A 114,874-nucleotide genomic window follows, 5' to 3' on the forward strand; every position below is an offset into this window, starting at 1 on the left:
GACAAAGATGATGCTTGTTCGGGATCCTGTGGCCTGTGTCGCAAAGAGAAAGAGAGAGAAGAAAAAATAAAACGCAGAATGAGATGCTTTGATAAGAGGTCACTTAAGATTCATTGAATCAGAGCAGCTCTGGCCCTGTGGCGTTTAGCACATTAGCTGCGCATCTCCGCTGGTTAACAGAAGTGACAACTGATAATTTAATTATGCTCTCAGAAAGGAAATGGCAAGTGCCAGGGGCAGAATATATACATGAGGACGTTTGTGCATCAGGTTCCCAACAATAAAATGTAAAAGTATTATGATATATTAATAAATGTGCACAAACACCTGCATTTATCTTAAAAAAATGCTCCTCTTTGCTCTGTGTAAGAGTAGTTGCATTGTGTGGGTCTTTATGTGTGTGAGAGGAGTCTTGGCAGACAAACAGGAGCCCGGCTGGAGTGGCCACATCTTAATGGAGTCTGGCTTTGGTATGCTAACACCTGTGTCACTTCGCTGTCAGACACACACAGAGGGCAGCTCTTAAGATCTCAAGAGTTGTCCTGGCATGTGTGTATATATAACACACACCAGCACACACACACACACACAGACACCCGTTATTAATTCATCCACACACACTCCTTCAGTGTTGTGCCACTCAAAGGCTTTAATGTGATCTGTGGCGTCTGCCTTTGTATGCTGCTTGTGTGTCTGTTTCAGTGCTTCTCCCTGCAGTGTCTTAAACTGGAATCTGCATCAGGAGAATAGCTGAATAAAGGCAGTGTTTGTGCTGCAGAATGGTGTCACACTCTTCATCCACACTTCCTCTACTGCGCCTCTTCTAAAGACACTAAAGGTTTAACAAAGAGAAAACAACATGCCCTTTAGTATTTAAGTGCTGGGGTGCCCTGCAGTATGTATGACTTCTGCATACCTTCCATATAATATATGTGTTGACATTGCGCATCCAAGGACCCGTGCTCTCATATCTGGTTAAATCAGACGTTTGAGTAATAGAGAACAACAGTGCCTTACGGGATTTAGCTTATGTGCATGCGTCTCAGTGTGTGTGTGTGTGAGCATGTTCGGCCTGTATATGTGTAGAAAGCAAAGGAAGAGAGCGAGCAACACTACCCGCGTGTCTGGATGTCACATGAATTTGTAACATTCTTCTGTATTACATAACTATATTATCATGGTCTCCCAGCATTGCAGCAACCTGCTCCCCCTCCTCTTTCTGTCTCATCATCCTCTCCCTTCTTCTTCCAGGTCACAAACAGGACAGCCCTTTGTGCAGATCTGCTTCCCAAGGGACTGGCAGAGAATCAAGCTGCCGTCAGACCCCGGGGTTTAAACTTACACTGCTGCTTTTTCTCCAGCTTTTATTGTGGCTTTCCTGTCGAGGAGGCTGTAAACACATCTGCTTCCACTTCTCACATTATTCATCCCCCTTGACACCGTTGTGCTTTCTGTCTCTGTGTCCATCTTTTGCACTTCTGCCTCTGCCTGCTGTGCCCTTGTCACATCCCTGTCTATCAGCGAGCGGGGCTTGTTCTCTCAGTGAGCCTCTTCCCTCAGCTGACTGTCACAACCACACTTCTCTGGACTGTCTCTATGTGATATTTTTTTCCTCATGATCATCTCACTATCATTCCTCGAATCTTATCCCATATCTTGGTATGTGTCTCCCCATATTTGCCTTTGCCTGTGACCTCTCTATCCGTTTCATATTGCCACTGCAAGCATTTTTTTCATGTGTTTTCATGCTCTGGGATTCATTATGCTGTGATTGCTTCATCCTGTTCTGTTTACTGTGAGTCGTCTTTAAAAACTATGTGCTGATACAGAGGACAGCACATCAGCGATGCAAGGTCAACTAATTGTTACAGCTCATTTCACTCAGCTTCATTCATCATCATTTAGTCTCACCTGACCTTTGACTCTACAGAATGTTAACTCTGTACAATAAATTCATACCAGTTGATTTGCACTGTTACTTTTATCCTTTTTATTCTTGATTGTATTTTTATTTATTTAATATTTAATATTTATTTCATTTAATATTTCATACCATGTGTTTTACCGTGCGCCTTAAGCCAAGAGTTGCTAAACAGCATTTCATTGTGCCTTGCATAATAATAATAAAGATTCTTGATATCCTCCACACTTTCACCTGCAGTATGACAGCCCTACATTATTATCTGGCTAATTCATGGTGACCTGACCTTGATACTGTGAGCTGGTAGATTTTTTGCATCTTTAGTAACACATAGTCGTGGTGTTGCAGTGACATTTTTCACAGATATGGTCGCATCAATTTGTTTGAGCCAGAGTACTTTGAGCAAAATGACTTCCAGCTTACTCTGCATAGTCATGCCTCACATTCCTCCTGCCTATATACAGTATGCTGCCCAGCATACAGTGTATTAATGATATTTCGGGTTCCCATTACAAGCTGACAGCCAGTTAATCAGAGAGATGTCGCTGTCTTAAACTATGTGCTGATATCCTGTAAAAGCTGCAGACAGTGCAACCTGACTCCCGGTCTAGTCATGATTCAAATTTTGTTTGCTGTCCTCATTCATTGCAAATGGATATGAAGAGATATAAATCTGATTCTCCTGTAATGTTTAGTGTGAATTATTTTTAGGTTAATGCTGTGACTGCTTACCTGTAACGTGGGCGTGATTTGTATGAATGCTGCTATACAGTGGTGGAGGAAGTACTGCAGCTTGGTACTTAAGTAAAAGTACAAATACACAGCAAAATATATACTTAAGTAAAAGTAGAAGTGCTACATCAACAATCTTACTTAAGTAAAAGTCTTAAGTACCCACGCATAGAATACATGCATTGGATTTCCATTGCAAAGGATATATGATCAGGTTAAAATAAGCAGACAGTAGCTTACTAGTTAGCTAACTGAGCCAGCGCACCGGCATCATGATTAAGGCTCATTATAGAAACACAGCTGGCAGCGTGATGCCTTCATCGCCACGTCTGACCTCACATCAGTCCAGCACAGCTGTATGAATACAACTGTATACATAAAATGTAACGAGTAACTACAAACATTGTAGAAATGTAGTTGAGTAGAAAGTACAGATAGTAGCTGCAAAATGTAATGGACTAAAAGTATAAAGTATGCACTATTATTTTTACTTAAGTAAAGTATAAATACATTTAAAATTACAAATACTTACTTGCTGCTGCTATATTATTACACTTGATTATATTATTGTGTTATGACCAGCTGCTGGAGGTGGTGCTATACTGTAACAAGTACTTCTTGGGAAATACATGCAAAAAGTCCAGTTAGGAAGATATTGTGACCTCTGTTTCAGCTCTTAGATGGGTCAATTCTGGGATCAAGGTTACAAAATTTGATAAAACACCCTAAATGTTATCATCCTTTAAGAAAATTATATTTGTTATTTACATCAGAGTATTTATGAGCCTGTCAGATGATCTACTGAAAAAGCCATGGCTTGTTATACAGTACTTAGTAGCAGAAGAGGTCATGTAATCTGCATCTGAATTTACCACAAATTACCAAATTTGTTTTAGAAAACACACTTTTCTATTATAGTACAAGATGTTGAGTGTTTCAGATTTTATTTGTCTCCCATCTACCATGCCATCAAATGTGCTCTCATGCCCCCCTTACTGGTGAATTTTGGAACTTCTCTGCAACTTGGGGCAACGCATCACAAAAAAAACTGTCAAAGCAGACAATATATATAAGCCATTCTTACACACATTTAAAACAAGTTTACAAGAAATAAATGTAAATAGCACCAAGATGACATACAGTATTCTTCTAAAAGACCAGACAAGTGTCCACACAGAGAATGTCGAGTGTGCTTGTCATCAGAAACCCGTAGCAGCATTTTGTTATCTAATACAAACAGTTTAACATCATAACAATGCAGTCACTTCATATAAGTTAAAAAAAGGTGACATGTCTAAACAAAACAATCATGATCAGGGGAAAATACAAATGCCCTATAAAATAAAATCTCAGGGGAAAATATTGCCCAGCTATACAACCATAGGCATGTCTTTGAATTCTGCATCTGCCTATCCTCACATCAATAAACAGAATACCCAGGACATCTGGAGTTACTGGAGTGAGGAGCTCATGGGAAATGACTTTCACCAGTTCACTTAATTTGCATCTGTGCAGATGGGATAAAAAACAGAGCGAAGTCACTGTAGCCTAATGATAAGCACACACAAGTCTCTCTTTAAAAAAAACTGTAGCTCAGTGCTACTGGTCTCCTTTTTGGTTTGCTGCTTCCTTGGCCGCGCAGTCCTTGACCTCCCCTTTCAGCTCGGCGAGCTGTTCTGAATGGATGGCTAGAGTGCCATTTACTTGGGCCAGGTAGGACTCGGAGTGTCTCTCTAGCTCTGCCCTGATCCTCTCCAGCTGATCTGCCAGCTCCCCAAGGCTGCTGCACTGGCCCTCTACCTGGCTCACCCTGCTGTCAACGTACTTCACCTCCTTCTGCACCTCTATAGCTGTGCTACGGCAGCCCTGCAGCCCACCAGCCAACTGTCTCTTTAAGGCCCCTAGCTCTCCCTTCAGCTGGATCAGTCGCCTCTCACCCGCTCCAAGGAGGGAGGCTTGGTGGCCCAGTAGTTTGGTGAGTCCCTGCACCTGGTTGACTAGCTGGTGCTCTCTTTGCTCCCATGAGGAATTAGTGTGGCCCACTTCACTAGTAATGAAGCTAATAGAGTCTTTTAGGCCCTTCAGTGTGCGGTTCACAGAGTTGATGTTGACCTTCAGCAGGGTGATCTCTCCCTGGACGGTGCCCTCTGACTCCTCCTGGGTGATCCGGAGGAGAAGGTTCTGCAAGGTGTTGTTCAGATGTTCCAGCTGATTTGAATGGGAGTTCAGGCGGTTTGTCATCTTCTTCTCCATCTCATCACACTCCTCCTCCACTTCAGTGACACTGACACCACCTGCTGGTGGACTGGCAGGCGCACAAGAGGAAGTGCAAAGGAGCTCCAGGTCTAGTAACTGTTTCTGAATTCCACTCAAATCTCCCTCCACTCTCCTCCTCACAGACTCAATCTCTGTCTCAAGTGCAGGGACCACTTGACCCTCCAGAAGAGCAGGGGCAGTAGCATTACTCAGCTCCTCCACGGCCACAAACACCCTCTCTTCCAAGGTTTTCAGCTTGCCTTCTAACATGGTCTTGAAGCCATCAAGGCCCCCAGGGAGCCCTTCAACTCCATCAGGCCCACCACTGGAATTGAGTCGGCCCTCTATGTCCACCAGGCGGGTCTCGATCAGAGTCTCCACATGGATGCTTTGCTCAGAGAGGGCTGTCTGCAGCTGTCTCTGAGATTCTGTCAGGCCTTTAACCGAGTCCTCCAGCAGAAGCACACGGTGAGACAGACTGTTCACCTGGAATTAAAAAGAATTTCTTTTAGTCAACTCATATTTACATGCTTGTTTATGTTTATGTAAAAGACTAATAATAATTTAATGAATTGAAACAGAAAGTAAAATGACAAATGTCTGCTGCTAACACATCAAACACATCAAACCTGTCCACAGCAGCTCTCTGTAAGAGTCAGACCCTGAATCTGAGCTTGCAAAGAGCCCAGCTCCTCCCTGAGGCCGCTTTCTCTGCCATCCAGAGACTGCTGCATCTGCTCCCGACCATCCATGTGCTCCCTGTGGCATTCTCTCTGTACCTCCCCAATCTTTTCATCACACTGCGTCTCCAGGTTGGTCAGCCGGCGCTCAAAGCCATCCAGAATCTCAGCCCTCACCCCAGCAAGCTTAGCATCTAAAATCTCATGCAGATAAGAGGTGGAATCAGAGCCAGGGATGGGCCTGCCTCTAGCCCCATCCAACAGCCTCTTCAGCTGGCCGTCATGACCCAGGACCATCCCCTAAAAACAGGAGATATGGACAATGAATAAAGTAAAAAAAGAGCTGATGCCTGATCAGAGAATGTATCAGCTTATCTTTGTGCAAACATAACAGCACAGTACCTGGATCTCCTCTAAAATGTGAGTCTTGGCTCGCAGTTCATCCCTTACTTCTGTCACTCTCCCTGCTAAGTCTCCAAATCCAGTGAAGCCTTCTCCTCCTTCAAGTCCATCAGGAGTCCCATCTGGGATCACCCCAAATCCTACTGTAGAGTCAGGCACACGGGGGGTGTTGGGCAGCATGGACACCAAGATTTTATTGGTGTCCTCCCGGAGGGATGTGCGCAGTCGCTCCTCGAGGCCAACCACAACTCCATTGAGAGTGTCCAGACCCTGAGTGAGGCGACGCAGGTCTTCCTCCATGCGGTCCAGACGTTCACCAGTCACCCCTGAAATGTCAAATTTATTTCCTGTATTTTTAAGCAGAATAACTTAATGTAGGATGTGGCCAATTGAATTCACAAACTATTAATCAGTTAGAATCTCACCATAGTTTGGTTTTCCACTCCCAGCAGGCAGCTGTCCTGTGGGTATTGGTCTGTGGTCCGGTACACCCGGGAGGGGTTTGCCTGGCTCCAGCTGCCCCCCATCAGGCCTTTGGTCTACAGGTGGTCTAGGGCCATAGGGGAAGCCCTTCATACCAGGACGATGGGGAAAACCTGCACCTTTGAAAGGTGGCATCATGACATCAGGCACAGATGTGGGTCCATCATGACAGTTTTCTCCAGAGTATCCAGGACAGCACCTCCACTCGAGCTCTGTCACAGTTTTAAAGCCCACCTTGTACTTTGGTTTATAGAATGTCCTGTACCTGTAAGGGACATAGTTACATATCAGTGGTTAAGAGTTTGTTCGTCTTGACATCAGACTCAGGCTGTATTAGGAAAAACTGTGCTTTTGTTTTAACTAATTATGAACACAGATGCAGGACTTTGGATTGAATGATGGGCACAGAGCAGAGATAAAGGGATGAAGTTGTTCTCTATGGGATTAAACATGGATTAGCGGAAGATTAGAGGAGATTAAAATAAAATGTGGTGTAACTGATGTGGCATCAGAGGATTTGACCAGGGCCAGCACCCAACTTCAGTGTTATCTCATTTAAAGCTGAGTTTCAGCTTTTGAATCTTTCTCCACACACACACACACACACACACCAATTCTTCTGTTTTTTGATGAGGAAATCCTCTCCAATTTCCCTGTGGCAGCTTTTGAAAGATACAATATTAAATCAGAGAACATGTACTGCAGGTTAGTGTACACTCACATCTGTGGCAATATTTACAATGTTTTTTTTATTTGTTCCATGTTATATATGGACAATATTTTTATTGCTGCTCACTGGTAGGCAGGTAGAAAATAAGACATAACTTAGCCACAATCATTAATAGCTTTTGAGATGGAAATGATACTGTCTGTTTCCTTTTCCCCCAGTTGCAAACTGCAGACTGACATGCTAACAGCTAGAGGCCTGTGTAGGCGTCTGTGAAAAGTAACTGATCTGAACACTAGAGGGCAGCACTGACACAGTGTATATGCTCTATATTGAGCTGTACATGCTTGTAATAGAATATTTTAAACAACACAAAACAAATGTCACATCTACACCAATTTGCAATATTGTATTTGATCAACTTACATCACAACAGGACATTTCTGGCCCCAGATACACTTGGTGGTGTACTCAGCCTTCACATAGGTGGCCACTCCATCCTGCATGGTGCATGTGATGTTCTTTTGGACCACATAGGCACAGTGGTTTCTGCAGAGAAAGAACTGAGGTCAGAACACTGTTTCATCATAGTTGCCACCTTAAGAATAGATGTTTGCAAGCATTTCATTCATCTGTCTGGTCTAGTATTTATTTCATTGTTAGCCCACAAGCCCTAGTCTGCTCATTTTCCCTTCTTCTTTTCTCTGCAGGCTATTCTGTTATGGCAGTCCTCAACACTGTTCTGTTTCCTCTCCAGTGAGTTTCTCATCCCACAGATGGCCTCCACCATCTTGGCTATTCTCATCAGATTTTCTGGCATTCTCGCCCTGCGGTCTGTGTCAGCTCTGTGTAGTGGCACATGAACCAGTTCTCTGCAAATTCTGCTTGGAATGGCCCTCAGCTCACTGGAAAGACCAAAACACGGACTGCTGTCAGCAAGTGCAGTCAATGACAGTACAGAGACTCACTGGAGGACATTGTGGGCAAGCACAACTTGCAACCTGGCCATGGAAACATGAGATAAGTGGTGAACTTATCTGAACTTTAGAAAGATAGATTACATGCAAACAGCAAAATAAAAGGGCCTTTGATGATTGGGCCTTTCCTTTTTAATTAAATACTTTAACACCATGAAATATCACAGAGACCGTTTTCAACCCTGGATGTCCTCATAATCCAACACATAATAACTTCAATAACTATTTTGAATGGTTGTTGCATCACACTGGAACTGAACCTTCTCCCGCTCTCACTGCCAGTGCAGCTATAGCAACTGTTAAATGTTCCTGTGGCCTCTGTGCAACACAGGAAACGATGATCTGCACTCTTTAAGCTCACATGTGAAGCATTTCTAACATTCAGAGGGGAGCATTTAGCAGCACATGCAGCACTTAACATTGCTCCACAGCTGTTTCAGGACAAATAGAGGGGTTTGGAGTAGCAAAGAGGGGGACACATGGGGGCTGGGGAGGGTCCACACACCAAGTTAACAGGTTCAGAGGACTTACACGCAGGACAGCCTGTCGGAATCTGTGAGAATCCATCACACTGCGGCTGCTTTCTCTTAATTGCTGGCTGTATTTGTGTGAATGTGTGTCAGCACTCTCCCTGTGTTGACATATGTTAACTGCAGTGGAAGGAAAAGGGCAGGAGTCAGAATGACAGAGCTCCTTTCATACCAGCCTGACAACCTGCTGTCAGATCATGCATTGTAAAGGAAGTGGCAGTTATGACCTTAACTGATGTGGTATGATGGGAATTGTTAAAGTGCTTTAAACTCACATGTGCAACTCACGGGTTGCTGCAGATGATTTTCTTTAGCGTAAGAAAAACAAGGAAATCTGTCTGGAGGGATTCTTTTTAGGCATCACATGCTGCTCATGTACATGAAATAAAGACTAAAGGTTTAACAGAACAAATGGTGCTGCATCATTGTTTCTGGAACACTTTCAATCTCATGAAAAAAAAGGTTGACTCATCTAATGTTGCAATACTGCTAATAATTTGCTTTCATCCATACTGCCCCACCTGCAGGCTCGTTTCTTTACCATCCCTAAGGGATTTTCACACAGATCACTCCCAGTGCTGTCATCTGCAGCTCAGTAAGGAAAACGTATTTGGCACCAAAATAAATCTTTTTTTTTGTCTTTTAAACACGTGCATGTTAATATAAATTCTTGGAGAATCTCAGATCATAATCAAAATCAGATTTAATAGCCGGCCATAAACATTACAGATTTACTGACAGGATAGAGGGTTGTTCTTGTTTTTGTGTATGTGAGAAGACAAGCTTTTAAGGATTTGTGACAGGTGATAGAGTGCATGTGTGTGCAGAGGACAGTAAGTGTGTGACCCTTCTCAGACACTTGAGAAGTGACCATGTTCACCGATTTCTTTGTCAGGTGCACTTCTTGGGGACTCACACACAATAAAGACAAAGTGCAGGAATCCAGATGTACATGAGAAGCAGTAAAAAAAACATTCCTCCTGTGCACAGGTTTCTGTTTCTGCCTCTGTTTCTCCCCAGTCGGCCTGCTCTTTTGCCTGTTTTCACAGATCTGTCAATGTCATTTGGGTCTTTGAGTGATATTTTATCCACAGTGTCTTGTAGACAGGGGTGAGGGTGGGGGTGTGTGTGTGTTCTGGCTTTGTTAGACTCAAACTCAAGCGCTGAGCTAAGTCCTGTCCCTCTGTGCTGCAGTGTCGGTCAGAGCAACAGTAGGTCACCTCCTCTGCTGTGCAAAAACACATTTCTATAAGACAAATGTTGGGTTTTACCTGCGTGTGAACGACACACTCTTACACATTTTTATAGATGCATAATTGAGAAATAAAGAGCATTTATCTCCATCCATTGAGACCAGACAGCTCTGCAGAGAGAAGTCTACACAAGCTTAAAGCCAAAACTACAGACCTGTGGAAGATGTGGAAGTAAAAAAAACGTGTTTCCTTTAATATTTGTTACTGTCAGCTGCGTCCAGCTGCCGCTGGGTAGGTGAGAACTTTGTTTTCACTGCTTGTGTGAATGTGTGGGAAGATTCCAGCTGGGACCAGGCAGCACTAATCTGGACACTGACAAAAAAAGTATGAGAAGTCTTGATCCAGTATGATCTGAGGCAAGAGGAGGAGGGGGAGTGATAGACTATTCTAAGCTTTTTCCACACCTCATCTCTTGACCAATGTGTTACAGGGAGGCTGGTGTTAAAAAGTATAAATACTTTCTGGTGTTTGTTTTAGAACTCGTGGGTGACCACACAGGACAACCCACTAAGTGCCAGGCAGTAAAAGTCACCTATAGATCAAGTTAATTTTATTTATGAGTCACTGTTAAAACACGTAGCATGATTTGAACAGATATAAAATGGATGGGCGAATGAACTATTACTTAGTTTTAAGGCAAGCAGGAGGGGTATGAAGAGGTTGAAACTGTGCCTGTGGGACACACAAAAAAAGCATCTGAAGAAGTGACTCAGAAATAGACTAAGAGTAGGAAGTCTGCCTGCAAACCTAAAACTAGAGTCCCTTTACGACAATAAAAAAACCCCACTGGCCTGTGGGAAAAGACACAATGACACAATGGCTCAGCAGTTGTGGCAAATATTTGTTGAGACACCTGGACCTGTGATTTTCACCTTTACTGAAGCTGTGACCTGCTCGTCATCTTTGTAGGGATACCTTTTCTTGGCCATTTCAGCCATAGTGTCATCTGTCTTTTGCTCTTTTGATAAATATATACAGATACACTCATTGGCTAAACAGTCCTTGACTGGGCACAACAGATCTGGAGCTTCTGGCGAGGCCAGCTGATAGATAATCAAGCTGTGTGCTCTTTGTGCCGGTCATGTTAACAGTTTGATACTTGAAACAAGTTCATAACTGAAAGAACTTAACATAGCATGTTAGAGATGGATGTATGTGTCAGCTTAAAGGTGAAACAAAGTCAAAAATATTATGAAAAAACTGAAAAAGACCTATGGGGTTACCCTGGATAGATGGATGAGTTACCCTTATGTTATTTGGGGTCAACTTAAAATGTGGCCTTTTTCCCATTTTTTTTTTTTTGCAAGAAAGTATAGTGTAAAGCACAAAAAAACATCCTAGTAATCTAAGTAATTTATTTTTTAATTTTAGGGGTCAACTTAAAATGTGTAATTTTTTACAATAAACTACAGAGTAGAGTGTGAAAAACCACCGTAGCAATCATCACATATCCATTAAAATAACCCCCTGTCATAGACCTTTACAGCACATATTTTCTTGCTCAATGAAAGCTGGTATAGACCAGAGCACTGCTGTGACCATGTGCACTATAAAACATGTCAATAATATAGAATGGATGGATGGAGGGAAAATCATCTTCATACTAACATGTTTCAAATGTTGATGTGTTTGTTGGCTATATTATTTACCACCATAGTTTAATCTGTCACCATGGTAATGTAAACAGTAAACACAAACAAGTTTAAACAAGTTGAACTTTCTTCTAAAATCCTCCACTAAAGCTGATCCTTTTACATTTTACATCAAATGCTTAGAATGTTTTATAAACACATTCAAGCTGCACCAACAATAAAACTCCCAGTCTTCACTGAACCACCCAGTCCCTGCTGATCAATGTGACTGTGCGTCTCTAAGTCTCTCCAGTCAACAGCAAAATAAATTTCATCTCTTTTCACCATGACAGTAAAGCCACACTTATTTCTTCTTGTGCCCTCCTTTCCCTCTGCTAGCTCCATAATATAGTCTTTTTCCTGTCACTGGAGCATGGCATTTTTTGACTGCTAGTCTGGTCCCACAGTAAATGTTTCCAGTATAGCATTACAGTTCCTAAATCACTTCACAGCCTCCCAAGGGGAAAGCAGTATTCCCATCTCAGATTCTCATGTGGAGCCTTTTTTTGGCAAATATTATTGCTGCTACACCTCCACCCTCTGCAGAGTTCAGAACTCACCTTTCAATCCCCCTTTTCTCATAAAGGTTCCCCTTTTTCCTTTAAAAGGTGGAGACAGCAGGTTATCTGTTTAATTATATGATAAAAGTCATGCCTGTGTTTCTAATATCGTCTTTTTTTCTTTGGACTTTTCAGAAAGCCTATTGATGTCATGTCCCTGACACATCTGACCACTTTTCCCCTCACCGCCTTGCTTGTTTTGACACTGTGGCACTAAAGGGCTCACCTTCCTCATTACTAACCACACTCTCACCTGCAGGGGTTTCTGACCGCTTGAACCCGGGCCACTGCTGTCGGCTCAGACAGATTTATGGCTGGAGTGGGCCAAATAGAGTACCGTGCAATCTTTAATAGGATATTTAACAACCGTGTCTATAGGCTAACAAATCTCCTCCAGGGCCCATCTCTGTTCATATATGCTTTTAACAATGCCTATTTCTAGCCAACTGGCAGGTCTTGAAGGCCCCATGGTGCAGGGCTGATTGAGGCCACTCTTCTGGCTAATGATTTGGGTTAGAAGAACTCTAAGACCGAAAGGATCACTACATCATTTGGAGACAAGGTCAGGTCCGAGCCAGCAGTGGTTACCATGGCTTAAAAGAAGATCATAACTTATGTGGTACAACTTTTTGTTGTTTTGAAATGATGCATGTATACACTTTTTATTAATAGCGGTTATATACTGCTTTAGTGAGTAGTTTGGAACACTTGTTGTGTTACAAGGTTTAAATATCTGCAGCATAAAAGCATACCATTCCTTATCCCCAGGCTTTACCCAAAGAACGTAATCTTCTTTCAATAAGCTGTCTGCACTTTTGGAATAAGATTTATTAGATTTGTTAGACTGTGTGCTGTATATACAGTGAAAGTAAATCAACAGGAAGCTGTATGATGCGTTTAGTTGTCCAGACAGTGGTGCTAAGGTATTCTGAAAACTGTATTCCAATCCACATCAAAGTCCAAATGGCATTAATTGTAAAGAATCCACTATTTTTACTGCAACATTCTTTACATGTGTAAACTTGAAATGCAGAGAAATAGTTTGAATTTCACAGCAACAGCGATCCTAAAGACTAAAACCAATCTGGCACTTCTAAATCTCCTGATATCTATTTTATTCGTACTAGTGGTGACCTGATGAACAAAAACACATACCACAGGGGTGAAAACACCCTCAGCAGTCCAAACCCGGCTTTGACTTCAAGTTGACCTCTTTTTGTCCCCACTGATAGTATCCACTGAGGACAAAATGGCAAAATTTGTTATGCTCTGTTAATGAGCTGCTAGCTGTAGCTTTGAATGGTCGGTCAACTTTCACCTGTGTCACAAAAACCACTGACAGGAAATTAATCACACTGATCATCTTGCTCTTGTACCTGTGTCAAGGCGTGGAACGTATTAGGCTGAAAAACACCTGGTTTATGTAGTGATTCGAACAAAAAGTCGTCCAAAGAAGAAGAAGAAGGAAAAAGGTAATAGTGCAAACTGTAAAAATCTATGTCTTACACAAGTAAGATATTCTCAGAAAAAAGCTATATAAATATGTTTGGGTGCTTGGGAGTTTACTGCCCAGACTATGTGACCCATAGCAGGAGACTGGCTCCATTCTGGCCCTTCACTGGACACTCAACTAACTTACAACATCAACCCATAACCTTTAACCTCTACCAACTCTTTGACCTTTCCCCCCTGATCTTTGTCCCATACATCACAGGAAAAAAAGCCCTCAAACATGCCTCTAATCTGATCAGTGAAGACGTGTGGTATCTGCTGGAATCCTAATTGATTTATATCACACCTATTTTACAGGGAAGTATACATTCTTGGATTGTGTTTCACCTGTTTTATGGTGGTATGTCATAGCACAACATGAGAGATGCAAAATACATTTTTATGTTTGCTTTTTCCTTTGGGGACTAATTATACTGTTAGTAATGCATGACACAGAATAGTTATGGAACAGATTCTTTGCATCCATATGGTTTCTCTAGTCTTTTAAAACAATCTGCTCCAGCAGAAGACGGAGAATAAAAATGTCAACATTATAAAATGTAGTTTCTTTGAAATATTTGTCCTCTTTGCTAAAGTGATTGATGAAAACTCATTCAGGAAATGTAAACTCCCAAAGCTATAGTTTTACTCATAGAAGAATATTGGCAATAAAGTTACAGTAATGTGACCGGCTAAGATGTCACAGTGTGCAAATAGAAGGATATGTACATATTTTCTCACAGCAGCAAATGGTTGCATTGAATGAAAGGAATGACTGTGAAATCACTTGCTTTGCTGCCAAAACACAGATAATAACTCCACTTGAAGACAAAAAGTCTGTGGTGCATCAACAGCTGAGATTTAAAAAAAAAAAATCTTACGAGAAGCCAGCAGCTTAAAGAAAAGGTTACAATTTACAAGCTGTAAAAGCACATGTCTGAAATCCCCCACAAAACACACACCACAATAGATGCACATCCACTTTTACACATGCACACAAGCACTTTCATACACACGTCATGGCACGTGTGTTATTTTTAAGTCTCTATTTCCACTGACCATTAAGGCCGGCAAACAACTGAGCTGAAATATCTGTAGTGGTGGTCTGACACTGACACCATCCCCAGGGTCTGCTGCATCCAAGAGGGGTCAGCAGATCTTGTGTAAACACCATAGTTGGACATGAGCAGACACATGTAGGAGACCATGATCAGCTACCAGTGACAAGCAACTACAGACTATTTGCCAAAACTGATCAGTTTCAGTAGAGCACAAACTACAATGTCCTGTCCTGGACATGGAAAAACTGGCTTGTATAAATAAACATCTTTGGCACCACATTAAAAAAAGTAAATGGAGACCACTGTCATACGCTGCCAGCGAGCTGTGGACATGAATAGTGATGTTAAAAGTATGAAGTGATGAAAAAGAAGCTGCAGAGCATACATCAAATAGTGATGAGGATAACACTTCTGAATCCTGAATTAAGATGTTGGCTAGTAAATACAGCGACTGCTGTTAGCATGCAACTAGTGTAATACCGCTTTGAACCACAAGGTGGGATAGGGAGTCAACATAGCATCTATCTTTCCTCAGTCACATGACAAGAAGTGTAGCCCCAAAATGTTGCTTGTACTTCCAGCCTTGTGTCAATCATGTTGATGGACAGGTAGTGAGGGATTAACAGTACATGAATCAAAGACTGCTGAAGCTGCTGGTATTTCAACCACAGAAGCATAAATAGAATTTGTTAAAGCCTTGCATGGATCTCTTTTCATTTCTATATACAACATCAACAGGCATCATCACAACAATGAGAGTCAGAGGCCTGGTGGAGACTATGTAGTGTATCCAGCACATCACCATGCAGGTTGGTTGTAAGATGAAATTGGAGCAGTGTCACTCTTTGGACAAAAACACTCAAGATGAAATAGAAATAAATAGAAATAATGAGAATTAGGCCAAGAACAGAAAATCATTGGACAGGATCCATGCAACAGTGACATTCTTTACAAAAAAAGAACACCTTGTATTACAGAATTGTGCTGGTTAAGGAATGACCACAAGTGAAAGAAAAGTTGCATGTGGCAAATGTGGAGAGGTATATCTGAAAGTATGTTTACATAAAGAATGTGGACATTGCATTGAGGGTGAGTGATGCTTAACAGCCTATTCATTGGAGGTAAGCGTACATGGCAGACTAAGCAGGGCTGGGCAATCAGCAGTCCTCTGTGGCAGTTTGAGTGAAGCAGCAGGTAGCTGGGGAGCTGTCCAAAGACATAACAGCTCTCATGGGAAGCCAAGCAAAAGAGAAGGGGAGGAGGAAAAGGGAGGAAAAACTGAAAGCAGCCAAACATCAGCCTTTACTATCCAGGTGAAATAAATCCACAAAGCTCTGTTTCATCTCACTTTAGCTTAAAGGTACTGTTATTCTTACTTGTGTGTATAGTTTTGACTGTCATGACAGTGTCTGTACACAGTGTTTTATGCACCACAGTTCACTGATTAAAACCACAAGACCCATCATCACCTTTTTTTGTTTATATTGGAAAAGTGAAGTAGAAGATTAGTAGTGGCAAATCCAATGCAACTTCATGTGAGACTGCTGTGCTATTGCTATAGTATTAATTGGAATTAGCTGTGCCACTCCCTTCTTGAAGTGGGTGCCCAGCTGTACTTTAAGTCGTGCTTCTAATTGAGCCCCCCACCACCCCACACTCAGTGACTATGAGGGATCAATACCCTTGTCATCAACTCAGCACCCCCCCTCACTGCACCACAAAGACCATAATGATGGCTTTGTTTTTGTAACGCAGCATGTCATTGTTGCTCCATCCTGTTTATCCCCGGCCACAGATGGTTTTAGGTGTGAACCACAGAAAAAGGCTGATTTGGAGTAAAACAGAAACAGAGTGTCAATTCAGGGATCTGTTACCACGCTGATTCTCTAACTTAAACCATATTTCTGCATCTCACTGGTGACATGGCTTTCTCAGGGGAAATACAGTATGAGGTGGGTCTTGCTTACACTCCAGCTTCTTGGAATGCATCTAGAAACCCTGCACCTTGGACAGAGGAATAAAACGTGCCTGTGGCATGTGCAAAGCGGAGCACTTACTTGTGACGGGTCATGGGCTTGTTTGGTAAGTGATGAGGGTTGAGTCCAGCTTTGTAGAGGTTGTATCTGTTTCCATAGAAAGGGTTGACATGGCCTCCATACAAAGTTCCCTTACTGTCCACCAAAGAGAGTAACACTCCTAAGAGGAAGAACTGTGCAAGAACTTTACACAACTTGGTCCACATTGTTCTTTTGTTTTTCCTACTAAGTCTACAAAAATCTCAATTAAATAGAGTTGCAAAAAATGCAACTGCTTGGAGAGGAAAACAGACAAAAAGCGGTAGTTTTAGGTTCCTTTAGGTGTTCTTGAAGTTGTCTTCAGTGGGCCATGAAGGAGACATGCAGCCCAAACAGCTGTAGCATCAGCAGCATCTCGCCCTGTACACCTTCAGCTTGCACACTAACCGAAATCTGAGCACACAGGACAGAGCAGAGGGAAAGTTAGTGAGGCTGAAGAGGGAGGGGAGAGGAAGAGGGCAAGGAAAACACAAAGGTGTGCTGAAGGAGGGGGAAAGGAGAAAGAGGAGAGCAGGACATAGGAAGGAAGAGAAGTGAGCGTCTTCTCTAAGAAAGTCTCAGTTCCATATAAACACACAAGCGTGTGAGACCTGCTGACGAGGCTCGACCCTCCAAGTAATCTGCACTCTGCATGAGTGAGGGTGTGTGTGCAAGAAGCAGCGTGCTGCTCTGCTGCCTCTGAAGGGGCAGGCAGACAGACGGCCTGTATTTGCATATCCCACCCCAACTCCAGCCTGGCTGCTCTGCACAAAGAGGGGGGCTGGCTGCTAATGTCATTGGGTTCTCCTATTCTCTTGCTATTACACACTCACATAAATGCAAAGGGGCACATACAGACAGCTCCTGATATGATTCAAAACAACCAACAGCTCAACTGTTGAATTCTGGTTTCAATCTTTTCATCATCCTCTCTCTCAATCTCATGTTTTTTTGTCTCCTAAATCCCTGAAAGATTTTATTGACTGTAGACTGTAGCCATGCTAAGACGCTGCAGATCTGGACACAATGGACCTCCTCCTTGCTTCACTGCGGTCAGTCATTAAATATCTCAACCACAGCTTCAGTTGCAAATCACACCCCGACCCCCTGCTTACGTCTTATACTGCACTTCTATGTGGTTCTTGAATTCATGCATAACTGCCTCCTGTGTCTTTCAGAGGGTTTTTCCTGCAACGACGGAGCTCTGATCAGTCTGTAAATGGCTTTTGAGAGCCAAGAGAATAAAGGAATATTGTGCGACAAAATTTAGATAGCCATTTGTAGGCAACCGAAAAACCCTAAAATAAGCTGACACAGAGCTGAACAATCACAGGATTCCTCAAAAGAAAAACAACTGACTGAATGTTTAAGGACTGGTTTTTACATAGCTCCATGCGCAATGTGGTCGATTGTGGCTCACCAACATGGCAGTTAAGAAAATAGGGGCAAGGGTAGTTGTTTATTTTTAACATAGTTAAATGTTCTAAATTATTCCAAACAATGATCTTTTCCATAACCCAATAAAAAAAAGCAAATTAATAGAAGAAAGTCTGCTCCTTGGCCTATTACCTCGATCAAACAACCGTATATGTCATTTTGATTGTTGTATGAAGACAGACAGGCTAGTCAAAATGAACCTACTTCAGGCCAATGCTTGGCAGGGACATGACTGTGGCTTTATGTTTTATGACTACATTCAGACTTTGCCACATTGGTCACAGTTTTGGAGACACTGCTGTAGCTTTGACTTGATGGGCAGCAAAGGCTAAACATTCACAGCAATGCAAAGAAGAGGCTGATGGCTGAATTGGCCCATTTGTTTGAAGGGGTGGTTTGTAGTGTCCTTCTCACCTGTGTGTGGACCACTCACCCTTTACCCTGTTGTGTTTACACTTCATTTACAGGTCAATATGAAAGAAAAACACACAAAGAGACACTTGAATGGAAGAGTTCCTAAATATATTCCAGACTCAGGAGCACTTAAACAGCCGCAGTGGATCTAACAAGCAATGTAGGCTCTAAATGATAAGTGCATGGAGTTATGATTCTTTATATATTTATTCCTTTATCTTGTATGTGCCATAGTGTGGAGTGGTACAATATTCTTTTCAGGTTTTCATGATTCTGCTGTGTGAGAAGCTGAAGTGTTTCCTGCAGAAGACTCATCTCATCACAGAAACTGTCACTGCACAGAGGCAGTGAGACAGTGAAAAGGAAACCGTTCTAAATCTTTGTCCTCTCTGGCAGACGGCTCTGAGCTGGAATACCATTTTTCACAGAAATGACTGGCACAATTTTAAACAGATGTCTGTCCCAGCACGTTGTCCAGATGTCAAGAAAAGGCGAGAATTATCTGTAAATCTGACATCTGTTAGTTTGCAATAATTTAGCCAACAACGAATGAACAATAAAATACAAATATAAATCAGTACTACTTCTACTAAATGAATTACTGATTTAAAACTGTTTGACTGAAAATCTTATGACTTATGAAATGTATTCCATTTTTCCCTTTCTTTTTATTTCCGTTTTTATGCAGATAGACTGTCAGTCAGCCAGTTCTGGATTTATATCTTTTGTGCTACATCTGTGAGTGGTTTTAGATAAGTATCCTTATCTGCTCCTCTAGACCGACTCCATACAATGAAGGGAAATCAGAGAAGAAATTCATGAAACTATATTTTAGTACAGACAGCCTCTCAAGCATGGGATAAATAAAATAAAACACTGTAGACTAATAATAAGTCAGTGGCAGTGATGCTGAACTGTGCAATGTGCAATTTCCTCATCTTTGTATGGTTTAGACTGAGGATAAACCATGTCTGGTTCATACAGGTGGTGTATCAAAGCACTATGTTCAGTAATAAGTCTTCTGCAGGATGTGTTACTGTGAAAGTATTTTTTAATCTGTAGTGCTTCTACTGTACTTCTCACATGTTTTTTTACTTTTACAGTATTCCTACTGTCTAAGCTCTACAGTACTACTAGAGTACAGCAAATATTTCTCTTGTCATGTAAAGGACTGTTACTTTAAGTGGATTTACAGTAGAGAAAATGTATATTAGCACCTATATTTCCCATAATTCTCTATACAGGTTTACAGTGAGACACTGTTCAGATAAACATGTGTCTCTCCGTCCTGCAGGGTTGACAGACAAACTTAATGAATCCACTTTAGTGAAATGGGACACCACTCAATTACTTTCATTTCTCTAACCCCTCCATGAACCACCTCCATCATTTGCTATCTGTCTTCTCCAGGTTTTATACAGGTCACATGTTTATTAGATTTAGACACAGGGGCACAGACACAGTGAGGAAGAAAAAAAATGGATTCCAGTTTAGTGACATCAGCTGCTTAGCAATGAGGACACTTGATCCTTTCCTACAGTAGTAACTTGGGAAGTGACCTGTTCATCATAAAGAAATAAGAACTGGGAGAACAGCTGGGGTTTATTTCCCTGTGCCTGACATGAGAGAGATGCACATGTACATAAACACTGTCAACTGTCAAGTGCTATAGGTTCTGCCAAAGAGCAAACTAACAGTTGTGTTGATTAGCAAAACTGGACCTTCAATTAAAAACTTTTTAACTTCTTTAACAAAAAGAAAATCCTAGGTGGTGTGACCCTCCATCACTTCCATGGTAAAAAAGTGCTCGTTAACATGTGACACTAGCAATAAAACACCTCCACATCTACAACAGTGTAAGATGGACGGTGATAAATTAGCCTCTCTCTCACCTCCGCAGGCATTAAAGACCCACCGGTGGTTTCTATCCAAAGAGAAAGGAAGTATTCTGAAATGGCTTGGGTACAGCTAGAAAAGCTACATTTCACATGGAGTGCACAATGAAAAATGGACTCTAGAGGAGGCTGACTGTCATATGTATAATATATATATATATATATATATATGAACATGACATATATATATGAACACCACTTACGTATCCAGCAGCTTTAAAGTTATAGTAATCAATATTTACATAAGGCTTAGAAGTTAAATACAGGATACATGTTTTGCTTTAAACTGCATTAGTAGTTTCCAACTGTACTTTTTCCCCAGTACACCAAAGGGCAACCATTGTGTACTGAGCCAACAAAGGCCCTCAAAAAAGAGGGACAGACTCAATGTTTTCACAGGGGTCAAAGGGCCTTCCTGTGATGGAAACAGCTTCTTTTTCACAATAGGATGAGGAGGATATGAACTCATAAAGATGTAGGTGTGGGAATGGCATGACATTTCACACACTCTGTGAATCCACAAATTCCTACAGCACCTCTGGATGTCCTAGTCATTTTATATCCGGTTTTATAGCAGGTAAGCAATTTACTGTCAGTCCAGAGCTTTAAATAAGAAAACAGGGGAATGAATGCAGCACAGAGGCCTCATGACTTGACGAAACAGACTGACACCTAACTGAGACTGTGGTGGAAGCAGCATCTTGGCTGTGAGAACATGCACTGCTGTTGCTGAGACAGAGTGCCAGTGTGAGCTGCAGATGACCCATAACCGTCCTGGAGGTTTCATCATGGAGAGATGAGAAAGCCAGTTGTTGCCTACTACTAGCTCTTTGTTTTAATAACTTATTTTAGTTTGGGTAGAATACAAGATAATAATACACTAAAGTTGAGTTCTTGCACTTGCAGCCATTTTGCTCCAAAGGAAGGCCCTGTTCAGACTGGGGAAAGTTACCATCCAGCTAGAGTGGGATTGAGTCCAGATAGCTTTTAAACCGGATATGTTCAGACCTATTTTCAAATCTGGCTATTGCACACAGGCATCTGTGCTCAATCCAGCTCAATCCATACATGTCTAAACAGGGTCTTAAATACACCAAATTATTTAGTTCAGAGGACCCAAATGTTTACAAAACACATGCAGAAAATGGAAATGTACAGAAAGCAGAATTTGGAGAGAAGGTAACAAAAGAAAACAGTTCATTTGGGGCACACATTAAGTACTAAAAAGTTGTTGGTTATTGAATTTGAATCAGGTGAGCAGGTTGTTAGGTATGCTCAGGTGCTGCAGCGGGAGGGAAGCTAGGCAGAAGGTGTGATTGTGAGTCTGAAGAGGCATGAAAAAGACATACCCAATCCCATTATCTGCTCCTAACTCCTTACCAAATCGTCAACTGACCTCATCTGTGTGCATGCACAGCAGCATTCCTGGGTTGTGTGGTGAAAAACTGCTGGAATAGAGCACAGTACTACTTGAAAACAATACATTAAGATTAATTTGTAGTTTGGCCACATCACAGTGAGGGAAAATAAAGCTGTGGGAGGTGCAGCTCCGAGCCAAAGGCCAGGCCCATTCTTCATTCCCTGCCTGTAGTAGCTGAGGTCATTTTTCTTTCGGAAGTTGTTTGGCAGCTGCCTGTAGATCCATTCTAATACATTCAAGCTGCTAATTTCAATAGCAGTCAGATATGAATGCAAATGTTTATGCATGAAGGTTAAATTGATCATGAATATATTTACCAAAAACGTTGCAGCGATGAGGGTTGATTGGCTCCTTACAACTCTTGACTCTGATGTTGTATATCTGATATTCACAATGTAAACATGACTGTGAACACACAGCTCATTCTTCTAAATATTTTTCTTGTGTTATTTTGCCAAGGAAAACCTGATAAATCTTTGTCATACACCCAGCTAGAGATTATTTTTCATATTCCAATTTACATTCAATGAGAAAAACAAAAACACAACATTCATGTTATGGCTGTCTTAGGATTACTGGTACATGTCCATTAGTGTCCATTGTAAAATAAAACCATGGCTGTTGATCCTGCTCTCCAATCAATTCAACCACTTAAGTTTTAACCATTGCTTTATTTACTTTTTTTACTTGAGAACTAAATATAGCGTTTTGTTCTTTCTCTCATGCTGGACCATTGAGTAGCCTAGATCGCACATTGACTCACAATCCCATCTAGTGGTACAACGTACAATTTCAACATTTTACAGCCTGGTTTGTTACCATGAATGGTTTTCAAACTTTTTTCAAACTAATAATTGTGTTCTTACATAAATTGCTCCAGCTGATTGTGGTCCCGTGTTCTACAGCTGGTCCTGTCTGGTTTGGGCATATCCTATTAATGTCTGATTCACACGTCTTTACACTATGCTACACTATGCAAGTAATTGGCCAGTAAAAGAACAGACATACAGTGTCCAGTCTAAGAGGGTAGCTCTCAAAGCTGTACAGACTGTGTATTCATGATATGATAATCTGATTGATCTGTTCCACGTGACTGGGCTAAACGCCCACTGGAGTTTCCATGAGACCAATTTATTCATGCCATCCGAATTCTTTTTTTTTTAATCAGCTAAAAACATCTGACTTTGTGAATGAGTCTATTCTTTCTTCTCCATCTAAACATATAACTAAGAGAGGACTTGTCAATTTGAAGAGATTGGAACTGGGACAGTTGCAAACACAGGGAACATGCACTGTGGACACTAATGTCTGTGTTATCAACTGTACCCAGTGTTCAGAGCTGATAGGTTAATTAGATTTAACTAATTCCTAAAAAAAGGAATTTCATTCATTCTTAAGAGTTAGTCTTACTATGAAATTACATTTAGTGTTTCAGAGGAATTTCTCTGGTGGCCTTTCTGGGAAAATTGGTTTTTAAAATCTAAATCTCATGATCATCCCTCTATCTTAATCTTTACATCAGTAGAAACATAATACATGTCGACCCAGAAGTTCACCATGCATTGACATAATTTATCTATCTGCTTTTAAATGATAAAACTAGTAGTCTCAAACTGCTGGGATCCGTGACAGCACTAGCGTATGAAGTCTATGTGATTTATGGGTCAGTCATATGAAGCATGAGCTCATTCCAGCTACCCCATTCTGCCAAATGTGGTTGGTGCAATGCAAAATTACATTGGATTTGTAATCAATGCTGGCGCTCTACATACACACACACTCACAGGGTTCACTCTGCCTCCAGTGGGTACAATCGTCTGCATCCAGTCCACATCTGGTTTACATCACAGCCAGACCACAACCGCCACCCAGGCCAGATCTATCACGAAAGACACACACACACATACACACATATTTCAATATCGCTCATTCTAATGCAACATAATGAACCACATCCAGAGTGAAACACAGAGGCACAACATTGTACATCCTCCAACATGCAAACTGACTTCGTATTAATCTCTGATGCTTAAAAACAGCAACGCAACCTATTGATCGGCACATAGAAGTGCAGACACACATGGTAAAAGCATCTCCATGTGAGCATGCATGCAAACACTTAGTACTTTAATTTTACTTTGTGTTTTATTGTAAAATGCTGGTGGGGGTCAGTGGTCTGCAGAAAAATATGAGGTGTACTAAGATGAACACGCACTCACAATGAGCCCCTTGTTTCCCCAGCAATGTGTTCTCAGTTGCAAAGCAATTAAAGACTAGTTTACTGGCCAGGGCTGCTCTTTTCTCTGGATGTGACGCAATCCTCCAGGTTTGCCCAGCTGAAGGCTGAGTGACGGGCACACACCCTGGAAAGCACAAACACAGGCACGTGTATGTGCACGCACACACAGATATAAACAGGCACACATGGTCTGTTGCATGTGTGTACATGTATCGTTTATACGTACTTAGCCAAAGTTGGCAGAAGGAAAACACTCCACATCACCGCAACACAAGGGATGCCCTGTTTGCTGCTGCATGAGGTTCCTATATTACCAACCTCACAATGATGAGAAATCTAGATGAGTGACGGAAACTTTACAGTGAAGTCACAGTCATTAACACACAGCTGTATGCTGGAATCCAAGGGTGGAGCAGTTTGTGCATTAATGTTAATTTACTCCTGTAAAGTAAAAAAAGTCCTGCAGTTGGAGGAATCAAATCTATTCTTTGTTGAAATTTGGTCCACAGTAGTGTCACTGTCAACACGACCATTGGCCTGCTTCTTGGGGAGTAATCTTAGGGTGCCAAGTCAGGTGAATAGGGTAGGTCCTGGATGAGCTCAAATCCTCATTTCTGGATGGCAGCCATCAGTACTGTAGACCTGTGGGCTCAAGTGTTGCCCTGGTGGAAAAACAGTTTCTCACCATTTGGTGGTGAAACTCAAGTAAAGTTACTGCTCCAACTTCCAGGCTCTTTCTGCCACATTTCAATTCAGGGGACCACTTCTTTACCATGTGTTGGAGCACTGTTCTAGTGTTGTCACCATATTGTGGACATCTGTGGGTGAAAAGACATTTAAACTGGGGTAACATATAAAACAACGGTCTGTGCAATTACCTTCAAGAGAAACACAGCAAAAGGTACAACATGTGCATGTAATAGGAGCGTTCTCTTCATCTCTTTCTATCACCTTATATCAACGTATCAGTTAATGAGGAAGGATTTATTTCTCAGACTATCATCAAATATTATTTAAAATAATAAGCAAAACAGATCCCTCCTATGCAACTGTAATGAACAATAAAATGTTAAATGCTTAGAATTACAACATAAACAAATCATTGAGTTCAAGTCTATAGTTTGGTTAAATATTATTGGATATCAGTCAGCCTGTATCTACAGCTCAGACTGGAATGCACTGTACAGATAGTGTGTTTTCTCAGGACTACCACACCAGGCTGATGTGTCTTATGATAGCACTGCAGGGTGTGTGAACAGGCATAACTTTCTCCATGTGTATAAAATGAGATGCGGTCTTTACATTTTCTTTCCACTCCCTCTGAAATGTCTCCAACAACAAAATAGACACACATGATGAACAGGGATTATTGTTATTTGGACAGACTCAAGACAGGATTTAGTATTTAGTTTACACGGGGTCAATGGGTTTAGGGGTTGTTGCCACAACTTATGTGTTGTAAAATAAATGAATTTCTTCTCTTTTAATATTTGAATATATTCATTTTACACTTGAATTATGTTGTCATGTCAAAATTAGCATACTTTTTGCAACCAAATTCAATTAAATCATAATTTAATTCACCGCTCTCACGTCTCATGCATTGAGCGTGAGACATGCAATTAAACAAAGTCCAAAATCTAATTCAAGTCATCTTTATTGTCAATAATGGCATATGTACTGGACATACAGAGAATCAAAACTGTGTTACTCTGAAACCCACAACATATACTTAAGAATAAAGAATAACAAGATACAAAAATAAATATTTCTTTGCATTACAATAGGGCTCTCGCATGTTTACAAAATATAATATACAATGAGTTACACACAAAATACAAGGCACAAAATTTAACACACATAAGTTGCAGTAAGAGTGCAGGAAGAGAGTTCAGCTTTCTAAAAGCCTTAAGAATGAAGCTGTCCCTCAGTCTGCTGGTCCTGGCGAGGACAGCGAGGCTTTCGTAGTCTCTTTCCTGATGGCAGCAGGAGACTGAAGAAGCAGTGCGAAGGGTGGGTGCTGTCTCCTGCAATGTGGAGGGCCTTATGGGTGAGACGGATGTTGTAGAGGTCTTGGAGGGAGGAGAGAGGGACGCTGATGATCTTCTGAGCTGCCCTCACTATGCGATGAAGCGCCTTCCTGCAGGTTCCTTGAGGCTATGTGTTCCTCCATCTTACTCCAAGCAGACTTGAAAACCTGAGAGTCCTGGTGTAATTACAGTGCAAACCATGAAATTATTATCCCTACTAAAACTCATTGACTTAATTGCCAACAAAACGCATAGCACATTAAGTGCTTCACCCAGCTATCAGTTTTCCATTGGGAAATCAGTTTTAGAAACCTTTCAAACATATAAACGCCACGATACAGTAACATCAGCTTACGCTATAAACATCAGACAACATTCTCATAAAACAAACATCTCATAACCCTGACTGGTTCTTATGGAATCTCTACACAAAAGCTAGCGCTAAGACGCTAGCTTGACCTCGAGCAGAAAGCGAGACAGGCTCGCATCTGCGCCCCTTGTGGGGACAACGTGCAACTACACCTCTAAATGACGGTGATTCCTGTAGCCCTATGTTTCATATGGGTTACAGTATGTTATGAGAAGTATTAGTTCATATCATGTATCATGTGTTATCACATTAAAAATGAAATAAATCAATTAAACAAAAAGGCTTTGTTGACTGCCCCTGTTGTTCTTTCCTTATCCGTGACACGGGGTGGAACACAACAGCAGCCTTGTGGCCTTGTGTTTGTTCTCTTTATGTGGCTTGTGGGGAAAACAACAGAAATGGGCCAATCGCTCTTACACTGTTGCGGAGTGTGTGTTTTTCCCACACACACCAGGGGGTTGTTAATGGTTCACGTGAGGTCAACACTTAAAGGGGTCATAAACTCACAAAACTAAAGCCATCATTGCCTTTCCTTGCCCATATCCCTGCATATCACTCATCTGTCTAAAACAACATTCATTGCTTTATCTGTTCCACCCCTCACAGCACAGTGACACAGAGTTTAATCTTTCTTTTTTTTAACTGACTACCCACTGCCTCATCACTCCATCATGATGAAATAATGTTCTTCTTTACTGTAACTCTTAAACTGCAGCTTCCTTGGCTTTCTTTCTAAGCTGATCCTGTAGTGTGTAAACTGTGATTGGTGCTGGTGTCACCACCCTATGAAGTCCAAAACCACCCGCTTTTACCATGAGACCATGCACTAGGAGTCATAATACGCTTTTCCACAGCACCACTGACTGGTGCCAGCTGCTTACTCTTGTGTTAAAAAGGGCTTTAACTGAAAGGTCTTTTAGAGTGTCAGTCAAAAGAAACAAAACTCTTAACACCCAGCCACTTAATTTCACTCAATGATAAATCTCTTGGTGCAGAAAGGAGAGGGTCATTGAAAGAAGCACAAAGAGTCTAACACACACAACACATCTATAATAAGGAGGGAACAAGAGCCTGCAGTTTATATTCTATTGTCTTCAATTAATTTAGCAGTCTGGATTGATATTAAGGACTTATATGAAAACAATACACATGTTAATTCTACCATTTTACCCTGCACCCAAAAATAAATGAAGAAAAATACATTAGAAAAAATAAAATTCAGACTGTCAAATTCAAAACACACACTTTGGTAGGAGCAAAAAAAAAAGAAGATACAGACGCTCCATCCATCACAGCTTGCTGTAGTGCTCCTTTCAGGAACATTGAGGAGAGTTTGTTACTTCCTTCTGCAGGTTCACAGAGCTCAGCAGTCCGGCTCCTCTATCTGTGTGTTGAGTTTATGATTTATAAACACCACTGACAGTGAAAAAGGAAAAAGGAAAGAAGAGCTTTTTGGCAGAAGCTGTAGGCCGAGAGGGACCATTTACCGTGCTGTGATCTAGGGCTGTGATGAAGGCTTTTATCACTCTGCTGAAATTGGCTTGTAATCTGTTTCTCTTTTTTTAACCCTCACCACCCACGCAGCCTTCTCAGAACACACACATACAAACATTTACTGGCATTGTTCAGCATAAAACACAGCAGGTCGCTGTCACTGACATATGACTTTCATAAATGACTTTCATGATTCCATAGAAAAAAAATGCAAATCTGGTGTGTTTACTTTTTGTGCCACAAGTCATCGCTTCAGGAGACTCCTCATCAAGCCAGTGGAATATCAGTGTAATGACTACACACTTCATCACACATACAGCAAAATACTGCAATGGTCAAACTGTGCTTTTGCGTTTAAGTGTTTTTTTTCCCCCTATAATTTCCTGTAAGCTGAGCACAGCAGACATGTAGTAAAGTAGGGCTCATCTGGGCTACAGTCTAAAGCTGCGGATGCCAAGAACCCCCCGGCCTGCATACCTGAGGGAGCTGACACAGGACGAAGGAATCAAAGGAGCAGCATCAAACACACCGCCATGAGATTCACTGTGGTAAGCAGCCTCAGCAGCCTCTGAGCTGGAAGCAGGAAGACTTATCTGGACATAGAGATAAGTTAAACAGCACTTAAATGAAAAAAAAATAACTTTAAAAGCTAAAGAAAGATACTGTACATATTTCAGTCAATAGTTCAGGAACACCTCTGAAAAAGGTGTTGGTGGTAATGGTAATGGTAATGAACAGGAGATTTTACATGTGTTTATTTGCACTAACACAGGAGGATACATAGCTAAGTAAACCTCCTTTCATGACAAATCAATCGCTAGCCAAACAGATCTGCACAGCTGCATGTTTATTTATGAACCCTTTGATAGAAAATCAGTGTCCTCAATTAAAATAGTTGCATTGCTTATTTAATTTTTACCAGAGGAGCTTGTAATCTATTTCATTTCGAAAGTTATCCTTCAGACCTTTTTTTTTGTGCCAGAAAGTAATACACAAACCCAGAGTCAGAAAGGACAACCTGCCACTCCACACACCTGACTGAAGTATCTCTGTATACCTAATGGATCGAACGTGCCCTGGTCTGTGTTGGCACTTGGTCCAGTCACTCTGCACTCCCTGGGGCCAGGTCTAGTAAAAAGCTTCTATAAATAAGGCCAACTGTTCCTCATAAATCTCAGAGAGCTGGATTTTTCCCCATTGTGGCATCTGGCATCATTTGTCACATATGTGGTGAGCAATTAGGTATAAAAGAAAACCAGGAAACCCAGCAGAGGCCGCACTGGCTTGTGCAGCAGCCATTGCTATGTTGAACTTTACCACAAAGAAACCTCCATCCAGAGAGTGGAGAGAAAAAAATGACTAAGAAACACAAATCCTGGCTCTCAGAAATGACGTGATTGTTTTTAATGAATGATGCAGCTTAAGTTACAGCATTCCTGTTTGTGTCCATCACAGGCTAACAAGCGTTTCAGACTGAGAACAAATCACAATCAAAGTCCGTAGCTCCCATGGTCTGGAAAGGTTATTCTCACCTTCAACAAACAGGGCGACAGTGTCCGCAGGCAGGCACGCAAATACAAACACTCACAAAACTGGAACATGAGTATGCAATTCAATATGATGCACCAGCCGATAAAAAAAGGCTAATTTATGGTGCCATTGTGTAAACTTTCCTCCCTCTTGTCCTTGAAGGTTATATGTATTTCTGTCCACCATTCAAACCAAGAACTAAAATAGTGTCTTCCTGTGTCCCGCCCAATCACATCCTGGTGCCAATCACCATACTACAACAGACCTACCCAAGAGCTTTCGAGCTCCAGTTCTACATTTGTAAAGAACACAGCCTGTGTACTATAAATACTTACTGAACCCTAAAGACTGATGTGATTTTGATTACTAACTTACTTTCCAGGCAGACTTAACTTTTAAAGCAGTCTTGCACCACATACAAAAAAAACAAAATGAATCTCATAGCTGCATCTGTAACTCTTCACGTTTAACCCACAAACAGCCAGTTTCACAGTGTAGGGGTCAAACAGCAGAGCTACTGTCCCATCAGAAACACTATTAGACACTCTAATGGCTGCAGACAGGCCTGCAGTACTGAGCGCTGTGAGGCAATTATTCTCCTTAAATGTTGATAGAAATGTCTGCAGTCATACGCTTCTGTTTAAACTTTTACTATTAGTGAGTTAAGTGAGGTTTCAGGACACTAAAAACCATTTGTAGACTCCATCTGGTGTAAGCAAAGCACTCACCTCCAGCTTCCACTGGTTTTCAACTTCTCTTTCATCAGAACCCCTCCTTGTTTCTCCCAACTTCCTGATCTGGATTCTTCAAAGTCAAGGCCTGCACTGCAGCATGCACCTGTGCCAATAAACATAAAAGCATAAAATCAGCACATATGTATGCACATTCCAGCACATGTGCATACATCTCACACACACACAAGCAAAAAAATGCTCTTTTTGTTTCTGATCATAATAATAAATATTGATTATTATTCAAAAATCTGTGATATAATCATCTTCTGTAAATTAATTTGTTTCATATGGATGCACAAGCTGTCTCTGTCTAGACAAGTATGAAAGTCTGAGTATGTGGGAGCAGGCAGCAGGGCAACCCATTTGGGAACTAGTGAAGTCTGAATTGGTAGAGGGGCAGAAGAATCAAATTCTTTCTATTACCAGGCTGCCCTTTCCACTCACTTTCCCCACAACAAACACAAAGTAGCAGCAAAACGTTCTTCTAATTTGGGCTTTGACCTCCCCAGTGGGAAAGTGCTTGTGAATGGCGGAGGGAGAATAGGGGGATGAGTGTGTATAGGCTGGGAGCGGAGAGCGAGCAGCGATGCACATCGAGCTATCAGACCCAAACCCCCTTCAGACCATCAACCACTCAGTTCTGCTGCTCTCCAAAGCCCCTCATCCCCTCCCACAGCCACCGCCGCCACCACTGCTGTCTATGGCATTCTTTCACCCCCCCCCCCCCACTCTTTCTGTACCTCTTTCATTCATGCTTTCTGTTTGTCCTGCTCATAAAGAGAGGGGTTGATTTCAGTTCAGTGATAGAGGAATGTTATTTACAGCATTTTCCTCGAAGGGATCTTTTTCCATATTAAACCACAACCTCAGAAACATAGCGTTGACTCAGACCATTCAGGCAAAGGTCAAACCTTTTTACAAGTCAAATATGCCCCGTGTCTGCGGCAGATTTTCAAAATGTAGATGCTCAGATATCATATCCTCTTGTTGAGAGACTTCAGCAGTGACCTTTGACTCAAATCTATTAGACAGAAGCTGTGGTAGCCAGTTCAAAGGGTTACAGGACATACCTGGGGCATTACTGGTATTACCAGTCTTTGAGGGATTACTCTTTTTGTTGGTGTGTGTGTGTTTGCATGGATACACACTACCCTGGAGGCTGACTAGGCGTTGACTGTGGTGATAAAAATATTATGATTAAAAAACTGTGGGTGTAAAGTCATTCAAACGTATCAGTGGAAATGCCCAGCAACACCACAGCTATTATACTAAACTGTCCCATAGCATGTACTTGTACACTAAGAGAAATGGGTGTAATTGTGTCCTACCTTAACCTTTTACACCCTGGTTGACCTTGTCTCCTCCATGTAGGGCTGTGGTGTTATGTAGAGGCTGGTTTCTAGCTCTGATGTGGGATAATCCCACACTGTTAGAACCTGTGTTATTTTTTCCACTTAGTGCTTCAGTTCATAGATTGAAGGATCATAACATAAAGACAAAGTATGTTTTTAGAGGGACAGTGTTAATACATAACTAATTGGCAGCCTCAGACATGGCCCTGGAAGGGTTACAAACTCCTGCAGCCTCTAGAAGGGCTGGTTCCTCTTGCCTCCCACGTTAAATTGTACAACTTTGGAGCAGAAATAAACAAGTGTACAACCTGAAACAAAAACAGTTTTGGTCTTTATAATAAACTTGTGTTATATGATATAAAAAAATTTGCCCAGTTATGGGTGTGTCTGTCACTTCTGTGACTGCTAAGCCCCCTCAGCTTCACTCACACTCAGTTTTGTTGCCTGTATTTAAGGTGGACTGCGATGTAGCCAACATGGTGACAGTCGGAGTGTCCAACAGGGATCCAAAAAGCTCTTCAGAAAGCTATGGGTGATGTCATAGTTATATACTGTCTGCTTAAGCCACCATACTGCGATTCACAGAGAGCTACTGAGAAGAACCTAAGGATGACATCATGGAAGGATCATCTGACTTTTTTCCCTATCTTTGATTCTTAACCTTACATCAAATTATTATCGCCAACACTGCTTGCGACATCCCTGACAACACTGACATTTCACTCAGAGTGATGGTAACCATTCAGAAAGCCCTGAGAGCCAACACTTGCAGCGCCTGCGTCACAAGATAGAATGTAATGCACCAAAATTAGACAAAGCACAATGAAGCTTCTGTTGTTACAATGAAACCTGGCCCTTTCTGTCCCCAACACACATCTGGAAAATCATTAACAGATGTCTAGAACCTCCTTCAGCCAGCATATCACAAACACACGCTCTACCTCACTACATTATTCCGTTTTCTCAGTCACCATGTCTGGCTCGATTCCTTCCCTCCATCCTTTTAGCTCACGTGGTAAAGCACACAGGCAGCAAACACATGCAGATGCTCACTGAGAAAAAAACTGCAGACTAGTTTCTTGTGAAATATATGTTTGAGAAGATGAACCAGTGGGAGAAGATAATATTAAACTATTATGCAAAAGTCTAATTGGTGCCTTCTATTGTGTCTGTTCAACACATTGAGCATTTCTGAGCCCATTAAACCGCACACCTTCTGTGGGAAATAATCAACAAGGGGGCCCCACGTCATTTACCACAACCATTACGTCCCTCATCAGCTGTACTGGATAATTATCACCTCATAATTAGTGGTCCAAGTTTTCACAAGCCAAACAGAGAGTGGAAAAGGTGTGCCAGGGCAAAGTGCCTGCCAGTCAGAGGCAGACTTCAGTGGAGTAAAAGGGAAAAAGTGGACGGAGTCCACTGAGACACAACACACTTTGGAATTTACAGTTGGTCTCATAAAGCCAATGAAAAGCAGAACTCTAAAACAGCAGGCATAGTCATCCCAAGACAAACACTGAGAGGAAGAAAGACAAGAGCCAGTCAAAAGTCCTGAATGGACAAGAGCGGACTGACAGAACCACAGAGAAACCGAGTGTCGTGCAGTGTTATTCAGCTGTCATTAGTAATTAAGTATTACTACAGTTAACACCTGTAGCTTCGTCCTTGCAAACTGACTGGCACTGCTCTTAAACACACTTGGCTGCGGGATCAGAGCAGCCGGGTTTAATTAAATGGTGTGTGGTTTTCAGAGTAAAGTGATAATATCTATTAGGGCTTACAGGATTAGTCTCGGTTACAGGAGAACTATGGAATGCAGAGAGAGTGTGGTTACTCTAGTCAATCAGTGAAAATCCACAAGGCATTAGTCTCCTTACAGATCCAGAAGTGTGTGAACTGGTGTTGCTGGTCAGGGCTGGAACACAGTGGCTCCTCGTGGGCCAAAACCAAGGGAGCCCTGCCATACACTACCTCATAACCTGGATTTGGCTAAATTACACTGGCACTGGATTAACTGTGTGTTTCTGTGTGCGTGTGTATATATATATATATATATAAGAGAAAGGATAAAAGACAAAGCCATGGACTATTAACCACCATAGCAGCTGTGCTGGCATCTAAGGAACCACACATTTATCACTGTGTGACTGTGTTAAATTATGCTCCTGTGTGTGTGTGTGTGTGTGTGTGTGTGTGTGTAGTATTGACAGGATATAAACAGGCAAAATGTGGAGACATGGGTTTGTGTCCAATTCACTCTGAAAGCTTATAGAAATACAATAAATGGAGGGAAAGAGTGATCAAAACTTAGCATGGACACAAGTTCAAATAATTTTGGGCCAAATTATACTGAATGAATATGTAAACAAAGCTGAGCTGAATTTCCATCAGACGTCTGTGTGAACTCTGGGTTGCTGCTAGCCCTGGCCCTTCACTTTGTGTTCCAATGTTAAATTAGCACACTAACCACTGAGGCTTTCCAGAGGACACGAGGAGATGGAGCAAAGGAGAAAAAGAGAGGGATGGAGAAAAAGAGACTCATTACAGAGACAACGTGGACGCTCTTTATTTGTATTGCCTTTGTTTATGTGGCATTTGGCTGGTGTTTACCATTAGCATGGAGGGTCAACATTCAGACCATGGCTGTTAGGCTTTCTCACAGGGCAGCTCACAACAAAAGCAGGAGTCTGTTAGTCTGCACAGGGAGGCCCCTAGCCATGCCAAACAGAGGCCCGAGGTCAATTCATCTGTGCCCTCTGCCCATGTGTGACCATGAGGACAAACATGTATGTAGGCATGTTGCAGAATGAGGGAGATACCATCAAGGTTCCATAATTGTCAGCATGAACATTGGTTATCTGTGATTATAATAATAAAGGTGCAAGATGGTTTGTTACACAGAGCCGTTTGGGAAGTTGTCAATGGAAAATGTTAGGAAAGAGCAAACACTTTAGGGATCGTGTCATATTTCTGTCACTATAAACTGTCATCACACCTAACACACACATGTAGCCAGAACACGCACCAGTGTTGTTCAGCCACCCTCACATTAGTGCCAACCGACAGAGAAAACCAGAAGTGAGACAAAGACCACAACCAAACCCTGTGGAAGCAAAATGCAAGATTGACAATTGTTTTCCTACTTGAACTTGTGCCACAGTCCTTACAAGCAGTATTAGTTTGACTTTGTGGTGAGAATCAATTTTTAAGGATGTGTAACATAAACATTTAATAGATTTCTTTTCACCTTTGAGATGAAGTATTGTACTTATCGTAACAAATCGCTGCAGCCAGTGATTCTTGGATGCCACATAACAGATATTGCAGCTTTATTTGCAACACTTTTCTCATCCATGTGACCGGTGTTTGAAAGCCTAAAAGTCGTCACTTTGACAGATTTCCAGTCTGAATTTAACACTTTCTTTATAGAGGCAAAACTCACACACAGATGGTTAAGTGGCAGAGCGCTACATCCCAGCTCATACTTTTTGGAAGCCATCGGGGTCAGTAGATGACACTTTTCTTTTCAAGGCACATGCTTCTCAGATTTGGAATGGTGCATTACTGCTGAAAGCCTTTTCCTGTTTTTGACTCTCAGATCCACAGCCACGCTGTGATCACACTGGCCGATGAGGGAACCATATCCACTGAGGATACACAGTCTGCATGCCAAAACCTGCTCTCAGTCTAAACATTCTCATAGTGGATATCAAAAAGGACACGTCTCTCATTTTTTAATGGTCAGGTATGAGGTTTAACAAATCAGTGATATATCCAAACTATTCACTTACTGGAGGAAGTAGTTGTAGAGGGTCGAGGATTTCAGAAAACGCTCTGTTTTACGTCCAAGTATGAAACAACAATTGGAGTGATGGCTGGGAATTTGGAGAGATTTCCATGGGTTTGAAGTGGAAAACTCCTTGTCTTGATGGGCTGATGATGATGATGACTGGGTTGCAGTAATCTGGGTGGTCAAGAATCCCAGCTGTCCTAGTCCCTTCCAGCCATGCCAGCTGGACACAGCCAGGCCCTTGGAACTGCAAAGACCATAGGGACACGAGCCAGGGAGATGGGGAACAGATTTCCTGGTATAATTGGTTGAATTAGTAGCAGAAGAGGCATGGTTAAGAACATCCACTGGATTAGTGACATCTTTGATAGCACCAAGGACAAAGCCAGAGGTAGTTGAAGACTTTGGCACTGTGATGAATGATGCTCAAAAGAATCTATAGAGAATACAGGCAGATTTGGCAGATTTTATAATTCGTCATCTCTATATAAGCCTGAAAAAAATATATAAGCCTATATAACCCTATATATAAGGGTCCAAGTTGTGTGTTTGTCACCGCTTATCTAAAATGAGGCATCTAGCTGTTTCACTTTTTTCTTCTTATATTCACAACTTGTGTGGCTGTGCAATGTAAATGGGTGCCCCATCTCAGTGTGCATCGATTTAATTAACATTAGCAGTTTGTATATTTCATGTACAATGATAGCCTTCCACAAGCCAATAGAAATACAAGGCTCGGACAGTTAGCCAGCTAGCTTTGCTCTGTGATATTGATCTCCCTCGTAAACAAAACTTGAATCTGCTGCACTGCTGTGTATGCCCACTTCCAGTTAATTCAAACAGTTTCAAGTAAGGTCAGCGTGGTCAAGCAAGGACACAAACCCAAGACACTAGCGTTCAGTTTGAATCTCATCAGCTTTGAATTTGCTCTCTGCACTCTGACGGGTTGACAGATATCATAAAGCTGCGCAGATAAATTGTCCACTACAAATATCCACATCTGTAGACCAGAGACGTGTACAAGTAAACACAGAAAGAAAGAAAAATCTTGGAAAAAGGCAGGGTGACACGTTTACATTTCCTAATGCAATAATAGGGAGAGAGGGAGAGAAAGTGAAAGTGAGAACATGCATGTGAAATCCGTATCTTGTGGTGCCTGCCGGCTTTCATTACAGCAATCTTGCATCATATACTGGAAATAAACATGGCAAAAAAACCCACTGATTTTCATTCAGCCATAATTCATACCATTGCGCAAAGCTCGGAGCATCAACATTGTGGTTGATTAGACACAGACACAGTAGTCAGTTACAAATGAAAAAAGAAACAGAATGTAAGGACACATATCACTGTGCTTCTCATTGATCGTGATGAGACAAGAAGTTCAGTTATTAAACAGCCAAAATATCCTTATTTTCATGCATTTATCTTCGTGTCTGTTTAATGTGAGTGTTGTATTTGTAAGTAGTGTCACCTCCCAGTGAGATTGTTTCTGTCTACTCTCCAATGATGTTGTGGCACTGTATCAGTCCATCTCTAAAATGGATGATGAAAAAAAAGCTTGTTTTCCCAGTCCCAGGGTCTCATGGGAGCCTCCCAATTTTATCACTTCCAGGCAGTTAGCCGACCATGTGCGTGTGTACAGGCACACTTGTGGGTGTCCAGCCTGTAAAAGCACAACAGTTCAATGTGAGAGGCAAAGAAACACAAAAGACATCTGCGATTCCATGACTGAGACACAAGGGTAAGTTGAGTCCTGCACAATTTGACCTTTTCTTCTCTTAAGCAAACACTCAGTGGAAACTCCTCAACACAGTGGAACGAAAATACAAACATACATGCACGTGGAGTGGATGGAGTGGAAAGTCCTAGTGTTTCTGTCCTAGAGAGCTAAGTAATCAAACCTGAGGATCAACAGACCCGCAACAAGTCTGCATCCTTACTGATAAGCCCTTCTTTTAGCACGCTCTGATCTTTAGTTTCACTGAAAGTTTCAAAATACTAAATTACTTTTAGGAATGTAATTTTATTTTGGAATGTCAGGTTGGCTCTATCAATCCCAGAAATATGTTGTAATGTCAGTGGGAGCAGAACAGACCCACCTACTGAGATGTTTTACTTTATCTATCTTTTTAAAACTCCCTCTCTTGGTATGATCTCTATTAAACAGATCCAAAACCCAATCTAAATGATTAATGCAACCACACTTGATGTAGTGCAAACATTTAGTATAAACTAAAAAGAAGACAGACATGTTCCTCTCTGTGGGTTTGGGATCAGACGGATGCTTAGCTAATAATTCCAGGTTGTGGTGAAGCTTGATTGATTGTCTGAATATCACTCGTCCCCCTTTTAAACAATCAACATGATGGCAGGCAGATAGATATACAGTTGTAGATTGATGATAGTCAGAGCATGTTCTGGAGAAACAGGTGTGTGCAGCGGTCACACTGTAACATTTTAACCATGGGGGGTATGATGTCCTCAGGGACAGATGATGGAGGAGACACGGGGAAGAACAGCAGGTTGTGATCTAATGTTCTTAACATGTGTTTTAATAGTTGAGCAGTAATGTAAAGTTAAACAAATTACAAATATATCTATATAAAAGAAGCAAACTGGGGGAAAACCTGAGTCCAAACACTGACTATCCACAGTTATACAGTGACAATCATGTGCTGCAATCATGCTTTCTGCAGTACATGAATACATGTGCTTATTTTGTCTTAGATGTAAATTAATCAGCAGAAATTTTTCTCCAAAGGACCCTGAGACATTTTATTTAGCTGTACTTGATACATGCTGATTAGATCTGACATCGCAGTACAAACAGATGTACTTGAAAGCATCAAGAATAATGGGATCTGGGTCTTATTAAAATGCCAGAAACTGATACAGACAACACATTGGACCAGCGTGTCAGGTCGGGGAAGGAGCACTTCAGTGTAATTATCAGTGAGTGCTGCAGCTGCTGATCAACATTTGAGAGATAAGTTTGCCTCATCCGCTCTCATTAGACTAGACATATGCACAAACGGATTCACATTTACAACTCACACACAAGGACACAAAGAGTCATACAGTCCAGTGCACTGGTATGCAGACACACATGCACAAACACAAACAGGCACCTTAGTGAAAGTGGAGGGCTGCAGCCACTACAGTGTGTTTGTTTTTGTGTGGACGGCCGGTTCCAATGGGCGGACTTTCAAAGCCGTCTCTAATCCATTTGATTAGCTGAACCCAAGAACCTGGTCCACAGACAAAGAGCTCTTTCACACATGGAACCACTGCTTACAGCTACATGTGATCTCAGGAATCTGTACATCACAAAACATTCCTCTGAGTCCCACCTCTCTTGTCTTACTTCCACACTGTTTGTGTTTACTCTGTTGCCTGAAACGATAAGGAAACTGAAGTGTTCATAACTTGAGAGGATTTATTTTAGAATTCCAAGATTGGAGATAAAGTTTGTTTTCCTTTTAACCTATTTCTCAGAAGTACTTCTTTTTAGCTGATGACTTGAAAAACAGGTAGCTGACTTTCTTCTCTACCATCTAAAATTCTATCCTTTTTGTAAATCCTGATGAAAAAAAACGAGTTTAAAATCTTACAACCGATTATTTAAAAGCTGAAAACACACTGTGTTGTTTTTAGCCTAGCACTGCCCTCTTGCCAAACTTGTGCTCCCTTGCACTCTACCACTCCCTCTATCTGTATCAGAGAATCATGCAGGTTGGCTGTTGGTTGGTTTCTATGCTGTAATAGTGACTAGTTTTTATAAACATACAAACAAAAACAAAGAATAAGAACAAAGAAATTGTACCTAAACGTCAAGATCTGCAATGGATTGGTGACCTGTCCAGCTGAAACCTCATTGAAGCTACAGCGCAGAACTTCTACACTCCTCCTTCTGTGTAACTGTGCAGGTGAACTCTGTTTGGTCACAAAATATGGTGTAACAGTGGGTTTAGAAACATACTCAGAATATTTAAAATGTGCATTTTGTAGTCATTACCAAACAGAATGTGCAGCCATAAACAGACCTGTTTTAGATATGAAATAACAGCAGCAAAAATTCTTCATGTTACTGTACATTGATGTCAACATGTCATTAGCAGCTCCCATGTGTAGCCGTCTTGAAGCTGATTTGGGAAAAGTAATAGCAGGACCATCTGTTTTGACAGGGCCTCTGACTTCAAATGACTCCTGTTAAAATGACTGCAGATTATCCCAGGGAGGACTGACATGGTCAAACTCATGTGAATACAACCAGCTAGCTGAAGTCTGACAGATGATTCAGTGAGTGAAGTATGCATTGTTGTAAAACGGTGGTGATGAGAAAACCACAGAGGAACCCTAAAAGCTGCAGTGTAAATAGCCATGAGCGAGTTGGATCAGACTTTTTTAACTAGTCTCGTAAGTTCACTACTCTTCCAATCAGTTCCGTCAAATGTTTCAGCGTTTGGATTATAAACAGGGAACATCTTGTATTTTGTTTTCTTTCTTTCTGGAGCCCTGCACAAGTTTTCCCCGTGAGCAGCTATTTACTAGACTTTAAGAAATTGGGAAGATGTTTTAGGGCCATATTTATTCACTTTGAGTCTGTGTACCCCCTCTTACACACACACACACACACACACACACACACGTGCCTCCTCCAATGGAAAAAGTTGTCAGACAAACACTTTCTTATGACCGCTGCAATAAATAAAATAAAAACACGTCAAAACATTTAATGAAACGTGCATTAGGTATCATCCCCGAAAGACCAATTTAAAGGTGTGTTCCACTATATTGTTCCAGACAAAAGCACTTGGGACAGAGGCTGACTGAAAGCCTGCTGCCTGTGTGTGTGTGTGTGTGCATGCAGGTTGTGCAGCATATGCAGGAGTTTTAATGGACACAGAGGAGAGGCAGATCTGGGTTATGGAGGGAGTGTCAGTGTGGAAGCAGGCGGTCTGTCGTCTCATGGGTTTCGTCTCTGTTCGGCTTGCTGGAGACAATGTGGCAGAAATGAAATGTTTTCCCATGGACTATGATAACAAGCACTAAAACACCCAAATCTTAACTTTCAGTACAGGGAGTACTGAAAAGTAAACACAAAACATAGCACACAGCTGATTGAACATAGAAGTGATGGACAGGAGAGGAAACAAAAGTTGGAGGTTTTGCTTCCTGCTCCCCTGTGTGCCTGTTTATCTATGACAAATTGTTATCTCAAAATACATCAGTTTGTGCAGCCACACTGTTCATACTGTGTCCTTAACTGATGAAAGGTGTTTGGCACAAAAGGTATATATGACAATGACCCCTGCGTATCTGTTGTAATATGTTGTTGTTTATTTATTCATACTGAACTAAAACAGATAAACTATAAAGTCCACAGTGTGACAGAACTATCCAGGTTTGGCAGGTACCCTCGATTCTTTTTTCCTTTCTCTCTCTCTCTCTCTCTCTCTCTCTGTCTCTCTCTCTCTCTCGCCCTGTGCTCCTAGCCAGCTGTGAGCCTGTCCAGCCAGTCAGCATAAGACATCTGGGATACATTGGAATCGTGAGAGGGGAAAGAAGCGGGCAGCTGGAACCTATCAGAGCACAGGAGATCAGCAGATCTGTTCTGTGTGTATGAGATCGGACCTGTCCTGAGTTTATAAACTCTCCCACTGTCCCATTCAGTACATGCAGAAATGATGTCAAGGTAAGAAGGAGGACATCTATTGGAGACGCAGCCTACTGTACTGTGTACTGTATGTTTACATGCATTGTATGTGATTTGTTTTAGTACTGAAGGCTGACTAATTTCACTTACTTTGATTGTTCACCTTCAACCCTACAAGAGTCACAACAGAAGCCTGGAAACTTTGTAAACTTCACCTGGTTCACTCACAACCTATGCTTGAGGACACTGGCCTGTGGATCCAAACTTTCTGATGCAGCCAATGAATCAGGCCAGTCCCACTTTTCTGTAGCTTTTCCTTCATTCACCACCAAAACAGAGACAACATCTGTGGACAGGTTAAAGCAGGTGTGGCCTGTCCTAGGCCCAGGAAGCCCGGGGTTAGAGTTGGAGCTTAATATGGAGGGACAGATGTGTTTGGTGGGGGTCGCTGATACTAATGTGGCCTGACACCTGCAGCCTTCGGTGATGATGGCAGTGTTTGGACATGTCTGTACCCTGTGAGCCTTTTATGAGTGGCCTTGTTAGATGGGAAGGAAAATGAGTTAAAAAAATGTGTCAGAAAATCACCTGGCATGCATTTTTCACATCACTCCCCTCTGGCTGCATTTTTTTTTCTGTGAAACTCTAAACACACCTGCCTCTTGTTATCGGGCACCTGCACTGGCTGACTGGCAGACTGACTCTAAATGTCAAAGTGAATGGGGTCATCGTTAAGACACGTCGTTGAACATTAAAGTAACTGTAAATGATGCTGACTGTCTGTAATGTGATTAGAGTTTATAAGAATATGATTTGTCTCTAGCTCCTGAAAGAAGCCAGCATGCCCTGCTGTGAACAGAAGAGGACAACAATGGTCCTGGGTTCCTGTGAACAGTGCTCATCTTTAGGGGTTTGAGTTGTGGGCAGTCAGAGACTATGGTGTGGCTTTCAATGTTTTGAAGAGAACAATATTCATCATTGCTGCCAGAAACCAGGCTCCACCCAGGGATAATGGAGCAAAACACAAGGATTCACACATGCACACACCCGTTTCTACAACACAGCTCGGGTTCATGCTATTTGATATACCCTTTTTGCTGTTTATTTGAAATGTCATACGTAGTAAAACCTTTGCGGTACCCAACACGAGAATAGTGTGTGAAATCTAACACATGAAGGTGTCCGTGCTCAACTCTGTGACCTTTCACAACCACCAATCCTCACTCTACAGTTTACAGCTAGATTAGTGTTTCACATTTCATCCCTCCCATTATATTTTCCTTCATGTCAGTCCAGCACACCAAAAAAGCCTTTTATTCACATACTGTTTCCATATGCCTGATAAGTGCCCTGAGGAACTGGTAACATGGGCTAAAATCAAGCTGCAGAGTGCACTACATATTGATACATGCTGCGCTCCCTGCAGCCACTGCTGTAGCAAATCTGTAACAATTTGTTCCTGGCTGCTAATCTAGCTGGTTTCTGATTAAGAAGAGGTAATAATTCACCTTCATAGATCCCCAGAGAATAAGGAAACAGTTTTATGGTGATCGAAGACCCGATTAGAATAAAGAGGTCAAAGGTCACTATGACCTACAAAAACTTTTTTGGCCATAACTCAAGCATTCATACACTAAGATCATTTCAGACAAATGTCCCATACGTTTCATATCCAAAGAGTCACTGTTCAGCTTCACAGTGACATCATAATGTTATGCACAAACTGTTTTACTCCCTGAATGACAGCCTGCATTCCTGGTGTATGTTCTATTTCTGCTGCGCTCACTTCCACTCCCTCTCAAGCTCACCTCATTCTCAGTTTGTCATCACCACCCTGGTCCAATGGTCTTCTTTCACACCTCACCTATCAGTCTGTGTCATTGTTATGCTGTCATTCTGTCAATCAGACTGTCAGAACTCTCTTTCTTCACCTCATACAGGAGCTCCACTACAACTACCACAGTCTAGACTCCAAGTTCCTATTTTCTGATTCTATTCTTCAAAATACATGAATAAATATTTTTTGCCTCATTGGTAAAACTCTATGTGTCCCTCGGTAACTGAGTTGCTTCCGTGCTGCTTTTTGTTTCCTGTTTTCTTTCTGGTCACAGTTTCTCTTTAAGTGTGCTTTCAAAATAATCAAGAGTGACTCATTGTTTTCAGGGTGTAAAGAGCACAGTAGAAGCTGGTATTAATCATGCATGACAATGATTAAACTGAAGCCTTTGTTTGGTTATAGTCCTTCTGAAGTGGGCTTTTGAACAAGACAGCCTAACACAATGTCAGTGCCACTGAGAAAGCCTGAGTGGCATAACAAGGATCAACACAGCAGCTGGATATATGTGAAACATAAACAAATGCCTAATCATTTAACACTGAAGAAACAGTGTCATTATGTTTTGCCAACACATCAGTAGATACTTGTAGAAGGAAGGAAGTATCATTTATTTTTCTACCCAGTGTTCAAAGAATTGGGATTTTGATTAAAACATGTGTTCAGATTGGTTGATTTGTAGAATATCTGTGTAGACAGACATGGAAAACAAATCAAATCAAATTTACTGTTTACCATTACATTATATGCATATGGGGAAAAAAGCTCAGTCACTAGACTCTCTGCCTATTTACATAGATGCACATCTTCTCAGGAAGCTTGACTTTGCACCATCCTGTCACTTTGAGCCAATCTGATTCCTGCAGCTTCCGAGCCACAGTGGGAAGCCTGGGAATCCTGGATTTCTAGAATTCCACATTGCTTTCCTTTCCTTTCAGGAAACATCTCGACTGCAGTGTTTTTCTACTTACTCTTTCGTCTGTGTCTTGCTAGTCCAATGACTTATTTTTTTTTATTTAGAGCATCCAGTTGAGCACTGCTTCAATATCAAAGTCACAGACGGAGACCCGTCCTGCAGGGGTGCAGTTAGACTCACTGTCACACAGCTCACTGACTCACAAACAACTCGTGACCTGTGGAGCTATTTTTCTTGACCTGCCAGAGACTCCTTCCATCATCAGTTCAAGCATACACATGCAAAGCCACTTTTTTAATCATTGACTTATTCAAATTGACAAGTTGGATAGAGTCAACCTTTTGTTTGGGACCACCCAGTTTGACCTCTGACCTAATTGTTGACTGTTTGTTTAGCCACTGCTCCCTCTTTATTTCTGTGCGTCAGATTCTTGGCACTGTCACCTTTCTGTTGTGTCTTTCCTTTGTTCTTCTTTGACATCTCTTCTGCAGCTTTAATGATTTCTGTCTTTATTTTTTTTTTTACATCTGTTTTTAAAGAGGCCATCTATTGCAACAGCTTTGTCACTTGTGTCACTGTGGTTGAGTACCACTCCTCTGTTGTGCTGTCTTCAGCTCCTGCTGTTGCTATGGTGTAACAGGGTCCGCCTGGGTCTGGGTCTGTACAGCTGTCTGCTGCCTCTTATTGAGGTCTGAGGTTAAGCCGATCCATCAAGGTGGGGTCACTGGAATGACGAAATAATGATCCCGTATTCCTGCCTCTACATGGCTTCTCGCCAGGAAGAATGGCTAATTATCCACACAGGTATTCCCACGATCTATAGGCTTCAGCAGGTGTGTGGAAGATGGAGTGTAACTTATGTGTGTGTAGATCATATGTGATTAGATAGAGGCTGCACTGTCTAAGATATAAAAGTAGGGGTCCGCCCACATTGTAAATCTTGTGTCACAAAGGAGGGTGAGAGCTAATTGGCAGGTTCATGAGAAAAGCAGTGGTATGGCTCCAAATGAAGGTGAGGGTGTGTTTATGGTCTGTTTCGGGGCAACAGTGACATGTAATCAGATGCATGAGCAACAAATGACTGTTACTGAGGCCATTATTATTTATTTTTGACCATATTGGTTGACCTGTGTGTAATGAACTGTGTTCTTATGGGGGTGTGTGTGACAGACCAGATAATACTGGCAGCAGGGCTCCATTGTAGATGCTAGCAAAGTATATGTATGCAGTATATAGGAGATGAATGCAGTATTTAGGAGAAACAAGGCAACACACATGTCCATTTGTTGGTTTGGTGCATCTGTTTATGAAAATATTAGCATTATTTTGAAGTCAAGATATTAACCTTAACTCCCCATTTCCCTCACAGCTTAGTTTACATTTGAGTTCAGTCCATTTCACTTTGGCTCACATCAGTCTGAATGACACATTTGTCAGTGATAGCCAGACATAAAACCTCTATTGACGCAGCTGGCTGTTTATGAGGGCAGCAGAGAGGTAAACTGAACAGATAAACATACCCGGGGTCTAATAGAGGCTGGCTCTGTGGCCTGCTGGTCAAACAAAAGCCAGATGCTATCCTGGCTTCCTGCATTATTCCCAGTATTATTTATTAACCTCACTCATGGTCCTTGCCAAGGATTTCCAGAAATTTTACTTTCCATCAGTGAGATGCATTCAGTGCATCGACTGCCAGACACCATTATACCCTAACCATCACTCTGAGCCTCTAAGCCTATCTAATGGAGATGAAAGTCCATTGAAACAAATCCAACCTATCAATGAAGAGTCCTACAAAACAGTCAAGTGCCATTTAGCCTCGGTAATGCCCAAACATGTGCTGTTCGGAGTGACTTCAGCTGTGCTTACACCTCCAAGGACATCGCTGTCCTGTAGCTCTTGATGTAACAGCAGCTGCTGGCCAGACTGTTATATAAGCTCTGGAGCCAAATCAAAAAAAGGCCAAATTGCAAAATGAAAATTGACCAAAAGTCTCATTGGTCACTTCTGTAGAACCACACAGCTCCTCCTTACAGGCTACTAGCCAGGTACATTACAACAGCCTTTTACTCCCTTCATCTCCTTCACTCTGTATGAAGGACCCACAAATCAACAACTTAAGGGTGTTTTGTGTGTTCCTTGCCATGCACAAGGTGTATGGCTTTTTATTTTCTACTCTGTTTTGCAAATGAAAAACATACAGAAATCATTAACATACCACACAACACAAACAATAACGAGACCACAGAAGTCACATTGTTGAAAGTTTCCCTCAGTAGGTTGATTGCTCCGCAATAAAAACAGCACTGTACTTCCAGCTCAGCGCCCTTGTGAGCCAAGTTGATGACACAATAACAATAAGTTTTGTGATTGTGATCAGAAAAATGAAAGCCATCTCTCCTGGAGAACAGCCAAGAATTCCAAACATGTTTGATCCAATGAGTCAGGGTTCCCAGTGTCATGCACTCATTCAACCCTCTCTCTCTCTCTCTCTCTCCCTCTCTCTCTCTCTCTTCATCCTGTGTAATCTACAGGAACTTCTGTAAGTGTTATGTAGCTGCGTCAAAGTCACAGATCTACCCTTTCTAATTGACAGTAGTAGAGGAGGTCCCATTTTTCCCAGTTTAAGGTGTGGATATTGGCTTCAGTGACACCTATGTTCACTTCTTTTAGGGATTGACCAATGTGGTGAATAGCAGAATTGACAGCAATTCATAAGAGCATGGATTAGCTTAAAAACTGATAACAAATAATGGAGGGCTTAGTGTTCAGTTACTCTGTGCCCTTTCCCTCCAAGGACAGAGTGGTCTCACTCCATATTTACCACTCATGGACACTCAGAATGTAATGTGAGGACAGTCTGATGGATTCAAGAGAGGACCGTTTAACTCTACTAAAGTGTTGTTCATTTGGGACAGAGCTCCTTACCAGAGTATTTAAAGTGCTTTTGTTGCCAAAACTTAATGAACATAATCGTCATTGAAAGTGTAGACAAAACCAAAGTAAGAATAAAGTGAAGTGAAAATAAAGTTTAGTTGTAAAAAGAATCTCCTGGGTCATAGTCCTAGGGGATCTCTTCTCCTGCCAGAAACACTTTGCCTGGGGGTACCTGCCACTTAATATGATGCAAAAGCCAAGTCTCCATATTTGACAAGTCAGCAGTGTGACTGTGTTGTCCACACTGCTGCTCAGCAAAGTTAAATCAAGCTGTAGGTTTGTGAATAATATTGGTAATGATCAGTGCTTGTTAGTTGATGCACAAGCACATTGAATGAGAAGTGGCAGATGTGATGTTGCTTCCAGTTTTCATCATTATCAACTTTATTGTTTTTTATAGAAGCAAAGCACACCCAAGATTTAACACTAGCAACACTATATTCTTTCCCCTAATAACACCCTGACCTTTCTTCACAGCCAGGGACAGTCTCATTAAAATATTTCCTACATGATTTACAAGACAGTTTGAATGTCTGCTGTCCAAACCCGCACTACTCTACGCACTGTGTGAAAGACAAGTATGGTAAACAACATAACCGCTGATGAAATCTCAAGCTTCCATCAAAACAGCAAAAGAACAGGAGTCAGCTTTTACTTATGAACGCACACGCAGATATGCTTACTGTACTGAATGGCATTTTATAACCCAAAGCATGGATTGCAAAGTTCTCTGATCATAACAAAACCCATTCAGCATTCAAATAAAAGAATAGGCTGCACTTCAGAGCCAGGCTCTGTAACCACAAACAGATGGGACTTCTACCACTAAACTTAATTGATGGAGGAATGGAAATAATTTCAGTTTCACCAATCAGAGGTAATAGAGGCTAGTCCTCCCCTGACACCCCTGTTCCAATTAAACATTACTTGCTGTATACACCATAAATCCTTAGTTAGTTATTTTGGCTGTGAGTTTTTTTGACTGACTTTCCTTTGCCTTTTACCACATAGCTTGACCCTATATAATTGTATAGCAGGGCTGCAATTGTACATTAAATTATTATGCGTGCTTTTCCCACTGGGGGGAAGTAATCAAGATAAGTAGCTACATAGTGCATATCAGCAGGATCACATTATAATTTCTAGGACTTACAAATGAAGGTTCTCAATTACATTTCTATTCGCCTTTTTAACTGTATGCTAACATACAAAACAGAAAATGAGAAATTAGAAGGGAAAATAAGGGCAGCATATGTTACTGCTGATATGCTCCTGATCCACTCAGACTTAAAGCCAGAAGGGCTGTTCAATCATTTCCCTAGAAACCAGCCTGCATGGACCAAGTTGGCGTGGTTGGCCTCTTTAACATTCCCCCACTGCAAGCGATCAGATCTCTGCTCTTTAACAGAGATGCTTTCTTTTCTTTTGAAAGTCTTAATTAACTGAGCCTTGTTAAGAGGCATGTAGTATTTACTGCTATACATGCTAATACGATGCAGGGAGAAAAAAGGTGGCGAGACACAGTTGAAACATTTGAAATTAATCAAATGCATTCCACTCAGGAATTTGTTTTGCCTTCATGTGGAGAGTTGGACGCAGGTCAGGAGCTGAAGACAGCAAGAATCTAAATGCTCACCAGAGGCTGGTTCGCAGAGGTCTGGAGTCCACTTGGTTCTGTTAATGATGTTGGAATCTGCTCCACAATAGTAAACACTGAGACAACTGCAATCAGTCTGCACTTCAGGCAGTAAACAGACGAAATTGCCGGAGGCAGTCAACATGAACATTTGCATCCAGGTGACAGTTAAATTCTCGGCCATCAAATGTATGGTGGCGTATTACAGAGCATTTTATGATAGAATAGAATAGCATAGGCCTTGTTGTCATTGCATGGTAAGGTACAATGCGATTGCGGCTGCAACAGTGCTCTTTAAGGCAATCATGCCTTACGTAAATTGATACAAATATAAAATATGGTACAGTTTATTGTAAAAGGAGGTCTCCTGAAGAATGCATGAATAGTTGAATGTAGTTCTCTTACAGTGTGACAGTGAGTCTTTTTATGTTAATTAGCAGAAATACTAAATACTACTTACTTCGTCCACCACCTTAAAGGCTTTTATTTTACAGCAGTACTGCTTTGTTTTTGGCCTAACCAAAAGCAACAGCTTACTGCACTCACAGGATGCCTGTGGGGAAGGGAACAGGCAGATAGCATCAACATCCTCACATGCTGCAAAGTTGCAAGGCTAGCAGGTGAAAAGAAGCAGATGGTGTCACCGTGTATAATGATGGAGACACACCTGCCTGAAGCCAACAATGAGAGTCAGCGACATTTACTGGATTATAAGCAAGAAGCACAGATGACCTTTGCTTTTAATATACTGCCCCTAAGCTGCAGCACAAATTTATGTGCACCTAAAAAACAATATCTGTCTGTACATTGTCTGGCTGTACATTGTAAATGCATCAAATGAGAGAATAACTGAGGATTACTATTCATATTTAGTCCATAGGTCTTTAGGTCAGATTCTCATCAACAATATTTATGACCCCATTCTAAACCTGCATCTGTTCAGGACAAAGATAAGACTTTATTGGAAATCTCACCACAAGCTTTCATACATAGGCTACATTCATATAAAAGAATAGACTGTATAGAATACTGGGGAAAGCTTTAAATACAAAATTAACCATGCATATTAAAATATATAATATAAACTCTTTTCTGTTTGGGATCCCAGAGATTTCATTTCATGACATGCAAATCTGTAATAATCTGTTTTCCTTTGGGGGACTTTTAAAACCATCCAGAGACTGTTACCATGAAATACACTGTGGGCCTATAGGCATCATTGATTGATTTTATCATCTAAAAGGAGAGATTAACCTCAAAGAAATTACATTTAAAGGACTCACAGATGGGTAAGCTTTTGTAAACACAGATGAGAAATCCTGAATAGCAACAATAGAAAAAAGGCTTTAAATTAATAAGAAGGGAAAATCAAGTTTATAAACTAAATTGTATAATAAACTGAAAGTCTTCTCTCATCAATTTGCTCATTTATTGTTCATTTGTTCCAGAAACCTCATACCCCTATCATTATCTATAGCACATATGGCCATCAAACAGCCAGTGAACTGGGAAGAGGGAGATGCCTTTCATTAAAACATCAAAGAATGTGTATCGTTCCCCAAACTGAGCGCTTCACTGAGCCACTTGGTGCATTGCATGCCTTATTAGATGGGTTCAAGCTAATCCAACTGTAACCAATTGTGTGTTATTGTTCACACTAATTACTCTGTTAAAGGAGATCGGTCTCTACTGAACTTGCCTCAAGTCCACATCAGGAGGTCTGAGGTCACAGTCTACCAGGGTTGAAACCTCTCACTCAAATACCTGCACTGCCTCACTCAATCACCCTCTCCTCACTCAGCAGCCTAACCTATATGACCTATACCTTCACAGCCTGGGAAAAATTAATCTGCAATAACGGGAAAATGGGGTTGTCATTGGAGATTTGAGTTAATACACATACATCCGCTCCCTGCTGTGGCCCTGTGACCTGTGCATGTGCTCCCGTCAGTTGAGAGCACAGGTATGCAGGGAATGCCATTGCAGCAGAGCCAGACAGATACTGCTGAGGTCTGTAAGCAGGTTAGGAGATGAGGGTTAAACCTCACACCCAGATCAATGTTTGTTCAACCTGGGATTATTTGTGAGATGGTTGTGCCTCCAACATCTCTATCTGTGGCTCTATAGATGTTTTTTAACTCAAGGTACAGATAAAGTTGGATAAAGAATTAAGTCCAAGGTTGTAGCCCCCTGTAGTGCAGCACTAGCCTGCAGCTATCTCTCAGCACCGTCTATCGTCTGTCTTAAACTCTGATTTGTTCTGTCTGGATCATAAGAAGAAGCGGGAGGCTTATCATTTCACACATAATAATCTCATTTCACAGCTTCTGGCACAGGGTCAGAACAGAGGAGAAGCACGGATAGTTCTGAAAGCTGGAGGTCCAATCACATGCCACTGTGTGTGTGTGTGTGTTGGGGCCCTGGCATCTGAAACTGATGGAAAATTTAGTTGTTTCCATTTTTAATAGCTTTGTACTGTTTAGTTTTGACTGTAAAGTTGTATGTGTTTCTAGCAGTAGCTGTGGTGTTTGCGTTCAACTGTGTTGACATTCATGTACATTTGGGTACACTTATACTTTTAGGTTATGGGGAAGCATGTGCACATAGTCTACCTCCTTGTAGAAGCCACGTAACTCTGGACCACTACAAAAGTGTTACTCAAATCTGGCACCATTACTGCCATCACTGAATGCCAAGCATCACCTTCTGTCACTGCTTCAGAACATCCATGTAATGGAAGGTCTACTGCTACCTGAAACAAGTGGTTCAGACAAATCAACACCATGAGTACCATTGGTACTGGCACTTGTGGGATGTGAACACATGCTGACTACTGCATTAGCTTTCAAAGATCCTCAGCAAATTATTGTTTCCCCTTTCTGAAATTCACTCATGTGATTGGTTAAAAGTAGCTCACGATAGATCCAATCAGTCTAGCAATTGGACCATTTTCCTTAGGTCGCCCATGGTAGACTTGTGTGACACTTCTTAAACTTTAAACATTAATCATGTATCACTGCATTAAAGGTTTTAATGTAGCTTTCCCTGACATCTCCTGCTAGGACAGGCCACTAGAACATTTATCTCTGCCTCCATTCTTGACCTGAACCCACAAAGTCAGTAAAACGGCCTTATCATCACCCAAATGCACCATGAATTTGAGAAATAGGTTGAGCACATTCCTCACTGTCTGCACCTTCTCAGCCATCTTCACCGATGAACCCAGAGTACACATTTGAGAGGCTCAGTAATTATTTTCTTTTGGTTCATTTGGGTACATGCAAGACCATATACATTACTCAAACAGTGATCTGTGCCATCATATCTCCCCTGGACCTCCTGTTGTCACTCTTGAAGAATGTTCTAATGACACTGTAAAGGCCACTGTATTGAGTGCAATAAATACCAAGCACACAGCAGCTGCTCCCAGTGCCTCCACACTACATGTCTTACTGTACAGCTCTGAGCCATGAAAAATCCTAGGCATGCATGAGTGTGCATACATTACTTTCAGGGGAGCCTACAAGTCTACATTGACTTTGATGCAGTGCAGGACTGTTGCCATAATATAGTGGAATGTAATTATGCTTGATTGGTGGATCAGTGTCAATAAATCAATAATGAAATGTTAATGAATGGGTTAAGTTAGTAAGCTGGAGCATGTTGGCATACAGATGGGTTACAGTATAGACCCGGGGAGGTTTGAACAGACTCTTTTGTCTGACTGCATAATCCTTCATATGACACAGTGCTAGCCAAACAAATCTCACATTTTAATAAAGACAGGATTTCTTCTCCAGACGGTGAAGGGACCAAGTCTGGATTGAGTGTGATGCTGGAGGGAATACATATTGTAAATGTATTTAAAAAAAATACAAAATTAAAGGTTCACCCATTCCTGTAATGATAGAAGATGAAGGTATGACCACGACATGGGTAAAGCTTCTCCAGAATAAAGGTCACAAACACTTAACAAGTATGTTTGGCGTTGATTTGTAATTCATTAAACAAACAACAAATCTAACAGAGAATCACTCAATATTTTCAAGAGTTTGAAGCAAGACAACTGGATAACTTTATCACCTCTACTCAGTATGATGGAAAAACAAACATCAAATCAAAACAATCTCTGGCTGTGTGAATGTGGTGACTCTATGATCCCCATGACCTTGTCCTTGACCCCAACCCCAATCCCATGACCAAAGGCCCTCTAACTATTGAGCCCCATTATTCATACAAAATACCTTCATGTCTACTGTGCTCTCAAGGGTTTCACTAAAGGCATGTATGGTACTAATGTATGGTACTAATTTCCTTTTCAGTTAATTTGAAATCAATGTTTCTGCTTCTCAGCAATCTGAGCTTTTAATTACCGAGTCTGGCAGGTATCAGACTAGGATTATTTTTATGATATATGAACATTAATGGGTAATGGGTCATATTTGCAAAGTTACTGGTTTTGTTCACCTCTGATGCAAAGATATTTATGATGATGAAAGGTGTTGATTTGACTTTGAGGAAGGTCACTTTGTCTGCCCTGAGGATGATTTTCTGTAATGAAAAACAAAACAAAACCAAAAGCCGAGCGGTGACAGTGTGGATTTAGCCACTCATCCAGGAATCTCAAAGACGAACAAATCTCCGCTCTTTAGTGGACAGGATATGAAGGATATCTGCCGCAACAATCACAGAACATGTGCCCGTCAAACACGTGTAGGTGTATGTGTGTGTTTATGTAGGACAGAGAGTGCATGCATGCACATGTAAGTACATTTGTGTGGTTTGGATTAAGAACCCCCAACGTGCCTATCTACAGACTTCCATGTGTTTTCTCAGGCTATTGGTTATTAAGGCAAGAATTTGTGCATTGGTGACCCCAGATATCTAACGTAAGGCAGATTGTATCCACTTAGCAAGGCAGCGCACACTGATAAAACCGAGGCATGGCTGCAACTGAAACAATTCCCAACTGGTCCCGTCAAGAATTCTGTTGGATTAGCTCTGAATCCCTCCTCAAGCTTCCAGGCGTCAGCAGTGCACCTCAAAAAGAAAAGGGGTTTCCGTGTTATGTTTATGTTTGATATAGGTCTTCACTCATAAAAAAAAGTTCAGATATTTTCTCAAACAGTCAAACAAACACATTTACAATGTGCTCCTATGTCCTTGCTGGAGACAGAGGTCTCTTGGGCGTGTGAAATAATTGCGTGAAAAGCTGGACTCTAAATTGGTTGGGTGTGACGGCCACCGATTTGCCAATCATTCCATTGCTTTCATGAGACTGACAGGACTGCCAAAAAGAAAAGGAGGGGGAACACTGCCTTTCAAATTAACAAGACAGAGAAAGAAACAAATAGATGCATAGAATTAGAATCAGTAACAGTCTTAAAATAGCCTTTAGAACCTGTGCAAATCAGGTTAATTCTCTACAATAGCAAGAGAAACAGTTGCCAAGGCCTGTTGAATAATGTGCATGTGTTTCATTCAATAACAATTAAGAGAAAGACAATATAACACGTGAGCTCAGAAATATCTCCTCCAACACTTGTATCATCTTTGTGAGTTTTCTCCATCTGACTCACATACTAACCCTTAAGAGCCAACTGACAGACTGACTCCTTTTTTTTCTTCTAAAACGTAATAACTTCTAACAACAGGGGGCAACATTTTATCACAACGTTGTGGTGTTGGTGTGTTGTTAACTTTATATGTCACAAATACATCATAACCCTTATAGTTACATTGGCTCTATGTAAGATTTGTATCTGTAAAGCTGATGTTGTATATCTTCATGCACCCCCAGCACCAATCTTCCACATGAAAACATCCCTTCCTTTCCCCTGCATGACCATTAAATGTGACCAGATCATGGCGTGTGTTTCCGTCTGAGCGCGGGTCTTTGTTTGTCTACCCATGAATCCTGGCAGCCTTGGTGTTGGGGGTGCAGGAAGGGATGCAGACTGGAAGCTGTGGGAGTAGAATATCATTAGCCATAAAGCAGAGCTTCACTCTGCGTCCGTGTATGTATAAGCTTGACATATGGCAAGGGCCAGCTTCTCTGTAGATGCAGCTGCATGTGAAGGTGTGAGCTCTTAGATCAAATGTTTACTTTGAACTAAACGTCTTCCCTCAAGAAACTACAAGAACAAGATCCCTCGAGTCTGAACAGAGAGGTGGATACTCCTGTCAGGTTCTGACACCCCACCTGGCAAAACAGAGAAAGTGTTCTTAGTGTTTGTGAGTGTGTTCCAAGTATATCATGCACATACATTTTAACCGCATACAATAAACTCTGATGGTTCCAGTACTTAAATTGCACTACAGTGTTACCAGAGGAACACAACTGAGGTTTTAAAATCACTGGCATATCCACAGTAGAAGTCCAATACCAAGGGGACACTTCAGTAGTCTTTGCGAAGGCATTCTGTGGGCAGTCAGGGTCTGACTTTCATTAGCCAGCTGTGGTTCAGTGGTAATGTGGATATGGAGAAGGCCCAGAGCAGAAACATGGAGCTGGTCCAAATCAGGAACAGAGCCAATGACTATTTACTGGTCAGACGGCATAGGGTCTGAGAGATAAACAGCACCAGCAGCATTAGACTGAGCCACATAGTAGAAAAGGGGAGGGGGCAGCACACAGAAGAAGTGTGGAAACATATGAGTGTTGCTCCTCCTGGGTTTGCTGCAGAGAAAGGGGGAGTTGCTGAAGTGTTTATGGTAAAAAGCTGCTCTGCAGACTTTTAATGATATCATCGCAGCTTCTGCAAGTTGTTTGTGATTTGGGTTGAGTAACTTAAGCTTTTAATGATCCTATAAGCTGACATACCACAATTATACCACACCTAACATGTTGCTGGGTTGTTACTGTGAATTTTTTTTAATGTAGATAATTTACAACTTGCAGTTGTGTTTTTGTTTTGTTTCTGTGATAATGCACCTAATGACCCCACACTCCATGAGCCTATCCTACTTCTGCCTCCAGACCCTGCCTACTCATCAGAGACCCATCGAATTCTCATCTATAATTTATCACTGCATCTCAGATCCACAGACATTATCTCTTCTTTGCAGGTCATTACCATCTTGGAATAAACACAAACCACTTAGTGGCCAGATTTTAAACTGAATCGGCCAAACCTCCCATTCCTGGTTACATGTCTTTGGAGTTACATCAAATCTTGCACTGGGTGCATCACATGGCTGTGTTTATTGCCTGTGGCTTAACAACAACAAAAAAATAGCCTCCTGTGAGCCAAACACGTGGCCACCTGGCTCCAGTGAGCCTGGCCACAACATGGCCACACACACACACATTAACAGAAGCCTGTTTAATTAGACAGCTCTAATAGCAGTGGTGACAGCAGCAGGACAGGACAGGAGACAGCAAGGGCTTAGACTAAGGATGATCAGCTGAGAAAGATCTAGGATTCCGGCCAGCACATACTAAAGGGGAGTTAGAGCTGGAAGGACTTTGAAGAAAATCGTAATTAGGAGATATTTACATCCTGATGAGAAGTTGGGTCTGTTAATGGTTATGAGCAAATTCTGGGGAAGCTGAGATTTCAACAAGCAAAAAATGAGAGAGCAAGCTAGAAGATACTGATAGCAGCTCATAATTCAACTCCTGCCTAGACAGGGAGAAGCAGAAGGATGGAGGAAGTGGAATATGGTAGGAAAGACTGGAATAAGGGGGGTGGACAGGAAGAAGATTTACTGTTGTATTAAAAAGATGCTGGAATAAAAGTGGGGACATGGGGATTTTTATGTGGCTTTTTAAAAGCTTCCACTGTCACAAAAGAAATCCCATGACGTTAAGGTTCAATGAAAAAGAAGGACATACAATAGAAGTAATCATTCTCTGCTAATTGATTCAACAATATTTACTAAAATAACTGAAACCAACTGGGACAAAGTAGTCATTTGGTGACATTTACCCTCCAAGTGATGTTATCTGAAAAGAGATCTGATTAGTGGTCTTTGCCATGTTTAAAGGAGGGAGACTTGGAGATCAAACCACAAGGGTCAAAATGGCAGACTTAGTACTTCTTAAGTAAGTCGTCCTATATATTCAGCCATAATTTAGACATTTTCACCTCTGCGGTATACTTTTAGGTGTAGCTCTTAAAATGCTATATAGAAAAATACCAGCAAATCTTTTGTTCCGGAGTGGAAAGATTTATACCTGCTGATGTCATACCGGATGCACAGGAGAGCAAGCTGGTAGAGGAAGAGTTCCACAGAAAACAATGACCAGGGAAGGTTTATATACTGTATAGTATATATATGTATTAAGATTGAGGGAGGATAAATCAAAGCAGACAAAAGAAGTGTGTGGTGAGAAAAGTCTGAATAATACATCAGGAATCCCTGAATTATTCACAAGGTAGAGGGTGTTTGTGGAGGCAGCAGAAGGTAAAGAGAAATGAGGCAAAGAGAAAGTACAGAAAATTGATAGAAAGCAGAAAAGGGCAGAAGAAAACAGGAATGACTTTTAATACCCAGTGGAAAAGAATGAGTGAAGAATGTTTTCATCCTCTTCAGAGCACTGAATGGGTCCGGTCTGCTCAGGCTTTGCCCTTCCTCCCCACACTGCTACCTACTCAGCTGGTTCTCCCCTGGGTGTGGGGCTACCAGGAGGGGTCCGCTTCCACTTCAGAACCCTTGTGTAGATACACACACACACACATGCAGACACACAACTGCATATGTGTGTGTGTGTGTGTGTGTGTGTGTGTGTGTGTGTGTGTGTGTGTGTGTTTTGGGGTGCAGGGGTAGTATTCAAATCCTTTCTGCTGTGGCAACGTCTGCCAGAGTTCATGCTCTGAGTGCCACAGCCAAAAACAACACAACCTCACTAAAAATGGAAGTCAGAGATCAGTCATCTGATGGGCAGGTGGGGGAGAATGAAAGATATCTGATGGACTGGGAATGTGGAACAGAGACCAGGAACAGGACGAGGTCTTTCCTGTGGTTTCTCTAAACTGTTCTGAATTCTAAATGACCGTCCAATGTTTAGTTAAGCTCTGGAGTATGATATACAGCACAGGCTCAGACACATTTATGAGCTCTGTGACAACACTGAGACATGACAGTGGAGGTGATCTGTGTCTGTGTGTGCTAATCACAGCCTGTATACTTGTTTCACCTCTACAAATTTAGTTACTTAGCCTGGGAAATTTATTGGCCAGCTGTTGCATCCTTGTGCTGTACATGATCAGAAAGACACACGCACATACCTGCGGACTTGACCTCAAAGGTCTACCGCCTTGCTTTTAGCTCCTGCCTTTAATCACTTCAGCAGATCACTATAACAGAACATATTGTTCACACACACACACCCAATCTCTCTCTCTCCTGATGTGTATGAAATTTCCAGGAGGGATTTTTAACCTCATCCATCCCCACTTTTAGCACACACACACACACACACCCATATGTCTGGGCAGCAGAGCTGAAAATGTGTATGCGCCCAAACTGTGCACTCACATATGCATCCTGGGAAAATGTACACGTGCTTAACTCACATTTGGGTCATGAGTCAGACATGTGAAGCCCCTGCTAGTACTGCAGCAGAGAAAGGGTTAGGAGTAATAATCACAGCCTGGTCATTGACATATATGCTTACTTATGAGACAGACAAGCTTACAAGGTGAGAGGAAGCAGCAGCTGGAAATTGATGTGTATGGACAGGCAGTGAAATCCACACAAGTACACAAACCATTTAACCTTCATCTGGATTTACTTGCTTTTATATGAAAAGTGAGGTTTTTACTGTCAACAACAGAAAAAATCACTCTTCCCACTTCTGGACAATCATCTTTTCCTACAGAACACAATTACTAAAAGCTCAGTTTTTGACAGCCTATTTGTTACATCATGCTATCAATCAAATGATCAGAGAAAGAAACTGACTTTGAATGAGTAAATGAAAAGATAAAAAGCAACAATAATAACAAGAGAAATAGTAAAGATTATCTACAAAGTCATAGTATTTGTAGAAGGTATAGATCAATGCAAAAAGTTGTTAAATGGCTTTAAAACTATAGGCTGGAATAAACATGCACAGCTCCTATAGCTTATTTGTGATTGTCTTACAACAAAATCTAGCATATACCTATTTCTTGCTAATGCGAGGAATCCAATTTCCACAGATGTTCCACCAAGAGTCCTTTGAGATCTACACATTTTAACTAGTGGTCACTTCCCACTGTGGTTTTCAGATGTTGCTTTCCCTTTCACAACACATGTCTGGAGACAAACATGCTGCTTTTTGTGGTGTTCCATTGGGCTTCAGAATTCAGCCACTAAAGTTTTATTTTTGCGATCAGGTCAGGTTGTCATTTTGACAGAAACATTTCTCGTTAAAAAGATGGTATGTCAAAGCAATGAGACATGCCTAACAGTCCACTTAGAGATGAAACTTTTGGATTTTTGAGATTATTACCTGTACTGATGATTTTGTGAGAGTTTTTCATCTTTGTTTATTGATCACATTCAGGAATGGGCTTCTATAGAAGGCTTGGGTGTTAATTAAGTTATTCTGTACTTAAAAGATCAAAAGACAATATTTGTTCAGTCTTTAATTATTATTAAAACAAGTCAACACTCTGTCAAGAAATCAAACACACGCATGTGCGCACAGTCTCTCCTCCGTCCTTCTTGCTGCCTTGGAGAGGGGAGCTGAGCGAGTGACTGACTGAGAAAGAAACAGAGGGGCCTGTGTTTACACTGGCAGGGTGAGCAGCCTGAGAGCCCCATGGAAATGGCCAGCTCACATCTAATGGAGAGAAAGCCTGTGACTGACAGGGCCTTCTAGGCTTTGAGGTTCTGCATAATCAGTGCAGCCCATTTCTCAGTATGCTTCACTCCCTGGGGTGGCCGCACCAAACCAAACAAATAAGAAAGATTAAAAGGAAATCGGTTGCCATACCAGGAACATGGCAGGAGTTCGCTGAGGAAAAAGGTTTGTGTGCAGCACAAAAAACCTGGACACTTAAAGAGCTGTCCGCTGACTTGCTGTACAGTGTAATTCCAGCACTAATGTAGGGGCTGGAATGCCAAGGACATCCCAGTAGAGTCATTTCAGTGACTGTCTTCTTCATTGACAATGTACAGTATTTCATCCTTACTGAGGAATATGAATCTACAAATCACTACATTTCCTTCCATGTTACGGTGATATGTTTCCACCATGTGTTCCAAGCCATTTTCTTCATCTAATTGCAAAAAGACAATAACAACCAGTACATGCAGAGCCCCAGTGGTCCAACAGTGGACCACAAACACAGAGCTGATCTTCTTTTAAGTTGCACATAAAGTTTCAAAAGGGGGAGTTTTCATCATAAAGCCTACCATTACCGGCCATTTCACAATACCATCTGTCTTCTGGGAAAAGAATTGATTTCTTGCATTGGCATTTGGATCCCCATCAACAGGGCCAGATTCCATTTACTCACATAATTGCATTAGCTGGCTTTCATTCATTTCACAGCAGCTTCGTGGTTATAGATTGGTTAATGGAGCCAGGGCATGTCAAAGAAGAGAAGTGCAGCTGGACAGAGAAAAAGTTCAACAGGGGCAGAGACGAAATTAACGGATGAATAGATTAATGGAATAAAAGGAAAACAAAAGGTTTGTCCCATACGTCACAGTCGAGGAAGAGACACACATGCACAAAACAAATAAACGTATGTGATTTTGTGATCATTTGATCCTACTGTACTGTGCATATATTCCTGACAAAGTTTTAAAACAACCTCCAAAGTCAACATGAACACACCTACAAATGAAGGCACCATACTTGAGGTCAAAAATCTTCACAAAAAGCCTTTGCATGCCACCTAGTGGAGGAAAAAGAAATAACTCCTCCAGACACCTATTAAAACATACTGCACATTCATAATTAATGATCAACACTTAAAGAAATCCATAAAGCTATTTTTGTTTCAGAATTGTTATTTTTATTTTTAACTTTTATCACTCTAAATTGCCTAAACAACAAAGCAGGCATTCTTAATGGCATTTTATATTACAAGAAGAAAAAAACTAACACTCTGTTAACCTGTTTTGTAGGAACAACAGAGAGTTAAAAGGGCACAATTATCGCCACCTGAAAAACAGATGTATGCATTTTATCTAACAAATATTCAAGTTGAACCTTCATCAAGGTTGGGTGATGTATTGTTTCAAACTATGTTAACACGTGGCTGAAGAAACTATGTGTTTGGCATGGTTCATATTGCCTTCCATAATTGTCTAACTAAAGTAAACCTAAAAAATACAAAGGGATTGATTTCACAGTTGAAACTCGCTAAGAAACAAAAGAGGGCACCACTCTGTCCTCATTTGTTGCAGCTCAGCCTTGACTGTAACTTTAGATGACTGAAATGAAATAACCTGTTTGCCTTCTTCGAAATAAGTTACACTATATGGGCCAAGTTCAACAACCTCAACACACACAGTTGTAAAACTAGAAGACTAAGAAGTCTTCTGAATGACTTCAGTGATTAAAGTGTCTTCAGGCCTTTTGATGTGATATTAAATACTTTACAGACCAGTTTCAGTCCACAGTAACATCTTCAGGCAGCTCCACCACAACAGGTGCACAGTCTTCCAGGTCTGCGTCAAAATCCCAGCAAAACTTCTTGGTCAGGTGTGCTTTGAATTTCTCTGCTCTTTTACGCAGGGCACCATCTACACCAGGTCCAATGGCAAACTGGAAGAAATCCTGTAGGAGAACAAGTCAAACACTCAAGTTACTTCTAACTGTGAATGACCCTGAGAACAGTTAAAATGTGTGTGATGCTTTGACAGTGTTGTAAAAACTACTTAAAGTAGATAGACTTAGAGCAATGGGTATCTACCTGCATTGTGGAAGTAAGGAAGTTGCTCTGTGACACAATGTCAACAAAGAAATCAGGAGGTATTTCTCCAAGCTGGTGGTAAAGCACAGTGATGAGACCCAGGTAGAGTTCCTTGTGCTTCTGCATGGCCTCTTCTGAGCGACACAGCAGAGCCAGGAGGCTCTTCCAGTGCTCAAAGCCATCATACACATCCCCAATCAGGAAACACACAAAAGCGAACTGCAGTTCACCTGCAAGTAATTAAAAGTAGCTAAATGTGGGTTTCATTCGTTTTGATTTTACATATAATATGACATGTGTGGCATTTAAATGTTACACATACCTAGCAGGTTGAGAGGCTGCTGCTTATGGTTGTTTTCCAGCACAGTCTCCAGGGCATAGCTCAGGTCCAAGCTGCACTGGGTGATCTGGGCTGGCGTAGCTCCAGCAGGGTAGGTCTTTTTGGGGATAACAGAGAGCCGCAGCTCAGTGCCCTCCCTGTGTTTCATCTTCGGGAGCCTGTCGAGTCCTTCTTTCATGCTCTGACAGGCTGTGTCATTCCTCGGCTGATCTGCCCTGTCCTCAGTGTGTCTAAGCTGAAGCTCAGGAATGACATCACTGAAGGCACATATTCGACCTGAAAGGGGTTGTAATTTATTGGCCACCTCTTCAGTGAGGCGGTCAGTGAGGGACACCCACTTTCTCATCACCTCATAGGGATAAGGGCCTAAGTAAGGATCCAGCTCTCGCAACGTTGAACGTATCCGGCTCACCTCTTCTTCATTTTTGGAGGCTGAGAAGTCCAGATCTTCTTCTTTGGGGTCCCAGTTGGCCAGTATGATCTCTCTCGGCTTGAGAGTGAGGAAGAGGCCGGTCTTTGGGCCAGTTTCACTTCCACAGCTTGGTGAGTTAACAGAGCAGTAGTAGAGGAAGTGGAGACCTGGGGGGATCATCTTGACACCCCGAAAACGGGGACCCACCCGCCAGCTCTTGCAGTCTATGCCAAGCTCTGTACCCTGAGGGATACCGAGCAGTACCAGGGTCGCTCCTTCCTCAAACAGCCTCCGAGCAACATCTGGATCCATGTCCACACTACTACTACTGCTGCTAGCCATTACAGCCCCTTTAAATGCTACTGGACTTAAACCTACCAACAAAGTCTGTCACAGCAACTAAAACTTGTTTTCACCTGTTGACCGACTTCTTTACGTCGACGACATTTTGAAGAATTCCCCCTAAAATGTGGCACGTTTTGAATACATGTAGTTTATCCGTCTCTGAAAAAATATGACGAGCAGATTTACTTTGACCAAAATAAAGCAGAGTTTGGGTAAGAAAGGATTTTAGCAGTGGATATATGTTTATACGTTCGTGTTGTTAAATATTTAGTGAAACAATACCTCGTGAGCTCGAATGTTGATATTTCAGGTCGCAAGGCAATCGTTTGGCGGAAGCTGTCCCACACAACATTTGTTCCGGGCGAAAACCGCGCCGTATTAGAAACGTTCCGCATTCTGTATCGTATCTTTAGCCCGTGCCTAAATGAGCTGGTAGACATTGCAAACATACAGTATGTTCTGCAAAAAATGCTTTTCATTTCATTACAGCGCTGATATAGAAAAAAATAAACTGTTACCGTTTATCCTTAAATTGACCCTCAGGGATGAATAAAGTTTTCTGATTCGGAATCCTGTATGGAGGATGACCTATAGAGATAACGACAACAGGCCAACAGTGAGTGCTAGAAGAAATCTGAACATGCCACCAGACTTCATAGTTTGTCATAGTTGTGTTTTATCACAGTGAAAGGAAGACAGCAGAGTAGTTCTGTGTTAACTGCCATATGCCTGAGTGATTTGTAGCATTTGCATCATCAGGCACATATGGACCCAACATACTTTTTCAGTGTAGGTTTGCTGTGTTTATTTTGTTAACCACTTATCTGCTCTACATTCCAGACATTACTGTCTGTAGTATATAAAGAAGGAGTATGAGCACAACATAGAGACGAATGCTGCACCTTCATAAGAATAAGCTGAGCAGTTGAAGTTGGGGCAGCAGAGCTGTCTGTGATCACGCAAGTATGCAGAGTTTCCTCATTATTCATAAACATGACAGAAAGACAAGAACACTCTAAAGATGAACTGCAAACCTGGTCTACCACAGAATCCTAAATAGATACTTGTTTGATCTTAAATAAGGTTAATAAGACACAGGTGAAACGCATTAGGGTGGGTCAAGCAATCACCATGGAGCGAAACACAAGGGGAAGAAAAACACACAAGGAGAACAGGACTTTAAAAATAAAACAGGAACCATGACCAAAACCAAGAAAAACACAAATACACCCCAAACAACTAGGAACCAAGGATCAACATGAAAACAGAACCAGGGATAATGGCAGTGTTGTACACCATCACTAAACACTAAACGGAGGATACTCATGAAACAGCATTATCAATGTGCCGAGACTTTTAGGACGAAAATTGATGTTGATTGTAAAGTAAGAGTGCAGCCAACCCTTGATGAAAACCTGAACCTGAGCCTGAAAAGCATCATCAGTCATGCATTTTAATCATCATGTGGTTCCCAGAGAGTACACCTAAAAGGCCAGAAAATGACAGGAATAGAGGAACAGAAACCCACATGACGGATGACGTGGGACCCAAACTTAAGTTATAATAATAGTAATAATAATAATAGTTTTATAACACTGTATAGAGTGGTTAAGCTGTCTTTCCTATATGTGCATGTCTTGACAGTGACAAAAAACAGAAGGCCGTTGCAGTTTGTGGTTTTACGGGGTGGATGCATAGAACTATAAAAAAAGTGTTAACGTGTTAGTGCTAATACTTCCGCTCATACCTTAAAGATCTACTGAAAAAAGCCCAACAGATAAAAAAGATCAGAAGTTTGGTTTTGGAATTCTGTCACACCCTCTGGGTTTCTTGATGATACAAAACTTTGTCAACATTTTTGTAACTTCTTTCAATTCCCTATATCCTTTGTCACATTTCAGTACAAATCAGCAGGTCTTGTGCATGCTGAGAGCACAGACATCTGAATGTGGTTCAAACCATTTCCTGTTGCCTCAACACACAAAAAAAGCAGATGTCAGAAAGACAGAAGTGTCCTGAGGTGAGCTGACACACGCCCCTCTAAACTGCAGTCAGTTTCCTTTCCTGAACTTCACTACACATCAGATATATGACTCAACTCTGCGGCACAGCCTCCACACACGAGGCTTCATGGAAGATGCAGCTTTTTGAGGTCTTCTGTGTCTTTTGTAAGTTTTTAAATGTTGATTTTTGTGATTTATGAAGAACGTGTTCACATACATTGAAATGTAATTCTTACTGTTTGTTGGTTTCTACAGGTCTGACCGCTGCTTGTGCAGCTCAGGACCCAGAGAATGGTAGGACGACAGAACTTACCTAATGATAAGATCATATTTCAGGTTGCAAAGATTTAAAAGTTAATATTAAAACCTAGGGATGTCCCGATCCGATCACGTGATCGGAAATCGGGCCCGATTACGCGATTTCAGACTCGATCGGACTCGGATGTTACCTCCCGATCAGGACTCGGATATATGGGCTCTCATAGTTAACGCCTTCTGTGCAGGGTGGCTCTGTGTCAATGTTTTAACTCATTGTGTAACGTTTACGGGATGTTCTGAGCAGACCACGGTCAGCTCGCTGTCTGCGTCTGTTTCAACACTTTGCCACAATTCACCACGACACTAAACATGCTCATGTATAGAACCTGCTGTCAGAGAGAGTCCGCGTTGTACGAGTGAAGTTCTCTGCCTTCTCACTGGCGACACTCGCTGCAGCGCCACCCATTCTAGTTCTCTTGCCCAGTCCTCTGGTGCCATCTCTGCTATCAGTTTCTATGTGTTTCTGTCTACATGGTGGTGTTTGTAAAATTCACTGCAGCTGTCTGCAGCGGCCTGATGCGCATACACACACGCAAACGCGTGCCCACACAAGCACATGTGCATACAGGTGAGCCCACTCCCAGAGAGTGCGTGTTGTTTGGCTCTCTGTTGCTCATGACGTGCTAGTTGGTTTGACTTAACTCCATTGACTATGCTCAGATAAGCCATGGTAATAGGCCTACCACTACTCATAATAATAATATCAACATTAATATTAATATCATTAATAATAACAATAATAATAATGTTTCCAGTGTTAAATGTTCTTTAGAAATTAAAGTTTATTGATCTTATGGAGAATCTTGAAAGTATCGGATCGGGACTCGGTATCGGCAGATACTCAAAATCAAATGACTCGGACTCGGACTCAAAGGCAAAAAAACCTGATCGGGACATCCCTATTAAAACCTCACATATTCAGTATCCAAATCATATTAAAACTAACATGGTTAAAATAGCTACATTTGTATATCACATGGCTTTATAACAGTCAGTAGGATGTATTATAGTTAAAACTACCATGAGGAACATGAAGTACTGTCAGGCAGTTCCTGATATCAGCTGCCTAGTACAAGTGTCAATAGTCCCTAATGCCTGCTTTACATGGTTATGGTTTACACAAGCATCTACATCTTTATTTCTAAAAAAATAATGTTGTGTGTAAATGTATGGATTTTAATGTTTAAACATGAGTTCACTGGAGACCAGTGCTGCGATAACAACAGACATGCTTCTGTAGTAGGAATCTTTACATGTGTCGTGCTTATTACTGCAACACCGACTGCGTGGCACAATAGTCTGGCTGCTAACCTGGCCTAAGAACTTGATTTAGAACATTAAATACACAGATGAGCAGCTGAAATCCTACATCAGGCAAACATAGAATGAAACATGTCACTGACGTCAAATGGAGCTTACCGTACCACTGCTTACCTTAACTGTGTGATTTTTACCACTGTTTGTGTTTAAACCCTGACTTCTGATGTAAAGCTTACCTGCATGCTGTTCTCATCTAAATCCTGCTATCCACATCTCCTCTCATCCACCCACCAGTCACTCACAGCAGCGTTCCTACCCCAACAATAGAAACTGGATACTATGGTGAGATTCTCATTCATTGGTTTTATGTGTTCTGGACTGATGAATAGAAGTCAGTAGCATTTGTGGTTATAGTCGTATTTGAACAACATTCTTTAACTCTTTACATAATATACTTTACGTATACTTTCAGATTCCCCCATACCAGTTCTGCAGCAAATGACTGCCTGGTTGGATGTCTTCCCCAGTGAGAGCGTCAAGTTCAATTGTAGCATTGAGGGCAGCTCCGACTGGACGCTCAGCTGGTACAGAGATTACGACGAGATAGGTTCAGAGAATTTGTCTGAAGATGGAGCCGTGCTTACAATCCCTTCAGTTTCTCAGACACACTCTGGAAATTATTCCTGTGTTGGTGAACAAAAAGGTCGTTTCTCTGAAAGAAGCGAGGAACTAAAACTTACAGTTTATGGTACATTTTTTACTTTTTTTTAAAATTTAAATTTACCTTTTTCTGCCTGAATAGTTCAGTTTAACATCACTGGTATTACAGACATGAGGGCAAAACAGTTTGTACAGGCCGGCAGCAGGTTGTTCTTAATAACATAACCACTGCATCACAAGCTTTGTAGAAGATTGAAGCAGTAATCTGGGGTAAACTGTGTGTTTCAGATGAAAAACCAAAACCAACAGTGAGCAAAAAACCGGATTTTAACCCTATGTACATCGGAGAAACAGTGTCCCTCACCTGCACAGTGAATGTGGCCTCTGGCTGGAAGTATCAGTGGTACAGGAATGGACAGAAGCTCGCTGAGATCAGTGAAAGCATCAGGATCAAACTTCAACCTGATCATAAAGGAAACTATTCCTGCCAGGCTACCAGAGGTCAAATAACAGTAACCAGTGATCAGACACCACTAGATGTGCTTGGTAAGTGAAGCAAGTAGTTTTACTGTTTACGGTAGATTTTAACATTTTATTTTATGCTGTGTAAAACAAGTTCTCATTGTACTGTTTTATATTCAGTGAAAAAGTGGCCTGCTTCCGTTATGCATTTTCTGTTGAAACAGGATGTTGTGGTGTAGCATATAACACAAAGGGCATCTGTGTGTGCATACACGCTGTAGGTGGAGTTCTTATGGAAAGAAATGATTAGTGTCAGGAGGGATGTGCTACTCACACCACAGTTTTATTTGAAACTAAATGTTGATGATATGATACATTTGATGTATTATGATTGTTGAAAATATCTTTGTGGTGCACATTTTCAGCCGTGCCCGCACCAACTCTGAAGGTACAGTCTCAATGGCAAGATGTGTTTGAAGGTGAAGAAGTGGAGTTTATGTGTGGAGTTGACAGCCACGGCTGGACTTTCACCTGGTACAAAAACGAACAGAGTCAGGCCTCAGAGCAGTCCCTCATCGGATCGTTATTCAAAATTACAGCCAATAAAATGTATGAGGGACAATATTCCTGCAAAGCTCACCTGTCTTCCAGAGGAGTCACCTCTGCATACAGCAACACAGCAAAGGTCACAGTTTATGGTGAGTTTTTCGAAGCTTTTTTTATATAATAGCATTGATTTGAATTTTGTCATCACAGCATAAATGTGACATTATAATCCTTAAATATATAAACCTTCTACCAGCAGCTATAGAGGAATAGCTCTGTCACTTTTTCTAGCAGAGGTTTTTGTCCCTCTGAATAGGTCTAAAGCTGTTTTTTTATTTTTGTCTTTGTGCTGAGAAAACCAGCTATTGGGCGGGTTTCTATTTACACCACATGCGAAAATGACGTGATATAGATCTTTTCACCTCTCATGTAGAAAGCACAGTTTCCACCCTGTCTAATCTTTTCCAGTGTACACCTAATGAGTACGTCTGTGTAATGTATTACAAGCTTTACTGGGCTGATTTATATTTGTATGAGAGTTGTATCACAATGCAGCAAAGAAACAAATGACTACTATAATAACATGTCTGTGTGTTTCAGATCAAATACCAAAACCAACAGTGAGCAAAGCTCCCAATTTTAACCCTATGTATGTTGGAGAATTGGTGATCATCACCTGCAAAGTGGACATGGCCTCTGACTGGACGTATCAGTGGTACAGGAATGAACAGATGCTCAGTGACGTCAGAAACGTTATCAACATCTCACTTAAAACTAGTGATAAAGGAAATTATTCCTGCAAGGCCACCAGAGGCAAAACAACAACAACAGAAGCCAGTGATAAAATGCCACTAGATGTTGTCGGTAAGAGAAGTATTTGTTGTTCAAAGGCACTCTTTTGATGTTTATGTTGTTTTATACATTTCTTGATGTAACAAGATATGTGGTGTAGCATATGCTACGAGCATGAAGGGATCCCTCAGCGGCATATGTATAGCAAATGGGAAGCAAATATTAATCTAACCCAATTTTCAATGGAAACAATGGAAGTGGTGGTTAACGTGTCTTGTTTTTCTTTGCAGAAATTCCCATCCCATCTTTGAAGAACATAACCAACTGGTTGGATGTGTTCCCCACTGAGACTGTGAGATTTAGCTGTCACATCCAAACGAGCTCCAGCTGGATTTACGAGTGGCTCAAAGATACACAGAAAATGGCTGATGAGACTGGTGCGACTCTTTCAATCAGTTCTGCTTCAGACAAACACAGAGGACAATATGAGTGTAAGGGACATCTGCCCGACAGGGGAGTCAGCAGCCACTCAAGTCCTTTACTTACTCTCAAAGTGTATGGTGAGTTTTCATATTTGAAGTTCATAAAAATATATACAAACACTTATTTTGTAGGGAATTTCCTCAAAGGTAGTACATCTGAAAACCTTTAACAATAAAAAGCTATTTAAAAAAGATTTCAAATTTTCATAAAAAAAACATTTGGTTGCATTTTGGGTTAATAAATATTTGCTTGTCACCATGACAACAGTATAATTTCACATACTAACTGAATGGTATGTTTGTGTACCCTCAGATACAAAGCCTGCTGTGGTAGTGACGCAGAATCCAGACTACAAGGTGATGTTTCCTGGAGAATCTGTCAACTTTAGCTGTCACATAAATGTCTCATCTGGATGGAAATACCAGTGGAGCAAAGATGGCAAGGAGCTGACAGGATTGGTTAGCAAAGACTACTCAATTGAAAAACTTAAAACAACAGATAAGGGATCATATACATGCCAAACAAAACGAGGCAGCAATCCATTTTTTGGCATTTCAAGTCCAGTTAAAGAGCTTGATGTAAAAGGTATGTTTCTGTAAAGATGTAATTGTAGTGTTTCTGTTGTGGAGATTTATGGAATTTAAAGTACAGTACACATAGATAAATTGCTTGTGTTTTATCTGTTTAGGAGAAAATCCCAAGCCATTATTGATCCAGAAGCCTGGTGGTAAAAGCTTGTTTGCTGGGGAGTCTGTGGAATTTGAATGCAAAGTAGAAATCTCAACTGGTTGGAGCTATCAGTGGTACAAAGATGGACAACCGTTCCATGTAAACAGCAACAATTTCAAAAGGGTTAATGCTACTTTATCAGACAGTGGGACATACGAGTGCAAAGCCATGAGAGGCACAACACGGACAAAGCACAGTGATACACAACCCTTAAACATTTCAGGTGCGTCATATAAAGTCTTAAAAGACTAAGAAGAATTTACCTCACAAAATACTGTGTGAAGATTCAAATGTGATATTAAATGTCTGTGTGTCTCTTTCTTTAGAAATTCCTGTTCCATCTCTGAAACTAGAAACCCAGTGGTTGGATGTGTTCCCCACAGAGAGTGCAAAGCTTCGCTGCAGGATGCCCAGCAGCTCTGAGTGGACATATGCATGGTTCAAAGATGCACAGAAGCAGCCTGATGATGAGACCGTGTCTTTTGACGCCGATAGAACCACTCTCACCATCAGATCTGCCTCAGCTGCTCACCGCGGAAAATACAGCTGCTCGGCACAGCTGAAGAGCCGCCCTGTTGGCAGCAGGTCCAGCTCAGAAGTAATCCTGGATGTGCATGGTGAGTTTTAGTTCTCCTTTCTGTGACCCTTTCAGTTATGCATTGGTCCTAACTTTGAATGCAGGTAAGGCTACATTAAGCAATTATTAAGAAATGGCTGTTGTAGTGCAAGAAGCAACATAAAGTGGAAGTTCATCAAGTGATAAGATATGAACAGTGGTATTTCTCATTTTTTTGAGGAAGTATATGCACATGTATGAAAATAGATATTTGAATCTCTTTACACTAGTAAAAGGCCAGCTACTTCTTATGCTGTGGCCTTTAAATGCTGCTATTTCTTGTAATTGTGATTATTTTTAATCCTCAGATACAAAACCCACAGTCACTCTGAAGCAGGATCCTGAGTCCAGGTTGATGCACACTGGAGATTCAGTCTCCTTTAGCTGTCACATAAATGTCTCTTCTGGATGGGACTATGTGTGGTACAAAGACGGCACACCTTTTTCTGCATCTGGCAACAGTCACACCATCAGTTCAGTTCAGACATCAAGCAGTGGATCATATGAGTGTCAAGTTAAAAGAGGAGTAAACCCGGCTTTCAGGTCAGACTATAGTCAGGCTGCAGAGCTTGAGGTTAAGGGTAGGTTTGTGTTTACTTCCTCTTTTTATTGTAGTGGTGTTGAATTACTGATGTTGGAGGTTTTTTTTTAATTATTATAATATTATCGTTAATTACAGAGCGACCACAGGCTGGTATCATTCTGTTGACTGGCTGGTCAGAAGTCTTCTCCACTGACAGCCTGGTGCTCAGATGTGAGGTGATGGAAAGTGAGGACGAGTGGAACTACACCTGGTAAGAATAATGATAATAATGTGGGAATTTATGCAGAAAATTCTTGATTAAAACCTAGAAAATTCAACATAATAATATTAAAACAGGTACAAAGCTGATTCAAAGACGCCAATCAATCAGTCGACCTCTGATAAGCATATAGTCACACCACAGAACGACCCAGACCAGAGCCTGTACACCTGCAAGGGCGTTCGCAACGGTAGACCATCGTATTCAAAAACCAGCGAATCTTTCAGGACCAAGAATCTTCGTGAGTATAACTGAAATCTGAATATATTTACCTAACAAATATTCTGTCTGACTTTCACTCTCTGTTATTATTTTGTTGTTAATGTACAGTTTTGAAGAGGAGGGTGCTTCTGTCCATCTCTGGCTGTATCTTCTTTGGCATTATTGCTGTGTTCATCGGATGCTTTGTCCTCAGAGTCACCCGCAAACCAGGTTTGAATTTTAGCACTTGAATTTCATTTTACTTTTTGTAATATTAATAATCATCATGGGATAGGGGCAAACCTAAACAACCTTTAACACCAGAGTTCAGAGTTCACATCAGTTTGTGCAGGTTTTAAATGTGTTGCTTTCAACAACTAAGAATAAAACCCACAGTGAAGTGACTCATTACCTTTTTTTGTCACATAGCGGGTGATGACATGAAACCAGAAGAGGAGAACCTGTTTCTCACAATGGCTCAGCAGAAGGGCTGTGGTACGTTGCCAACACCTCTAATGGCTTGTGGTATTAGTCATCTCTTTTCTAGTACGCTCCAGCCCAGCTTTAAACTTTATATATATATATATATATATATATATATATATATATAGTTGCTTGTGAAACTTCCAGCTGATACTTTAAAGATTTGTTTTGAATTTGTTTATTGATATTTAAGTTTCTCACTTCAGATACACCCTGTCCGCTGGTTGAGTACATCACTGATGCCGCCCTGAATGCACCACCTAAAGGTGAAAAAAGCTCATATATTAAACAGACAACAGCTAACTGATTCTAATTCATTTCAAATGAAGGCTGTGGCTAACAAATATTTTCATTGTGTTGTCTAATCTGCAGAGGAGAATGAGAATGGCACAGTTTGCAGTGAAGCAACTCCACTACCAATAACCACACAGGAGGACCAAGGTAATGACGCTCTACACTACACAGTTTCCCTGAAGCTTCTCATAAAGCATCACTGATCCACAGCCCACTCTTTATGTTTTCAGCTGTGCCGACGGGCGACCATGATGCAGCAGAAAACGGCGGGCTGGTTTCCTTCAAATGAGTTACTGAAGATGTCATCACAACATTTTTACAAAGGCAAAGTGTGATAGATACATTTGTGGCCTAAAGTATGGGTCAGTTCCTTTCCTTTCATCCTTCCCACTTACAAAATCCAGCAAAAAGTCCAGCAGCCACAGAACACACAGATCCTGAATCTTCTCTGATGACTACATACAGGCTAACATTGTCCATTTTCCCAGACAGTTGCAAAAATACCACAGATATCTTAACTTTAACTTAGGCCACAAACTTACCAATCACCCTTTGAAGTCACCAGATTTTCTTTAGTCTCAGTCATTACCACTGTGGTCATGTTAGGATATCTAAGCCACAGCTTGTCTGACTGTGCTTAAGCTTGAATGCTAACATGACTTCCTTTGTTTGCATTAGCTTTAGATGTGTGTGAATGACCTGTTAGTACAGGTGGAAACTCTTCTGTCTGCAGTGGCAGGTAAAAATCCAAGTAAATTATTGAGCATTCATCCTCTGGGGCGAAAACATGCAGGTATGGGAACTCATTCTCTCAGGAGTGATGTGATGTGATCCAACCTGATCAGGAGTTATAGGCATATTTTTTTAATTAATATCATTTAAACAAAAGGCACGTTTAACATGTTATTTATGTGAAAAGCATCAGTCATATTCATTACCTTTCAGTTACTGAAAAGATGTGAGAATTTGCTGAAGAATGTATTTATTCTTTATTTCAGTTTGTGCTTCAATTCCCTAAACGTCCACCAGATGTCAGTAGAAAGCTTATTTAATGTAAATGGTTCAGCCATGAATGTTAGTGCTTTACCCCTCTAAAGCAAGCACTTGTACATTTATCTATGTATTCAAGCATTTTATGTCTCTATGGAATTATGAAAATAAAAAGTCCATGAGTGTTCATTCAAACTTCTATTTTCAGCTGTGACTGCAACAAACACGCCAAGTAGTTTACGCCGATTTGTGGTTCAGTCAATGGAGGAATTCTTGAGTAGCTGTAGGAGCAAAAACACAGGGGACAAAATCCACATGGAAAAATGTGTTAGAAATCAAGGTTTGTATTGATCCAGTAGAACTGCACACACACTGCTCACTGACTCACATCTACTTGAGGATGTCAGCCAGTTTCTCCACATAGTATTCGTAGTTCTCCTGACAATCTTCCCACGGTGTGAAGCTCTGGTCCTCCTTCTCCACATATGTTTCCCAAATATGCAGGAAGTCGGATGGCTTCATCATCCGCAGTTTGCAGCCAGCACTTGCCAGAGCCCTCAGGCCTTCCACTATCTCTGGCTGCTCCCACTCAAAGAGACGGGAGCAAAATATGGAGAGACTGAGCTTTTTGCACTGCTGGATGATTCTGACCAGTTTGGCAGCACATTCTGCACAGGGACTGGATGATACGTACCATGTGATGTCATATCCCTGGGAGGAGTTTGGGAGCACCTAGAAAGATGAGAGTGGAGAATTATGTCAACACAAAGGAGAAAACAAACACATGCTGAGAGCGTTCATCACCTGTTGAAAGAAGGCTTCTTCAGCATGAGCTGTGGCATGTTCATCCTCCATATAACCTTTCAGAGGCTCTGCATCGCCTCCTGCTGTATCCACTCTGAAACACAGCAGGGTTTTGTTCCTCCCTGATGAGTACTCCACATTCCTGAACTGAAACTTGAAGTAGAACGGGCTCATCTGTTCCCTGGTGGAGAGATGACGTGAGAGTTTTAACAAATCTATCATGAATTAACCTGTTTTCTTCCCAGTGAAAAGTTTTACAAAAAACAACATCAGCCTGTCATCATCACCATGGTGACATTCAGCAGCGTCTATCTATAGCAGTTTTATCATGGTGGATGACACAGCACTATAAGGAAAGGTGACTGACAGGGTAAAAAGGAGTCTCTTGGCTCCAGCACTCAAGTCACTAAAAAATAAATGAAGTCATCAATGTAAGCTTCCAGCACACACTCCATTTGTTTTTCTTTATTAATCTATTGCTATAGTGCACATGAATAGAAACAAAACACAACAAAACACTCTCATTGCTTTGATTTCAGCCTAGGCTCAAAGGCCAGAGAGAAGATACAGGCAGAGTGATACAGCAGAGGCTGGAATCTGTGTTTCCTCTGTGACTCATCCCTATTCTTATGCCCGGGTTAGCAAGGACACCAGGTGCAAGTCTGCTTCCACACTTAAATCAAACTCTCTGAATGGCTTTAAACTAATTTTAGTTTTATCACAAGTGAATGTTATAAAGAGCAGATCAGCTGTTAGACACACACTGTATCCTACCCTGTGACAATCTCAAAAGGCGGCAGCTCTATGGGCTGAAACTCTCCATTTTCTTCACTGTTGTTTGGCTCTGGTCCTGTTGCCCCTTCACTTTCTCCATTCGTCTTCTTCTCTTCATCTGCCTTTGGCTGCTCGTTGCTCTTCTCTGCCTTCTTCAGAGGCTTCTTCGCAGCCTTTCCTTTGTCCTTTTCTTTGTCCTGCTCATCAGTGGTTTTGTTTTCCACCTTCTTCTCTTTCCTCTTCACGCTGATACGACTGTTTCTGTCGGCCATGATTTTGTGCAAGTGCTAGATAAAGTGAGGGGTGAATGAGAGAGAGACAGGGAGAGAGAGAGGAGGGGAGTCAGTATAAGTGGAGTGATAACCCTAGTGCATTTACTGAAATAGATTCTATTGTGTTGCTGCTGGAGTCAAAACATGTGCATGCCTGGCTGGGGCAAGGGGAGATAGCTCACTTAACTGGCTCCCCCCCTCTTTCCATAACCTTACTATTAAAAGGCCAAAGGACAGCACAGGACGGAGTGCTAATGTGTTGCATGACGAAGCCTGGGAACATTCCTTCTTCACTTTATACAGTTACCAAATTCAACAAAGCAGAAATATTACCTTGTGTGTGTATGAATGTACAGCTTTAAAAGGAAGAATGGCAGCTCTTTAATCCATCAGGCTTTCTAACTGTCAGCAGGCCAGCTACAGGCAAGTTATTAATAACAGTACTTTGGCTGTGTGTATGGGGTAACCAGGGCTTTCTAGATACTGAACACCACTTTTGTTTGTGCCAACATGTCCTCCATCCCATTGGGCAATAGAAAGGCCAGCTTAAGGGCAGCCCAAGTAAGGGAATATTTAGAGCAGGACAGCACAAACAAATGCAAATAGTGCAAGAGAGCATCTGTGTCTGTGCTATGAATAAGAGTGCAAGAGTGCAGCATGGCCCTAGTGTGCATGTGTCCGTGAACAATCAATCTGTGAAATCACCCTGCATCAATATGGTGCTCTGCTGAGGCCATAGTGTGGGGGGAGGGGAAGAATTGGTTTTGTAAGGGTGTGTGTGTCTGTATGTGTGTGTGTTTGTGTGTGTGGATGGAAAATGGCTTTCTGCACTGCAGATGTAATAACTTGAGGCATAAGGGAGAGAGCATGAGGGAGGAGGAGGTGGAGGAGGGGGGCAGTTCAATTACAATTTCCTTCCCTCTCGGACTCACTCTGTGCCAAGTAATTCATTTCAGAGGCAATTACCAATAGCACTGCATCCCAGCCTGGTCGTCTAACTCAAATGGATGAGCTGTCACAGCCAGCGGGGAGGGCGGGAGGGAGGGGAGAGGCACTTCAAGCTGCTCCACATACACTCCACACAAACAACAACAACAACAACAACACACCCATGAAGTGAGAGCACAAAGACGAGCATACTGAAACATCCAAACAGCTCTCTAAAAGACACATCCAAATCCACAGACACTCCCTGGGGTGACAATCATTAAGATCACAGCAATCTTTGATAATTATGATGTATGAGGGGAAAGCTCTATGTGTCTCCCACAGATTAATACTCTTGCTCTGAAGTGGCGTTCAACAAAAACAAAAACAGCAAAACTACTGGGATAAAGATGTTTTTTGCAGCTTTGATGTAAAGTCCTACTAATCTGCTCAGATACCACTGCCTACTTATTAACCACAGATCATTCATCAGTTTCATTGGAGCATTTTTTCTTTCCTTTGGAAGTCTTTATGAGTCTGGGTGGCTGAGCTGTGTAGGATGTGACTGCTGCCTGACTCAAATTTAACTGTAATCAAATTACCACAATTACCCTGCCTCCTCCCCACTGGCCCAGCACAGTCCCAGACTAAAAGAAACATCACTAACTAAGTTTAGAAATAGAAAAGGACATGAAATGATGCTGATAAGTGAAACGCAATGGAAAAGACCTCCACTTTGTATGAACATATAAATTAGCAGATTAAAAAAAAAATACAAAACAGTGCAGGAGTGCACTCTCATCTGCAAACTGCACACACACCTGCGTTAGGAAGTGAAGCTCATTTATTCTGATATCCCAGTGAGGCACACAATCATACAGCAGAGGAAACCAAGAAGTGGCTCAACATATCAGTTTGCCGTTTGAAGCCTGAACATCCAATCAATGAGTTAATCACAACCTATAGTGTTATTGTGTATCATTGAAAATAAATCAGATGCTACAGTAACTGAAAGTTTGGGTATTGTTATGTTAGTTAGAGATGATATCTTTAGGGTTGGGAAAACAGAGTCTTGTGGTTGTCTGGAGATCCTGATCAGGCAAAACAACGTCAAAGTAAATGCGTTAGTATTGATCTGCTTCTAACCTCGATGGTCCGCAGCATGTATCTGAATGCAGGCTACATGGTGAGCAGCAGCAATCCACACTGAAAGCTCATTTGATGAACAGAAACTGAATGGCAGCTCTGATGTTTAATTCTACATCATATTAAACCAAATGCAGTATCAGGACCGTGTTCCCAAGAAGTAATTTTACTGCAGGTAGAACGCCTCAGTTGCTATTCAGGTAAAAGACATGGGTGTCTCTTTGCTCTAAGTCCATAATAATCTGTAGTTGGCTTTGAGGTAGATGAGCGTCTCCAGGTTCTTTGGTAACACGCAGCCGCGCTCTGGTAGCAGGTAGCGGCCTGCTGTAGTGAAGATGCTCTCCACCACAGTGCCACAAGCAGGTATGGTAAATGCTTGCTTGGCCACCTGGGCAAGCAGAGGAAAGTCGATAGCTTTACGTCGCCAGTAATGCAAAACTTCTTCGTCCGTGGGCTCCTCACGCAGATAAACAGCCAACTCCTGTTCCAGGCTCTTAGCCTGTGTTGTAGGTCTCTGTTTGATGAAAGAGAACAGCTTGCAGGGCCGCGACAGTGAGGAGACTGGTGATGGAGCCGGGGCAGGAGGAGTCTGGGACTGAGGATGAAGGTCTGTGTTGAGGTCTATGGGACTAGAGGCTGTGGAATGTTTGGCTAACTCTTCAATAAGAACTTGTCTGTGCCAGTCAGGGTTGCTGCTCCATGTAAGCTTGAACTGGGGGTCCAGGGTGGTGGCAGTGATGTACAGGGGGTTTTCCAGGATGGGGGCCAGCAGACGCTCTAAAGCCTGACTGAGGCCCACCAGGAGGGAGGGGCAGTGGGGTGTTGATGCCTCAGAGAGATGCTTACGGAGGCCCAGGACACAAGGCAGAGCCAGGCTGATGGACACATGTCTGTCTGTGTGTAAGTCTGCCTGTCTGTCTCCATGCACCATATCCCAGGCCTCAGTGAAGGGCTCTAACGTGTCAGTGAGCTCCCTGAGCAGGGCTCTGTCTGTGCCACCCAGCGCCATCTCTCCCGGACCACTCATCTCCTCCAGTAACTCCACTGAGTCCAGCAGCCGCCGAAGAACCTTCATTAAAACAAACAACACAATCATTAACACTGAGTGTGGAAACACTGCAGTTACTCGAGTGACCACATGAGTGTAAGCCAAACACCACAGCACAAGCATAAGAGGTTTACAACCTGGTCTTTAGGAATACTTTCCACATTGGCACGACAATTACAGGGACAATTCTCTTAGTATAACACATTTATTGTTTATTTTAAGACTTTAGTTTTGCATCATTAGGAGCATGACTGTTTTGAAAAAGAGGTAGGTGCCATCTCAGATGGAGAACTACCTGCTACCTCAGCTTTCCTCATGCTCCACCACTGTCCAAACCTGTATTAACTGGTACTTAGCTGGATTCAGGCTCTGCAAAATGGTGGAGCAGACACAAAATCAGTAAAGCCATAAATGATGTCACAGAAGGATAATGCGTCTTTTGATGTACCTCTGCTATGTGTATGCAGAAGAGGAAAAAACAACAAGCCGCTTAAAATTTAGTTCACAAGGAAACAGATGGAAGCTGACTGAGACAAACTAAGGCACATAGTTTAATGCCTGGCATCTAGCTGACTCACAAGGTAAGAAACACACTTTTGTGTTTGCATTTTCTGGCAGCATTTAAACAACAAACACACACAATTTCCTCTTATCTCCTTACAGCTAACTGTGTGTTAACTGATTATTATACTTGCCTTGAGCTGAGAAGCCCAGTCTTGTGCTGTGTCAGGGATATTTCCTGCTCCCCCCATTGTCAACCCTGGCCCATCAAACACCTGGCTGAGTTTCTCTGGTGGGACAGCTGAGGTAATGTAGTTGTAAAAACTTGCCGCCTTGGCCAGGGTGGAGGAGAGCTGTGGACAGGAGCGCAGCCCGTCTCTGACACACTGCTCCAGACTGCGAGAGAAACAATCCACCCGAGAAACTCCCAAACCCTGCTCCCACGAGTCCTCCCAGTCCACCTCCTCTCCTCTGTCACTGTGGCCATTCCTGATCTCTCGCTCCACATTGTTACCATTGTCCACCTCCTCTTCTCCAGCTATGTCTTGGCCGTTGGCATAAACAGGTGCAGCCAGGAACCCGGGAAGACTACAAGGCTTCAAGGTTGTTGTTGTTGCCAGGAAAGGGTCAGCAACAACACGGAAGGCTCTCCCTGACACGCCATGAGAGTGGCAAACTTCATCAAAATCTGCAAGGATTCGATTTCCAGAGGTGCCTCCAGTCAGTGGAAGGCACGCCAGGAGAGCTGAGCGCATCTGCCAATCAGATGTGAGAAAATGGCAGGTGACACCAAGATACCTACAGAGAATGAAAACAACAGAGAGACAGGCAGACTCTTCAGTGAGGGAGTCAAACCAAGCTGTCCGCTGCTTGTTCACAGTTTATTTTAGTACCTCCTTACCCTGAGGTGGCGCCGGATAAACCCCTCCAGAGATCCAGGCTGAGACTGAGGGCATGTGCTGAGGCCAGGGCCTGACGGGTAGCCAGCTGAGCCTGGTAGGCGTAGGCTGGAAGGAGCTGGCTCTGGATGTAGTGCTGAGGCTCAGGAGTGTAACGTGGCTCCAGGAGCTGAAGTAACTCCCTGAAGCCTAGATTCTCCACTATGGACACTGGCTGCAGGTCATGCACGATCATCTTAGCTATGGCCTCGGAGATCAGAATCTACAGCGACAAAAACATCACAGTACAGTACAGCAACTTGTTGTAAGACATTTGAGTTGGAAGTGGTGATGACACACACACACACCTGCCGTGGGTCATGTCTGTCAAATTTCGTCACCCCTCCTCCAGAGCCTCCTCCCTCTAGAGTTCCCATTCCTCCAACTCCACCTCCTCCACCCACTCCAGCACTGATGGGGAGAGTGTAGCGGGTATTCCCTCCATTGGTGGTGAAACTGTGCAGGGGGGTGGCGGTGGTGTAACCCTCTCTCTTCATATCCTTCCTTTTCACAAAGTCATCATACATGGCCTGATGTTTACGCTGTGAATAAGTGACAAAGGGGCAGGTCATTGGTTGACATGAAGAAGACTTAATAAACAGAGAAGCAACAGACTGTCTTTGCAGTCAGCTGACCCTACAAACAGTTGCTGTAGAGCCAGCTGATGCAAACAGAAATAAGAAATGTTGATCCATATGTGTCAGCAGGCACTCATGACTTTTTATTTTGAAATCATTACCTTCAGATGCGTTACGAAGTTGGACGTGACGCTCCTTTTCGCCTGGATTCTGGTGCCACAAGCCTTGCAATTGGACTCGATTTTACCATTCTCTCCTTCAAACACGATGTTAAAGTAATCCAGAATAGACACCTTCGAAACTGACGCCATTGGAGCCAACAGTCCCTCCAGTTCTGAGTCAGAATCAACTTGCAATCAAGGGCAATCGGAGACTGAGGTATCAATCTCACCTCGCCTCTGATCATGAGCGCAGGCCGCCGTGTTTACGTCCCGATCCCACATCCAAAAAACATGTAGTTACCGTTTGCGCAGACAAGAGAAATTGTACATCAAGCAGGAGCTGCGTCGCTTGCACGCTATCCCCTCTTAAAACGCAGCCACAATCAGGCTCACACAGGCTGCTGCGGATGTCTGGAGACATCAATAATATGAGGAGTCAGGCCACACATCCGCCGTCTCTGCGCTCCCATTCGCCGCTCAGGCAACAGAGAAGGAGAGGCAGCGCGCAGTGCTTCATGGAGACATACAGAACGTATTATAATTAGACCAGGAAGTACACACAATAAGCGGAGTTTCGCGTCCCAGTTCGACAGTCCCCGTCAATGTTCGGTTGCCCCCGAACTAACAGTAGCCAGATTTTCCCGGATATGGAGGAAATATATGGTAATACATTAAAAACAGAAAAAAGTATCACCAATAACCGAGCGGTACAACTATAAATAGACTCAAATAGATTCAATAATAATTAAAAGAGTTCCTTTTGTGTTTACTGCTCTGCTGTAATTTGTATAAAACACCAATAAATGTAATGTTGTGAGAAAAATCCCTTTGATGGTATGTTATTAAAGAAACCAAAAATAACACAAAGGGCACACAAACAGAAAATCCGAAATGAAGCCCTGTTTGTGTTCATGACAAAATACATACTGATGGAAAAAAAGTTACAACTTATATCCTTCAAAATAAGTCACATACTAGGAAGCAGCACAGACCATTTATTGAAAACTTCTGACCAGGTACTGCTTACAATTTGTCCAGAGAAATCATTAAATTAAGCATTCACAAACAAAACCACCACAATTTATCAGTCGAAACAGCACGAGATCATTATCATCTATCATCAAAAAACATCACACAGTAGGAAGCACTACGTCCGTGACATCCCCTTTCAGTTCCCCCAGTAAGATCACAGTTGAGTTCATTAGACTCTCAGGCATAATCTACTGACTGTCTGTGGCTTGATGTTCTGCTTTAGCCTCCTCCTGCTCTGAATCAATTGAGTTATGTAGTCTGCCATCTTGTCCCACTGAGCTGCCGAGTCTTTCTCTTGCGGTACGTTTGTTGCTCATGCTGAGCTTCAGCTCTTGTCTGATGTTCAACACTGCAGCCTGGAGCGTTGCAATCTCAGCAGACAGCTCTATTACTGTAATGTAAGAGAGAAGATGAAACGTGATGAAAGGTATTCATACAGTCTGCATGAGGTTCCTATGGGCTGAATACACATGAGAAACCGATATGAACTTGAGAGCTTGACACACAACAGCTAAACAAAACACATACAAAATACAACCAAATACAAAAACATGCTTCAAATACAATGAGTCGAACAGAGCAGACCTGATACTGTATGCAAAACTAACTTTGTTTTCAAGATACATGAAAAGAAATGAACATGCCTGCACATACTGATGTGTTAGTGTCCGAAGTACAGATAACAACCCAAAACTATACCATTTTTTTAATACTGATTCATCCCCTAGAAAGACACTTAACCCTAAGTTGCTCACAAGTGCTTTGAGTACCTTTGACTTGGTGTCAAAAAAGCACTATATACAACTTTAAAATTAATAATTCAAGTATAGATGGATTGCCATACCTTGCTTGAAAGACATCTGTGCTTGTTTAAGTGACTGTGGCACCAAAATTCCAAACCACTTCAGCGGATCTTGCTGTGGATTCTGGTCGCTTTTTTGCACTGGATTAATTTCAGGAGACTTCTCGCTACCTTCACTCTCACTTGTGTCCTTTTCTGTCTTTTTTGGTTTGTTTCTTCTCCTAACACCTGTGAAATCACACAGTGTGATAAACAAAATAAGACATTTGTTCCTAACAGATATTAACTACATACATTTGAAAATCGCATCACCTTCTTCTCTGGGTCCAATATCCTCTACAGATCTTTGATCTTTACAGGAATCGTTATTACAGTGTTGTGCAGGTCTTTCTGTGCAGAAATCGATTTTACTTGTGTCTTGTGTTCTGAAACACATGAACATAAGTCAGCAGTCAAAAACTGAATTAGCAAAACAATTCACCTAGTAGCATTTATTCAACACATATTACATTTCTCACCTCGCATGAACATAAACCAATGGCTCGATTTCACTTGCATACTGAAGCGCAGAGACCTGTTTGTTTCCCATAGAATATCGGGCCTTGGAGATAGAAAACCACCCCTGTGGGAAACACAAACTGCTCCTTTAACATATGTGCTAAAAAAGGGGCACATAACGCATCTTAGACTTTAAAACTGTGACAATAAGTGTTAGAACGACCCTTAACATCATCAGAGTATCACACTGAAATCAATCTTGGGTTCACAACAACACCTAAAAGATATTTAGGTATTGTTGGGAGGCACATGCAGTCAGAGACAAGATTAAACAAAAGAAGCTTCTCAATAACTTGATGTGTTGAATTCCAACAGACACATTTTCTGTTTTATATGATCGCACATAAATACCTTAAGACTCACACATTTAATCAGTTACTACAAACTAAGAAATCAACAAAAGTTATTGTAAAACATATTGTGCATATCCTATGCAGATAAAACATTAGGTTAGCATGCTTGCTAACAGCTCATCACTGTAGCATGCGGTTGTCTTTGCTACCTGCTCTATGAGAGAGTTGAGAGTGGCTCGTTTCGCCTCCAATAACTCGAGCTGCTCCATAAAACAGAGCAGCTTTTCGTCCAACAACAGAGAAGACTTCTCCTCTTCTGGCACACCCATACCGATTCTGTATCCTCACTTTAATACTGTCTTTATCACCAATATATATGTTAAGATTAACCAAAAGAACGTTCCGGTTTCAGCTTCCGCATCACATGACACATAACGTCACGTGATACACATCACGTGTTCAAAACTACACCGTTTTGCTTTCAAACTATTAAAGGTAAGGTTGTCATGCGTATTACTGGTTTGGACGTGGAAATAAAATAATACAAATTTCAATGTACCTTTTTAATGAACCTTCGTCAAAATACATGACACAAAACGAAAAAGGTTGTTCCCATACCGGGAGTCGAACCCGGGCCGCCTGGGTGAAAACCAGGAATCCTAACCGCTAGACCATATGGGACTGGCACCACTGTGTTGACGCGCCATTGCTTTTAAAGGAGTAAATTTGTGGGTACCGTTGTGTGATTTTGTGTAATTTGTGAAGATCTCAGTATAACAAATCGTTCATACTATGTTAGATATGCGTGTTTAGTAATAGTGCCTTCCTAACTTGATGTACTGCTAAGCATGGTTTATGACCAGTTTACACGGCAACTTGAAAACAGTGAAGGCAAACGAGTGTATAAATTATGTCGACAGACTTCCTCTCTAGAAGCCACGTGTAGAATGACTCTCCCCTTCCTACAGGCTTATGAAGCCTTCTGAGAGCGGAGTAAACATGGCTCCCAGTAGCTCGCCGTGATCGTATAGTGGTTAGTACTCTGCGTTGTGGCCGCAGCAACCCCGGTTCGAATCCGGGTCACGGCAGGAATAAATCCCTGACACGGCATGGGAGTTCTTTTTTACTCCCTTCAATTCTTAATCTGGAAAGGAACATTCAAGTGAGTTTCAAAGGTTGCAATTAAACACCATAACATGAAGCTATTACTAGTAATTTACACTATTGACATTTGGAAGGTGTTGCCATGTGTTTTACAGGCTGAACTCGGGCCGTTAAGGCGTCTTGTTATTACTGCACAGGGATCACTTGTACAAGAGCACGTATCATGCGTATAGTCGGACTATAGGCTTATTAATCGTTAAATTATTTAAATGCGTCATAGTTCACCTTCTGCTGAAATATTTTACAACTTTGCCCTAAAGACAGTATTGCCGATTATATGAGGGGAGTGACAGATACGCGTTCATTGGTGGTTTCCGATGGCAACGTCCGTGTTCCGAGATGAAGAGCCAATCAGTGATCGGCTAGATCGCATGTGCTGCTAGTTCCATGCATACAGATGTTTGATTGGTCTTTTGAAGCATGAGTCACCGCCCCTCACTGCCGTGACTTCCGTGTTTGACTTTCTCTGTGCTTATGAGAGAGTGTACTAAGAGAGATAACAAATATCTGAGTTACAGGATATTAACATTATATTTTAGTTATTGTTCAGCTTATTTGGATATTTAAGGATTAACGTCTCTGCAGCTGGACAACACGTTAGCATCACTGGTAAGAACAAAAGACACAGGTTATAGATTTTGTCTCCTGCAGACCTTCTATGCAGAACTTTACCTCTAATAACTGAGAAGGTATTACTTAGAATCTATAGGACTCAGATTACAGTAAAAGCTATTCATTGATTAAAATGAAAATTTAAAAAATTAACACTTGTTTATGTGTGCCTATTTTGTCTTTAAACAGATGATGGACGCCACTTCAACAGCTCGAGTTCATCACCCTTATTGGCCACGAGACCTCTTGATTCCTACCTATGTGGCCAATGACAGATCTATGTCAGAGATCCTGGCCTTTCTGTTTTCTGTGTCAGGAGTGTTTCTGCTTGTAACCTGGCTCATCTCTGGCCGGCAAGGGAGCACAGGGAGTCTGGGGACGTGGAGGCGTCTGGCTGTGTGCTGGTTTGCTGTTTGTGGTTTCATCCATGGCGTCATTGAGGGCTGGTTCTCAATGTATTATGACATTATTCCAGGAGACCAGAGCTTCCTGTCACAGCTCTGTAAGTACAAGTGAAAATATATTCAGAAAAGTGCTTCAATGTTAATGGGAAAAGTGCATTTTAGGTCCATATATTTCATATTTTTCTCTCACAGGGAAAGAGTATTCCAAAGGAGACAGCCGATATGTAATGTGAGTTCATTTTTGCATTGAATTTTGCTTACAAGGAGGAGCTGTGACTAATATTTCTTTTCTCTGCAGTGCCGACAACTTTACCGTTTGTATGGAGACGGTCACTGCCTGGTTATGGGGCCCATTCAGCTTTTGGACTGTATATGCTTTTTTGTCCAATAAGCCCTATAGATTTGTCCTGCAGCTCATCATTTCATTAGGTACAAACACATAATACATCTCTTTACATGACATACCTACATGAGTGTTTGTTAATCAGTACTTAAAAGTTATTTTTCATGTGACCCCAGGTCAGCTGTATGGAGCAGTGCTTTACTTCTTCACAGAGCACAGAGACGGCTACGCTCACAGCGAGCTGGGCCATCCGATCTACTTCTGGTTCTACTTTGTGTTCATGAACGTATTGTGGATCATCATACCTCTGGCGCTCATTCTGGATGCATGGAGACATCTGTCAGCCGCCCAGAGACACACAGACAACACAAAGTCACACAAGAGCAAGGCACAGTGAGCAGCAAGGTGGCGACCATGCAGGACAATTACCACAAGGAATACAGTTTGTATTGTTGAGTGAAAAGACATTATATCCCTTAAAAATAAATGTTCTTATGCTGCTTACATAAAAGATTTGAATTTTGTTGTTTATATTAGTGCTGCCTTTATATTCATTCACCACATGGTCTTGATCAGACTGTAGGGGTCAGTGCAGATCATTGCAGGGACAGTAAGCCTGGAGTAGCAGCGTCCTCTGCTGGACAAACTATGTCTAACCACATTAAACATGAAAATTTAACGCAGTATTCTCTTTCTATGTGAATGCCGTTAACTCAGAAAGCATAGTAAGACACAACAAAGACGCAAAGGTTTGCTTCCCACTAACAGGGGACTCTTGAAGAGCTGATGGCCTTTCGTCTTACGGCCTCCTAATATTATCGAAAAACATGACGAACGCTTATGAAACTTCTAGGGGTGTAACCGCACGCAACAAATTACGAAATAATTGACACATAAACACTAATTATTACCGTTTTGACGCTACAGAACGATGGAGAGGGTAACACAAGCTCATCACTAGCCGAAATAGCTCAGTTGGGAGAGCGTTAGACTGAAGATCTAAAGGTCCCTGGTTCGATCCCGGGTTTCGGCATTTTGATGCCCCTCCAACCACTTCTTAATGTCTTTATGTGATATGTAATATCTTTATGTTTCCGTGTCCAGTCGTTCATGTTGCAGAACAGGCCAATCGCTGAAGGAAACTTACGTTTTGAAAACCAATCAAATCGGGAACTCCATCTTCCAGACAACAAATCACATTGGGAAGTCCATTTTCTGACAACCAATTGCATTGCGTGGTTCTATTTCGTTGACGCGTCAAATCTGTCAATGCTACTACGGACACACACTGAATCTGGCTGTTGTGTTTGAGGCTATTTGCGTTTTTTGTATCAGTTTTTGAACAACATAAGACACTCATTTACCTACTGCGATAGCGGCCCGGTTTCCCTATACGGAGAACTATTACCATAACTTCGCCATAGTTTATCCAATGTTTATCCAGGTTGTGAAACGGTATTCACAAGATTTTTTATCCCAACCTGAAAAATTCCAACGCTGACAAGAGTTCTGAGAAGCTGTTCCGTCAGTCTGCAAGCGATTTTGTTTCAGAAGCAGGGACCATTTTGCCTATGACTATACTTTACTTTTGTACTTTTTTTGTAAACCTAGAGCCCTAGGATTAGATTGATTCTTAACATGTACAGGTTCCCATTTCAGATGTCAAATGAAAACCTAACATGCAACAAGAGTAGTTTTCTAACTAAAATGCTGAAACACTCAATGTAGGTTTTAGTTTTTTCTTCTTTTACACTGCTAATACTTCTATACCATGTGCAATATGTTTCCGGATGTTAAACATTAAAATTCAACTACTCCTCTGATTAAAAAAAGTACTCAGACACAGGGCATTTTCTCACTATCACAAACATAATATCAAAATATGTCCAAACTTTCAGCCTTAGTAGGTCACAAAGTTTGACCTGAACTGAATATAATTAAACAACAAAACGTTTACTAGAAGAAAAGAGTTCAAATTTTGATAGCTTTGGATAGGTTTCAATCCTGCACCCTCTTCTTTCTTTTATGAACGAAAATGTTTGACTGAACTGACTTCCTTAAACCAAGTTAATGTGCTCATGTTACCTACATGTTGTAGGCCCAATACTGTGCAGTCAGCACATTTACATTTTCTCAGGGTATTACTTGTGAACACATTAAAAACTACCTCACTGTCTCTCTGGATGCAGTTCACATATAGGCAGCACAGAGCTGGGAGACTGACATGCGGCTACACATTAAAGCCTTTATTTCTGGTCTGAGGCAGTTACAGGTGTGGTGAATCATGACAAGAAATATATTATTCTTCTGATAATATTTCATCTTCAGCTGAACATCTTGCTGAGTCTCAGTCCAAGCTGTGCGTTTGTCTCTTTCTCTCTGCTTGTTATTTCTTTAAGTGCCTTCAAAGCAGCTGGCATGTCTGGTTGCAGCTCCAGCAATTTCTTATATGCCTTTTTGGCCTCGTCCAGCTCATTCAACATCTGGCATGCTTGGCCCAGCCTGTACCAGGCTTTAGCACCACCAGGTTCCAACTGCGTAGCTTTAGCAGCACTAGCCCTAGCTTGCTCTGGTTGCTTCAGTTTTAGCTGGCACAGAGACAAATTTGAGTGGAGCTCCGCTTTGATCATATTGAATTCATCAGCCGAAGGAGGTTGTTGTGTTTCTTCAGTAGTGTTTGTGTCTCTCTGTGTCTCTTGAGCTTTTTTCTCCTGTTCTTTAACATGGCTGCAGAGAGTGATGAGGAGTTTCAGGGCCCGGCTGTAGCTGTCTGCAGCTCCCCACACATCTCCGCTCCTAAATCTCACTCCACCCCTCTCTTTGTGTGACTTCACCCACTGCCATTTTTCACCAGGAGACATTTCCCAAGATTCCTTGCCTGGTGTAAAAGTTTGGAGTTCAACTGTGGCACATAGAGGAAGGTTTCCACCCGAGGATTGGGGAACAGTGACACCTGGTCCATTCTCTACAGGAGTAAGTAGTATCTGAGGGGCCAAAAACAACAGTTAGATCTGCCATATACTTTTATTGTTAAGAGGGGGAAAATAATAATGAAATAATGTTCTTGGCAATCAAATGATTGGATTTTCACCTGCATAGAGGGTGGTATTAATGTGATTTAAAACAACATATTTACTGACAGTACTGAGTAGATTAAAGTGTAAGGTCATAGTTTTGTCACAAGTTTGTCTGCTATTATATAATAAAACACACCACAAACTCTTACCTCACATTTCTCCTCAGCTTTCATTCCCTCTAAACATGCTTCTGTGATGTCACAATGACCCTCTCCTAACCTCAGTGTTGTCCAGTCACCCAGAGGTACCTGTAGCACAGAGTCTTGACACCTTTGGAATGGTGTGGGCACTGATTCTGTAACATCATTAAATGTTTGGTCAGGTTGGGCTGACACTTTATCATCTGTCTTTTCAGTCTCTGCTTCATCGGTTTTCGCTTTGAGCCGCACACGGACTCGACACAGTGAACCCAACCGTGGACCATAGCTGGATAAATATGCTAGAGAAGAGAGAAAGAGACATGATGTGAAGTACTCCAAAGTTTCACTCTTTTAAAAACCTAGACAGCCTTAAATCCTTTAAGGCTTTTAAAAAGCATCATACATGCAACATTTCCAGAGTTAGAAACAGCGGGTTGACTTCCCACATGAGTATGTTTCTGCTGGACCTTCCAGAGGCCACTGGGACACACGGACAGCCAGGAAGTGACATCAACAGCCTCAGCATTACTCTGTAGTGTTTCTGGGAGGTGAATGGGTTCCATCACTGTGAAAAATAATCAGAGATGAAAAAAGTGATCATCTGTGGGGACACAGATTGTAAAACACATGAAAATAAACTTGAATAAACATTAAAAAAAAAACAATATACCATCAGTGTTTTCTATTTTCTAACCAAGTTAAAGACAGTGTGTGAATTATTGCCTTTCTTTGTGGAAAAAAATTGAATGATTCAGAGAAACCTGAACAATTACATATACCTCAGCAAACAGTTTAAGAGCAACTCAAACGTCCTAATTGAGCAAATCTGTCAACAAAACTGAACACAGTAACCCTCATGGAAGCAGGACTCTATGCTGTTTATAATACAGATAAAGGTGTACCTCCAATAACCTTTCCCATACATGTATGTGTCAACAGTCACATATCCATAGACATTATTTTACCAAGCCGTAAATCGCGCCTAACTCACATTAGCCTGTTAACAAAGTAAACAGACCAGCGTTAGATAGCATCTGGTAGCTACTTACAAAGCAGCTCTATATCAGCATTACACATAATACGAGTTTAAGGCTCTCGGGTTACGCTAAGTCGTCCTCTTACTTCAAACACATACGTGATATGATACCCGCTTCTCCATTAACAGAAAAGTGATACGCAGACAGCCAAGTGAGGATATAAAAATATAAAAACAATCAAGTACTTCCTGCTTTCTTCTTCTTCTTCTTTTGCCTCTTACGCTGCTTCTACTTATTCTTCGTTGTGTATAATATAGGAGCGCATTACTGCCACCTACCGGACCGGAGAAGTACTACGACCAACGCAGCATAATAAACGATAATCCTCGTCAACTGAGAAGCTCTACACACTGCAGGGCACAACAGCAAACATAACCACATAGAAAAACATATAGAGCTATTTTAGTGGTATAATTAGAGTTATCAAATGAAGATTATAAGTTTCCTGTCTGTAAGTCAATGACACAACTGTGAAAATAGAGTTAAAAGTAAACAAACAAATAAGAAACAAATTTACATAATATTTTGTCACCCGTATGTCTACTTAACAGAGGCATACAAATATAATTGGTTGTTATTTAGTCAGTTATTGTTATTTTATATGTTGTGGGGGATGCAAACTGTATTGTGCCTTGGATTAAATTTATTGGTACTGATGGTTATGCTTGGTTCTCAAAGTAGTATAATTCTGCCAAGTGAATTATAACAATTTACACCTCGGTCTGTGGAGTGATTTTATCTTGTGCCACTCATGTTTTAAGCCCATGTGTCACTCTATCCTGTCAGTAGGAGGTAGAGGTCTTCCCAGATATTAAAACGTATTTACAGGATAAAATGCAGATTCAGGTCGAACAATTAAAGAAATTGGTGAAAACAGCAGTGACAAATCAACCTGTATGTTCATGACAAAGTCAATGACCTGGAGTGCCAATATAATCTAATATAAAGATAGTTTCAATCAATTTTGTTATAAACATTTCCAGTAGAGGTCTCTCTCTCCCCAGCAGTATGACAGAACAGGTATATTACATACTACACAAAGCACATGGCATGTGTAATTAGCTTGTTGATGTAATGTAATTTCTGATGTTTTGAAATGTGCTTAAAAACAGATTTATATCATGTATTGCCAGATGCTTGTAGCATGTGTGTTTCTGTATTCACTGTTTTCTCCTGCCCTTCCTCTTGTCTAACACACAAAGATAACCAGAACCTTCACTTCTTTAATCTTCCTACATGTGTTACCCATATCATCTCTTTGTCCTCAGCTTCTCTGACCTGCCCTCCACCCCACCTTCCTCTTGGCTCCCACTGACTTCCCAGCTGGCTTCTTGTGAAACATCTCTGTGGGTAAGTTCAGGAGTATGTATCCCAGGGCCCGTGAACTGACTCAATGCTCCTGCCAGTGGTCGGGTCCAGGGAACAGCTGCAGCATCATCAGTAGCCAGGGCTTAGAGTTGCTGGGAAGGTTGGTGTGACCTCTGAGAGGTTCAACATGCGTCATTCAGGGAGAAGGTGGAGTATGACAGGTGAACAACAAATGTACCAGAGAAAAGGAGATTAAAGGGTAGATAGATAGATAGATAGATAGATAGATAGATAGATAGATAGATAGATAGATAGATAGATAGATAGATAGATAGATAGATAGATAGATAGATAGATAGATAAAAACTGCTTAACATAGTAGTATGGGTTTTTTTCTTATGAAAGTAACTCCCAGTTTGCTTGTAATCCCTCTATAGCACATTCACTTGTATGCTCACACACACACAGAATACACACACGCAACCTCCACGACCCTGGCTGATCAGGGGCTAACTCGTAAACAGATCGGGCCACACGGCAGGGTGTTTATCCCTCACAGAGAAAGGGGCCGCAGCGCACGCTGCTGTCCCTGCTGCATGTGTGTGTTAACTTTAACTGAAGCTAGTTTTACTCTGTCTGGGCTGTTTGTTGTTTAGACTGAAAAACACTGACACCAGTTGAACTCACTGTGAAGGCAGAACCTTTATCATAGGTGAATCCCACACTCCCCATGAGATAATTTAGACTCATCTATTATACAACAGTGTTACTGTTGGTATTGCGAGGAAAATGTTACACTGGACGAATGTCCTGCGAGCCAGACAGGAGTCTAATTTATTGAGGTTGCAGGTCAAGTGGAGATCAAGGCTGATTATAGCCGCTGAAAACAAGGGTCAAGAGAGCAGCAGGGTGAAAGGTATCATTCCACCACCAACGCACCAGTTTATAAGAGATATTGTGTGCTCCACAAAAAATGTGTGATAAGTGTCGCTTTTACACCAATCAATACAAAAAGTCAATCTTGGTGCATGGCCTTCAATCATTCAGAGTGATTGCCAGCAGCGTTGTGCAATAAAGTAAAATATGACTTTATTCTTCCATTAGCAGTGATGGAGCAGAGTCTGCCAGGTCAGGGCTATTCATCTACATTATAATGTCATGATGAGATGGCTCCAACTGCAGGAGAGAAAACGCTCCCTGTTTAACTCCCAGGGTAACAAGACATCATAGTATTGCATCTTTGTATGGCAAGAGAAGTGTTTACATACAAAGAGGCTGCACATTAACATGTTCAGCTCCTAGGGTAGCTGTGATGTGTGCATCAACTGTCATTAAAACATACAATTTATGCCTTTTGACACAGAGGGAATGTTAATAATGCTTCTTTTCTTTCTTTATGCTCACATGTCAATGACTTCTGGTGAACACAGGAGCTTTTAGAGGCAAAAAGATAAATCAGTCAGTACTTATGGACAGAAGAATTTCAGTTTGGTTGTAGGTCTTCATCTTTTGTGCCAAATAAAGATGGCATCATAGATATCAACTCCTGTAGATCTCAAATGCAGGAGTAGAAATAGTAGAACACATTGTGATGTGTGCTGCTGTTACAAAAATTAGGAGAAGACCTTTGTTGTTAAGAATTATCATCCTCACACATGTGTCTTACAGATGAACTAAACAGGAATGAAATTAGAGTGGAAGATGATTGTGATGATCTTGGGGCCATGCGTAACTGAAGGTGATTTGTGGAAAAGCTTAGATAAAGTGCTTTATTCACACCACTACATGATGACTTTTTTGAGTTTTGGAATCATTTCTCCAGGAAATGACAGCGACTCACTGAAATTTGGCACTGAATTAAATTTCATGTGGACTTTGAACTTAATTAAATTAAAAGAGAAAAGTTGAACCTTTGAAGCAGCATCTCAGATACGCACAACTTCCTCCTTTCTCCTGTGTGACCAAGTCAAATGATTACATCTTCTGCCCCCCACAGACACACGTGCACACAAAGTGTGCTGCTAAAATGCCATTACTGAACACATTTAAAACACAGCACTGATATCTATGAGCATGTGCCCACCAGCAATATGGAGAATCTGGAATTAAGTATGGGTAAATTAGTTTTATCTGGAGCGTAAAGTGGCTCCTTAACTCCATTATATTGTTTCTCTGGGGGCCAGTAACAGAGTTGGACTTGCATGGCTTGAGTAGGAACCCACTGAGGGGAGGAGATGGCTATCAGGAGCCAGAGGGCAGATGGGGGGACCGTTTTTATCGACACACATGCTGTAATGGGGTCTTCCTGTCAGAGCGCCTGAGGAGATTCTTTTGACAGTACTTTCATGTGTTCATGTTCTGTGATCAGAGAAAGTCACAGTGGGCCATTAGGGCTCCGCACGCATGCATTCAAGCACACATCTGGATATACTTCTCAGTTATACCTACATTCACTCTGGCAGTCCATGTGACCTTTAAATACTGTCTAGGAACTTTTAGATAAAGCCAGTTAGACCTCCACAAGTAAAAGTCTGCTGTGGTGGCTCAAACACCTGCCACTCGTTGTACTCTGCTATGTCCATGATTTCAGGAAATAAACGATTGTCAGTGTAATCAGTACAAAACGTATCAGTCTTTTTTAATACAGCCTGTTAGAGGGTTTAGTGTTTAAATGACAAATCCAAAAAGATTTTACAGCTGTGTTCAGGAGATGCCTTCTATGTAAGAGCTTGAGCGTTAACCTTGAACACATGGATGTGACCAGTTGTGGATTTTACTATAGTGACATGGTTTATATGAGATTCTTAAAGTCAACAGTCACGTCAGCAGACCTGCAGCAACACACCAAAGCCCTGGAAACATATTGTTTTCTGTTATTGGTGACACTGACAATACTTGAAACCATCAAGACAGGCAAATGATGCAAAAAAAAATAAATTGAACTATGTGGCTTGTAATTTTGCCTTAAAGCCTAATCAGAATTTTAGAAATGAGTACCAACACGAAGCCTCCTGTAACCTAAAAAATATACAGGGCAGTATGAGGAGAGGGCAGAAAAGGCAGCCCACCCATTGCAGTCCAACATGCGGAGGGCAGATGTACAGGCGGGTGCACAGGGCTACTTTCAGAGTACAAAAGGTTGGTCTAAATAAGACCCAGCTGATGTTGCTGTTTTCTCCTCAGACCCAGCCCTCTTGTTCTCCAGTCCTTCATCGCTCACTCATCTTTGTAGGCCTCTATTACTAATCCTCTCACACTGTTCGACCTCTGACTTGGTGATCATACGTTTTCACATCTCTCCCCCCTCTTTTGTTCTGCTCTGAGCAGGTGTATGTGTGGCAGATCCCAGGGGAGCAGGTAAAGTATAAATCTATAGCAGCTCTGACATCTCACAGCCTCTGGTTCCCATTTGGCCTGATGCCCTGCAATCAGTCACTCCTCTGCTCTTCTCCTTTCCTTTCTTTCCTGTTCAATGTTCTCATTCTGGAGATGCTTCCAAAACCTTGTGAAGAAAAAGAATTAATATCATGTGTTTCACAAACACCCACGTCCAAACCAATGATATCTAGCCCCGATCACCTCTCCTTTGTTTTTTATCCTGCCGTGTAAGCGGTAGTGTTAAATTGACATGCAGTTTTAATGATAACATGAGCAGGCTTAGAGAGTACTGCTGCTGACAGCTTGCAGCAGCAAAACTGGCAGGGGATGACTTCCCACTCTGTTCTTTCATCTTTAGTCATATCAGCTTGATCAGTGAAACCGCTTAATGTGGACATGTGTTTCTGCCTGCTAACAGCTTGCTACAGGGCATAAATGCACACATACACACTGAATGGGTACGAGAACGTCTGTTTTAAATCTCACACAGAGCTGACTGATAAGGCAGTCCATAAGATTCACAAGACCTTTAATCTGACATTCAAGCAGCATCATTCTGGAGCACTTGTGGTGCAAAACCCCTTTTGGAACCTGATCTTACTACATGAAGAAGAACTCAGTTTAAGGGTTTTACAACAAGTTCCAATGAATGAATAAGGAAAAAGAAATCTGTTTAATGTATACTCCACAGATGCAAATGAAAATGTGAGCATGTGCTGGTGAGTCTCTGTGAGAAAACAAACAGCCTGTTTCCCAAAATGTCAGGTCCAAGTTGGACAGCCAAGTGAGGTTTGAGAAGGACATGACAGTTAAGACAGGAAAGTGAGAGAGCTCGGTGCAGAACCATGGAGAGACAGGCGACCACCAAAGAAGACTTTGGAGTTGGATTAGAAGCACATGGTGAAATGTTCAGGCATTGAAACATTTGTGTATGACGACCCTGCAGGTCTGGTAGGAGAGGTCAGATGTACATTAGGAGACTCCCAGGAGACGATGGTGTAAGATATCTACTGCAGAAATGAACACAACAAACAATGATGCATGTTGCAGCAAGAATCAGTGAGACAACAAGAAATTATTCAGAATGTCCACTGCACAAGAGTTCACAACAGAGAAATGCAACATGTATTTCATAGAACTTATCTTGGCTGATCCTTACAAAAAAACATCTGCTTGGGGCCCCATGTCATGTTAAAGCTCACCAAACTGTCATGAAAGAACTGTTGTTAACAAAGCCTTACAGGGACCAAAAAGTACTTAAACACGCTTTAAGCAAGGGCCAACTAATCTGTTGTTTGCGCCTGTGCGAGAGATATGAACAAGCAATTAAAGTGACGGAGAATCAGCTAAAAAGTCGCTAACATGAATCTGACAGGAGGCTGACTGTTGCCAACAGTGCAAAACTGCAAAATAGGGCCATAAACACTCACCGGGGGCCCAACATGGCCAACAGGCTTAACCAATACGTCTTTCGACAAGCATTAGAATATCTTGATTGTCGTGGACTCTGAAAATGATGATTGTGTGGGCGTGGTAGCAAAGACTGGAATGTTTGTTTCGTAAAAACATATTACGAAACAAACATCTGTCACTGACAACAAGCTTTTGTCATTTTAATGACATCCATGTTGACAACACCTCAATGCAAATGTGAAATTTCACATGAGAGAATGTTGTGAACTAGAAAAAAAAACATGCATTTATTCATTCCGATATTTGTGTACAAAAAGGTACAAAAAATAGGCTTACAGAGGCAGCTTTTTTCTTTTCCTACCCATATTACAACCCCTGAGATTTATCTTGAAATGCTTGGGTTGCTGTAAGTAGGAGATCAAATGCCAGACAGATGGAGTGCTTGTATATAGATACTTAAACTTATGTGAAGTATGTCTCACAGCACTGCTTAAAGTACACTGCATCCAGGCAAAAGAAAGAGGCCTCAAACTCTCTGATCCTCACCATCAACTGAAACCTGGCAGCAACTAGCCAGGAGATGCTTCCAGGACCTCAAAGCCGTCCAGAGACTGATCTAAGCCTCGGTGTATCTTGCTGTGTGTCAGATCTCAGGAGACCGTGAGAGGGCCCGTCGATCAGAGTCAGAGAGTTTACTGAGAGCTGACATAAAAGCAACATTTCACTCTGACAGACCAGGAGAAGTGCCAACCTGCTGCCAACAATATGCCAGCTTTTACTGGACCGCTTCAGGTGGCCACAACACAACTATTGTTAAAATATGGCGTGAAATCTGGTGTTCTTCACCAAGAAAATGTTTTCATTTTGATGCCAACAGTCTCCTGACATCGGCTTGGCATGCACAAAGTCTCATACATGGAGCTGGTAAGTTGATGTCGCTTTGTGGGTAGTGTGTAAATAAGGTTTGAGCTGTCAAGACAAAAACACATACCATACACTTGTGATGTTCAGGTATGTTTGGATGCTGGTGATGTTATTCTGACGTACACTTATATCCCACCAACCCCCTTAAATTATGATAGCTGCTTGGTCCAGGGTATAACAGGGCAGGAAATTGAAGGAAAGACAGACAGACTCACAGAATCTTTCAGACATGCCTGCTGGGCTTGAAGGAACACACAGGACGAGCTGGTTTTGACCTCAGTGACACTTAAGAGACAACCAGATAATTGCAGAAATTTAACTGACGTTCTGTCTGCAGTGGGGTGAAAAGATATAATGAGGTTGTCAATGAATGACCTCTTGCTTTTTCTGTGTGCCGCTCTTCCTAATGATGTTGTTACATTCACACTGAGCACATGCTTCAAGTGTGTGTCAGTGATTTCACTATCAGCAGCAACATTAAATGACTGCTGAATGACTCACAATTTTAGTGAGGCATCGCCCGACCAAGTGTCGCCAAGCGTACACAGATTTGTTTGGACGTCTGGGGTGTAGAGGTAGCCTGGTCTGAGTTCACTTGCTTGTCCATGAGTGTCTGTTTATGTAGCATAAACTATCAGTTACATCCTGTTGATGAAGTTATCTTAGCATCCTTATTTTGCACAGTAGCATGCTTTCGCGTCAAATCATTTTAAGCCATTGGCTTGTGGCTCCTCAAGAAAGTCACCTCAAAGTGGCAGATGTCTACGAACAGAGGGTCTTGTGCCATTGCAGTTCAAGAAAAAATGTAGTGGATCGACAAAACATTGTCAGGTTTACTCAAAATTGTCAATTTCCTGTGGCAACTGACTGAATTATGGCTTCAGAGAACTGCTAAATACAAAGACATATATTTATTCTATTTGTAACATAATGAAAAAAATGCACTAGGATGACAGTCCAAATATGAGATTCTACTACAGACAGATATTTTTTTATTTTATTACCAACACCCCCCACTCTCCTTCAGACATATTAGAAGCTGTATCTGTAGGGTTTTAAGGGTTTAATGTCTGAATAGATGCTGCATATGGATGCTGTTTGTGCCAGGAATACTAGTCTCTGTCTGAGCTCCTTGATGTCTGCTGAGTTGGTATTGTAAGGACTGGGACTAGTGGGGGTGACCACCAAGCTGCAGTACTACCTCCTAGTGTGTGTGTGTGTGTGTGTGTGTGTGTGTGTGTGTGTGTGTGTGTGTGTGTGTGATACAGAGTGCCTAAGACTAAACCACATTTGATTTTTATACGCTTGTGGCTAACAGGACCCAGATGTACTGTAGCTGCCTACAGGGAGCTTATCACTGGAACAGCCATTTATTTCTCTTTTTCATTCCCTTTAATGAGATGTGTGCCAGTATGCTTACATACATGCTGTGTATATATGGTTGAGTGCAAACAGCCAATAAAATACAGCAATATTTGCATCACTTCTTGATGAGTTCGCCTGCACCAAAGATGGGATGCATCCTGTTTAAATGACAGGGTGTGAGCTTGACAAGGTCCGTGATTTTATCACATAAACTGAGAAACAATACCTCAGAGTTTCAGAGGACCTCTGGACACTCAACCTGGCTCAGGAAACAAGAAGATTCATGAAGCCCAAAGTGAGAGGTGAAGACAGACTGAACATACACGAACGCACACACACTGACAAATTACAGAGCAAATGTTCTCTGAAAAAAATATCCTGGCATCAGGCTTTCATTGCATTCATCAGGTCATTAGGGATAGTCATTCACTTCTAATGACAAACAGGACATTGAACGTATCACAGAACAGTTTTCAGACCGAACATATACTAGAATATTAGACCTGAAAAAGAAAGCAGAAAGCAAAAAGAGCAGCGATTGAGAAAGAAGAGCGAGTGTTAATTGAAAGCGAATGTGTCTGTTCTGGCTGCTGGTCAGCGATGGGCTGGGGTCCCAGTTGGCTTCTACTTCAAAGGCCCTATCCGCCTGTCTTGAACGCACCTGCAGCCGGTTAAACCTTGCTCTCATCACTCAGGGCGTGGAGGAACCTCTCCTACAACTTAGAGCACTCACCACCCACATCCTTTTGCCAATGAGCCATAATGGCCTGTACTCAGGAATTTAACCTAAAATACCAGGTAGCCCATAATTTGACTACAGAGATGAGCATCAATTACACAGAGGACCCTCACAGCAGGTCCTCTGCTCCTTTACTTGAGGTCCTTGCCACCTCCATCACAATTCACATTTTAACCTCCACCAAAGAGTGTGGACAAAGGCTGTCATGTACAAGTTAGTCACAGAGAGAGCCATTAACACATGCTTGGATCTATTCTGTTCTTTCTGTTATAGTTTCCACTAATGGATAAATACAGTTAATCGTAAGCTCAATTATGATATCCAGAATATCTATATTGTCATTGATATTGCCTAATTTTTCATGATATACATCACAGTAATCACATTTAATACTTGTACTTTGTTCTCATTATCCAAAAACGCATAGCAAATGTATACCTAATACACCCTATCACCACCAGTAAAGCTTAACGTAAGGTCAATATTTCAATGACTAAAAACAGAACATGCATCCATGGCTGCACATCCAAAGAGACAGACCCTTTAACCGCTTTAATGCCTAACCTCAGCCAATAGTTTTTATGTCAAATCTAAGTGCAATTTGAAATAAAAGTTAAGCACAGAAAAAAATGTTTTTAACACCGAGTGTTAAAAACAAAACAACGCAGTTCGTGGTGTAAAAGGGGACTCAAACCTCAGACTTCAAAAGAAAAGTCTGCTGCGTTGCATGTACCTGTTTCATTACTTGCACTTTGTCACTGTATCATTCTATAAACAGATGAACTGTAGAGTAATGTGCTCATGCACATTTAAGAGGAGGCACCTAAGGAATTACTAGGGGCTAACCAGACACAGTAGGATACCAAGAGCCCTCAACCCAAACCAATGACTTGCTGGATAGGTGTTATCTCCCAGCTGGCCTAGGAGTGTCTGGAGATCCTCAAAAAGGGAGGTCTAGGTGTCCCTGCCTGTCCCTGCTTGTTAGTAGACACACAACCTAAAAGAACTGTTAATTTTGTGCCTGTTGAGATTTCTATATCCATTCGTGTGTTGTGAGTATACCAGTACCAGCTGTAGATTCCAGTGCAACCTGGCAGATCTGGCAAGGATCAAATAGTAAAATTATGACACTTTTACTACAACATCAGTAAACAAGAGAAGTAAACAAAATATACTTCTGAATAGGCAGCTACACAGACCTCCACCCATAAAACATGGTTATCTGAGAGTTCACTTTTTATTTTAAATGTCATCAGACAGGAAATAACTGAGTCACTGTTCACTATGCTAACTTAAACTAGCCAACCTGTGACCAACTTACCCATGACCTGCAGTGTACATCACACAGACAGTTCCCTACTAAAACAGGAAACTACTCAGCACAAACTCAGTTCCACTCAGCAGGAGCGAGGGCAGTGACTGTGCTGTAAAGCTGACCAGCATCCATCAAGGTACATTTCAATACAAATTATTTTAAAGCATAATTTTAATGGAAAAGAGGATAATCCAAGCAGTTGGGCTGCATCTGATAGGGATTATATATGGTCGATTATTTCTATATGTGTGTTGTTGTCCAAGTCTATGTATTGCCATTGGGGTATGCCTGCTGCCCAGAGAAGTGTCTGAGATGTGTTGAACGTCAATGAGGCCACGCTGCCCTGGATATCTCTTTGATGTCATCTCTATCACCTGTCATAGTCTCAGTGTGTCTGTGTGTGCATGTTAATGTGTGTGCATGCTTCAGACAAGTCCAGCATGACGACAACCCCGACAACCCTGTGAATATCCTATTATTGAGTTATCACAACCACATCTATGGTTACTTTGTGTGTTCACGGGAGCTATAAAATCTATTAATGACAGGCTATCCCGGGGATAAAGAAAGAAAGGCTCGCAAGTATGCAGAGCTTAGCCCTGTTGAGGCCATGATGTAACATGAGGGTAGCAGCAAGTTACTGATGAGTGTGGGTGTGTGTGCAAGCACATACCTCTTGATGCACCTTGTGCACCAGTAGGGAAAGTGGCTGACACCATGTCTGAGAGCACACCAAATGTTTCAGAAGCTTCTGGAGTTCCAGTGCCACTCTGTTTGTTTAAGGCAGTTCAACTCTGACTGCAGATCTAAATTTACAAGACAATAAATTATCACAGATCTGGTTCTCTGGCTTGTCCACATTCATGAGCACACACAAGTACAAGCACAGACACACACACACATTGTGGCTTGTGCGTCTCTAGGAGGACTGTATATTTTTGGAGTCTGCATTGTATTCTGACCTTTCAATAGCATTATAGATAATGCTAGCGGATTTTCAGATGATAATTATCTAAACAGGCACAGCTGTTTAGATAATTAACAATAAATCCTTAGTAGTCATCTTGTAGTAATTAAAACACAATGAGGCAATCATCAGAAAAAAAGCCATTGTTCACGTGTTCGATGCTTGTAATTCATCCCAAGCAAGTAGTAATACGGTGTTGTAACTCACATTCTCGCCCTATCACCCATCAAAGGATTCCATCATCATCACTTCAATAAATAACTGTAGCTGTCTTAACTACAATTACATAGTTTAAAACAAAATAACAAGATAACAACAACAAACAGTGCACAGGAACTTATCCATTTGGTAAAAACAAAAACAAACAATGATTGCAAATTATAGAACAAAGTTAGCCCAACTCTAACAAACATTTTCTTAGTTAGTAAGTTGACAAGCCCAGTTCCAACTGTAAGGCATACACATATACATATTTACATGCATTTGGCGACATTATGCCAGGATGGCATACACAGATTACTGGCCCTGATGATTTCCTAAACCTGACCAAATTGTTTTTGCAACTAAACCAAACTATAAGTGTGAACACAATAAACCTGATTTATACATAAGAACAGCAATTTTGGAGGGGAACAGACTAATGCTGTCCTGTCGAGAGGGGCATCAGATTAGAGGTATGTCTAGGCAGTTTTAGAGGGAATACCGGTAAACAAAGTATTTTTTTTATTAAACTTTGTAACCAAGTTATTTTGAGGTTCAGAATGGAGCACTTGATATCAGAATGCTATAAATATTAGCCATCTTTCTCTTTCTCTTTGGTTCATCCTCTTCCACCTGTGGCTCTCTGTGTCCCATTATGTATGGGAACTTGGCCAGGCCTGACGACAGGCTGTCCTCCCTGTGCCAGCCTGCCAGCGGATGGGAATACACACTGAGCTCATGCCTGGTGGCAGCCCACCGCATAAACCTCTCTGGGGACACATTACTGGGCCATTAGTCCAACTCTTCCACAAAGGCCGCATGCCTCTGACTCGCCCTCGGTTCATTCAGCTCATTCTCTTTTCTAACTGCAACGTTTCTGTCAGAAATAATCCTGTGTAATTATAATGTATCAACACAGAAATCAATTGGATTAGTACAAAACCCCTGCCTCTGTAAATCTCACCTTTATCCCTCTTTCACTGCAGTGCAGCGTTTAAACATAGCAACCCCCGTCAGTACTTTTCCTCTGAGGAGATGGTTGCCAGATTGGGCCCCGTACATCAGGGCAAACTTTTCCTCCAACTGACAAGGAGGCACTTGACTCTGTTATTGTTTATGAAGAGAAAGCTGAGGTCAAGTTCACAGGCTGGGAGAGAGAGAGGGAGAGAGAAAGGGAGAGAGAGCGAGAGAGAAAGTCTGTTCCAGCTCCAGCCCCAGGAGGGAGAGCATAACTCAGCCGTGTTTGTGCTTCCCTAATTCCTTTTGATTTAGCAGAAAATTGTGAGCTAAGCTGCAGCGCACAAATATTCACCAGAGCCGAGCTTCCTTGCCTCACCTCTCGGCCACTCACAAACCTGTGTCCACTAAGCTTGGTCTCAGAAAACGATGGAAATGTGTCTCAACCTGACAGCAGCAGCCTGCCTGGAAAGCTCTAAGCAGAAATACAAATGTCTCTAGAAGGAGCTTAGCTTTAACAGCAGCTTTGGCATAAACACTGGAGCTGTTTTCTCAAGCTTTTGATGAAATAGCACTTTGCAACAGCTATTGCTAATTCTAATAGTTTCAATTCCGACAGGGATTTTTGAGATGTGTTTACTTGTTTGTTAGTATAATGGGGTCAGCTGAATCAAGTGTGGTATTTTCAGTCCACCAGTGTTAAACTGTACACTGATTACAAACTACACTGCTGTGTTTGTAGACACCCTTTGGGTACTTCACAATACTTTTAACCTATAAGGAGCTTTGAGGACAATCAGAGAGATGATGCTGGATAACCGCACACAGCCAAGCCTAAAGACAACACGAAGATGCAATAAACAAAGATGGGAGTAAAGGTAAGGAAGGTTGTTGATAGTGTGTGTGTGTGTGTGTGCTTTATTCCAATGCTGTCTCAGCACTCTCTCTCTCTTTCACATGTGGTTCATATTTAAGCCATAGTGCTGTTCCACTGGACGATTTGGCTCTGTTTTCCTGGTCCCACATTCCCAGCTTTTTTCTCTGACTCTCTGCTGTGCTTTGAGTTTTTATATAATATGCATTTTGACAACAATAACAACATTTATAAACATTTTTGATTTACATATTTTTTTCAGAAGCAGCACATTGGATAACATTCATATGATGTAGCCTATATATATTTTTTATCTGGAGAAAATGATGATATAATGCATGATCTCTATGAAAACAGCAGGATGAGTACTAGAACTATAAGTAGACAAAATAACATAAATAAACATAAGATTCATGGACTAAGATTCAAAATTGATGCATTTTACAGCATTTCACATTTGTACAAAAACAAATGTACATGCTGACTACAATAAGACCTTAATTGACTCCTTTTGTCGAAAAGGTCTAAAAATATGAAAGAAAAATCTCATTTTTCTTTTGATTAAATTATCTGGTTTTACTGGGCTGTAAAATGAAGGCGCCATCATTAGTTATACGAATTTCTGTGGTTACAGATGAAGTCCGCATCATCACCCCAGCACCACCACACACACACCTTTCTCCATCCATCCCTTTTTTAATATCTCCTTCCTAGTCAAACTCTGTAACCCCTGCCTCTGCCCAATGAGCGAGTGTAGCTGTCAGAAGCGAGCCCTCCCTCATCTCTCCCTCTCTCTCCCCCCTCTCCTCTCTCTCTCTCTCGCTCCCTCCCTCAGCTCGGACTCTATCCATCGTGCACTAATAAAGGAGAGGTCCGGCGCGAGCATCCGACCCAGCACAGAGTCACAGAGCCGACACAACCGCAGCCAGTGTACCATTTAACAACATTTGGCTCTTATTTCTCTGCCTCTGAATTAAACAAAAAGCCAAGGATAAGAGGGGAACTCCGACACTTGTTGCACGCCTCGCCAGGTAAACCTCCCCGTTGAAAATCAGAAGTCGTCAGTAGAGAGTCTGGTGCGCACATGGCACCGAAAATGCGCTCCTCACTCTGCTGACAGCCGCGCAACATGGAACCACATACTGGATGAATGAGGCCTACACACTGTATGAGCCTTTGACTTACTTCATCTGACCCTTTTCTATTGAGGTTTTGAAATTTATTTTATTTTTAAAAAAGTTTTTGGGAACGTTTTGGGGACAAAAAAAGAGGAAACGTCATGCTGGGGTTAAACAGGATTCTCAGCCTTCGGGCAGCTCGGATTCAGCGCTCTGGTTCCCCGGGAGCCAGACTCTCATCCCGGTCTCCTTCGTGCCAGAACTCGGGTGCCAGTTCGAGGATTTATTGTGCGTGTCTGTTGCTGCTGCTGCTCATGACGCCTCGGGTGGACTCCTCTTGGTGGTGAGTCTGCATCTATCACACATGAAGGCCTGTGCTGTACCTGTCTGCCACCTTGATTTATGATTGATTGAAATCGTACATTTGGCTTAACACTTAAAAATAATAACAATAATATTAAGTGCCGCATACATATTAGTTTTAGGGTCTTGATGTCAGCATTACATTTACTTTTTAAATATTAAACAGCAGCAGAAGTCCAATATATGTGCATAAGCCTATCAGAACATGTATTATGATACTGTAGATGAGGAACTTTTAACGTTCATCATTATTATTATTACTTGTACTTTTTGGTGCAAATAATCTTAATACATGGGAGTTGATTATGTATATATGTATATTCTTTTTTGCCTTGTAATTTTATGGGGTAATGAAAGCAAGGAAAAACTCTTAATGTCATTATTTAATTCAATTCCAATTGACTTACTCCTTTAAAAGTGAGCAAAGAAACACGGCGGAGCATTAAAAATAAATTAGATTAAGTTATAGGTTTGTGAATGAGATTCAAGCTCCTTTAAGATTTTTAGCGTCTCTAAAATCATTTTCTCCGTGTCAGTTTGTTGGCCTGCCATGTTGAGTAATAATAATAGAGCGATAAATGTAATTTATGTCGGTGCTGTTGGCTGCTGCGCGTGTTCAGCTCAGCTGGAGCCCGCATTCGACAGTCATTAATTCACCAGGTATACCGCGCGCGCGCGCGCGCACACACACACACACACACACGCACACACACACACACACACACACACACGACTTCACCGAAATACCCCCACAGCACCAGCCATCCAGAGCATAGGTGAGGGGTTAAAAATATCTCATTGCCTGCACAACAACATCAGCGAAATATCCGTGTGTGAGTGTGTTTATAGGAGTAAGTGTCGGTGTGTGCTGTGGGGGTGATGGAATGCCTAATAGTTTGTGTAGATTAAAAGCAGTTATGGGGAGTCGTGGGGAGTGTGTGTGTGTAGGCTCTGACAGGGCATTAGTGGCTTTGGGGGTGATTTTAGTGTAGAGGAAGGTCGCTACTTTGCCTAACTGTAACTCAAATGTTTGTGAATGGTTAGTAAGTCATGATATGGACAGATCAGAGGCTTCAACACTTCAGCATAGTTACAAAAATGATTGCTGTAAATTACTGCCAGTGCAACAATATGAATAATTTATGGGACGAGCTTTTGTCATTTTTGTTTGAGAGCTGAAGAATGAACGTATAAGAGTCATCAGATGTAAACAGAGGAGACTCTCTCTTGTGATCCACAGTGGTTTAGAGCTGTGGATAAAGATTTACTATCCCATAAAATCCACAAGTCCACCTTGCTCTCAGACAGAAGAGAGAGAAAATTAAGTGTGAATTGTAGCTCTGGTACTTTCCTTTGATGAGCACTCTGTTCTTTTTCCTCCTCTCTAATCCCACTCTGGGGAGTAGAGAGTCTCTAGTATCCATCCTCTCGCCCAGCCTCATAAAAAACACGACCACACAGCTACACGCTCCCTGGCCTCCCCTCGCTGACCCGCCAAAGCCCTGCAGCCACCAAGCTGCAAGAGGTCTTCTGCACTCAGACACAGAGGCTTGATTAGAGTTTATTTTGGCTGAGCTCTATAGAGCATCTATCTTGACAGGATACTGTAAAAGTTGGTTTTATTTGGGGCATGAGTAAAGATTGGAATACACATGCAGGAGAACAGTGAGTAAGATGAGAGCAATTAGGCAAAAGACAGAGAGGAGTAAAGTGAGTAAAAGGGTCTGAGTTTGACAGGGTTATTGGAGACCCTGGCATTTGTGCTTTGATTTGTGATGACATGATTTCGACTTTGCCGTTGGGAAACATTTAAACGCACATACACATGCAGGTCGTGTGGGGAGAGGTTAAGTGCGTATTTATTTGGAGAGCGGAGTAAATGGTTTCCACTCCCCTCCTACTCGCAAACCTTAAACTGTTAAGTGTAGTGAACTCTGACTCACAGAGGACTGTTACTGCAGCTCTCCTCCATGCCACTCACCACCTATGAGTATGTGTGCATCCACTTGTGTATACACATTCATACAGGTCTGCTGGCTCCTGCATATAAATCCTTCAATAGGAAAAGAACGATTGTGTTAATTTTTTTTTCACGTTTTTGGCACATTCAGGTACATTGGTGCATTAGGGGCCCGTGTTATCTGTGATAACATCCCCGGCCTGGTGAACAAGCAGCGGCAACTCTGTCAACGCCACCCTGACATCATGCAGGCCATTGGTGAGGGCACCAAGGAGTGGATCAGAGAGTGCCAGCATCAGTTCAGACACCACCGATGGAACTGCAGCACATTGGACCGTGATCACACTGTCTTTGGACGTGTCTTGCTACGGAGTAAGTCTGTCTGATTGTCCAGAGATCCATTCATGTCTGTCCTTCTCACCTGTCTTGTTCACTTTTTCTGTGGTCTCTATCTTTCCTGTTCTTTCCGCGGTCATTGCTCCTCTTATGTTTGCTGGTTCCCTGTGTTTATAGTCACTAATGGACTGTTGTAATGCTTTACGCCTCGTCAATAAACACACAGGCTTCAAGACGTGGGCTTGTCGTCATCTTGTTTTTACACTCCTGCAAGACCACTTCGCTTTGTAACACAGTTATGCAAATACATGCATGCACATGGGTGCATAAGCATGTTCACATACAGTACTGTGCCACAGTCTTTAGAGTCAGTGCATGCACTATAGCTGTATATGGCCACAATATCAGGGACATGGGCTTTAAATAAATATACAGGCAGGTGGCATTAGTGTCTTGTGAGGCCATTTGGTGCTTTAGCATGAAAGTAGATCATTGTTGCATTCTGAGTCAAAGCATTGAAGCAGTAGTGCACCTGCAAGTTACTGAGTAAAACCTATCTCTATGATGCTAAATCTTCAGACTAAGGCAAGACTGCAGGTTGCATAAAAAGGTTCGTGCACAAACGTAAGTTTTTGACGTCACTCATTTTCCGTGGCTTGTTATTGTGCCTCTTCCAGCCATCCCAAGCATGTGTGGGGGCCAACGGTGCATGGAAAAAAGCAGCAGATATGGAGATACAGGCTCTGTGCATGTGTGTGTGTGCGGGGTGAAGAGGAATAAACAGTTATGTGGATGTAAATATTTAGAGAGATATTCTCACTGTCAGACAAACAGTGCAGGTTTGAAGGATCACCAGAAATGCCCTCCGCAGTCCTCCTCCACCCACCCATCCTGCTCCCACCTCATCCACCCTCACACATACTCAGCACTCACTGGTCCATCTCCTTACTTTATGAATGTAATGGGGCACGCTAGTTTAAACAGAACAAGCAGGTTACGTCACACAAACTTTATCTTCACAATTTTAGGAGTTTGTTGTTCCTTGCTACCTTGCATTGTAAGATTACATTTTCCTTTTTAGTGATTTACTAAGATGTTCACCTATAGACAGTGATCACCTGCCAAACAAACTTGTTGAAAATGCCTACTTTCTACATACAGCTTCCGAGGGTGACTTTGGATTGTTCTGTATGACACATTTCTGGTGCGTTAGGTTAGCTCATACAAAATCAGATGGATGGATCCAATGCTTTGTGTGTGAACAGAGTCAAAAGAAGGTGTATGAATGCTGAATGTGCAGTCAATGTGTTGCATAACTGTTTATGTATATTTTGGCCTAGGGCGGTGCTAAATTAAACCTAAGGTAGAAATCTACAACAGAAAGAACACGTAGAGAATGTGGCCTGCTGGTGAATTGAGGGAAAAGATTGGAATTCATGCTTTAAGAATCATAAATATCCACAGCCAATTTAATATAGATTAACTTTTTAGATGATTGTCATATTTCAAAGCATTGTTTCCAGATGGTTTCTCATGGCCCAACATCATTAGAAGCCTTGAATATCTTTATCAAATTTTATGGCTGATGGCAGTTTAAATATCCTGTTCTGGGCAGACTTAGACTCAGAATGATCATTTGTTTGAGCCCTATGAAAATGGACACAGTTGTTTTTACTTTACATGCAGCATTTAACTTAAATCATTTTTGTTTACTATGTTGCCCAAAGGTGAACAAGTTCATGTCATCTGCCATATTGTGTTTTTTGAGGGGGCATTCCTTCTCAGAGGCTGCAAAAAGCAACTGTGACCAAACACTATATCTAATTCTCTGTGTGTCTTTGGCCACACAATAGATGAGTCATAATCTAAAGAACTTAAGGAAACCAGAAAAGAACAGATGAGCAGAGCAATGGTAGATAATGCTGTCATGACATCACCCTGGCGCTGATTAATGGGGTATCACTGTGTCTGTATTTAAACAATTTATGTGAGTAGAGGAGAGCCCCGCAGCTAGGATTATTTCCATGATAATATTTAAACAGAGCTGGTCTATACTCCACATTAGGCCTGATATGCCCCGTCAGCTGCACCTTCATGTCCTGATGGCTCACACCCAGGCCTTGTCATGGCATTATGTGTATCTGTGAATGCATGATAACAAGTGGGCTGGAGTGCTCCTAGTCCTTGGCACTTAGAGAATCTATTGCATGGCGTGATATGGCTAAGTGCAGCTTTTGTATTCAAAAACAGATTTTTGTTATTCTAACCTTGTGTCTTTTTCGGTTTTGCTTTCCGACTCTCCTTCTCAGGCAGCCGCGAAGCAGCATTTGTCTACGCCATCTCCTCTGCGGGTGTGGTGTACGCACTTACTCGTGCTTGCAGCCAGGGGGAGCTGAAAACTTGTAACTGTGACCCACATAAACGAGGACGTGCGAGTGACGAGAGAGGAGAGTTCGACTGGGGCGGCTGCAGTGACAATATCAACTATGGGATAAAGTTTGCCAAAGCCTTCATAGATGCTAAAGAAAGGACTGTCCGAGATGCTCGGGCACTCATGAACCTACACAACAACCGCTGCGGCAGAACAGTAAGTTTAGTAAGGAAATTAGCCACGACAATTAGTCACAATTTTCCCATCAAAATTAAAATAAAGCATAAATCAATAACATACTATATCAGAGGCAACACTGGAACACTGGCTTTGAAGCAAGATTAAAATACTCACAATTTTATTTGCACATTTCACATGTGTAGCGCTATCTTGTGTGAATGCAGATGGTAACGTCATTGGGTTGGTTGCTGTGGAGGTGACAGTAGTTTGGATTAGCTAACCAGCAGTAACCACTTTGACAACGACTATTAAGCCAAAAGTAATACAAGATTGTCCACTTCCATGCTTTGTCTCTCTAAGGTGCAAGTGGTTTATTTGCTTGTGGCACTAAGAATTAGAGAACTTTGCTGTTAGCTGCAATGCTACCATTTGTTGTGACCCCCGTGTGTATGGTCATTGTAAAAGCTGTCACTGTTGGTTAGTTAACACCAGCCACTGTTGGATTCCACGCAGAGAGATGGATACTATCTTTTATATTATGCCAACTTCAGTCAGTGCTTCGTTTTATCTGTAAAAAATAACTTTAAAAGAGGTTTTCATAGAATGTATCAATTACTGAGGCAATTATTCATAAAATATATGGTCAAATTTAATTCAAATTTAATTAAAAATGGCTGAAACAACATCAGTAATGAACACTCTGTCATTCAGGCTGTTAAGCGTTTCATGAAGCTGAAGTGTAAATGTCACGGGGTGAGTGGCTCCTGCACACTGCGGACATGTTGGATGGCCATGGCGGACTTCAGAAAGACGGGAGACTACCTAAGAAGGAAATACAATGGGGCCATCGAGGTGACGATGAATCAGGATGGGACGGGTTTCGCTGTAGCTAACAAAGCCTTCAGGAAGGCCACCAAAAATGACCTGGTCTACTTTGAGAACTCACCGGATTATTGTCTGCAAGACAAAGCTGCAGGTAAGACAGCAGAGGAGACTGAAAGACTGAGGAGCAGTTTCTCATGGATGTTGATGGATTGCCCCGACTGTGTTATGTTTTAGGGGTGTTATGTGTATGTTGTGTGTAGGTTCATGCATGACTAGTGTGTTTGTGTGTGTGAATGTTGGTGTATGTGTGTGTAATGGTAGTCAGATAACACAGCAGGCCTCCTGTGTGATGTCTGTGGAAGCTAATATCCTTGTACCCTGGGGACACAGTCATTTTCTGACGACCTGACCTCTGTCAGTCTCTTTCAACACACACACACACACATACATATGCACACAACACTGTGGTCAGTGGATATCTTATCAACCTTCACACTTAATCATGTGCATAGACAACACACTGTAACATTTTTGGTGATATCTGACATTACCACCATCATTCAAAAGCTCTATCCACTTCCTCCTTGTCCATAATTCTTTTGTTTGTCCCCTCATCCATCCTCCCCCTCTTTCTCACCTTCTCAGTGGAATCCACAGCCTAGGGACACAAGCAGCTAATTTAAAAAAAAAAAAAAAAACACCTTCTTCTGTCTGTCACAGTCTCTCTCCCTCTCTGTCTGTCTGAACTAAGCATAGCTGGAGGGCAGAGTGGGCCTCAGAGTGTGAGAGCCTGTCTGTCTGTCACGCTCCACTGTCCATTTAACCCTCACACACTCACACACACACACACAGTGGCTTCAAAGGGAGCACTGGCTTGGGAAAGGCAGTGTAACTATAGGCCGCTCTACCAACACTGCATAGTTGTGTGTGTGGGTCCGTTGTTCTATGGGTAGCTTGTTGTGATAGGTAGCAGTTCAAACAGGGAGCTTCTCATACCAAACATAAGCGCTAATCTCTGTGGGGATGATATTCACATAAGACACAGACAATATGCCATGGCATTAAGTAATAGACTGCTAAACACTTTGATACACCATGCTACATTGAGGAAACATCATACCAAATAGAGAGCTAGAAAGTTCTTAGGGCAACATTAAGAACACACTGGCTTCTAAATAAACCATTAACACCAAGATAACCAAATTAGCATTTAAAAAGAATATTTTATCTGTGAGTTTGTACTTGATTTCATAAAATGTAGTTGGCAGGTGAGCCTTTTATTATACAGTAATACTCCCAAGCCAGTAATGTGTGGCTTTCATCTTCTTTTCCCAGTCTGCATGAGTGAAGCATTAACATCACCAGCCTTACAGACACAGACAGAGACGCTTTAGGTGATGAGAATGAACAAGGAAGGAGAAATAAAAACGCTAGATAAGGAAATCAGCACACTAAATTTTCAAAATGGATTAGTCTGTTTATCTAAAACTGTCAGAAAACTATGCAAAAGGTCCACCAGAGTTTCATTGAAAGTGACTTTTTCTGTCCTTTTCATGCAACATGTTCTGGAATCAGCACAGATATCTGACATAACAGACCAGTACGGCAGCTTAAACTTAGTTTACCTTTTTAGCTATTATCAGCTAACCGCTTTTTTACTCTTTAGGTTCCCTGGGTACTGCTGGACGCATCTGCAACAAGACATCACGTGGTACAGATGGCTGTGAGGTCATGTGCTGTGGACGTGGCTATGACACCACCAGAGTGAAGCAAATCACCAAGTGCGAGTGCAAGTTCAAATGGTGCTGTGCTGTGGAGTGTAAGGACTGTGAGGAAGCCGTGGACGTACACACATGCAAGGCCCCTAAACGAGCAGAGTGGTTGGACCAGACCTGATGTCACTTCCCCACCTCTTCTCTGCTCCCCTGTAATGCAACCCCAACCCCTTTCCCCCCCTTTTGCAGGACATCCTGTGGAACATGGAATTCTGGGAAAGTTTGTCCAAAAGTGCTCTGCGTCTCCGCCCTCCCTTTCCCCCGTTCTCAACTCATTGCATGGCTTTTCTACCAGTGTCTGTGAAAGCACTAGAATCCAGTACCCAACAATATGAATTAATGCCCATTAGCCCCTATTTGTGAATGTGCCTGTGACTGAGCTACTGGGATCAGATGAACAGTGATACACTTTGGGGTTTGGATTTGGCTTTTATCGAAGATTCAGTCCAAGTGGCCTTTTATTTCTAGTGCATCGTTCTGGGTTAAATTGTTTTGCTGCTTTCATGATGCTTTAAAGACTAATTTTTACATTAACTGAGCCTTCAAACATATCCAGTATTATTGCAACAACATCATATACTCACATAATTTTGTTTTATTTTTTGAGGGGGTAAATGCATTTTTATCTACCAAAAAGAATACTTGGTTGGACTTTGGGATGTAGCTTGGTAAGTGCAATTTTAGAAGTGGACAACAAAGTGTATGTTGGGCTCTGTGTGGCCATGCAGGAGTCCATGCAGAGGACTAACAGGGAGATGGACACCAGATGAATAAATGGACGGATTCGTCATTGAGACTTTAAATGCAACTGTAAAAAAACAACAAAAAAGGAACAAAAAAAAGATGTTTAAAGTGATTTATTTAAATTGTAAAGTGTTGTTTCATTTCTCATCTGTGGATGAGACTGCACTAAATTGGCTGACATTAGAAGAGAGAAGAGCACTCCCATTACTGTGATTATATGGTGTACTTAGTTTTCAGCGTGTAAGACGACAAACTGCTGCTGAGAAGAAAACTAAGGCCTTGGTGGTCATTCAGTCATACGTAACCACAGCATCTGATGGATGTCACTTCTCTGCTCTTCAGCTTGCTTGTATAGCATTGTGTATTTTCCCTTATCTAAACAGATGTTCATATGAAATATATGGTGCATTAGTATGACACTGGAATCTTTGTTTTTTGTTCAGATGAACAAACGTATTATGCAGACAGATCAAAATGAATCAGTGTGAATGAGTGGAAGTGAGTTTTGTTGCACTGCAGTCACAAACGTCACAAACACACACACACACAGTAATAGAGGCGGAGAGTCATTGGAACCCTAATAATACAATATATATCAGTAACAAAGGCTGATTCTGTGTGGATTTGGGTGGGGTGTGTTATATCAGTCAAGGGGAGAGAAGTGTTTGATTAAAGGCCCAGCCTAAACCCCAACCCCTGCTGGCTCTATCCCACCCCTCACTATGTGGAATTCCAGGTGGGTCCCAGGCTAATGACTAGATGGCTGTAATTACCCAGGGCTGTTGATAGCTGGTGATTGGACATGGTTGTGCCACAGAGGACCTAGTGTGGTCTCCTGCTGGGACCACATTTAATCAAAGGCTTCTTGGCTGGCTTATCAAAGGGAATACTTTCCAGCAATCTTCTCTGCCTCTGCCCCCTCTGCTCCCCAGACTACCAGTCCAGTTCTGTTATATTAGAGTGCAGAGACGTCTGATAAAGTGAACTACAGGATAACGCTCGACAAAGATAAAAGTAGTGTGTAAACTCAATTTGGTTTCTTTCTACTGAGCAAACATGTACTGTCCTGTAACAATTCCCTGCAAGGTTCTAACATAGCATGCTGTGAGTGTGCAGGCAGAGGAGGATGAAGGATCAAACACATTCAGTTTCTGAGCGTTCTCACCCATTGCAAGCTATTTCTTGTAATGCTGCTTTATAATTAAAGTTTTTAATTGAATAATATTAGTTCACCTTTCAAACTTATTTTTCCTGCAACAAAGGAGCCCTCAGCATTCTAGAAGTGGTCTTTTAATAGTCATGGGAGGCCAATATTGTTAGATAAGATAAGCTTTATTGTCCCTCGGGGTAATATTATCAAGCCGTCACTGAGACTATTCTAGTGCCAGCGTCCTGTGGCAGAGTCTATCTGTGTCCTGGATGCCAGGCCGAGAGCATTCCTGTTGCAGAGTATCACAGACAAACCATTAGTCTTCTCAACTGCCAGGGAGAGGAGTGGAAAACTGTGCCGAAATGGCATCAAGTTGAGACAGACGGCTTAAAAGATACTTTGATCTACTTTTTTTAAATATGTTTCCATGACTGCCGTTGGTTATGATAACATCAAATGAATTCCAGAGGCATAAGAATTTCCCGAAAACTTAAGGTTATCCAGATACCAAAAGTATGACTCAAACTTTAAACATCTCATTTTAGAGACGACTGTGAATTTAATAGCTGTCCAGGGATGATTATAGAGTTATCATTGGACGTCTCAGGTGAACTACATTAACGCCTTAAATGTCTTAATTTTCACACCATTGTCACGTTTACGGATTTTATTAACTTATTGGTTGACCAAAAATGGTTAAAAAAAAGCTGTGTATTCTATTATCATATCTGTTATTATATCAAAACAACACCCAGAATGCACCTAGACCTACACCTGCACCGGGGAGACGTGCTTGTGTTTTGGTTGCGGGCAAGACACTTAGCTGTTGTGATCTCCTTCTCCTATGTTTTTCCCCTCTGCACTTTTCCTGTATAAGTCCACCATTAAGTTGTGAATCCATAACAATCATGCAACAAAAAAAACCCAGATGTGCAGTTTGTAGCATGAACCCGCAGCCTTAGAATTCCATTGGGTGAGGTAAAGATTGTCCTTTCAGCTTTCAAGTGGTACA

At 41.7% G+C, this 114,874-nt stretch overlaps 9 protein-coding genes and 3 non-coding genes across 14 annotated transcripts; 5 read left to right on the top strand and 7 right to left on the bottom strand.

Moving 5' to 3' along the window:
* Positions 1-3,610: 3,610 nt before the first annotated feature.
* On the bottom strand, positions 3,611-17,094 carry emilin3b (elastin microfibril interfacer 3b). The gene is made up of 6 exons (XM_028410226.1): positions 16,702-17,094; positions 7,568-7,690; positions 6,417-6,739; positions 5,992-6,317; positions 5,539-5,889; positions 3,611-5,395 (listed from the first exon to the last, which is right to left on the bottom strand). The coding sequence occupies exons 1-6, from the start codon at positions 16,884-16,886 to the stop codon at positions 4,253-4,255; spliced, it is 2,451 nt and encodes an 816-aa protein (XP_028266027.1). The 5' UTR covers positions 16,887-17,094; the 3' UTR covers positions 3,611-4,252.
* A 43,231-nt stretch (positions 17,095-60,325) lies between these two features.
* aar2 (AAR2 splicing factor) lies at positions 60,326-62,691 on the bottom strand. 2 transcript variants are annotated; one of them, XM_028410059.1, is made up of 4 exons: positions 62,631-62,691; positions 61,574-62,507; positions 61,252-61,481; positions 60,326-61,115 (listed from the first exon to the last, which is right to left on the bottom strand). In XM_028410059.1, the coding sequence occupies exons 2-4, from the start codon at positions 62,343-62,345 to the stop codon at positions 60,948-60,950; spliced, it is 1,170 nt and encodes a 389-aa protein (XP_028265860.1). In that variant the 5' UTR covers positions 62,346-62,507; positions 62,631-62,691; the 3' UTR covers positions 60,326-60,947. The 2 variants fall into 2 exon arrangements, with proteins under 2 accessions (XP_028265860.1, XP_028265861.1); XM_028410060.1 differs by having other exon boundaries at positions 61,574-62,465; positions 62,631-62,684.
* A 1,673-nt stretch (positions 62,692-64,364) lies between these two features.
* Positions 64,365-73,183, top strand: LOC114438473 (carcinoembryonic antigen-related cell adhesion molecule 5-like). 2 transcript variants are annotated; one of them, XM_028409856.1, is made up of 19 exons: positions 64,366-64,516; positions 64,607-64,645; positions 66,224-66,271; positions 66,402-66,677; positions 66,878-67,135; positions 67,477-67,749; positions 68,198-68,461; positions 68,680-68,949; positions 69,185-69,457; positions 69,561-69,824; positions 69,928-70,218; positions 70,526-70,798; positions 70,897-71,011; positions 71,098-71,261; positions 71,351-71,452; positions 71,651-71,716; positions 71,911-71,970; positions 72,077-72,145; positions 72,229-73,183. In XM_028409856.1, exons 1-19 carry the CDS (start codon positions 64,438-64,440, stop codon positions 72,285-72,287), a joined length of 3,243 nt encoding a protein of 1,080 aa, XP_028265657.1. In that variant the 5' UTR covers positions 64,366-64,437; the 3' UTR covers positions 72,288-73,183. The 2 variants fall into 2 exon arrangements, with proteins under 2 accessions (XP_028265658.1, XP_028265657.1); XM_028409857.1 differs by lacking the exon at positions 66,224-66,271 and having other exon boundaries at positions 64,365-64,516; positions 72,229-72,287.
* apobec2b (apolipoprotein B mRNA editing enzyme, catalytic polypeptide-like 2b) lies at positions 72,964-74,973 on the bottom strand. The gene is made up of 4 exons (XM_028409858.1): positions 74,567-74,973; positions 73,793-73,973; positions 73,377-73,720; positions 72,964-73,269 (listed from the first exon to the last, which is right to left on the bottom strand). Exons 1-3 carry the CDS (start codon positions 74,836-74,838, stop codon positions 73,379-73,381), a joined length of 795 nt encoding a protein of 264 aa, XP_028265659.1. The 5' UTR covers positions 74,839-74,973; the 3' UTR covers positions 72,964-73,269; positions 73,377-73,378.
* Positions 74,974-77,002: 2,029 nt separating this feature from the next.
* Positions 77,003-80,658, bottom strand: LOC114439022 (uncharacterized). Its single transcript, XM_028410734.1, has 5 exons — positions 80,138-80,658; positions 79,707-79,940; positions 79,362-79,621; positions 78,655-79,258; positions 77,003-77,980 (listed from the first exon to the last, which is right to left on the bottom strand). The coding sequence occupies exons 1-5, from the start codon at positions 80,285-80,287 to the stop codon at positions 77,138-77,140; spliced, it is 2,091 nt and encodes a 696-aa protein (XP_028266535.1). The 5' UTR covers positions 80,288-80,658; the 3' UTR covers positions 77,003-77,137.
* Positions 80,659-81,120: 462 nt separating this feature from the next.
* Positions 81,121-83,247, bottom strand: vma22 (vacuolar ATPase assembly factor VMA22). Its single transcript, XM_028410735.1, has 5 exons — positions 83,032-83,247; positions 82,490-82,593; positions 82,284-82,396; positions 82,014-82,199; positions 81,121-81,560 (listed from the first exon to the last, which is right to left on the bottom strand). Exons 1-5 carry the CDS (start codon positions 83,149-83,151, stop codon positions 81,358-81,360), a joined length of 726 nt encoding a protein of 241 aa, XP_028266536.1. The 5' UTR covers positions 83,152-83,247; the 3' UTR covers positions 81,121-81,357.
* Positions 83,248-83,431: 184 nt separating this feature from the next.
* On the bottom strand, positions 83,432-83,503 carry trnae-uuc (transfer RNA glutamic acid (anticodon UUC)). Its single transcript has one exon. It is a non-coding gene; the product is annotated as a tRNA-Glu (tRNA).
* Positions 83,504-83,838: 335 nt separating this feature from the next.
* trnah-gug (transfer RNA histidin (anticodon GUG)) lies at positions 83,839-83,910 on the top strand. Its single transcript has one exon. It is a non-coding gene; the product is annotated as a tRNA-His (tRNA).
* A 529-nt stretch (positions 83,911-84,439) lies between these two features.
* ebp (EBP cholestenol delta-isomerase) lies at positions 84,440-85,856 on the top strand. The gene is made up of 5 exons (XM_028410736.1): positions 84,440-84,595; positions 84,788-85,100; positions 85,195-85,231; positions 85,301-85,431; positions 85,522-85,856. The coding sequence occupies exons 2-5, from the start codon at positions 84,788-84,790 to the stop codon at positions 85,740-85,742; spliced, it is 702 nt and encodes a 233-aa protein (XP_028266537.1). The 5' UTR covers positions 84,440-84,595; the 3' UTR covers positions 85,743-85,856.
* Positions 85,857-86,305: 449 nt separating this feature from the next.
* trnaf-gaa (transfer RNA phenylalanine (anticodon GAA)) lies at positions 86,306-86,378 on the top strand. Its single transcript has one exon. It is a non-coding gene; the product is annotated as a tRNA-Phe (tRNA).
* Positions 86,379-87,570: 1,192 nt separating this feature from the next.
* On the bottom strand, positions 87,571-89,816 carry fkbpl (FKBP prolyl isomerase like). Its single transcript, XM_028410194.1, has 4 exons — positions 89,785-89,816; positions 89,035-89,127; positions 88,572-88,861; positions 87,571-88,329 (listed from the first exon to the last, which is right to left on the bottom strand). Coding segments are annotated over exons 1-4 (1,044 nt in total). The 5' UTR covers positions 89,786-89,816; the 3' UTR covers positions 87,571-87,669.
* Positions 89,817-100,138: 10,322 nt separating this feature from the next.
* LOC114438171 (protein Wnt-2b-A) lies at positions 100,139-113,484 on the top strand. The gene is made up of 7 exons (XM_028409357.1): positions 100,139-100,177; positions 102,909-103,044; positions 103,876-104,501; positions 106,633-106,853; positions 109,127-109,404; positions 110,080-110,344; positions 111,860-113,484. Exons 3-7 carry the CDS (start codon positions 104,320-104,322, stop codon positions 112,087-112,089), a joined length of 1,176 nt encoding a protein of 391 aa, XP_028265158.1. The 5' UTR covers positions 100,139-100,177; positions 102,909-103,044; positions 103,876-104,319; the 3' UTR covers positions 112,090-113,484.
* The last annotated feature ends 1,390 nt before the right edge of the window (positions 113,485-114,874 follow it).

This window comes from Parambassis ranga, chromosome 7 (genome assembly GCF_900634625.1).
Source record: "Parambassis ranga chromosome 7, fParRan2.1, whole genome shotgun sequence".
NCBI lineage: Eukaryota > Metazoa > Chordata > Actinopteri > Ambassidae > Parambassis > Parambassis ranga.

What these genes read in the sequence shown, in the direction of transcription:
- emilin3b (XM_028410226.1), bottom strand. Translation starts at nt 16,886, where the DNA reads ATGTGGACCAAGTTGTGTAAAGTTCTTGCACAGTTCTTCCTCTTAGGA. An exon ending in AAGCCCATGACCCGTCACAA is followed by an intron (nt 7,691 to 16,701) that starts GTAAGTGCTCCG and finishes CTTTCTCTGCAG; the next exon opens with AAACCACTGTGCCTATGTGG. An exon ending in GAGTGGAAAACCAAACTATG is followed by an intron (nt 6,318 to 6,416) that starts GTGAGATTCTAA and finishes TTGACATTTCAG; the next exon opens with GGGTGACTGGTGAACGTCTG.
- aar2 (XM_028410059.1), bottom strand. Translation starts at nt 62,345, where the DNA reads ATGGCTAGCAGCAGTAGTAGTAGTGTGGACATGGATCCAGATGTTGCT. An exon ending in GCAGCCTCTCAACCTGCTAG is followed by an intron (nt 61,482 to 61,573) that starts GTATGTGTAACA and finishes AATTACTTGCAG; the next exon opens with GTGAACTGCAGTTCGCTTTT. An exon ending in TCCTTACTTCCACAATGCAG is followed by an intron (nt 61,116 to 61,251) that starts GTAGATACCCAT and finishes GTTCTCCTACAG; the next exon opens with GATTTCTTCCAGTTTGCCAT.
- LOC114438473 (XM_028409856.1), top strand. Translation starts at nt 64,438, where the DNA reads ATGACTCAACTCTGCGGCACAGCCTCCACACACGAGGCTTCATGGAAG. An exon ending in AATGCCACTAGATGTTGTCG is followed by an intron (nt 68,462 to 68,679) that starts GTAAGAGAAGTA and finishes TTTTCTTTGCAG; the next exon opens with AAATTCCCATCCCATCTTTG. An exon ending in AACCACACAGGAGGACCAAG is followed by an intron (nt 72,146 to 72,228) that starts GTAATGACGCTC and finishes TTATGTTTTCAG; the next exon opens with CTGTGCCGACGGGCGACCAT.
- apobec2b (XM_028409858.1), bottom strand. Translation starts at nt 74,838, where the DNA reads ATGGCCGACAGAAACAGTCGTATCAGCGTGAAGAGGAAAGAGAAGAAG. An exon ending in CCTTTTGAGATTGTCACAGG is followed by an intron (nt 73,974 to 74,566) that starts GTAGGATACAGT and finishes TCTCTCCACCAG; the next exon opens with GGAACAGATGAGCCCGTTCT. An exon ending in AAGAAGCCTTCTTTCAACAG is followed by an intron (nt 73,721 to 73,792) that starts GTGATGAACGCT and finishes TCATCTTTCTAG; the next exon opens with GTGCTCCCAAACTCCTCCCA.
- LOC114439022 (XM_028410734.1), bottom strand. Translation starts at nt 80,287, where the DNA reads ATGGCGTCAGTTTCGAAGGTGTCTATTCTGGATTACTTTAACATCGTG. An exon ending in ACTTCGTAACGCATCTGAAG is followed by an intron (nt 79,941 to 80,137) that starts GTAATGATTTCA and finishes ACTTATTCACAG; the next exon opens with CGTAAACATCAGGCCATGTA. An exon ending in ACTGGGCTTCTCAGCTCAAG is followed by an intron (nt 77,981 to 78,654) that starts GCAAGTATAATA and finishes GTTTTAATGAAG; the next exon opens with GTTCTTCGGCGGCTGCTGGA.
- vma22 (XM_028410735.1), bottom strand. Translation starts at nt 83,151, where the DNA reads ATGGGTGTGCCAGAAGAGGAGAAGTCTTCTCTGTTGTTGGACGAAAAG. An exon ending in TCAACTCTCTCATAGAGCAG is followed by an intron (nt 82,594 to 83,031) that starts GTAGCAAAGACA and finishes TGTTTCCCACAG; the next exon opens with GGGTGGTTTTCTATCTCCAA. An exon ending in TTGGTTTATGTTCATGCGAG is followed by an intron (nt 82,397 to 82,489) that starts GTGAGAAATGTA and finishes CATGTGTTTCAG; the next exon opens with AACACAAGACACAAGTAAAA.
- ebp (XM_028410736.1), top strand. Translation starts at nt 84,788, where the DNA reads ATGATGGACGCCACTTCAACAGCTCGAGTTCATCACCCTTATTGGCCA. An exon ending in GGAGACAGCCGATATGTAAT is followed by an intron (nt 85,232 to 85,300) that starts GTGAGTTCATTT and finishes TTTTCTCTGCAG; the next exon opens with TGCCGACAACTTTACCGTTT. An exon ending in GCAGCTCATCATTTCATTAG is followed by an intron (nt 85,432 to 85,521) that starts GTACAAACACAT and finishes ATGTGACCCCAG; the next exon opens with GTCAGCTGTATGGAGCAGTG.
- fkbpl (XM_028410194.1), bottom strand. An exon ending in CGTGTGTCCCAGTGGCCTCT is followed by an intron (nt 88,862 to 89,034) that starts GGAAGGTCCAGC and finishes TCTCTTCTCTAG; the next exon opens with CATATTTATCCAGCTATGGT. An exon ending in AAGCTGAGGAGAAATGTGAG is followed by an intron (nt 88,330 to 88,571) that starts GTAAGAGTTTGT and finishes TTGGCCCCTCAG; the next exon opens with ATACTACTTACTCCTGTAGA.
- LOC114438171 (XM_028409357.1), top strand. Translation starts at nt 104,320, where the DNA reads ATGCTGGGGTTAAACAGGATTCTCAGCCTTCGGGCAGCTCGGATTCAG. An exon ending in CGGGTGGACTCCTCTTGGTG is followed by an intron (nt 104,502 to 106,632) that starts GTGAGTCTGCAT and finishes TGGCACATTCAG; the next exon opens with GTACATTGGTGCATTAGGGG. An exon ending in TCTGCAAGACAAAGCTGCAG is followed by an intron (nt 110,345 to 111,859) that starts GTAAGACAGCAG and finishes TTTACTCTTTAG; the next exon opens with GTTCCCTGGGTACTGCTGGA.